We start from the raw sequence: 138566 nt of genomic DNA on the forward strand, positions 1-138566 counted from the left end.
AATATTTAATTCAAATCTGTAAAGGGTCTACTTTTATTTGTATACACTCATAATAACAACAAAAGGCTTTGTAAAATAAAGAAAACAGACAGGGGCGCTCTCTGACATCGGTCATCTCTCTTCACAGACACATAAATATTATTGATGATAAATAAAACAACCTGAATCTCAGTGAATATTTGCCTCACAAACATAAGTATATGAACAGAAAGCTCGCAATGTCTTAAATCAACCAATACACATCGAAAAACGTCGAAGAGGTACAGTTTCAGAGGTACAATTACGTTATCACGTTATTAACCGTCCGCGTAGAAACATAGCAAAAGTTCGGATATTTGTTACCATATCCAGTACATGCCTCAGGAAATATAAGCTTTCTTAAGAAAACAATTCTTACTTTATATGATCTATACAGGGAAAGAGAGTAAAATACAGATAGCTTTGCAATGTAATCTTTAAATCAGGTACTGTTGATTTGAAAACCACTATAGCAGTTATATGCAAATAAGGAAATCATTTACGAAATGGAACTGCTACAGTAAAAGTAGTTTTCCTCTATCTGTCCAGAGTGAGTGATAGACTGAAATTTGTGTGTGCTTGAGCTTGGTTTGCTTTGGGTTGCATATAATGATCTGTAACTCACAGGGTAACTGAAGCGGTTTGACTCTTGTGATGCTGATTAATTTAAACCCTTGAGGCACTCAGCATATGAGAGCCACTGTAGTTTTGCAACTGTAGAAAATACACAGCTCCAGGTTTTGACCATGTGTTGTATTAAGTGTGTAGTGCAGCATATTTGGGTGTACTACTAAGCCATTATTGTCATATTTTGATTGAGTTGGTTAGAGGCCACTCATACTGTACACACACCACACATCAGAACCAAGAACCAAACGGCCAAGCAGAGCAAAAAAACACAAGAATAAAACTCTTTTTTTACTCAATTGAATGTAACTGGCCAATAAATGCATATTAAAGTAATTGTTGTTATGCTATGCAAATAAACAGGCATAGTGAGGAATGCTGCTGCACATCTTCTCTAATCAAATAGCAATAACATTAATGAATTAAAAAGCAGCTCCTAGGTAAGTTGGCAATTAAACCATTTACTGTACATAAACCTTTGGACCAAACTATTAAGTTCAAGTGGTTTCAGAGGATTGATTCTAATTGGTCAGAAGTTGAATTTTCATAAATTCTTACAAAATCTGCAAGGTTTATATACACAGATGTTCAGTACAACCTAATTAAAAATGTGTGTTACTTTTGATATGGTGATGTTTCTTATGTCATTTGTGAGGACTCTTCAGGGTTACCATTTTCACTGTAACATGAAATTGAAGATAAGAAATAAATAGAGGTTGGTGAGGGAATGAATATTACGGAAAGATTGTAAGTACTAAATTCATTGTAACTATAAATGGATAAAATGTATGACACTAGAGAACCCTGGTGTGTGTGTGGGTGGGAAGGAGGACTGGGGAGAAAGGTTACTTTTGAAGATTAGCTTGCAGGTTTAATCCGTTTCAAATTTGTGTTCCACAAGTGTGTGAAGGTGTTTCTCTGTTGCTAGTTATGCCACTCTCTCTCAAGAGCTGCTGAAAGCACAGATAAAACCAACAGGTGTGGGATATTGCTAATAAGGCAAAGATGAGAATCGTCATCATCATCCTCTCTATCAGCAGTAAGTGAAAGCTCTGTCACAGATATCATTCTCAAATTGTTGGCAAATGGCTTTGTTGTAAAAGTAATAAAATACATTCGTACGGTAAGTTTTACTTAATGTCAGGTGCCATCATTAATGATTTTTTCTGCAACAGCACACCATGGACTGTGTATACTATTTATTATTCTGATATGTAAAATAAAAGTAGGCAGTTGGGTATCACGCACTGGTATGATATCAACTACAAGTGTCATTGCAGCCTATTAAATGCCCATAATAGTTATTAATTTAATCAAAATCCAATACAAAATACAACAGAATATTCCAATTATCTATAGGCCTGTCAGCAATTAGAATATTTATTTTCACAACGAATAATAGTTGAAACAGGTATCATAACTATTGCTGAGAGCATTCAACATCAAGAAAACAGCCACCAAAGACCTAAAACAGAAAATACTTCCAATTCCTAGAAACAAAACAGGGTAAAGTGTTTAGACCCCTAAAATTCAGATATGGGGATAAGAGATAAGTGGAATAAAATTCACATTTATTCCAGCTTTTAGGAAGTTAAGACAGCCAAGTGTGCTATCATTTGTAATTAGAAGTCCAATGGAGAGTAACCTAAACCTAAAAAATGTACCCTGCACCGCACTGTAGGCCTTGCTTGAAATTAGGTATCTTCTTATAAAAAACATGAAAGTAGTATTTTAGGAGTGATCATTAGTGATTATGATAAAGGGAACTAATTTCTCTTCATCACAACATTATTTAAAAGGCATAAAGTAAAATAAAAAGAATTTGCCAAGGTGAAGAAAGCAAATGTAAAGTTTTTTTTTTTTACAATTTACGAGAAAGACAAGAAGAAATTAGGTAAAAGAGAAAAAGAATGAGATAAAAGAGAGAATGAGAGCACATGCTTGTGTGTCATCTGATGTTCTGGAATGTTCCTCTGCCTTGAACACTCTCCGTGATGTCTCTTTCTCTGAAAGAACTTCTTGTTGTGTGCAGGCAAATCTCTCTCTCTCTCTCTCTCTCTCTCTCTCTCTCTCTCTCTCTCTTCTCTCTCTCTCTCTCTCTCTCTCTCTCTCTCTCTCTCTCTCTCTCTCTCTCTCTTTCTATCTTTAAATGACTAAGTGGATAAATGTTTTGGGTAGGGAGTTTAGGATTTTAGCAACATAAATAACAATTTGAATGCCTTATACCAAATGCTCCCAGAAAGATAGAAAAAGATCAGATTTTTGACTTTGTGAGGACACAGGGACATTTCCCTGGTCCCAATGAGATTTCTTTCTTTCCAAAAAAATATACATTTCCTATTTTAAAAAGCAACAATAAGTTTTATTTTAATTACTAGGGTTACATTAAGCCCATCAGTAATTAGCTGCATTAACTGGATGGTAAGACAAATGTGTGTGTGTGCATTTGCGTGTGTGTGCATTTGCGTGTGTGTATGTGTGTGTGTGTGTGTGTGTGTGTGTGTGTGTGTGTGTGTGTGTGTGAGTGAATGGGGAGTGAATCAACTGAAAACGCAACAAAGAAACTGCAGAGTCATTTCCAACCCTGTTTGTCTAATGCTAGCACAGCTCTCGCTTCCTGACACCCAATGGAGCGATGCAAAGAAGTAGAATCACATGATAAATGCGATTCAGCACCGTGTTTATCTTAGCAATTGTGAAGACAATTGTCTTTTCAATGTGAACCCTTTATTTAAAATGTCAAAGCTCATAAAAACATGCACTTTTTGTATATATCACATACATGTTTAAACACCAGTATCAGGCTTAATGGTAGCTGTAATCAGAAATGAGCTGTTACATAGAAATGTTCATTGTCACAGCAGCCCACAACAGTCAGCATTTCTTGAATTCTGGTCATTTGTTCATTTTCTGTCTACTTCCTAGATGAATTCTTCAGAAGTAATCAGAATTATTGCTACATGTTACTGAAATGTGTTTGTGTGGTTTATGAATATATAAAGAAATATAGAGGCCATACAAGAAGACATAATCAGCAGTAAAAAATAAAAAAAGGGCAGAAGGAAAAGCCATGCAAGTTCTGGAGCAAAGATTACAAACAAAAAAAAAGAAAGGAAGAAAGGTTTTTTTTACTTTTCATATGTAGAGTACAGTGAAATTCTTTCTTCATATATTCCGGAAGCTGGGAACAGAGTTCAAGGTCAACCATAAGACAACTCCTCTGGAGTATAGAAGGCCACAAGAGCGGTAGCTTACTAGGGGCCTGAACCCCAACCTTTTGAGTAGTAACCCAGAGCTTTTGAGCTACCACCTCCATACAAAAGTGACAAAACAGAAAAGTGTGGAGAAAGAAAGGATCTGCTCATGATCCAAAACATATAAGCTTACTTGTCAAGCATGGTAAAGGTACTTGTTAGTCTCTATTAATGATGGAAATCATTGTAGTATTAAAATTAATTTACAAGTCTACCGAAACATTCTGTGTGCCAAATTACAGCAAAATATATTCAATGTAATTAGGAGGATCTTCACAATTCTTTACAAAACCTCAAAGGACATACAGTGGAACCTCGATACCTGCGACCTTGACACTTGTGACCTTGATAGTAGAATTTTCTTTTGGAACCAGACTGAGAGTAAAAACTTTCTTTCGGCTTCTCCCGTTAGGGGTCGCCACAGCGGATCCTCCGCACGTTTGATTTGGCACATGTTTTACACTGGATGCCCTTCCTAACGCAACCCTCCCCAATTTATCCGGGCTTGGGACCGGCACTAAGAGCGGCTGGGGATGGTTCCCTGACCAGGGATCGAACCCGGGTCGCAGCAGTGAGAGCGCTGCATCTTAACCACTAGACCACCAGGGGACCGAACCAGACTGGAACCAGACTGAGAGTAACTTGTGAAAAATCTGATTTGACAAGAAGCTGTGAGTGGCTCGAAAGTTCTGAGTAACAGTTCAAAACAGAGTTTGTACTAATAAATTACATTAAAATGTTTTGAAAACTATTTTATTATTGTGTTATTAATTCAAAGTAGTAAATAAAACATTTATGACAAGTAATTTACAATTTTTGTTGAGTTTACAGTACAGTACATGTACAATTCCCCTTGAAAAAGGAACCATCAAAAGGAGAAAGTCAAAACCCTGTGTTTTTTGTTACTTATGAGGGTTCATAAAACGTAGCCCCCCACGAGTATCAAGGTTGCACTGTACATTTAATTACAAATTTATTTGTATAGCACTTTTAGCAATGGACATTGTTCCAATTCAGCTTTACAGAATAAACTAAAATGTAACTATAAATTTCGACATCATAATTTGGTCCCTATTAGTTTATCCCCAATGAGCAAGCGAGTGGCAGCAAAGGCAAGAAAAACATCCATGAGATTATATAAGGAAAAAACCTTGAAAGGAACCAGACTCTAAAAGAAACCCATCCTCATAATGTCCATGCTTTACAATTGTTCTTGAGAACACCGTGGGAATAATGTGGAAGGTTTCAGATGGGTCAAGTCAGTCACCTTAATATTTGGCATATGTAACCAATTATGCAGTAATATTTACTCATTTATTTATCTCTTCTAATATATTTGCTTTCCTAAAGACTTGGTGGTCCGCAAACAACTGTGCCTTGTTCGATGTTGTTTTAACATCTAGACTTGAAAGAACAGAAATTTTGATCTGTTGTATTATATTTACTGTATATTTCAATCACAAACTCAAATGTCCTCAATGAATAGCAAAAACAAAAAGACCTGAACTTCAGATAGTCTAGGAGGGGACTACATTATATAAAACCTCGTTATGCAATTATTAAATGTGAGGTCTTGTTTTTTTTGTTAAGGTGGATGGTATATAAGCTTTGCATTTTTGTTTTCAATTTTTTTCTTTTGAGTCACCTTGTACACTTGACGTTTGGTTGATGTTATTTTTATGTATGACCACTAGTTGCTTAAAGATTACAAATCTCCCTGTAATTTAATGAACCTCAGGACATAGATCCTATTGCAAACCCGGGTCATTATATTAATCTATATACATTAATTTACACAGTAGATATGTGTATGTGGGCTAGCCAAAAGTGTTTATCCAATTGTAAATAGGATTAAGGCTTGTTTTAACCAAACAAGCAAGCAGCTGCCATCTTGCCATGCTAATAGACTAATCAACAGCCTTTACCACCGTATAGTTAGTTACAGGTTCTCCTTGAAATATGTCATACCATAATTACCTTGCCAATTAAATTGTGAAGCCATGCACCCTGCTTTTAGGCTCACTGAGCTATATGGTTAAAAATTACAGTTGTTACTCACATTTTCTTTTTATAAATACTAAATACTGTGTTGTGCATGCAAATACATTTTCAACAGTGATGAGTAATCACATCATGTATACAGAGCTACCAAAAGCCCAAGATTAAGCCATGTAAAGTGGATCCGACAAAATGGAACAGATTTTAAGTGTCCATAAGTACTTCATAAGCAGCTATACAAATCTGTAAACACAAGCATGTAAAAAAAAAATGAAAAACTGGCATTGATTCATCGACCATGGACTGCCATCTACTATGGCTGCAGTTGCTCGGCAACAGGATTATTCCTGAAACACTGACAAAGAATTATGAGCAGAACTGAACACACATTAAGTAAGCAATGTAAAACCTTCTAAAAGCTTTTTTTGCTGCTTCTTTTCCCCACATCCCTTTCATCCTGGCATCAAAGACTATCGACAGCTTGTATAGGCCCCAAACACTGAGCACCTCAGACATCTCTTAGAGCTGTTTGGCTCTCATAAGGCCAGTGGGCGAAAGTGCATGTCTCCACAATGAACCCACAGACTGGAAGAGGGTGAGCAAGGATGAATGCCAGGTACCATGAGACATTTTAGACATCAACAAGCCCTAACATGTACATCTGAATTGGGCAAGTGTCTCTTCCCCCCTGCAGCTTGGTTCTGAGCAAAAGCTTCAAATAAGGGTAGTAAAAGTGACATGCTTAAATTTTTGGCTGACTATTTGGCAGTGGTAGTGACTTTGACTTGAGCAGATAGAAAACACTGATGCTACAATTTGGCAGGCTAGCTATGTGGGTGCCTTCACTTGGTAATAGATCACAGAAGTGTTGTACGATGGAGTAAGTACTGATAATACTAATAATTGGGATATCTATAATTGATGTAGCTTACTTAATCCGATTTAGGGATAGTGAAACAGACTAGTCAGCAACTTAAGAAGAAATCTAATAGGACAAATAACATTGCTTATACAAATGGCTAAACTTAATTAATTAATAATTTTGGAGATTGATGACTTGAGTTAATCAGACCCTTAAACATTTAGCTTGGCAAGGGTGTTCAGGATGATGCTAGTAACTGAAATAAGACATTAAAAAAGTTTACAATTTATGGCATTTGGCAGATGCCCGTATCCAGAATGAATTACAATTAGCTCATTCACACAACTGAGGGCCTTCCTCAAGGGCCCAGGAGTGGCCACTTGCTGGGGCTGGGTTTGAACTTTTGACTTTCCAGTCCAAACCCCAATGCCTTAACTACTAAGCTACCACTTCTTTTACACATTAGAAACTAATTTAGCATATTGTGGACCTGTGGCAAAACTCCAAACATTAAGTAATTTAACTTGGAATTTGCTACAGACCCAACTGTATATCACGAGTGTTTGTCTTTAAGTATTTGTACTGGAAGATAGAGTACTTGCGTTCCGCCCACAACAAGTTCTAAATTTGTCACCCGGTTGCAAGTGCACTTTGTGTTTACTCTGGAATTTAAGGAAGGTAAATGTAAGTTATGAAAGATCGATGAAATAAGACACTATAAAGCACTCACAATCTTTTCCCATAAACCTGGATAGCACATTGTTTTACATTGCAACCCAGTTACAATTTCCCTTTAAAATAAGGGGCACAATGAAAGGTCTATAACGATATGGTTTTCTGTTATTAAAGTGGAACTGTACTGGACACCTGAACACCTTCAGGATCAACTGGATTGCTGGCACGCTCAAGATCTTCTTGCTTGACAATAGTAGCTAATCGCACTAATGCTCTTGAAAGGTCAGATCTTACCACTAAACAGGCTGAAGTAACTACACTAAAAAGTAAATTTAAATGGAAAATTGTTGTATACAGTCACCTCTACTAATTACCTGAGAAAAGAAAATATGTGCTTTATGAAGTGCTCCAGGATATGATCAATATGGGGCAACTGAGGAGTACCAAAGACAGTACAGCAGCTGTGTGGTCCAATTTTCCAAGGTGGATTGGTCCAGAGCACTTTGATGCAATTTGATGCTTTCCTTTGCTGTGCATTGAGGAAATGCTAAATCATTTGGGCACAGCTCTCTTTTATTCTACATCATATTTGAACAAGAGCTGGCAGATTCCTTTGATGCAAGCATCCTGTCAAAATGGATTACATAAATGTCTCTACAAACCTTTCTGTCTGTTCATAGTCCCAGCAAAATTTCACCAGTTCATTGACAAATTACACACATTTTCTACCCTTTTTAATAACATAATTATCTACAGCAATGGCTAACAGTGACGCTTGCAGCGTTTGGAAGCTATTCTGAAATCCATGTTATAGGCCTCACAGCAGACACTAAACAGTATGCATTTAGTTTTGTAGAATGATGATGTCAGGCTTCCAATTGCACAATTGTTTACTTGAGATCCAAGTCCAAAACGTTGCTGAGACAGTTTATAGTGCTGACTGTTTCAATTATTGCACCACTCCATAAATGAATTCCTTATAACAAGCTTTCCTCTTTCACTAGAGTTGAAAGTCAATGTCATGGTGTATCTCATGGTGGGTCAATAGTTGAGTTTTCATTCAGTGCTCTTAAAAGAACTCTCACTGTAGAGCCATAATTGCAGTGGTGCAGTTTGACCTGATCCAATGTCTCCTGTAGCCATAACCTGTAACCTATTTGCTATAAAATACAACGCCTATTATCAGCCTTAAACACACTGAATTATTTCACTGACTCAGTGGAACAACTCAGCCCAGGTTAGATTAACTGGACCAGGTCTAACTCCAGCCCTTGAATGTTTGTTTTTACAGGGGTATAGGATATATTTAAAGAGATGGATGGATTGAGGGAATAAGCATATAATGAGTGATTGTTCTAAACTTGTGCATTGATAACAGCAGTATATTTGTCAGTATGTTGCCCAAAAAAAAAATAGAAAGTGGATAGAAAGTCAGCTCAAAACACAGAAAGACTATGTTGTATTTGATTATCTGAACTCCTCCATGCGAAAAAGCACTATTTAGTGTCGAACACTGAAGGTGAAATGATTCAACAAATCAACCCACCTGGCTCGCATATCATTAGGTATTATGCAATACTGTGAAATTGAAATATGATTTCAACAGAAAACAGATGTGTGAGATAAACCAATCACCAGTGAAGGTTTAGCGAGAGTATAGTTGATTTTGCTTGATATGTTCCACATAAGAAAACTTTTAATTAAAAGTATTGTATGCAAGTCATGGTTTTTAATTGTATCTATGTATCTCAACTTTTATAAAAGCAAAAATATAAGAGAGAAAATTCTGGTGCAAACAGACGCGATCTCACAGGAGCTTGAATGCAACATCATGGTCACGACTATTGATTCGCTTAATAAGCTCTTCAGTTTCTAGGTGTGCGATTTATTCGAGCTCTCTCTCTCTCTCTCTCTCTCTCTCTCTCTCTCTCTCTCTCTCTCTCTCTCTCTCTCTCTCTCTCTCTCTCTCCTCTTTTTCTCTCTCACTCTATGCCTGCAGTCAGGTACAGGAACTTTTATTCCTTTATTTCTTTTTGGCTTTACATTTCACAGTTTAAATCCAGCCTCAGACAAGTGCTGGTTTCAAGCATAGAGATTAAGAGATAAAAAATGCTGCACACAAGAAAATACAACACCCACTAAGCCACCTACTCTCTTTTAACACACACACACACACACACACACACACACACACACACACACACACACACACACACACACACACACACACACACACACACACCTTTTAGAAATACACACACAAGTTCAACTTGGTTTGGTTTCAAAGCGGCTTATTTTGGACTCTACCATGTGAGGGCGCTATTGTGTGGGCCTGCTTGTTGCTTGTTTTCAAAGGCAAAAGTGCTCTGTAGATGCTTCCAGAAATCTTATTCATCCATAGAATATAGGAAATTGATATCCAGACCTTTTTTTTATTTTGAAAAAAAAAAAAAAAATAAATTATTTTCTAGTTTTTGTGCACTTTTTTTGTGTGCTGACATGCAATTAATGCATTTATAGAGTACTCAAAGTCAATGTTTGCCCGAAAAGATATTTCCTTATTCTTTATTTTTGATAATGGTTTGCATTTTTTGTAAGAATGTTATGGTGTTGAATAACTTGTCATTGAAACTATTTAGGGATAACAATGCACTTTACCATGAGATCTCATTGCTGTCATGCAGATGATTTGTGGTTAAGCTGTTTTACACACACACACACACACACACACACACACACACACACACACACACACACACACACACACACACACACACACACATACACACACACCTCAAACTTGTCTACCACCACCATAAATGTGTGTAACTTGTACTAGACAATATGTGAGCAGACTATCTCCAAAGGATGACATGGTAAATAATCCACTGTTGGGAATTCGCAGAGCAGACCAAGAGAGTTGGAAGTATCTTCAGTGGGATGCTGTAGTCATCAAGTCTATCTAAGGGAGACATACACTGTTGTTTTATAGGCATTGAGTAGACAGTCCTTAAATACCACAAAGAAGCCTTTTCAACAATCACAATGCAATTAAAATATCTGTTTCAGTTTACTGCATTCATTTACATGTAATTGGAATGTGGATAGACATATAGATTATAGTTGTGACATACAGTTTGAATACATTATTTATATTATATTTTATATATATATATATATATATATATATATATATATATATATATATATATATATATATATATATATATATATATATATATATATATATATATATGGGAATGAAAAAGAAATACATCATCAGCTTTAAATCTTTATTGGAGAATGTAACTACATGTACACTGAGCTCACAGAAGCATAGAGTACAATTATTATTATGTCTCTTATCCTCTTTTTTTTCAATACATAATTTTTTGGCTGATTTACAAACTTCCTGCTATACACCACCTCTTTGACTGACCTCTCTACATGCTATCTGTTTGAGTCAACAGAATAAAAGAACAGAGGTCATATGTAATAATTATTTATATCTCCTGTCTCCAGTTACACTCTGTATATCTGACCCAGCCTCATCTTTCTCCCTGAGTGTGTATGAGTTTTTTGGATTATCTCAGGCTAACACATACTAACACTCCATGGGTAATCTTTGGATTAGCACCTTTAAGTGAAATTTATATTAAATATGCATACTTTTGTTGTATTACTATAGGAATGAAGCCATATAAATTTGTGTGCCAAATAAATATATGATCAGTACAGGCAGGACAGGCAGAGACTCTGTTCTTACAGCCTAAGCAAGGTCTTATTTTTAGTGAGGGGTGAAGCCATCAAAACTTAATATGGAAATGTAATCTTATTGCCTTGCTCTCTGGCTCAACTGTACCTATCTCTTTTTTGAGGGACCATATCATAACATATCATATCATATCATATCATATCTCACTAACCTACTACCCTTCTGTTGGTTAAACAGGTGCTCAAATTTGGTCCCACCTTCTTTAATAAACCTCACCCCTTCCCTGTTTAAGTTATCCAATCACCCCTTGGTCTTATTTTTTGCTGTTAATAACCTTCTCCCACTGTATCCATCATGTTGCTTATGCAGGTCCAACTTCAGTCTAACAAATTTACCCCAACACCCCCCCTCCTCACTCTCACCCCCTCCCAGAGTCATCAGCAAGATTTGTGTGTATGTGTTTAAAAGGACCCATGAAAAAGTCCTGCTCTTTTCAGGGCAGCAGACATGTGGACTGGACCTTGTTCCTAACTGTTTATGTGACCTGCCGTTAGGAACAAAGCTAAAATTAAAGGAAAAAAAATAAGGAAACTTCTTCGGTTTTTGTTACTGATTGAAGTGTTGGGAACATGAAGTGGGGCTTGTGGCTTGGAGTCGTCCTCCTCACCTGTGGAATTCTGTGTTGGGGAGTAAAAATCCTGGACATCCCAGAGTACGATGGCAAGGATCGTGTCCATGAACTGACCAACAAAAACTATAAGGCTGTGATGAAGATGTACGACGTCATGGTGATCTATTATCATAAAGCTGTTGGCGAAAACCGCATGGCCAAGAAGCAGTTCGAAGTGGAAGAGCTCGCTCTTGAGGTGTGTTCAAGGGCTCCAATATATTTGGAATCAAGTGAATAAATTAGGCTGGATAATTTGTCAAAAAATAAATCTCCAGGTTTGACTAGATTGACCCCTAAAAGGCAAAAAAGCATCGTATTTCAGTAAAGAGAAGATCAAATTGTTAGCAGTTCACCTTACAGTTGATGACCAATATGGTTGAATAGTGGAATCCATCCAGTGTTTCGTTTCATGTTTCCATGCTCTACCCCAACAAGGCTGAAAAAAGATCCAAGTGGTTTTAAGAGGAACTTCTCTACGTATGTAGTGTCTTTACCAGATGGCTAGCTGGTGGTTTGTGATGGCTCCCATTGCTAGCCTGTCAGCAACCTTTAAGTTCAACCTTTAAGTTTAGGATGTTGTTTAAATAAGCCCTTTAACGTGCATGATTAATATTTAGTGATGACAGAGAAGTAAATATTATTAATATACCATTAAATGTGTAATGTATTATAAATTGCACCTGTCTATTTCTGTCAGAATGGACAAAAAGTAATTTAATGGTTTGGTGGTTGTAAGTTGCAAAATTCAGCATTCGTCCAAAAGCTTATACTCTATAACTTTTTTCTGGGCTTTGATTATTTTATAAACAAACAGTTGAATATCATATTTACTAGACCTGCATATGAATGTTGAATTCAGATAAGGCTACCTTTTTTTTTTTTTTTTTTTTTAGTTAATATGACAGCTGAGTGAAAGGTTTCACAGCAGAAGTTTCCTTTACAAGCTTGATAGGTAATGTAACATCAGCAAATAGCACTGGACAACAGTACAGGGAGACAGAATAGAGACACTGTTGAGAGTGAAAACATTTGAGGATAAGCCTTGTAATGCACCCAGTCTTATTCTAACTGTTTCTCTGCACTCACTGCACAAATCTACGCCATAAATCACCAACTTTTATGTCAGCCTTTTTGATATAAATCAATTTAGTTGTTTTTAGATCTTATTGATTTAGCTCACTTCCAATTTGAGCCGCAGGCTCATAGTAACTGGACTCCAGCTGTCTATAAACTGATGGCTTTGCAAAACGTTAGCATTTCCATGTCTCAAATTATAGAGCTGAAACAGATATGTGTAGAAATAGCCTTGCGTTCTGGCATAAAACAATTTAAATTTGATTATTGTTAGAATGGATATTCATAAAGATTTGAGGAAATTATTTTACTATAACAATTTTAGAGGAAAATGCTGTATCAAAGATTTAAAAAGATTATAAAAACCTTCATTGAGGGGTTCAATGGGTTCAATGAGTCCAATTTACTAAAAATAAACCTAGTTGCCTAGAGCAGAACCTTTGTTAAGGCTTATCTAATAGGAATTTGTGTAAAATATGTTGTTGAAGACTGTTCCTCAGGCTAAAAACTAGCTACAGAGCTGGCAAAATTAGAATTGATAGTTTTTCACCTATATTAATTTTATTTACATACTCTGGTCAGCAAACTGACATTAATTGTTAAAAGTAAACTACAAACTGAATGCATCAGTTTCATAATAAATATTTGATCTATTCAGCATTCATTGCCCAGTTAATAATGAAGCACAAATGTAAAGCAGAAGACAGAAAAACTTCCAACTTGTGTTTAATAATTGAGCATAAAATGTTTTGATACGTAATACATAACTACAGCATATACAATATGTTCAGTGTACAGTGAATTGTAGCAACGTTTTTGTCCTCATCCCGACGTTCCCACTACAATCCAGCTGCGGTAATAATCATCATCTGTTTAACAGACTATAACAAGATAGTTGTTTAATTTTGAATGTGTTGCTGATGCCCACTGAGATTTTTGGCTACTTTCAAAGGTATGTGACAGTAGGTGTTATACTGGAATAGTGTTAGATAAAGAAAAACTACTTGCATTTTAAAAATAGTACCTAGTGACTCTTTTGACATAATGTCATTAAAAATATTCAAATATAACAAAGAGTTATTATACCATTACCAATATCATCATGATGTGAAAATGAAGACGTTCTGTTGTAGTTGCTGTCTATAATTTCCTCCTGAAAGCAGCATTTGATGCATTTGAGGTTTTTTTTAATTATTATTTGGATATTACTTTTGGAGCTGAAACATATTGTAGTGGCACAACAATGGTGTGTTAGTGTAATATGTGAACAAACCAAAAAAAAATCTAGTTTCATGGATCATTACTATTCAACCAGAATACCCCTTTTTTTTCTGTAGGGTTTCGCTACTTTAAAAAACAACAAAACAACAACAACAGAAATGTCAGAAAGAACACAATATTAGGATCACTATTAAAGTGGTTAGATGGTCAACAGAGTTTGGTTTGAGATGATCCTAGAATTCCAATGCTCTGACTGGTTTATTGATACTACAACTAACCAGATGGACTGATTAAAATATGGTAGCCACTATAAGATGGCACTGAAATCCATGAACATTGTTCATCTTACTTGTGTATCTATATGTGTATTGCACCCAGCATATCAGCTAGCCTTGGTTTATTGGTCAAACTAGTTATTGGGTCAAAAAATCTAATCTTTAACTGTAAACCAATTCAACACTGAAATGAAATGGATGAAAATGTGCTTAGCAGGAAAAAAAAAACTGTCAGTGTACTGCAGATGCACCCCAAAATGCTCAGCAAATCACTTAGGTCTTCCAGTCATCACAAATCATTTTAATCATTTGTCACCTGCCTTGTGGCAAGGACATTATCTCCAGAATACTGAGCGAAATGGTGATACGTGCTGACATCTCCAGAATACCTACACCTCAGCTGAAAGTCAAACGTGAGAAACTTAGAGCATGCTATGAAGAGTTGCTAATGATAGCAATGTTAGGCCAAGGTTATAGAACCACCCCGTTATGTGTCAGCATCTTGAAATGCTTTTACACACACATCTCACAACAAATTACAATAGGTTTATATGATTCATTCAAAATGTAAGAGGACTAAAAAACAATAAAAAACAAAAGGAAATGTCGAAAAACAAGGGCACTAAGAAGTTTTTAGAGACTTTTAGAAATTCTTTGAGGAAGACAGAGCCAGACATTTGACAGAGTTCTTACTGATACTGTATGCGAAAAGCGGAGGAAAAATTGTTTTAATAGCGCTAGATATCGTTAGATATCTTTATACAATCTAACTGCTGCATTTGTTAAACTGGATTATTGGCAAAAACTAGTCTTTGCAGGCAGATGTTAAGGCATGATTAGAAAGTCTGGTACTAATACGTTTTCCCAGACTCATAAATCATGCATGCATCTTAAATAGATATTACATCATTACTTTCTCTATAAATATCTGGCACCTTAAGATCATCTGTTTTGTTACAATTGAAACAAAAATGTCCTATCATTTTCCTGGATGAACTTCAGATTTTATTTATAATTGTATAAATGTGAAAATCAGTTTCTCTGATTAGCTTTGCTGCCTCCTTTCTTTATTTAGACTCTTACCAGACTTTCTACTCTGCTGAAAAGAAGCCATGTTTTATGCCATAGCTTAAACTACAGCCCAACGTAAACAAGCAACATTTTTACCAACATTCACAAGCCATAATCAGTTTGTTTGCTGCCTGTCTTCCCTTTTGTACAGAGAGAATTATATTTCATGATCTCATGTATTTGATTTGCTTTCTCATCTGTTCCTTTAGAGGAAGTCCCTTAAGCTATTGCAGACCTGTCATGCTAACCAGAACATGACTATATCGTAGATCTATGCTAATGCTCACTTTCTACACATCACCAGAGACTTAATTTTCTGGCTCTGATAGCTGCCATGAGGCAGCAGAACATGGAAATCAACAATTATAATAAAAGCTGTATTTTTTTAATTGGCTTGAATCACTTTGTGTATATCTGAGATAGTCTTTAAATTGTCAATGGTATGATGTAATAATGATAATAGCCCAGTGGCACAATGGTGAGTGATTGAATATAAATGGATAGGTGCCAGTGGAAGGCTAGCTGAGAAGGTGTATACAGAAAGTACCCTAGATGGAAATGTGGAAAAGGGTATGTATGTGCTGGATGTGTAGGGTGGTGGTGGTGGTTGGCAATTAAATATGTTCAAGAAATGGTTTAGCACTTTTGCCTTCCCAAACATTGGTTCATATTGAGATTTGTAACCTGTAACCACTTTTCTGGATGATGTTTTTTATGCCTTTTTTAATATTCTGTGTCCCCGTTCTCTCCATTAATTGCAGTAGAATCCATACATACAGTTCACTGTAGTATCCATAGAAATAAATATATAATTTTCTCTATGTCTTGTATATAAATCTTATTTGAAATGTGTATAGTTTTTAATTGGCTGAGTAGGAGGACATGCAAGTGACTTGCACAGTGTGAAATATAGTAAGTGTATGTGCACACCTTATATAGCAAACACACTTATGGATTATAAAAATCAGCTGATAGAATCATACTACTTATTTATCTCATAAGGCATGTTAGCAACTAATATTAGCCTCCAGAAAATTATGTTGCCATAAATAAGATTCAGTGCTAACTCCTGTTTCTATCAGTTATGTTGTTCCTCAGAGGAAAGGGATGTTAATCTTCGATAATAAATAATTCAGCACGAATTGAAGGTACCAGTATGGAACCTCTTTGATAAATAGATCAGTCAGATGTATTATGTAGGCTCATATAATTTAATGCATACATGCAGAGGTGTCAGACCCCCAGAGAAGCACACAGAGTATATCTTCTCGATTTAGCACACCTAATTTCCCCATAATCTAATTACCAAGGCTATTAAAAGAGGCACCCTTCAAATCTCAGCAGGTATATGACTAACCTGTATTTGATCCTGCAACTACCACATTAATACATCAAATCTAGTGTCAGTGAAACTGTGATAAATTGCCCAAAGCCTATACATAAAATCATAAACATTTGGTGTTGTGATGAATATGCTTTTCCTCCCATAACTCTGCAGTGCTTGTTGAGTAGAGATTGCAGCCTGTTGTGCATGTCAGCAGGTTTTAATAGCTGCCAAAATATTTCTCCATGCCAGAATAGCTTTTGGTGGACATAGCCCGTTGACTGTCTGGAAGCCTCTAATTTTAGCCTCTATTACCACCCCTCCAAAGCCCCTGACATTCTACCACTGTGTAGCTTGTACTGTGAAGATGTATGTAGAGCAAAGCACACAGTCATTTTTAATCAAATGCCAAAATATATTCTGTATCAATATGGGATTATGCTCTCTGTTTCTGTAAAACTGGGCCTTGCTATGACTTCATGGTCAAGACAAATGTCTTGTGAGTAAAATATTCATCGCCTGAGCGAATAATAAACATGCCGTTTGTTGGGGTGGAGATGCACCATTATGTGAAATGTGAAGTAGAGCTACTGTTAGAAATACAGTAAAATGGAAAGGTTATGAAAAACTGATCTACACCTTCTGTCAAATTAGAATCCAGAATCCACCATTGTTGTGACACATTAAAAAAAACTGATTCAATAGTGAAATTGTGTGCCCATTCATGTGTAGCTTTTATTACTGCTCTAGAATTTTCGAAGTAGAAAAATCCTTGCCATTTCTTTTAAAGATTTCATTATGTTTTCAGTAGCAGGACAGAAAAATAATTATGCAACCTGTTTGCAATTATAATTCACATGGGATTAAGCATAACTTGACATAATCAAATGTGAGAGTCGCCTTGAAATAAGTAAAACTGTGTGTAAGATGATTTTTACAAAAGCAACCACTGTAAGTCAAAATTGCAAGGTGTGAGATGATGAACAACTTCCTGCAGGTATAATGGACACACATATTAATATGACATAGCTCTGTTAAAAAAATGCATGGAAATGAGAGATGAGAGAAAGTGCAATGAATTAGTTAATCAGCAGAAATAGTACTCATGGTAAATTGAGTAAGATTAAAAGAAGTTATAATGGCAAAATAAGACATAATATATACCTTTATTTGTCCCACAGTGGGGAAATTTCTGAAAATAAGAATGTACTGTATAGTGTAGAGAATATAGCATATAGTATGTTTAATTATATTGTCATACTGTAAAACACTGTACTTAAAAACTTTTTTTTTTTAAATTGTAATACGTTTTTGCTCGAGGTTTTTGTTAATTGTGGAAACAGTCACATTCAGAAATACAGAAAAACTATTGACTTCCACTTTGTTACACAATCAGCCAGTGCTCAATTGGTCCTAGATTTCTTTTTCAGAAGGCTTTTTCAGTTGTAAAACTAAACATTGATTGCTCAAAACATGCATACATTAACCTACCTGTTAGTAATGACGTTGACGCGATTATTTCTCTCATATTTCATAAAATAGGTGAGTTTTTGGATTAAAGCTGAAATTAAAACCAAATCAGCTACACTGCTGTGGCTCAGTACAGAAATTTGTCTTGTTCACATCAAGCTTGCGTCATCAATAACTATATAAATGAGTGTACAGCCCATCTCCATTATCCAATGTTATCCAATCCCCTAGTCTTTTTCACTATCTCTGACATGCTGCATAGCAGCAGGGGACTCAAGTATGTAATGCTTTCAAGGACATGATGTCCTACTGTCACTAGCCTGAGTTTTCTCAGTGCTGCATATTAACTCCAGGCTGTACATCAATTCCATCCTTCTAAATGTTAGAATGAATATTATTACACTACATCTCTGTAATATACAATGTACCACTACTGTATATCCAAATCATATAGATTTGGCCATTCTATACCTCAATGGGTAGCCATTTTACATAGTTTTAATTCACATTATAATTACATACCTTGTGATTACCCTGACTGTTATAAAACCAGTGTGAAAAACAATGAAGTAAATTTTATCATGTGGTGTAACTATGCAAATGAACACAAAAATAAACAGGGATTTTGCTGCTAAAATGTAATTACACAGTGTCGATGCGAAATAAATTGCTACTGATAATGATTTTGTTTCAGAGGTATAAAGCAGAAAATAACATTTTTCTGCTCATAGCCAGATGTAACAGCAAGATGGGGTGAGCCAGTGCAGACTGACTCACATTTCCCTGTTGGAAGAAAATTGAGTTTCAGAGATGTTTTATTAGCTGATATGTCATTAGTTGTATTGCAACACACGATTACTTCTGGGATGCATCAAGCAACAAGACTTGAATTTTGAATGCATCATTTTGAATACTGAACAAGTCCCATGGTAAAGTAAATATGGCATCATTATATTTTTTGTTACTTTTGTATACATTTTCTAGGAGAATTTTAACAAAAATCATCATATCATTCTTTAGGTGAACATTACCATGCCAAACCTATATCTTGGTGAGGGCAGTAATACATTAGTGGGGCTCCAGTTTGACTTTGGCAGCAGCAAGGTGCACAAGAGCAATTTATTGACAGCATACTGATAGCACTGTATATTGGAGCACATTCTTATACGGTATTTCTTGTTGAAACCACTCAGCAGGGGGCTCTGACTGCACCAGATTCCATGGTAACATGGAATGTTTAGTAATCTAGTACACACTCAGCCTTTGCTCAGTGGTTGTTGCTTTATAAATAAATTGTGACTTGACCACACTGAAATGGCAATAGATGAGTAGATAAGTGACATTTACATTTAATAGCTTAAGGGGTGCTGGAATTTGAATTGACCTTTTGTTAGAAGTCCCAAGTCTTTACCAGTGAACTACTACACTTCCACAGAATGACACAGTATCTATTAAAACCATAAAACACTATCTAACTGCAGAATAATTAAGTGATCAATTCTTTTAAATTCTGAAAGCAAATGTCATACTCTGTCAAAAATTGTAATTTAAATGAAATTATACAATGGCAATAATGCAAAATATTTTCCAGAAATACAAGGTGAAGCTTTTTGTATCACCCTCATAGTTCCTATGACTTAAACAGCAAAGGTCTGTGGGTAGATCTTAATTGCACTGTGCATGCAAGTTGGCTACAGAGCTAAAAGCATCCAACAAGGAATAGTAGATGACATTTCATTAAATACGAATAGATATTCAGGATACTAAAATCATTTACGAGCTGTGATATATGTTTTATTACTCTGTTGAGGGTAGCCAATGAGAATTAGGTTATTGTTTTTTCTTAGCTTTGACCTTCAGAACGGTACTGACTCCAATTTAAGTTTCATCAACCACATTGATAAAGGGCGCTAAGGTGTCTATGTTTTAGCAAAAGAGCGAATGTAAATAGGTAATTTTAGTTAAGTTCAGTTGAGTCAAGTGTTTAGCCATTTTCTGATTGTACAGTTAAATAGCTAAAGTATTAATATATCTAAGATTTAATGGTATTTGATGAAAGATGGCCCAAGGGACTAAAACGGGATTTGTTTCATTAAATGGGGACATCCTGAATATGATTTGATGCTGGATATGTATGTGGATAGTTATAACCATGTTGAATATTGTCCAACTCTTTGGTCTCTTTGCTAATAAAAGTACACAGTAGCATCCGAAAGTTTGGTCAAAATTTCTGTTAATTTGAACAGTTAAGCAAATGATGAAGATGAAATGATCTCCAAAAGTCCAGAAAGTTAAACATGAAACACTCTTTTGCAATATTTGAAGCAATAACCAGTTTGTTTTTATTTATTTATTTTTTAAAATTTAAGAGTGAAAAAGAGAAAGCAGCACCCTGCAAAAGTATAGGAACCCTATGAGACTTGAGCTCTCAAATAACTTTGACCAAGGTATCAGATCTTAATTAGCATGTTAATTGGCTTATTCACATGCATCATTAGGAAAGGCCAGGTGGTGCAAATTTCAAAACTTTATAAATATCCAGACTCCTCTAACCTCGCCCCAACAATCAGCAGCCATGGGTTCCTCTAGGCAGTTGTCTAGCACTCTCAAAAATGAATATGATTGCGCCCGCAAAGCAGGAGAAGGCTCTAAGAAGATTGAAAATTGTTTTCAGGAACCAATTTCCTCAGTTCGGAATGTAATTAGGAAATGGCAGTTAAAAGAAACAGTGGAGGTTTGGAAGAAAAATATCAGAGAGAACTGTTGTAGGATTGCTAGAAAAGTGAATCAGAGCCCCCATTTGACTGCTAAAGACCTTCAGGAAGATTTGGCAGATGCTGAAGTTGCGGTACACTGTTCAACTGTTCAGTGAGACCTGCACAATTATGACCTTCGTGGAAGAGTCATCAGAAGAAAACCTCTCGTGTCCTCATCACAAAATATCAGCGTCTGAACAGCCTAATGAATTTTAATAAAGTCCTGTGGACCGATGAGGTTAAAATCTAACTCTTTGGCCACAATGAGGAAAGATATGTTTGGAGAACAAAAGAGAGAATTTCATGAAAAGAACACCAGTCCTACTGTTAAACATGGAGGCAGATCGATCATGCTTTAGGGTTGTATTGCATGGGGAACATTTTCACAGGAGAGGGGAAAACGAATTCAATTTAATTCCAAAAAATAACACCATTTGTAAAAAAAAAGGTAGAAAGAGGACGGCTTCTACAAATGGATAATTATCCTAAACACACCTCAAAATCCACGGTGGACTACCTCAAGAGGCACAAGGTGAAAGTTTAGCCATTGCCCTTACACTCTCCTGACCTAAACTTCCACAGAACTGAAAGACTCTTGGCTGGCTACAAAACGCATTTACAAGCTGTTATATTTGCCAAAGGGGGTGCTACTACTAACTATGCATGGTGCCCAAACTTTTGCTGAGGGCCCTTTTTCTTTTTTGTTATTTTAAAATTGTAAAAGATGAACATAAAATAAAAAGATTTTGTTTAAAATATAAAGCGAAGGTGTCATCTGTAACGTTATGCCTTTTGGAGATCATTTCGTCTTCCACTTGCTTAACTGTTCACATTAACATCAATTTTGACCAGGGGTGCCCAAACTTTCACGTCACTGTATTTTTTTGGGTGAAGCAGTAACATCAAAAATGCACTTGTACAATCCTCAGACCGATTTGGCAGGACTTCAGTGGTTGAACACTTCGACACGAAGTGCAATACAACAATTTTATAGAAGTTATCTGGACTCTGAACAGAATGGAGGGACATGGAATGTTGTTTGGTATGCGTAGGCATCTTCCTCTGCAGGACTTGGACCAAGAAACAATGGCTTTGTGCTACCAGTCTATAGTGGGATTGTGCTATTGCAACTCGGGTAAACCAAAGGATGGTCTGATATATTAGAGAATGGATGGGGATGAATGGTGGGTGGCACTTTCCACTATTTGTGGAATTGGTCATGTAGCCCTCTTTATGTTTATGCAGGAGGAGTCATGCACTTATGGAGGAATGCAATGGATGGATGGAGCTTTGCAGCTCATTCACTTGCCCAGCAACTATTACAATATTCAACTTTATCTGAGTCTATAATGGAGAAAAATCACAGAGATTATTTTGGTGATCAATTAAATGTGAAATTCATTAAGGTTGCAATGCTCTAGGGACCGGCTTCTGCCTTGTGAAGCTTCATGACCCTATCACCTCCATAACTTTGTAATGTTAAAATGATCAGCCGTAGACATATCAGCATTCGATTTCATAGTAAAGTACCAGGGAAGATGGATAATACCTTGCTTATGGACACTAAGCAATGTGACTGCTTATATTCATGATGTTGTTCCAGATATAGTTGTATAGTGTATCCATCTCAATGGTAATTTTCTTTGTTACATTGAAGTGAAATCAGTTGCATATACATTTGAGCACTCTAATAACTGACAGAAATATGTATTGTAAGACCAAGTCCTATGATATTGATAGCCAAAAATTTTAGATTATATTTATAAATAAACACACACTTGTAAGCATCACAGGAGACAATCCATGCATTTGGCTATTAAAGTAGGCATCTTTGATTTTCATAGTTTATGATTCATATCTGTAGCTCATTTTTACACTCCTAGCTTTTTGTCTCTCAGATGATGTACTCAGATGAACCAAGGCTACTTGGTTCTGCTAAGGATGTCACTTTTTCTCTCAGATATGCTTACTACATCGCTCTGCTTACCTACTACATTGTGAACAAATCTTCTGCCTCTTGCTTTACAGTATATGTTGCTCCTTCCTTTGACTTCATGTAGCACATTGCTCACCTTTAATTGCTATGCTGTGGTTGTCACTCCCCCAATATTGCTCTACCTTGAATATTGGCCCCCGCTTAAAATAAACATTGATCCATCTTCTGGCACCACAATGGACCATAGACCCAATAGATGACGGCACTTTTCCGGCATGCTCTGCTTGAGAAATTACTCATTTTGGACTAACTTGGCCAGTGAGCCCCCATAAGTGGATGTAGTTCATCCTATTACCTCAGGGTCCACTATGAATACATATTATTACAATTCAGGAGCCATGCTTTGGGGGATGGTTCTCTTATGTGTGCACCTTAATCACCAGACTACACTACCCATCAAAACATGCATATCACTGTCATATGATCCCACTGATCACACACCCTTGTTCCTGATTGCACCTATTGAGCACTTAATTTACACATTTTTGTATTTGACTTTGAATAAAATTTGTTGTGTTACCTGCTGTCAGATTGTTATAGTTACTATTTATCCATAGCTCATGTTCAGACCCCTAGTTTTTGAATTGTTTTGATATTTGTTTTATTTGAAAATAAACCCCTTGCAAATCACTTAATTCACTTGCAGGCTGAATATAGAGAAAGGTGCACTTTTATGGAGTTAATCTAACTCTTACAGCTGTGAAAGAACACTTACAGGACATCATATCATCAAGGACTACCTGAGTGCAGAAATCTTAAGGTGTAAAATTAACAAATGTAATCAAGTCATTCCCCTTTAAGTGACATGTATTGATGTGATTATGTATTGTAAACCGACAACCTGAAAAGCATGGAATTAAACCTGCCATCTTCAAACCATTGAGATCTGAAACAGCTCTGACCTTTTGGATGCTTTCATGAATTTAATAAATGTCCTTTATTGCGGACTTTCAGGGTTTTTATTTTGTGCTCTCCATTAACCCTTTGACTGTGGTCTCTTTTAAAACCCATATACATTTTAATATTTGAACCTGCCATATATTTTTTTATAGCCAGGTCAGGCAAAGGTCATGAGTGATTCATCCTTACACATTCATGCAAAGGCAGAGCTACATTCATTTCCTTTTTTTGTACATTAGTTTTATTTCCTTTTTATTTCTGGAAACTGTGAACAGAAAATGTACCACCATTATTCAACTTTTAGATAGACAAATGCTGTTTTCTCGCCTTTGTGAGCAGCATCTAAAACAGATGGTCTGTGTTTCTCTGTCGCTTGCTGAATGCATGCTCGTGTTGCTCATGTCTGAGTCATTTCATCTGTCATCATTTTTTATAGTGCCATAACCAAACAACACCTCAAAAACTTCAAACCAGCAGCCAGATGGTTTGTTCCAAAGCAAACTTCAAGGCAAACACAGTTGAATTTAACTAAATTCAACAGTTGAATACATGAATTACATGATTTGAACAGTCATTAACATTTAAAAGCGTTGTGTCAGAATCTGTGCAGTATAAAATGTAGCCAGATGTGCTACAACCTTTTAATTCTGCTGTAAAGGGCTGTACCATAGAGCATTTTCTATATTCAGTATGGATTGGAATTATTTCAAATGCAGCATTATCTAATGGTAAAAAAAAATGCAAAAAAGGCACAGTCAGACATTTGTATAAATGTATTACAGTATGTGTGCGCATGGAAACTTTCCATGGTAAAAGTTAATTAAAATGTAACTGAATTACACTGTTATTTTATCATTAGTCTAAGCTCCAGACATTTTGTGAACAGAGCTGAAACCATTTCTGGCCACAATTTCTCCAGATCTTAAGGTTGGAATCTGATCTGAGAAATGAAGCCTATTTTATGGTACTTAAATTAGCACTAATTAGCATTAACACTAGCAACACATTGAGACATAGGATAACAAAATGTTTACAACGGTTACATTTCTTTTGTGTTAGACAGATATTTCGATTTCCTTGCCTAATATGTTGTTGAACACATATTCAAGTTTAATACACATTTCAGAGGAAAGAGCTAGGGGCAAAAAGAATCACACTGCTGCTGTTGCTAGTCTCTACTGTAAATCCTGCATGCAACTTCTTTGTTGATGGTTCCATTCATATGTGTGATGTTCTGCCTAGCTTGGGAAAACATTGTACGTAGACTGATCATTTTCTTACTGTGTACCTGAGCATATTTAATTATTTTCTAACTTAATTGTATGCAAGGGATTTTGGATGTGGGATGCATATACTGTACTCACATAGCCTTTGGGTGTTTTATGGTTATGAAATTGTGAAGTCAAATTGAGTAACTGTGTGCATTTTTGCTTCAACAATCCTGCTTGTTTTTGGCTGCATTGTGGGCCATGCTTGCTGTCTCTTCACACTTGGTCATTTTGAGCCAAAGTGTCCTGAATTGAATAGTTCTGAGTTATGCTGAATGCGCCTGTCTGCTTTTTGGAGTTAAATGATAGTTTTGGTGGTTGTCCTACCCTACTCTAAAGCGACCCCTAACTTCTCTCTGCAGTTGCTAACAAGCCCTGCTGCCCTCACCTACCAGGTATGTCCAGGCCCTCATCCTGTTCTCCTTCTCCTTTTCCTTTTTCCAAATTTCTCTGATTTTTTACTTAAAGCTTGGCCAATCACTAAAGCCTAATCTGAAAAAAAAAAATCTGAATGGCATCCTTCCTTTCTGTCTAGGAATGCTTTATTTGGACTACTTTCATCTGTTCAGGTACTTTCTGATCTATTCTATATTTGTGAAATATGGAAGGAAACGGAGAGCGATGCTATTGTAGATTTTTTAATTGTGGCTTTCTGGAATGTCATGAAAAAAGAAGCCAGAATGTGTCACTGTTAACCAATAAATCCATCCATGTCTGCCCTCATCTGTCCATCCATTCAATAAATCCATCCATCCATCCATCCATCCATCCATCCATCCATCCATCCATCCATCTATCCAATCAATAAATCATCCATCTATCCATCCATCACCATCCATCACCATCCATCACCATCCATCCATCCATCCATCCATCCATCCATCCATCCATCCATCCATCCATCCATTAATCCATTCATCCATCTATCTATTTTAACTTCTTTTGCCACACTACCAGTAGTTTGTGATGGATATATTGGTAGCAGTTTAATATGAATTTGACTACAGTGATACAGAATTTCTCAATCCTGACTGATCAGAAAGTGTTCTATAACAGCATGGCTCATATAGAAATTCCAAATGCAAGCAAAACTACACATTTGTGTCAACGTGCTTTCCAGTATCTCACAAAAGTGAGTACACCCCTCACATTTTCAGCATCCATTTTATTGTATGTTCACAAAGGAAAAAAACTATAGAAATAAAACTTGGATATAGTTTAGAGTAGTCAATGTGCAGCTTGTGTAGCAGTACAGATTTACTGTCCTCTAAAAATAACTCAACATACAGCCATTATTGTCAAAATAACTGGCAACCGAATGTGAGTACACCCTAATAAACATGTCAAAACTGTCAATATTTTGTGCACTATTGTTATCCAGCACTGCCTTAATCCTCCTGGCATGGAATTCACCAGAGCTACACAGGCTGTTCCTGGGATCCTCATCCACTTCTCAATAATGACACCACAGGGCTTCTCCGCGTTCTGCTTAAGGATGCCACACAGGTGCTTAATAGGGTTATAATATGGTCCCTTGAGAATATATACTAAAATCGTTGCTGAAATGTGATGGGTGTACTCATTTTTCTGAGATACTGTAAGTTACAGAGGGGATTTTAAATTGAGTGATCCATATAGATGGAATAAAAGCATGTGCAATTATTTATCTAGTGATCTAGTGAGGTTTTCTAAGAATTCTCCAGTGCATTGTAACAGTCAGAGATAAAGCTCTGCATTTTTTAGACATTGAAAACATTCTAAGACTTTGTGCTTTCTATATAACATGGCCAGATGTTTGCTTTGACATTCCACTAATTTAGCAAACGACCAACTTAAAATATAAATGTGTGACACGACATTCTTTAACAAACTAAACCAATATACTTTACTTGAAATCTTAAATCATTTGCCAGACATTCAAATAAGCAAGAGCATATTTTAAGAATTACATACAGTTTAATCCCTAACCTCACGTCTAACCCTAACATTAACTAGCACAACCTTTTTAAACTGAGTCATGCAAACAATCCAAATTTCAACCAAAGAATTTAAACATGATCAGATTTGTTTTTGTTTTTATAACCCTGGTCTTCTGATTCAACAATTTATTTGGCTGTATTGAGTAAAGAATAGTGTCACACCTGGCAATTAACATGTTCTGCATGCAATGAACATGTTTAGGAGACTGATTTGCATTCGAAAAGAGGCTTCAGATAAGTAAGCACTTCTGCAATATAATTAAAAATAAATACAAATGTTGCTAGGATGAAGATCATTTTGATACAGGATGCTAAATTTTTTGCATCTACATACCCGCCTATGCGTGTCTACTTTTCATACGCTACACATTTATCCCTTGTCTCATCCCGCAACCATGTGAACAGTCAGCTTTGCTAAAGAGGCTCTGGTATTGGTCAGAGCAGCTGTTCATCAATGGCTCTAATTTTACAGTGCAGGCAGACTGTATATGCCTCATTGAGTTCTACATTGGAGAAATGTATAGTCTAAATGTTCTTTAGCATGGACTCACTCTGGTGTTTGAGAAGGAGCATATTATTATGTATAGGTGAAATTGTGTGTTTTGTCTTTATAGTGGCTGCGGGGCATGTGTCCTGATTGACAAATGCTACCATCAGGCTTTGTGAATATGTATTATGTGAAAAATTATATTGGCTTTAAAAGCATTTGAAATTATGAATGAAAAAAACTGTTTGCAGTTAAATATTTCCAGAGAAACTTACAGAAATAAGATGTTTCACTAGGAGACCGGGTTCCATATATTAGTTGTCAGTGGTATGTTTGTTGCCTTCTGTTTGTGTGAGGGTCTGGCCATGTGTCAATGCTACATTAACTCTCTGTTTTCTGTGTAGCTTGCCGCCCAGGTGCTTGATGACTTCAATGATGAGGATATTGGATTCGGACTGGTAGATGCGAAAAAGAATGTTGCTGTTGCCAAGAAGTTGGGTAATGTGCCTCTACCTGATCCACAAAATCCCAACACAATTATACCATTATCCATTTAAGTATTCGCTTATACCCTTTTTTCCTCAGGGTGGATATAAACAATAACAACGATATTAAAGAAATCACTCTTGAACATTTCCTAAAATTAAAGTGTCATTTTGGGCCTTGTATAAGTGTTCATTACCTTGAAATGCTGTTTCAATTTTTTGAAGTGTTACAACCAGAAACCTGTGGTTTTTATTTAGTCATTACGTCTTTTTTTACTAGTAAATTTCGAAACAATATTCAAGATTTTATGATCCTGCAATATTTCAATTCAGGAACATTTTAATTAAATTCAGTGCTTTTAACAATGGTCATTGTCTCAAAACAACTCATAAGTAGTTTGAAAAATGCCGCTGGCAACAGTGGCAAGGAAAACTTTTTTCAAATAGTATGAGGACGAAACATTGAGAGAAACCAGCTTCAGAAGTGGACCCATCCTCACCCTCATCCTCCCATCCACATCCTCATATGTGCCACGTTAGTTGAAATGCGCTGTTCAGGAATGAGCACTTAAATGCAGAATTGTAGAAGTCGTTGTAAAAGGCTATGTGTATTAATTATAGTCCAACTCCATCCTCATAGTTCGAGTTGCTCTGTAACTTTATGGTTCTTCAGGCCGTTTATCCGGTACCATCTAACACTTCATAATTTGGTACAAGCAAATTTATCATATTGACATTTGTCATATTGATTTTCTAATTAAACTTAAAGCAGTATACTACCCTCTAGTGGCTGACTAAATCAACACAGCATGTCTAGAGGTGAACCACAAGCCAGAGAGAGCAGTGTGTTAACTATTTAATAGGTTATCTAGGATTTGAGCCAAAATAGTTTATAGATTATTATGTATGAAGGGTGGATTAAAACAATGATGACAAATCTGTGAAACAGAAACATTACTGTATAAGAATGGTTTTCAAACCAGTGCCTAGGTTGTGCAAGACAGCTCAGTTTCTGCTCTAGTTTAACTATTTTAATTCACACATTAAAAAGTCTTGTGAGCCCTAAAGACTGGTTTGAGAACCCCTGTGCTAGAACATAATCTAAAATGTAATCAACTCAGCTACATTGACTGTGTGCTGCCTCAAGTGAAGCAAAACTAAATGTCAAGCACCTTATTGCATTCCTCCTAATGTTATTATATTCTTATTCTTATCCTACTTGTCAGTAGAGCATGTCTCCAGGGCAGGGCAGGCAGCACATTAAGTCTTGCTATTGAAAGTAAGACAACCCTCAAATGAAAAGCTGGTTTTCCATTATACACTTGTAACTCAGTCACATGTTGGGATTCCTCAGAGAAATATGATTATCCCTGTACTGTTGATTGAGAAGATTTATAATAAGCTTCTTAGCAAACATTGTTTTATTCTTTAAAAACAAAAATGTTTTTAGTTTTTGCGAACGTTTGGGAAAGCTGGGTTTTTTTCACTCATGATGGATGCATTTGGTGACAGTAATAAAAGGCAAGTTCATTGAAAAGTACAATAAAACTCACAGGACTGAAATGGTGGGAAGTGGTACAGTAGCTTAGTGCACACAATGTTAGACTTCTGCTCAGATGGTCACAGGTTTAAATTCCAGCACTATTAAGCTTTCAATGAGGACCCTTGAGCACCCTTAATTGCTCAGCTGTATCAATGAGATAACTGTAAGTTGCTCTGGATAAGGGCATCTCCAAATAACTAATGTAATGTAAATGAAATGAATGGGTAAATGCCAAAACAATTACTTTTGGACATGACTCACATCACCTGAGAGGGCCAAACTCTGAAATTGAATTACAGAATAGGTCAACTGAATGTAAATTATGTGAGGAAAATAGAAAATTGACTTGAGAGGAGAGAACATATACATTATATCCACTGTACCCAGGTGATCATGTACCCCAAGCACATTACACAGGCCAAATACTTTTCTTTCATTTAAAGTGTTAGCAAGCAAAGCAGGATATAGCAGGGTATAGGAAGCCTGGTGTTGAAACACAGATCGAATAGAAGACATACTGCACAATGCCATTTCAGACATACAAGATCTTAACTGTCAGCTTAGTGTTGGTATCAACAAAGTGTTCCACAGAATTGAAAGTAGATGTTGTGGTAAATGGAACTGTATTACAGTATATGCTGAAGCTTTCTTTTAGAGCATTTCCTTTTAATTGAATCTCTGGTCATATTTGACTTAATTTACAAATGTTTTTATTTGCTTGAAAGGTGCACACCATGCTTCCAGTATTGTTTTTGTGTAAATCATAATTCTGCTGCTAACTATCCGCCTGATTTTCGACAGGTTTGGATGAAGTTGACAGCATTTATATCTTCGCTGATGATGAGATCATTGAATACGATGGCGAAATGGCTGCAGAGACACTGGTAGAATTCCTCTATGATGTGAGTCATGCTATCTTAGCATGCATACTACTGTACATTGTATATTGTATGGCCAAAGAATTAATCTGCATTTAAACCACAACATTGTTGATTCTGATTGGTCAGAATTGACATTATTGACTGAAAATTTAACTTTAACTCTCATTGGGGTTAGACAATATTAAACATAACTGTAAAAGTGGTGTTGTTAATTGCTTTGGAATAAAATCATTGAAACATGTTTTTGGGAACTACTGAACTTCCCACTTCAGTTTTAGCTGCCAAACCCACCATGGGGTAGTATTTTCCTAGCATGCCCTGTGCCATGTAATGAGGAATTAGTTGGAAGTGGTTGTAAGTGCAGGTCATTTTTAATAAGAAGTCAAACATGGACCACCAAGACAAAGAGAACAAAACAAACATACAAAGAAACTAATAATCATAAAAAACAAAGATTGTAAGAATAACAACAATTGTGGAAGACAAATATAAGAAAATGAGTGTTTTGAAAAGTGATAATTATAAGACAAAGTGATTTAGGTGCAGAGATCATGTGACATGACATGTACTGTAAGGGTGAAGTGGTTGAGGGAACTGCACTCCAGGACCATATTTTTTACCCTAATGTATTTCATTGAACTTTATTTATTTTATGCTTTTTTTTTTTTTTTTTTATTAGACCTGACTCATTATGACTAGCTTCTAGCAACTTTTTGATGAACTCTTTTACTTCTTAGTCCTGTGAAGTACAGTTTTCATGTTTTAATTAACATTGCCATGCTTTATTCCCTGCCGCAAGCAAATATTCTGACCATGTGATAAAACCATGTACAAGTCATGTGAATGTAAATGCTTTTCAAATCTTTATTGAATACTGATTGATGTATTGTTCTCTGTCCTCTCAGGTTATTGAGGATCCGGTGGAGATCATTGACAACGAAGCAGAGCTAAGAGGCTTATTTAGCCTTGTTGAGGATATCAAGTTGGTGGGATACTTTAAAAACGACCAATCCCAACGTAAGTATTTCCTGAGCTGTCTTATACTCAGGTCTTTTTTTCGTTAAAACATGTGACTGTTATTCATTTACACAATCCATAAAGCCAGTGTTCGTTAATATATGTAGATGTTTCTATATCCCAACTATTCTTCCTGTTTCAGACTTTATTGAATATGATGATGCCGCTGAAGAGTTTCATCCCTTTGTCAAGTTTTTTGCCACTTTTAATCCACAAGTAAGCAAAACGCAAACATTCCAGTGCAGTGAAATTTTGAACAACATTTTTCGGTAATACTCAACATTACTAAAATAATTTCCAAATAACATTTTGGAAAGTACTTAAATAATTACTACTATAGTATCTTAACCATCTACTACCTACTATATCAGCATTAAGGTACCACAATAGGAATAGTGATTAAATAAAAATCCAAACTTTTAAAATTTCAAATGGTAAATTGCTACGGTAGGAATATAATTTATTTTAGTCAAAACTCTAATGGATTTTCTTTTCAATGCTGGTGATTATTTGCCTTCCATTGGTGGATTGTTATGTCTTCTGGATAGCATTAAGGACCAATAAAGCACCTTTGGCAATTTGTAGATCACATAGTGGTATCCACAATGTTTCCTTTTATTCGACGATAATGATTTAATGATATAAACTAAGATACTCCATAATAGACACCATGTGATTGCTTATTAGCTGATGGTTTGAAATGGAGTTTGTGGTGAAAACCATACAATTTCCTGTAATGATTTATTTCTTTACTAACATTGGTTACTGTTGCGGTAATCAGAGTTTTTCTTTGTGAATTAATGATATTGAATATTAAGAGTTTAATTTAAGTTCAGTTCATTTAATAATATTTATGTATTTTGAGGTTCAGTATTTATGTGAAATCAGATGTCAGAAAAAGACACACAGCATTACTGCTATTCTCATCATTCCAGTTCCCAATCTAATACCAGTACAATAACCTTCCAGATGCTACTACCATACCAGTGCCACTTTAGATGTCATAGCAGTTCACTGAGAATGGTACACCACCTAAATATATGTGACGGTCCTATAATGTCTTGTTCCACTGGGAGACAGTAGAGATGTTGAAAAATTGTGTATATGAACAGAAGGGCAACAGCCTTAAAGTTGAATTGTTTCTTCCCATCATATTCAAATATAAGCTCTTTAACATTGTTTATTATAATACAAGATACATTCTTAAAAATATTCAAATGTGAGAGCTATTATTAAAATCTAAGAGTTGCAATATGAAGTCTATATTAGAAGCAACTAATCATAATTTCTGAAACAGGCAGTTAATTTGCTATTTTGAGTTGTTCAGTTAAAGTAATGGAAGTATTTTTTATTAATTTTTCTGATAGTTTGATCACTGATTAAACAATCTGAATCCCAGCCTAAACCAACACATAAATGACCTGAATTCTGTCCAAAAAGGACAAACCCAAACTTTTATAATGTTCATGACCTTTACTCTGCATTAAAGAAAACAAAACTTATGCATGAAATAAAACTCATTTCATTGCCGTTCCTATAAGCTCACTAGACTAGTTCATCTAGTTCACGTATGTTATAATTTAGAGCACACTGTCAACAAAGAAAAATAATCTACTATATGTAAATTTTTAGGTCCTATAGCAAAACCAGTGGCTTCCAAAATGTTGCCTGTGGGCACCTGGTACACTGCATGAAATCTGTGAGTCACCTGACAAGTACATTCTGTAAATAGCTTTCATTTGAATAAATTATTTTCTTTCAATTTTCTTAAAATCTTTAAAAAAAAATTCTAATTTTTTTCACTATATATACAATTGCAAAAATTATGAGACCATATAAAATATTAATAGATATTTAAATATAAATATACATAATTAATATATGTTCATGATTTTAAACCTATCAAACATGTAGCCCACTAGATCATTTTATAACTTTAGGGAGCCTTAACTCACAGAAAGGTGGGCGATCCCTAATCTACAGTGTACAGTGTAATTCGAGTGTACAGTGTAATTCAGTGTAATTCGAACTGCATTTCTCACTGTCCTCACTACTGCACCATTTTTTTTTCTCATATATATCTCATATATATCTTTATATACTCTTATATTTTATATAGTTTTTATACTTTATTTATCTGCCTTCTTTTTCTTTGTTTTATTTTTCTCCCCATCCTATTCCCTCATGCCGGACCATCGTAAAAAGCATTTCACTGCATGTCGTACCCTGTATGTATGTGTATGTGACAAATAAAATTGTATTTGATTTGCATCTGCACAGATTGCCCAAAAACTTAAACTGGATCTGAATGAGGTGGAGTTTTATGAGCCTTTCATGAATGTGTCTACCCGAATCCCAGGGAAACCTTACACTGAGGCTGAGCTCATTGACTTCATTGATAATCACAAAAGGTAAAGTCTCACAACAGATGTTTTCTTTAGAATATGAGAACGCAGGATTAAATAACAGGATTATACTGTATACCATTATTTTATGGGAATAGACCTGGTTACTTATTGTGCTATTGGAATGTTTACATTTTACAAAGTTTAACCTGCTTTATATGCTTTACTAAACTGAGGTGGATATGATGTATTATTTGGCCCATTAATTTTTTTAAATGTAGTATTTAAACTAGCTCTAAGTGGTTACGTCTATGTTCTTCAGGCCAACTCTAAGAAAACTAGAACCTCACAGCATGTATGAGACCTGGGTAAGCTTTAAAACAAAAAGCACATATTATGCTTCTTGTCTATTATATTCACGGTAATGGCTCATTTAAGCAGATAATGTATCTGTTTAAAATTTATTTTTTGGATTATGATAGATACTTGGTAATGTATTTATTTATTTATTTGCCTTTTTTTTTTTTTATTCTAACAGGAGGATGACATTAATGGACAACACATTGTAGCCTTTGCTGAAGAATCTGACCCTGGTAAGTGGCATCAAAGTGGGTAAGATATAATGACAGACTGAGGCTTTTTCCTAATTTTTTTACAATGTATAAGAAGTGTTCTTATAGAAGAACATTTTTAGAGAAACATACCATATAAAAAATTTAACATACAGTAGATACTGCATTAATTAGAAGTATTGCGTAAAGAGCACATCTCATATCATTCTATTATACAAAAATACTTATAATATTACAAATTGTAATATAAAAAATTTCAAGTAGAATATTGCAAATCAGGTTTTGGCTTGTTCTACGTGTCCTTACCACCTTTACCTGTGAAACAAACACAGATCAGTTTTGTTTTCCTGGAAAGGTGAAGTGAAAGAGAAACAGGTGAAGGTACGAGACCTGTTAGAGAAGTATGTATTGTTCACATATAGTGCATAATTATATTTTGAAAGTTTCATCGCTGATCTTTGGACTTATTAACTTGCAATTGTCACTTCTGGGCCTAGTAAACCAGTTCAGTGGTATTTCAGATCAAATTTAAAGACATGTGTTTCATAGACCCTTTTATTAAATCATCTTCCACACTATGCATGTTGTTTTGTGGTTGATGTTAAGATATTTGCACGCACACACACACACACACACACACACACACACACACACACACACACACACACACACACACACACACACACACACACACACACACACAATAACAAGTTTAATTAAATTTGGGGACATGCATATTACGAAAATTTAACAGACTGTTATGATAAATACACATGTATTCATTTTATAATTTGAGAGAAGGTACATCAGCTAACAAGTTTCCATTGGTTTATTATTTGCCTCTCAATTGAATTAGATGGTTTTGAATTCCTGGAGATTCTAAAGGAGGTAGCCCGTGGGAACAATGAAAACCCTTATCTGAGCATCATCTGGATCAACCCTGATGACTTCCCGCTGGTGAGAATCTCCATAAAACTTACACTACCAGTAAATCTCTAATGCTGAACTCTAATGCTGAACACTGACCCCAAACTAGATTATAGCCTTCTGAAGTTCAAGTTAGGTACAGTACACAGGGAGACAAAACAACGTAACTGCAGAAACAAGGTGCTTCATAGAACAACAAGGCCACACAAACCTGCACACAGAACTTCATAAGACATACAGAGACATGCAAACAGTGAGAGACAGTGAAATAATTAGCAAAGAACAGAACAACAAAACAGTGGGCACAGTGAAGGACAGTGCATCGGCCACCTGCACACAGAGCTAGTGTGGAGTGTCATTGAGCATGATTGAACTGTTACACAGACAGTTTATTTTACCAAACCGCAGGAGAGTGAATAGTGTGTGTGAGGGATTTTCAATAATAATATTCGTAAAATTATTTATGAAGTGCATTATGTTTTGATTCAACCAATAAAGTGAATGGCCACTAAACATGAATAATAGTCACTGTATGAATTGTTTTATAAAGGAATATCAGCACATTAGTGAAACCTCCATTAACTTTTATTTCCTTAGATATTACTAATTACTTCATTTTTATAAATCTGTGTATGTTTCATATCTAAATAAGGTGTCAGTCTATCTAATTGTTCTTCAACATTGCTTGTATCTGATCTTTGCCTGTGTTTATTTCATTTAGTTGGTACCCTACTGGGAAAACACCTTTGGCATTGACCTTTCCTTTCCACAATTTGGTGTGGTGGATGTAAAGGATGTAAGAACATCGCCTATGTTAACAACTGTTGCCTGAAGAGTTGTGATAAGATGCCTGTCCAATGCCTGAAATGCTCAGCTGTGTTCTGTAAGAGTTTGTGAGTGTTGTCTCTGAAGTGATTCCCTGCATCTCCTAACCTGCCTGCTTGTCTGAATTTCTCTCTCTCTCTCTCTCTCTCTCTCTCTCTCTCTCTCTCTCTCTCTCTCTCTCTCTCTCGCATCCCATTTTCACTTGTCTAACTTTCATCTTTTGGCTGATTAATGGTGTGCAGGGTTATATTAATAATTAATTCTCCTTTATTTATATACTTTAGTTCTCTGGGTTTGAATGCTTCTAATTCTCAGCACGACATTTTTTAAACATGTATGCCAGAAATTCTTAAATCCACTCCCCAGTACCCCCTGCCTGCCCTGCACAGTTTGAAGCTTTTCCTAACCAATAATTAATATATAATTGATGAAATAGATAAACAAATAATAGCACCGGCAAGAATCTGTGCAGGGCTGGGGTAAAGGGCTGGGGTAGAGAAACCTTGTTCGATGTATTTTAGACTAAACAAAACCTGTTTTAGTTTCTCTTTTTCTCCATGATTTGTCACTCTTAATTTCTCTCTGTATATGTTGTACAGGCTGACAGTGTTTGGATGGAAATGGATGATGAGGAGGACATGCCCACTGCGTATGAGTTGGATACCTGGATTGAGGATGTACTGACGGGCAAAATTGACCTTGATGACGATGATGATGATGATGATGATGATGATGATGATGACGACGACGATGATGACGATGATGACGATGACGATGATGACAACGACGGTGATGACGACGACGATGATGACGACGATGATGATGACAACGATGACGACGACGACGATGACGACGATGAAGACGACGATGACGACGACGATGAAGATGACGACGACGATGACGACGACGACGACGATGAAGACGACGATGACGACGACGATGATGATGACGACGACGATGACGACGACGATGATGATGATGAATAAATTCCATGCATCATTTCAGGGACTACACCATATTGAGTGGCACTAGCCCACAATACTTTAATGACCAATGTGAAGTTCAAAATTCATCCAAGTCTTTAGTGTCTGCACATCCCGGTCATCACTTCCTGGTTTTGGAAGCTTTTTTGCCTGTCTAAGTCAGAAATCCATCTGAATCCCTTGATACTTCAGGGCCATATCAGCATTATTTGACTGGTCTTTTTTATAAAGCCCTTGTGGCGTTCCATCTTGTCAATATTTCTCTTCTTGTCCAAGATCCAATTCTCAGTGTTACTTTTAGATGCTCTTTTAAGAGCATTTTCTGAAATAAAAAGGGGGCAAATCTCTGGCTCTCTTTAGCCATCTGAGCACTACAACATTTTAGTAATACAACAGCTACAACATTTTAGTAATATTATGTATATACAGTATGCATATAATATTCCTTTTTATACATGTACCCTTACAAGAGAAATATTTCTTTGCCATGGGGATGGGTTTTATACCCTGCCATGTTTAAGATGAAGCCTTTACAATTTTCAGTTTTAAAATGCTATCGTGAACATACAGGGAAACCAACTAAAATCATTTTGTGCTATTTGTACAGAAAGAAGGAGGTTGTATTCACCGAAATGTCTTAATTTGACCATTTCTTGCTAAAAGAAATATATACCTCAGAAATAAAAGAGCAGATTTTGTCCAATGTTGGAAACATGTGAAGACAAGAAGAGCAAAAAACAAAAACTGTTTCCAGTGGTCTTTATTTCAGTGTATGTGAATGTTTGTGCAGCAAAAATTAGGGATATGAAGCGATATTTGTTTAACTAAAAAGCATTATTATCTAAAATAAAAAAAAAAGCAAATATGGAGGTGCAAATGTTGGGACCATCAGTATCTGAACTTTAAACTTTGTTGGCCCAATTTACATACAGTTGGGTTCAGTGGGCAGATCATGAATTGTCATTAGAAATTAGGAATGTACTAAGTTCTCTGGCTCAAAAAAAATATATAAATGTGCCAACACTTAGCAATCTGACACCCTCTATGTAGCTTACTGAGGAGATAATTAATCATATTAATACATACAAATCAGGTTGGCTATTTAAAAGTATTCAAGAGCTTTTACTGGCTGAATTAGCATCAAGAAAATTCCAGCTAAAAGAACCCTTTGGTAATCATGACAAAGGAGAATGTAACATGTTCAGTTAATAAAATTAAGATGAATAGAGTTTGGCCAGGTCACTGATCTGAAACATATTTAAAATCCATGCAAGATTACGCTTTTGGAATGACCCGAATAGCTCAATGGCTTCAGTGTCATGCAAAATATGTGGGTAGGTCTTAAACATGCTGTGCATGCAAGATGACCCAGGTATATCTAAGAACATAAAACATTCTGCTAAAAATATTAAATAAAACAATAATGGAAAATCTCCTGACTAGCTGACCTAAGATTTTGCAACTAAACGTGATTCATTGTACCAGATTGGTCCAGAGATTGAGATCTTTTCATGTTCCAAAGTGATACATGAGTAATGAGAAACAGGATATTCAAGTCTTGTACAGATTGTAGAGCGACAATGTAAGGTAATGACATCACACTGAGAATGTACCTGCCCACTGTACGTACCCATATAAGCCAGGCATACAACAGAAAACAAACCAAGCTCAGAAACACCAACACTGTTAGCAGACCGGTTGAATGGTAAGAATTATTATATAAATTCAGTCATACTGATTAAATCTAATCCTATCATACTGAGGCTTGTACATTTTGAAAGAAAAAAAAGAAGGTCTCTCTCTCTCTCTCTCTCTCTCTCTCTCTCTCTCTCTCTCTCTCTCTCTCTCTCTCTCTCTCTCTCTCTCTCTTTCTCTCTCTCCCTCTTCCTCTCTCCATAATGCTGCAAACCTACTGAATTAATTTCTCTAGCATTAAGATAAATAGTATTATTTATATTACATTATTTTACAGCTAGGCAGTTACAGCTACATGCTGATTTTAAATAGTCCTTATGTTGACCTCAAGTGACCATGACTTTCTATATTTTTTTAAAATGTTGGCAATTTATTAGTTTACTGATTTGAACTGTTTGAATCTATGTAAGCTACTGTAATCAAACTAACCCTGCTGCTTAGTGGCTCCTTCAGGAACACACTTAACCATCTTCTCAGTTGAGTCCAACATCAGCTAAATGTATTGGTTATTACAAATATAATCTAAAGATGGCAAAAGTACACACATACTTCACTCAAGTAGAAGTACAGATGGTTATGTTTTAAAGGACTCTGGTAAAAAATGAAGTACTGACTGCACTTTTTCACTCATGTTAAGTTTAATTAAAGAGGTTTGGGCTCTGACAACTACTACCTCTTTTAACTGTTGTGACTGAATCTCACATCATATTAATATATTCATACAAATGAATTTCAAAAGTTTTTATCTAATGAATGTATCCTGGCTGAACAACCACCATATAGAACACAATCAGAGAAAAGATGATAATCGGATGATCAGGAAAATCTCGGTTCTCAGTCATGTTTACATCGCTGACTCATTCTGGTTCATCCAGATTAACCCCATATTTCTTGCTGCCCTCTGCCTTGTTCATTGATAGCTTCATAGGCTAGGCAATGTCTGTGGTGCATGACAGCCTGGAAATAATACCCCAGTGGAATGTTGAAAAAGAAACACAATGACAAGAAATAGTTTGATGGGCTGAAAACAGTGCGCAATAAGAAGAGAAAATATTGATCATGTCACCAAATAGATTAAAACTAAAGTAACGAGCCTGGTTTGAAAATGTAAGAATGTAGGAAAAAAATGAAGATGTAAATAATGTAGAGTAAAAGTAAAATTTGTGTGAAAAATATGTAAGTAAATAGTAAGTAATAGTACTGATACCAGAAAAAAAAATTCTTAAGTAGTGTAATTAAGTATTTGTCCTTTTTTTTAATTTTTATTAATAATTCTCACCTCTGCTATCATCACATTTACAAGTGTTTTTACTTTACACACAAATAGAAAACAGTGTGTGTGTGTGTGTGTGTGTGTGTGTGTGTGTGTGTGTGTGTGTGTGTGTGTGTGTGTGTGTCTGTGTGTGCGGTTGAATTGATGCTTGTATGTTTGTCATCTGATTACTCAGATAAACCGTTTATATGTTATAAAATATGGCATGTGATGAAATACTGTACCTGTACATTATTTGCATATAACAATGATATGATGTACTTTCTTGTGTACAACCCAACAGTTATCATGTATCCAGAAATGAGCATGGCGGGTCCTCAAGGTAAGATAAGTATATAGTTTCTCTGATTTCTGACGTAAAACAAATCTTATCTTATCTAAACAGTTTCAACTAGTTTCTTTAAGCACTTACATATTTCTTTTAGATGTTCATTAAAGAATTTCTAGGAAAGATTATTAACTTCAACTTGGCACAACAGTTTTATTGTCACCCAAAAGCCTGGGTGACATTCAGAGGTTTAAATAGTAGTTTGTATGTCTTAATAAATAGATTAGTACATTTACATTTATTGCTTTTGTAGACACCCATCTCCAAAAAAACATGCAATTATTAATGATTTAACTGAGCAGTTTAAAATAAGAGCCTTGCTTAAGCGCCTCATAATTGGTGACTGGGTGGTGCTAGGATTTAAAGCCACTTTTTCTCAATTCATTTTTCTTTTTTATTCTAACTATATTATACTGTAACTATAGTGCAAAAAATACAACATAGATTTAATCAGTCATAGTTAAATGGCAATAAGGAAGAAAGAAAGAAAGAAAGAAAGAAAGAAAGAAAGAAAGAAAGAAAGAAAGAAAGAAAGAAAGAAAGAAAGAAAGAAAGAAAGAAAGAAAGAAAGCATAGTGCATTGTGAAAGAATACAGAATGTACAAAATGTTTCAGGCTGGCAGCAATCCAGAACATGACTGACAATGTACTTGCTGATGCATAACAGAACAAAATTGGAATCAAGTAAATTAAAACCATAAATGACTATAGCCAGTATATATATTCTGTCTTCACAATGTTCCATGGAAATAATTTTTTCTGTTCTTAAAGTTTTTAACATATTTCATTTAAGATCATTTGCTCTACTGAAATATTATTTTACTGCAGACACAATATAAATATCATTGAAATTGTAGAATAAAATGCACGTGTGTGAACCTCACTGCACAGAGAAGCTTAAACGTGTTCAAAGTTATATTTTTAATTAAAAAGTAAAAAAAACCCCGAAAAATTAAAGCGAAACAAAAAATTACAAAAAGGGCAAAGGGTAGAAAAACCACAAAATAAGACCAAAAATACTTTCTGAATTACTCAAACAATGTAAATTCAAACAAATATACCTTAAATTTGTAATCTTGCGTACCAGTGTAGATTTATTCATTAAGACTCAAAGCACTTTTGTTCGTCACTCTAGACAAGGGCGTATGCTAAATGACGTCAATGTAAAGGCAAACAAGTCTTTTCTAGTTTTACTAGTTTTAAAACCTTAGGCAAAAGTCTTTCTCTAGAAAAGTGACAAAAACAATCCATGCCAAACAAAGTTTTCTTTGAAAAACAGAGCAAAGCAAAAAAAAACACTCAAAAACAAAATGGGTTTCTAAAAAATGATTCAACACAGGTTGAAACAATTGGTAACAAATTAGGGACACAGGGACACAATGGTAAAATCTAATGGGTGTAAGAGAGGAAAGGTAGCAAAAAAGGGAAGAAAGTTGTTATAAAAGCAAGGCTTTTGATAATTGACTCCTGCTCAGATGCAATTTTATGTTGACCCAGGATGGAAACAGTTATGAAAAGCTTAGAAAGCAGAGCAGGAAAATCAGTTTAATGGCAAAAGATAGATATAAAAAAACAAACAAACAAAAAAAACCTAATAGTTAGCCATTCTTTCTGACTCCCTGTCCTCTGAATAAATTGTCTTGTATTTGTTACGTGATTATCAGAATCCTTTGTGCTAGTAATACGTCCTGGTACCTATAAAAAGGTCTTAAAATCAAATGGTTACTCCAAAACATGTTGCATGTACATAGAATTGCTTATTAACTATTTGGATTGGATTTGATTAGCAGGTGCTGGTACATGTACAGTATAATAATTGTCGTAAAATAATCGAAAGTAAAAAGCAGAATTGTGTCTTTGTTTGCTGTCGTATTAAAAGTTCCTTTCACTAGAAACTGAAAGCAAAAAATGTTGATCCATCAGAACTATATGCTCATATTCGTCTTTTAAATTCACTCTTCAATGTGTATTAAAAATGAAATAATTGGCTGTTTTAATATTGACTGAACTGAGACTGCTTTTTACTTTGGGTTGACCTTATGTGCCCTAACCCAGTTCTATACCCTCCTTTCATCCTACTTGGTTAATTAAGTCTTATGAAGGATGTACTGTGTAAAGGCTGTAATCCACTTACAATGTGTTACTCCATGTGTGCAGATTTGGTAATGAGATGTATGGATGATCTGGTTGAGAGTGTGAACGAGACACGGCGGATATGTAGAGGATTGATGAACCAGGGTCTACTGAATGAGGACAAATATAGGATCATTGCAGCAGCTCCAAACTCCCAGGGTAAAATGAAGCAGATCTTTCATGCTCTGTCTAGCAAAGGACAACAGGGGAGAGATGCCCTTTACAGACTACTACAAGAACATGAGCCTGAGCTTACCTTGCAGATTGGTATGTACTGCATGCATTGTAAATACTGTCTATTTTCGTCCTGTTTAATCTGATTAGAATTTCCGGAACATTCGGTTCATACCTGCTATCAACTACGCAAATTCTTTTTTTTTTTTTCATACATCACACTCAGACACACCCAAACAGACAAACGTTCCTTTTTAAACCACACACACTAACCTATTTGCTTCTTGAACAAGTAGCTCTTACATGTCCTGTTGGAATACAAATCTCAACTTCATCTGGCATGGAGAAGCTGGTGTTGGATCTGTGATGATCGCAAATGTTGAGCTATTTTATGAGTTGCTCAGTTAGCTCCTGGTTTTATAACCACAAATGATTGTATAAGACTGTAGAAAGGACATCACTCATAATCTTACAGTCCAGTGCTCATGTTAGTTCTCACTTTCCAGGGTTCTTTTTTTTTTAAATCACACTCTTGATGTCACCCAAATGAGGATGGGTTCCCTTTTGAGTCTGGTTCCTCTCAAGGTTTCTTCCTCATAACATCTAAGGGAGTTTTTCCTTGCCACATTCGCCATGGCTGATAAAGACACATCATTCACCTTAACTGTTAAATTCTGTAAAGCTGCTTTGACTTGACAAATGTTGGTCCCACTAAGTGCAAACGAGATGAAATGGCATGTTGCTGCAAAATGCTGTGGTAAAAATGTTAGTTAAGTGTGCCCTCATTTATGACTAACTCACCAACAGTGACACTAGCAAAGAATCCCCACACCATCACACCTTCTAATTCATGGTTCACGGTGACAAACCACACATTCAGGAACCATCTGTTCACCCACTGTACGTCTAACAAAAACACTGTGGGTAGAACCAAAAACATTTGCTCTTGGTCTTGCGTTCCTGGGATGGTCCTTATGAGAAACTGTATTATCATAGTGTTTATTAGTTTTGGTGACATTTTCTTGATAATGAACTGTAATTTACTTAATTGAGTGTTTCTTGCCATGATATGAATTTGTATAGTAATTGTGGTAGCACCATTAGGGCTATTCACTCTGTACTCACCCTTTCCTCTGCTCAAGACAATTTATGGTCTAAAACACTTTAAGAAGGCAAGAAATCACAAATGAACTCTTGACAAGGCAAACCAGGTGACTGCCTTGTGAATTTGATGAGAGAATACCAAATGTTGACTGGTACTGTACAGTATATGGTATCATTTAATAAAAAATAGAAACGAATGCTGGTAGCACAGTTACAGCAGGCTCAGTTTAAACATTTTCTCAAGTGGATTGTTAAATATCACTCACATGCTGCTTTTTCTTCTTTCAGAGCATGCTCTATATGTGCAAGCAGTGAAACAGAAGCTCATTCAATCAGTAAAGCAAGTGGAGCCAGTGGCCAAGCTAATGTTCTCCCAGGACCTGATCACAGAAGAAGAATACTTTCAGGTGTGTGAAAATAAAGGAAGCGAGGCCAGGATGCTCACCATGTTTACAGTTTTGGAGCAGCATGGGGTGAAAGTGACTGATGGGTTCTACAACTCACTTTTCTACTGTGAGCCTTTACTTTACCGTGAGCTAGGTGAGTCACCGTGTAACAACTATCTATTGCTGAACACAGGTTTATTTAGTGACCAGCCATTTATTTATGGCTTATCAGTGAGAAACCCGATTACACACAAAAAATCTGGAGTAAAAAGGTTTATTTATTAGTTATTTTTCCATATTAAAACCCTTGACTTTGCTCTGTGTTTAATGTAATTATATTTGACTATTCTCTTAAGTTTTTCTTTTCAGAAAAAGACAGGGTGCTTCAGATGTGTGAATTGAACAAAGAAAATCTAATACATGAGGAAAATCTAGAAGAAAGGTGGAGAGAGCTGGAACTCAAAGAAAAGCAAGTGGAAAAAGAGAAGGAGGAGCTGAGGAGAGAGTGGGACCTTGTTAAAAAACAAAAAGCTGAGATGGATCAGGAGAGGAAGCAGATCGTTGAATTGAAAAAAGAGCTCAAAATATTATTAAATTTGGATGAAACAAAGGATGGAAATTCTCACTTTCTCACCGGAAGAGAAGAGCAAAGAAAGACAGAACAATTGGAACAACTGAACAACAACAGCTACGCTAAAAATGCAAACAAAAACGTGTTCAACTGATCTCTGTATATGTCTTTAATGATGTAACCATTGCAAACCCTTTTATAATCTGTATATGATTGGCAATATGATATTTTTTTAATAACACGTATCAAAAAATCTAAACGCTATGTACAAATGATCTGTATTTGGTCATCATAATTATACTATAACTAAAAAGAAGGTATACATAAGGAAGTAATATATATATAATATATATGTAATATACCACATGGTTCCACATACCAGCGATCAACCCTGTCAACATCAGCCCGACGGAACTCATAGGCCGAGTACACAGGTATTTTGTTCTTAGTGTCATAGAGCGTGGCATAGAAATATTGCGGCTTTTCATTTTGGTCCAGAAGGCACTGGCAAATCTGTGCATAACGCCTATTGTCAGTTGGATCGTGCAGCACTGTGGGATGAATTCCTCTGGAAAAGAACTGAGGACACTTTAAAAAAGTAGAAACCTCAGACAGAGAGAAAGCAGGCAGGAGGAACAAGAGATAAAATGTGCTGGCATACATTACGATTGTGGAAGATCGGATAAATGCACAGGAGAAAGAGAGTAGCTTTTTAAATATACACAGGTGTGTGCACACACATACCCACACACAAATGCACACACAAATGCACACACGCACAAACACACACACACACACACACACACACACACACACACACACACACACACACACACACACACACACACACACACACATATGCCTTGCCATGCGTTACTTATTGACCACTCTGGCAAAGTGGCTGTGAGTTTGTATGGGAAAAAACACAGCTTGTAAATACAGATCTTTTTCCAATTCACAAAATAAAACTTTCTGACAGGTTTTAGAATTTTTTTTATGAACTTCAATAGAAGGTCTTGACCAAATAAAATTCCTTGTAAAGATTTCCTACTGAAATTTGAAAAATGTTATTTAATTCATTTTCTGAATGATCCAAAAGCCAATAAGCAATGGTTCACACTCACATTTTAATGCATTTAACTGGAAAAACTTTCAGTGTTTATAATCATACATAAAAATCTGACATAGATTACATAAAAGGATTTAGTTATGACCCAACTGTACATGAAGGGGAAGCTGTGCAATCAGTATTTACACATTTTTGCAATAGTTTCTCACTTGTACAGTTACAAATAATCAGAAAATTCTCCTGTTCAAGGATAGGCAGCATTTAGTGGTTTGTTTATAGGCTGTTATATTTGGCACCCAGTAACTAAATCTAAAATGATAAGGTATTAAGCATACCCAATTTTATGTTAACGCCAGCTGATCCTGACACATATATTGAAATATAAATTTACATAAAACACATAAAAATGACTTTATAGTCAACCTTGCATATGTGAACATAAGACAGATGTTTAAAAAATGTGGTCCTGGCAGCCCTAGCAGATGTCTTTTACTCAGTAAGAGTCCCTGCAAGCCTGATATGAACAGAGAATGAACATGGAACAATGCTCTCTATGAGGCACAAGGTGTTGACAGTGTGACATCCTCACCTGAGCTAGATGGTGGTGTAACATTCTGAAATATGGCTATGCTATGGGCAATATGTGGCCTGGGTTCTGGCAACCAGACCTGGTCCAGTCATGTACCATAATTCATTCCTGTATTTGGGCCAAGTTAAACAAACAAACAAACAAAAAAAGTATCTATAATCCTGACAGCCCCAAACATTTATCCTGAGAAAGCACTTTTACAATTTGCAGATATAGCTGAAATGTCCAGACAGCCAATAACACCTAAATAAACTTTGAGTTTTTTCTTTATTTTTGTTAAAATAAAATGACCTAGTAAAAAAAAAAATCATATCAAGATATATAGTCAATAGAGTAGAATACATTCTGATTTCATTTGAATTAATTATTTCCTTATTAATAAGTTGAGTGGAGAAACTTTCATGAAGTCATGTTTCCATTGGTGACTATGAACTGATCTCAACTACATAATTATGTATAATTAAAGCTATAATTATACATCAAAATATTTAATTATACCTGCAAATGTATTTTATTTTTTTTTATAAATAAATAGACAAGGCTTCGTTAAGTGCAAGTGCAATTAAATTTTTTAATTAATTTGTCTCCTTTCTTTTTTGTTTAAATTTAAATTGACTTGAATTTGGTAAATAAATAATACTTGTGTACAATCTGATATCTCTTCAAAAAATTGCCATTACAACACAGTCACAGTTCATTTTTAGCAGTGATTCACAGAGTGTAAAAAAATGTGGTGAATTGGGTATTATATTCCAGGAAAACAATGCCTCGATTCATAGTGTACACGTGACAGTGACTCAGATTCCTGTTTTAAAGACAAGCAAAATTTACCTGGTCACATGAGATACCTTGATTTTAGGTCAATTACACTCATTAAGGATAAAGATGCCAGAGGATATTTGTATTTCTGATATTGTGGTTTGACATTTTTGGCTATAGCGGTGTTGTGACAAATGCCAGCTTTTTTATATAACTATTTATAAATAGCATTTTTGAATAAAGCTTGAGTTGATTGCCTGTAATTATAATGAGTCAATGATGACTCAAAACCACCCTTAAGGACTGTGTGTAAGAATTCAATTCAGAATATAAAAGAGACTTTCGTTTTGGTTGAAGCAATTTTTCCTCTTGTAGATTGACTCTTAAAATATATCAGTGATCAAAAAAGAAACACAACTAGGATAAAATAAAAACATTATATACACCTCAAAGTATTGGTGCAAGTTATTTGTCTGTGCCCTGTACTAGTGTATGTATATATATATATATATATATATATATATATATATATATATATATATATATATATATATATATATATATATATATATATATACATGGGCGTAAATCCAAAAAAAATAAAAAAAAATAAAAAAATCGCACTCTCCATTATATGTATTCTCTATTATATGAAAAATATATTTATATATACCTAAAATAATTGTGTAAGTATGAAAAAAAACGCAAAAACTGCATTTATTAACAGTTGAGTTCCCCCTCTCCTTCCTCACAGTGGTTTGACCCACTGCCTGCTTTCCCAGTTCATCTCACCTACTCTACACACACGAGTCAGGTGTGTGTCTGCGGCCCAATTAATGTTCAACTTAATTAACTAGGGTATTTTATTCACTTTAAATAAAACGATTCTCTTTAATGTAGTTGATGCAGACTCATTCATAAATTAGTTGCGGTAAAAATGCTGATTAGCGATGTAATTTTTCATGAATCTGCGATATTAGCGATTAAAATATGACTTATCTAGTGAACGTCAGCTTGTTTACAATCGCTTGTAGCATAGTGCACTGACACTAACACACCAAAGCCGTTTCCAATGCAGTGTTTTATTTCGGACGACTTGGTATAATGTTATTTTAACATTAACACACAATTAGCATATTGTTTATCTGTGCATTTACTAAATGAGCACTGTGCTACATCCGAACTGACCCCACTGTATTTTTATAATCAATTTCTATTCTGTTCTTCATTCATTTATTCATTTTCTCCCGCTTATCCGTAATTCAGGTCGTGGGGGCAGCAGTCTAAGCAGGCCCCCGCCTTCGACTGCTGCCCAATCCTCACAGCACCGTCCCTTACGGTCCCTCCTGCAGGTGGTGAGCCCACGGGAAGGCGGCCCCACGTCACTCCGACGTCACGGACCTTGATATTACCCTCGTAAGGGACCCTATTCTGTTCTTAAGTATCTTAATTAATTTTAAATAAAAATGTAAACTTTTTTTAATTCCTTGTTTTTATTGTTGTGATTATTTTTTTATGATAGTTTTACTTTATTCACGTAAAGCACTTTGAATTATGTTCATGAGAAATTTTATATTTATTGTCCCCCCCTAAATGCAGTTTTTACATAAAATTTATTTATTTATTTATTTTTATATTATTATTACTTATTTGTTTTTATTATTATTATTATTATTATTATTATTATTATTATTATTATTATTATTATTATTATTATTATTATTATTCATACCTCTAGAGCCCCCTAGTGGATACTTAAAGCCTCATAAAACAAGACATTCAATAGATTCCTGGGCAGGTTCACACAGCTTTATAAATCTTTATGCTGCTGTCATTAAGTGCAGGCAGACAACAGGAATAACAATATTAAAAATCATAAAATAGGCAATAATAAAATCCCCTAGTAAACTTGGCATAAGTCCATAAAGTTAAGTGACTTTACCATTTGCCAATTTTTCCAGCTTCAGTCCTCTGGATTAGGATGTAACGTCATTAGAGTAAAAGTCTATACCGAAAGATTATGTAGTTATGGACGTAATAATTACCTAAATAATAAATGAAAGCATTACAAACATTTTTATTAAATTTTTTTTTTTTTTGGAAGACAATTTGCTGTTTGTTTCGAAACCCCCGTATAACACTAAACTGTACAGATTTTCTAGCTAAAACCCAAAACACTGCTGCATGCATTAGGAGCTGATGCACATCATAATTTTAACCACCAGATGCCACCAAAGGAATCTGTGCTGTTTTAAAATTCTTAAGTACTAAACCTTTAAACCAGGCCTCTACGTCACAGCCCAGTTCAGTTTTGAAAATATTCTTGTGAAAAGGCTGGTGTGTTGTCTGTGAGATTTAATGTCGTATATGTAGACGTTTTTCCCAAATATTTCTGGCGACCCTGTAGCACAACTTCTGCAGTTCAATACTGGATCATGGCCTGGTTATTGGGGACCTTTGCTTTAAAGAGTAAATATATGTTTTACATTTTAAAACAGAAAAAGATGAAGAAGAGTTTCATTGCTTAAAAGTTTGTTTTGCCATTGCTACTGTGATCTCAGGTAATTTAAGGACTGTGTATGATTGGAACAGGTGTTTGTTTAGGGCGTTATTGGGATACAATTGGTTATGGTTATGTAATGTGAAAAAATGTATAGACTACGATATAATTGGATACGTTTTGGTTTATTACTTTTTTATTCTTTTAAGGTTTATACATATAAGGATCTATTGTGAAATTAGCACAATTCTTGATAAATATGCAAACTCTAATTCACTAGTGTAGTGAGTGCAACAAAAAAAGACCCAACGGCTAATACAAAAGTGTTAATAAACTCTTAATTTATGTTATATTTAACTGCAAAGTATTACACTTGAACTGTCAAGATTTGGCAATGTTAGGTTTCTACCGAACTCCTCCCAGGCCCGAGTTTTTGCCTCCACAACCACCCGGGCTGCAGTTCGCTTGGCCTGCCGGTACCCGTCAGCTGCCTCAGGAGTCCCACAAGCCAACCAGGCCCGATAGGACTCCTTCTTCAGCTTGATGGCATCCCTTACTTCCGGTTGCCACCACCGGGTTCGGGGATTGCCGCCTCGACAGGCGCCGGAGACCTTACGGCCACAGCTCAGAGCAGCCGCTTCGACAATGGAGGTGGAGAACATGGTCCACTCGGACTCAATATCTCCGGCCTCCCTCGGGATCCGGTCAAAGCTCCGCCGGAGGTGGGAGTTGAAGATCTCTCTGACAGGAGACTCGGCCAAACGTTCCCAGCAGACCCTCACAGTACGCTTGGGTCTGCCGAGTCTGTCCAGCTTCCTCCCCCGCCATCGGATCCAACTCACCACCAGGTGGTGATCAGTTGACAGCTCTGCCCCTCTCATTACCCGAGTGTCCAAGACATACGGCTGCAGGTCAGATGAAACGACCACAAAGTCGATCATCGACCTACGGCCTAGGGTGTCCTGGTGCCACGTGCACTGATGGACACCCTTATGCTTGAACATGGTGTTTGTTATGGACAAACTGTAACTAGCACAGAGGTCCAATAACTGAACACCGCTCGGGTTCAGATCAGGGGGGCCGTTCCTCCCAATCACGCCCCTCCAGGTGTCACTGTCGCTACCCACGTGGGCATTGAAGTCTCCCAGTAGAACGACGGAGTCCCCAGTCGGAGCACTGTCCAGCATCCCTCCCAGAGACCCCAAGAAGGCCGGGTACTCTACACTGCCGTTTGGCCCGTAGGTACACACGACAGTGAGAGACCTATCCCCGACTTGTAGGCGCAGGGAAACGACCCTCTCATTCACCGGGGTAAACTCCAACACATGGCGCTGAGCTGGGGGGCTATAAGCAAACCCACACCAGACCGCCGCCTTTCACCATGGGCAACTCCAGAGTGGTGAAGAGTCCATCCTCTCTCGAGGAGTGTGGTTCCAGAGCCCAAGCCGTGCGTAGAGGTGATCCCTAATATCTCTAGTCGGAACCTCCCAACCTCACGCACAGGCTCCTTCCCCGCCAGCGAGGTGACATTCCACGTCCCTAGAGCTAGCTTCCGTGTCCAGGGATCGGGTTGTCGAGGCCCCCGCCTTCGACTGCTGCCCGATCCTCTCAGCACCAGCCCCTTACGGTCCCTCCTGCAGGTGGTGAGCCCACGGGAAGGTGGCCCCACGTCGCTCCTTCGGGCTGAGCCCAGCCGGACCCCATGGGGGAAGGCCCGGCCACCAGGCGCTCGCATACGAACCCCAACCCCGGGCCTGGCTCCAGGGTGGGGCCCCGGCTGCTCCATACCGGGCAACGTCACGGTCCTAGATCTGTTTTTTCTCATAAGGGTTTTTGAACCGCTCTTAGTCTGACCCGTCGCCTAGGACCTGTTTGCCTTGGGAGACCCTACCAGGGGCATATAGCCCCGGACAACATAGCTCCTAGGGTCATTCGGGTACTCAAACCCCTCCACCACGTTAAGGTGGCAGTTCAAGGAGGGGCCATGGAGAAGGACTATCGGCTGGCCTCGAAGAGATTCTGGCAAACCGTCCGGCGCCTCAGGAGAGGAAATCAGTGCCCTACCAATGCTGTTTACAGTGGAGGTGGGGAGCTGTTGACCTCAACTGGGGATGTCGTTGGACGGTGGAAGGAATACTTCGAGGATCTCCTCAATCCCGCCGTCATGTCTTCCATTGAGGAAGCAGAGGCTGAGGGCTCAGAGGTGGACTCGTCCATCACCCAAGCTGAAGTCACCAAGTTAGTAAAGAAACTCCTCGGTGGCAAGGCTGGGTGGATGAGATCCACCCTGAGTACCTCAAGTCTCTTGATGTTGTGGGGCTGTCTTGGCTGACACGCCTCTGCAGCATCGCGTGGCGGTCGGGGACAGTGCCTCTGGAATGGCAGACTGGGGTGGTGGTCCCTCTTCTTAGGAAGGGGGACCGGAGGGTGTGTTCCAACTATAAGGGGATCACACTTCTCAGCCTACCTGGAAAAGTCTATGCCAGGGTACTGGAGAGGAGAATACGGCTGATAGTAGAACCTCGGATTCAGGAGGAACAGTGTGGTTTTCGTCCAGGCCGTGGAACACTGGACCAGCTCTATACCCTCTACAGGGTGCTGGAGGGTTCATGGGAGTTTGCCCAACCAGTCCACATGTGTTTTGTGGATTTGGAAAAGGCATTCGACTGTGTCCCTCGCGGCGGCCTGTGGAGGGTGCTCCGGGAGTATGGGGTCCGGGGCCCTTTACTAAGGGCTGTCCGGTCCCTGTACGACCGAAGCAGGAGCTTGGTTCGCATTGCCGGCAGTAAGTCAGACTTGTTCCCGGTGCATGTTGGACTCCGGCAGGGCTGCCCTTTGTCACCGGTTCTGTTCATAATTTTTATGGACAGAATTTCTAGGCGTAGCCAGGGGCCGGAGGGTGTCCAGTTTGGTGACAACACGATTTCGTCTCTGCTCTTTGCAGATGATGTTGTCGTGTTGGCTTTATCAGACCAGGACCTTCAGCACGCACTGGGATGGTTTGCAGCCGAGTGTGAAGCGGCTGGGATGAGAATCGGCACCTCCAAATCCGAGGCCATGGTCCTCAGTCGGAAAAGGGTGGCTTGCCCACTTCAGGTTGGTGGAGAGTTCCTGCCGCAAGTGGAGGAGTTTAAGTATCTTGGGGTTTTGTTCACGAGTGAGGGAAGGGTGGAATGCGAGATTGACAGACGGATCGGTGCAGCTTCTGCAGTAATGCGGTCGATGTACCGGTCTGTCGTGGTGAAGAAAGAGCTGAGCCGCAAGGCGAAACTCTCGATTTACCGGTCAATCTACGTTCCTACTCTCAACTATGGTCATGATCTCTGGGTCATGACCGAAAGGACAAGATCCCGGATACAGGCGGCCTAAATGTGCTTTCTCCGCAGGCTGGCTGGGCGATCCCTTAGAGATAGGGTGAGAAGCTCGGTCACTCGGGAGGAGCTCAGAGTAGAGCCGCTGCTCCTCCACATCGAGAGGGGTCAGCTGAGGTGGCTCGGGCATCTGTTCCGGATGCCTCCTGGACGCCTTCCTGGGAAAGACTATGTCTCCCGGCTGGCCTGGGAACGCCTCGGTGTCCCCCCGGAAGAGCTGGAAGAAGTGTCTAGGGAGAGGGAAGTCTGGTCATCTCTGCTTAGACTGCTGCCCCCGCGACCCGGCCTCGGATAAGCGGGAGAAGATGGATGGATGGATGGAGGTTTCTACCTTTCTTTTGTATACATTTCCTATATTCACTCACCAGATGTCGCCATTGTATCCCTGTGGCCCTCATTAGTTTCCGATTGTTTCTACCTACTGTATGTCCAACCACTCCGGTGAGTATTAAAGGTTCCCGTTTGTTTTACTTGTTTTCTTTGGTTGTTGACGTAATGGTGTCTGTTTCTTGCATTTTGGTTTCCCTCAGTCTCCAGTCCTATCTTGAGTAACTGTGTGTAAGATGTGTAAGAGTAACTTCTTTCTTTCCCCTTGTGATTTGTGGACTGTTGTTTGCTTTGCTTTCATGTTGTATATTTCCACCTGATTTTGTGGGTTTCTGCCTTTTTGAATTGCAAATTACATTTACATGTTTGTGCTTTTTAGACTTTCAACTATATTTGGAACTTTTAACCCATTAGAGTATACAGTACCTTTGCATGCAGGTTTACACCCCCCCTGTGAAAAACTGCTAAAAATCCCACCCAGGTTTAGGCCCAGATCCTGACAACAGTGAGAGAATCTAATTAAGAAAACTAAAATGCATAAGGATTCAAATATTTTATTAAACCCACAGAAGCTTTTGACTTCTTTATCTGCAGGTAGCCAGTCCTGCTTATATATTTACACACCACATTTAGCACATACAATATATTGAACTGTCCAGTACAACTGCTGAATTATACAGAAGGAAAAAAGCTTTAAAAAAAAAAAAAAAGCCTTGTTTTGTGTCATAAATGTAAGAAAACAGTACATACTTATATAAGGGGTCCTTTAAATTGATAGCATTGATACATTGAAAGCATAGCTTCAAAAATGTGCAGTTGCACAAATATTAACTTGAGATGTTATTAACAGAGATTGATAGGGCAGATGGCCAACGTCTCATTCTCTTTAAGGTGAGGACTGAAGTAAGGTTTAATTACTGCCTTGAATGCACAGTCAGTAAATGAGTAAATGTGAGTTTCTGCATCCATGTCATAGAAAGAGACCAACTTCTCACTGTAATCAAAAAACACTCCTACTTTAGAGGGTTTATTTGAAGGAAACAAGTGGGTAGGTGTGTCTTCCAGAGCTGCGTAACTGTCATCATTATAATGTACAATGGCCCAGTATCCTTGACTTGGTTTTAGAGAGAGTGCACCCTTTCTGTTGGCCTCTTCATTTGATACCCCAATATCCCAGCCTTGATTGTCTCCAACCTCCACTTCCCAAAATGCCCTGCCTTTAGTTAACTGATTCTGTCCCAAAATGCTACCAAACACATCAAACCTCTCATCACAATCAGGTGCATCCTTTTTCTCCACAAACCAACGGACCTGGCTCATGTCATCAGAAATTAGGAGCTGTGCATGACCAGTGTCTGGATCCAGAGTCACATTCACTGAGAAATCAGAGATGCAAATGATAAATGAAATCTTTTTGCTCAACATCTATCTGTCATTTCTATAAAAAAATTTTTCTTTGTTGTTTTGTGTTTGTTGTTGTGTTTTTGTTTTAACGAGATCTTCATTAGCTACTGTATTCAAAAGGTCCACAAAGTTAAACATAGCTAAAGGATCTATAACAAGTCTTGTACTTACTTCCAAATTTCTTAGTCCTTGCAAGTTCTGCAAGACAATTTAGAAACTAAATGAATAAATGGATTTCACACTGAATACAAGTAAAAACAAGTACATAATACATTTGACCAGAAACCAGTTAAATCATTTTTTTTTCTCACCGATTCTAGAAAGCTTCTCAAACACGTTCTTAATATTAGCCATCATGGTCGCCTCCAAGTTCCTCATTGTTTCAAAGCTCAAAGCAGTATCCAAGGGAACAGATATCCAGTCATAATCTTCCATTTTCACAGAAGGATAATTCTTTAAATAAAAAAATAAAAAAAATGAGTTTCCAGCCATGTGTTTAAAATACCATTACAGTGAGTTGCATGACAAGCTGCAATTTGGGTTTTTTTCTTTCTTTCTTTCTTTCTTTCTTTCTTTCTTTCTTTCTTTCTTTCTTTCTTTCTTTCTTTCTTTCTTTCTTTCTTTCTTTCTATCTGCAGATTAAATTAAAAGTTAATAATAGTTGTTCAGGAAATAACAGGAAATTGTTTTATGAATTTTTTTCATTACATCGACTTTAATAATAATAATGGCCCAGGGAAGGACTTAGTACCATTTTGAATAGTGCAGGTTCAAATTCATTCAAAGTCCAGATATAAGTTGTTAAATATAGTGTAGCTATATAGAAATTTTTTATGTATATATATTTGACATGAGAATTTCTTAAACTTAAATTGATTTGCTTCTCTCTATTTGAATAATCAAAGATTAGTGTTTTTTCCTGACAGTGGAAACAGGACCTACTGTTTTCTATCTGCAAGTCTGTAGGAAAGAGCTTTATTCTGAGATGGAGACAAAAAATTGATTGGTTGCTGACCTGTAGGAAAAAGACAGAGTCTTCATGATGTCTTAAAGTTTCTAGATCTGAGATGGTGTTACTCAATTTGGTGATGTTTCTCTGCAAATCGCTTCCCAGCTTCTTTGCCTCCTGCTCCACCTGCCGTCTCCTGTCTTTTAAAGGTTTTAGTGCCTCGTCTTCTGCCTTCTGGACTTCCCTCTTTATGGCACTGAATACTTTTGAATTTCATTTGTCTCCTGGTCAATCAGAGCCTGTAAAAATTTTAATTGGAGGGATTCAGTGTTGTTTTTTATTTGCATTTTTCACAGTTTGTCTGCTGTTCTGCTGTCGGTCTCAGTTTAAATAATATTTTTTATATTAATGCACAGAATACTGCAATACACAAAATAAATATTATAAACATAACTAAATACTAATAAATGAATGTGTTATTTAAAAAGAGTTCCCATTAACAGCCTCAACTATGTTCAAATAGGGATTTTGCTGCAGTCAGCTTATTTTATTACACCACTGTAAGTTTTTAATTAATTTTTGAGTGTAGTATAGTCATATGTTAGATCTTTTTTTTATGCTGAGTCTTAAGTAAGTTATAGAGACTCACCAGACATATGCTTTAGAATTGTCCAACTCCTTTAATTTCTCCACCCTCTGCTGGATTTTCTGTTTCATCTCACTTAGAACACTGCCCAGCTCTGTCTGTGAGGAAATACCAACAAGGCAAATCCATAAATTGACATTTATTCTTCTGTAAAATTCAACATGATTAAGATTTTACAATAATGATTCTAAGAAAAGGTAATATGGTTGTACTTTCCAAGCAATTAATTAAGTCATTATTATTTATTAATCAATATTTTTTTCCTGCAGCCTCCAGCTGTTTGAATCTTTTAAATATATAATACAGCTAACAGAGTAGTTTAAATGTTACAAGACACAACTGGCAGTGGGCAGTACAAAGCCATTGTAAAAATCTCTGAAATGAACAAATACATAGAGCTAACCATATTCTAACAAGTTCAATCAGGGCATAGAAGTTTTTTATTTACCTGTTTTCTGTCCCTTTCTTCCTCAACAGACACCACATTTATCCCTTCTTCCACACAGAGACTACAGATTAACTTTTCCTTGTTAACCAAATAGAGCTCCAGTGGCCTGCCATGGACAACGCATGCCCACTGCTCCAGCTCATTTTGTGGTGCCACCAGCTTATGCTCTCTGAACAATAACTTGTTCTCGTGCCTCTTAAGATGTCTTTTGCATAAGGACAACAAGCATCTTAAACAGGATTTAACTGCTTTATATTTTCGAGTATCAGGGCAGATGTCGCAGGGGACCTCCCCCGACTGTCCAGTGAACTCACCTGGACTTGGCTTTTGGGCCTTGAAGACCTCTTTTAAAATTTCATTTAAGACAATGTTCACTTTTACATCGGACAGCTTGTGCTTGCATAATGGGCAGTTTTAGTTATTACTACTTATGTGGCGATCCAGGCAGCTCTTGCAGAAGGTGTGACCACAGCCGGTAGTGACAGGTTTCTTCAGCACGTCAAAGCAAATGGAACATTTGAGGTCTTGCAAGACGGATACAGGAGTGTCCTGTAGAGAAGGTGTGGGGGATGTGATGCCATTCATGGTCTGATGGTGCTGAAATGTTATCTGTTGGTAATTGGTAAAGATTGGCAATTTAGTTATGTTTGCCATTATATCTAATACAAAATGCGTAATGCTAAAGTTTGCTTTGATATGTGTTAATATAGACAAAATGTACACTGCATCCTCAGCTTTTTGACGACAAATTTTGTCCCTATTCCTTTACTGATTTTGTCAGTTCTCACTAATAAAACTGCTATACTTCCTATATTGCAATGGCTACCCTGCTTCTTTATTTAATGGACAGGGATTTTCTAGATGGTTTTATTGGCTTTATATAAGAATTGGGATGACTGTTTTTAAGGACTGGTAACATTTGCCAACCAATCCTACTGTCGGTGTATGTCAGCAACAGGATTGACACAACTATAGAACCTATGAAACCAAGACTGCACATCCAAACTGTCTATCTGGAGCACAGAGAAACTTGCCAATCACTGTGCTACTCTATCACATGGTGCATTTCGTGGAAATCTGAATGGAGATTTAGTAGGAACAATCGACACATATTTGACACAACCTAAAGAATAAAACTTTGAGAGGAAGCAGCCTCAAACAGGAACACGTTGTATAATTAACTTCTACTGTTATGCTTTGTTTTGACAACAAAATTACAAAATTGGCTAATTCTAACAAAATGGTCACCAGTTTCCATTGCTTTTAATTGTCCAGATTAGCCTTGACTAGCATTAATAAACCATCAATTGGATAAGCCTTTAAAGTCAATGGTGCAAAATAAAAAAAAAATAGGTCTTTTACCTTGGTGAATTCTGATCCTTCCCTTGCACCTGAAAACCTGTTTGTCCTTTTTCTTCACCAAACTCTACTGTATAAGTAGAATTTGACTCGAGTCTGAGTTTCATTTCATCTAAATTGCACTCCCCTTTGTTTACCATAGCTGTGTGTGTGTGTGTGTGTGTGTGTGTGGGTGTGTGTGTGTGTGTGTGTGTGTGTGTGTGTTTGCCTGGATTTCCATAAACCTCGGATAGTTTCGATTTTCACTCGTGGGTCAAGTTGTGCAACTAGATTTATTCCTAAATGCCAGCTTCCTCATGTCATTTTTAAAGGTTTTAAAGGAAATCATTCTTGCCACAATATTTCTATTTTACCTAAAGCCATTTGTTCAGATACAAAGGAGGACAAATATTGCCTTTATAGCCGGGTTAATATGCCTAGATTATTGTTATAATTCCACTATGAGTTTATTTGTCAAACAACTATGACATCACATTTAAAAGCACATTGCCTTGGTGTTATGAATTTTTTTTTATGGTTTAAAATAATGGTTTGAGTTCCCTTGTTTTCTTGGAAGCACAGTTGTGATGTTTCTGGTGTGACGTTACAGATGCCACAAAATATTGTTTTGGTGACAGTGAGAAACGTTTAAGCGATTAATGTGTTAGGGAACAGTTTGTGTGTGGGCGGAATTTACAGTCACACGCATCAAAAAAATGAAAGCAAATTAGTAACTAAGGGAATATAAATAACATATTCAAGCATGCCATTTTCTGATAAAAAATAGATAATGGAAGATTATTGGAAAACTCATTCTTCACGTGTATATCTGTGTATACGATTATATACGTTTACAGCAAAATATTAAAGAATTGAATAGGAGTGTACACAGCAAGCAAACATCCTAAGAACTAGGGATTTGTTTAAGCGCTTCAGCTAAAAGCTTTTCCAAAATGCAAATTATTTGCAGTTTATATGTGGATTTCTGGTTGCGTTCCAGATGAACGCGCTGTGATAAAATCATGTTACTGTTTCCGGTTGATTGTGGTCACCTTTAAAATGTAGATGAAGTTTCAAAACCATGGCTACAAGATACTTATTTTGTAGCCTCAAAGATTTGATTTGTGCCACACCTTAAAAAAGAAAAGCAAACAATGTTACCTTGGCAGCCCCACACATTTTTTCCCAGGTTTTAGTTTAATAGTCAATTATATTTTTACTAGTACTATAGTGGTATATAGTATGTACTTAAACTAAATGAAATCTAGAAAACACTTTAGTACAGTGTGTACCAAATGCTACATGCAAATAAACAGATGACTAGACATTGTATTTTAGTCAAGAAATCAAATTAAATTGCAGCACAATTTGGTTTATTAATATAAATTGATTTGCCTCAAATCAATAATTTATAATAATAATAATAATATAGTTTAGATAAATTCTGTAAATTATTCATTTTTTATTCATTAGCCATGTTTTAAAACCTTTGAAACCACAGACCTTAAACAGTTACACTATGGAAACAGTTCATTTAAGACATTTCTTCTTCTTATAATAAGTTTAAAAGCAAAAACCTGATTATCAGTTACTACTGTAAGTCATTGACTTTGAAGCACAGCAATTGCATCTCAATAACACTGGGGGCGATGTTGATGCTTTACTACACTTCAGCCACTAGGTGTCAGTTAAAGCAACAAAACAACTGTTTCATAACACAAACATTACAATGAGCAGGTCTTCATTCAAATCCATTTTAAACTGCCCTTACAAAAATGTTCAGCACTGTTTGTTCTGTAGTATCTCCATTATCGGACAGATGCTCAGTATATCTGAAGCCTTGTCACAGCAGTAAAGGTAGAAGAACGGATACATTTTCTCTTGGAATGAGTCCATGAATGTAAAGATGTGACTTCGTGAAAGTGCATCATAAAATGACACCTGTCCTTCTTCAAAGTCCACATACACACCCACTCTCTTCAGTTTGGGCTTTATAGAAAGATTAAAAGGTGGGGAGGAGGAGACTTTGTACTCCTGCCCTTTCTTCATAGCCAATGCCCAGTAGCCTTGAGTCGTGCTTATAGCAATGCGTCCTTTCCTGTTGACAGATGCTCTGGTGACACCCAGGTACCAGTCATCTTTTTCACCCACTTTGACTTCCCAGTAATGGCGGCCAGAGGTAAAACCTTCACGACCCAGAGTAATGACCACTGTGTCAAAACGCTCTGATGTGTCAGGTAGGTCTTGCCATGTCCCCAGGTGACGCAACTGTCTTCTGTCCTCTGACAGTTGCAGCCAAGGATTGGCCGTATCTGGATCAAGTGTCACGTCCACTTTATAAAAGAGAAAAACAAGAAACTTAAATTAAATCAGAGTGCTTTAGAAGACATATCATATGTATTGGAATTAACACACAAATCGTACTTGAGTACTTCTGAACAATCTTCAGCTCTGTAGGAAAGATAAAAATACATTTTAGTATGCAAATTAGGGCACTTTCATTTTTTTTTTTATTGAAGTTACTCATAATTCATTGGGTTCGTTTAATTATGTGAAGTGAAAGAAAAGCAAACCAAAAATAAAATCGACCAGAATCTAAATTTTTCTTTGTTTTAAACAAAAAAGCGCCTGTAAAGTAGATCCAAAACCTGTGTATAAGAATTAAGGACCCACCAGTTTCTGCCAATTTGTCTATTTCTTCTGTGAGGGTTTCTTCCAGTTTGGACACAGCTCTTCTGATTGTCCCCAGACACTGCTCAGTGGGAACATGAGCCTCGGACCAATCTTTTGTTTGTGGATGTGTGATTAGCAATGGAAGATTCTGGAAATGTAAAGTTAAATAAGACTAATATTGACTATTACTAAATGGTGTAGTCATTGTGACCAACTGCAAGAATACAAGCTACAACTAATCAAACAACCAAATGACTTTTTGCCAAATCTTTTAACTTGCCAGTTGGTATATACTTTTTTTCTTTTTCCAAATGATACTGCATGACCTTACCTGAAGAAAGAAGATATGGTCATCAGTGCGAGCAAGATGATCTATCTCATTGTTCCTTGCCTTCAGCATGGAAATCTCCCGTTCTAGTTCCTCGATGAGTCCCTGAGCCCAGCTAACTGTTTTTCTCTGCTTCTCTTCTATGGCAAAAACAAGCTCAGACTGGGCTTTTTGAACCATCTGGATCAGGTTTGAAAAAACCTGCATACTGTCCTCAATCTCCCTAAGAGCACTGTGCTGAAGAGGGCAAGACAGAAAGAATTGAATAGGCATGCATGCAATAGCAATATAAATAGTGAGCTAATCAACCAGGGTCATCTAGATTTCCATCCAGCATTACAGGCTAATTACCAATGCCATTTGATGAAAGATGAAGAGTATGTTGAAGATCCAAACTTACTTTATTCAGTTCGATAGAGTGTTTAATGTCCTCCACCTTCTTGAGTCGTAACTGGATCATCTGCTGAACCTCTGCCTCTTTTTTTCGTAGGAGAGCCTGATAATTTCCATTTAATACACTCATTAGAGTCTATCTCTCTAGCTCTTTTGCTTGATTTCTTAATTATACACATTTTAAAGTTTTCTCTGCCCTAAAGCCAGCTTTACACTGTACAATTTTGGCCCATTGCAGACAAAAACTGTACACCATGAAAAGTATTTATTCATAAAAAATTTTTTGAAAGACCGGCAGTTTTAAAATATGTACATTTAAGACATTTGGCAGACACCATTATCCAGAGCTACTTACATTTATCTTATTTACACAACTGAGCAGCTATTGGCTTAAGGGCCTTGCTCAGGGGCCAATGCCTTCACCATTAAGCTACCACCTACCAATATGGCAAATGATGTTTCCTGGTGGCTGATGTATTGCCATTGTAACCAAAGGTCCTGTCATTTAAAAGCTATCAATATGAAGGTGGCATCCATCTGACAGCTACAAATAACCGTAGACGTAATGTTGAAATGTAAACAAAATTTGTACAGAATATATACATGTATCATCTCCAGCTCACTTGAATGTATTCTGTTTATGCAACCTCATTTTCTGTATGAGCACTGATCACACTGATTAAGCAAAATGTAGTCATTTTATTTAATCACAGCTCTGTCATTAGCATCATTGTATAATGTGGCATGGGGAACACCAGCTACTGCACAGCCTGTTATAGAATTTGGACTCGGTTTTTCAGAGATCATGTCTCACTATGTGACAAGTAGTAATCTTAAAGGACTGCTGTAATTGCACATCTAAAATTGGGTTTACACATATAATACGGCTTTATAAGAGCTTGTGATTTAGTTTGGCGACTGAATCTCTATACAGGGAAAACACTCTAATATGCAAAGCTGAGATAAATAAAGACAAGGTCTGTCAAAACATTTGTTGACGTTTTACCTTTTTCTCACTCCATTCCCGTTCGACTGGAACGGTGTAATGCGCCCTGTGGTCCATCTCCGTGCAAAGCACACACACCATCATCTGATCTTTCTTACAGAACAGTTCCAACAGCCTCTCATGCTTCTTACACATGCGGTCTTCCAGATTCTGCACCGGCTCGATCAATTTGTGTTTAGTAAATCTTGCCATGTGTGTTTTTAGATGTTCCTCGCAGTATGAAGTGAGGCACACCAGGCATGATTTCACAGCTCGTTGCTGAGGGCCAGTACAGACATCACAACACACTCCCTTGATCAAAGGCCCACTTGGTGGAATCAATTCTGGTATTTCTAAGCATAGCTCTTCTGGTGGTTTCTCCAGCACATGCTGTACAGGCTTGATTCTCATATCCTTAAACTGTTCTGCAATCTCCCGCAGCACTGTGTTGATGCTAATGTCTGGTTGCTTGAAAAATGTTTTCTTGCACATGGGGCACATGAAAAGAGAACTGGTTTTCCAATAGCCACCAATACAGGCCATGCAGAAGTTGTGGCCACAAGGAATGGAGACTGGATTTGTGAAAACATCCAAGCAGATGGAGCAGTGGACCTGCTCTTCCGCTAGCATGCTTGTAGGTGAAGCCATTCCTGGAGAAATCGAACATTTTTTGATTTGTGTTGAAAAAAACTCTTTACATAATCAAATTTTTTTTTTATTATTAATGACTGCAAAGAATGATTCAAAACGTCTTTTGCTGTATATTTTTTCTTTTGTTGTTGTGGCAACATACACCATTTAGCCATGACATAAAACCATTGAGAGGTGAATTGACTAAAACTATCTTTTTACAGTGTCTCAATATTTTCCACTCCTCTTGGATTTAAAATGAACTTGTATTTTTGCTATTTAGTGTACAAATTTTGCCTAGGTAATTTATTTTAATTCAAAATGCATATATTTGTTATTTGTTTGTCTGTGTTTCTCTGTTGGGGATTTTTTAAAGAATAAAATTCTCAGATAATCTTAGATGGCTGATTGGTCTTCATCATGCTATTTGTACTTCTCCAACAAACTGGCTTTATTGGAACAGGTTAATACAGCATTTATTGAGAAAATTTGACAGTAACTACAAAACTAAATATGTGACTTCTGATGACAACTGGCTGTAATTTAGGGATTACCCAGCAACAGGAGTAACTACTTAAGCAATCACAGCATTTTCAGTTCATAGCTGATTTTTGAGAATTATATTGACTTCTCACTTTCACGTCAAAACTGTGGGCTAGATTAATGACATAATCCCTGTTAGTGCAATTTCAGTTGTAGGTACACTAAAAATTAAAAGGAAAACCTCAAAGGGGATGAATACCTATTCAAAGCACTGTACCATAATGCAAAATTTGTGCAAGTAGGCATGATTAGTTGATTAGCAGCCCTTCTGTTGTGACTTTTGGCATATACCCTTTGGCAGCATACCGTAGCTTTAGAGGCAGCAGAAAGGCAAGGCCTGTCTATTCATAGATTTCCAAGATTAACTTTTCCAAATATACTAGTCTTGTCACTGCCCTGTTTCAACTCTCTACTCATAAATGAGCATTTCATATTTGTAACTTATTTCCAGATTAGAACTTTTGATATAGTCTGAACTTTTTGCATTCGTTTCCTTTATGCAAAGTGTTAAAGTTTTGGCAGCATGAAAAACTGACAAACATGCATAATGTACTGCTCAGGTCATATTTTTCAAATATGAAAACAAAATAGTTATGTATGTTTGTTTAAGCAGTATGTAATGGGGGGGTTTATGTTATAGAATAATAAAGTTTGACGAAGATTTAACATGGGAGACTTACCAGGGAAGTGATCTTTCCTCTATAGACAGCAGTGACATGTGACCCAGCTGACACCCTGCTCAAAAATATCAGCCCTCCAGCCCTTCCCTAAGCCTAGTTTAGTATTTTTGCTCTCAGGCATTGGGTCCCTCTAGACATAAAGAAACACATTTAACCCCTTATTCAACTTAATTTATACCTTTATACTTTTATAAGCACAATACAGCTCTTAAAGATTTGCAAGTGCTCTGGTCATGTAGGGAGGGGAAAATAACCACTGATTCCACTAATTTATTTTATTGAAGTCAAAGTACAAATAATAGAAAGAATAAACACATGTAAATCAAATTTTAGTAAATAAAATGATAACATGCTATCATTATTGTGTATTGTAGTTAATTTTACACCAATCACAGAATTGCAAAAGCAATGCAATTGAAAATACAAAACATACAAGTGAGAATAAAATGATTTAAAGTAGTCCTTTCCACTTTGGTATACATTTTCAACATTGTCAAAAAATACAGTATTCTGTTCATGCCAATGCCAAAAATAAAGTTAAAATACCCCCAGTATATTTATTTTAGTAAATTACAAGCTTTAATTAGCTAAAATATGGTCCCCTGGTGGTTTAGTGGTTAAGATGCAGCGCTCCCACCGCTGCGACCCGGGTTCGATTCCCGGTCAGGGAACCATCCCCAGCCACTCTTAGTGCCGGTCCCAAGCCCGGATAAATTGGGGAGGGTTGCGTTAGGAAGGGCATCCAGCGTAAAACATGTGCCAAATCAAACGTGCGGAGGATCCGCTGTGGCGACCCCTAACGGGAGAAGCCGAAAAGAAAGTTTAATTAGCTAAAATATACTATTGTTTTGCATGATTGGACAATGTCAGTACTGTATACAACCAAATTGTTGCATTCTATTTACAGAGGCATACAACATTGCTAACATTTTAAGAATTATAAAATGTGTAGAATTTAATTACACACAGAACTGATTAGGCTGATTTCACATTGTGTTATTGGAGTGTAACTATCCAAAATCTAATGAAACTGTATGATAATCACACATATAGCAAAAAATTAATGACTGCTGTGTTTGTAAAACTGGTTCATTACAAAGATTTGCAAGCAGAAAGTTCTGAATATAGTCTATATATAATAACTTTTACATTTTATTTTTATTTTCAATTGTCATGATCCTTTTGTACATTTATGCTGTATTATAAAAATAGAGAGGTCAAGATTCCTGCCAGAAGTTTTTTTTTTTATTCAAAACCCAATGTTTTGTCATATTTTCAAATATATTTCAAAATTCAGACGTAGTAAGTAATGTACGCATTTCTCGACTAGTAAGTATTAAAAACTTATTAGTCGAGAAATACGTACATTACTTGACTAGTAAGTATTAAAAACTGAGATATTAATCAAAATACATAAACATGTATCATTATCAAAGTTTACAAAGACTTTTGTATTTCCTTTATTCAACTTTGATTGTCCAGTATGTATAAAAACTTAATAATATATTCTGCAGACTTTCATTCTACAGACAACCATGCTGCTTTAGCTGTGTTTCACAGATGTGATGGACAGTGCTCCTAAATTTGTTCCCTCTTGATTGGCACACGGACTGAAGATGGGGTACACGCTCTCACCGAACGTGTCCATAAATGTGTACAGGTGGGTCTGTGCCTTCACATCGTAGAAAGAGACCTGTCCACCCTCATGATCTAGGTAGACACCAACCTTATGTGGCAGTGTGGGTAGTTGGAGAGGAATCCTGCTTGATGCCAAAGCTTTCACCTCATTGTTTTTCAACCATAAGCACCAGAAACCACCTTCAGGATTGAGACGAATGTCTCCTTTGCGACGAGCAGATGCCCGAGCCACTCCTATGGTCCATGCTGTTTTCCGTCCCAAATCTACTTCCCAGTAGTGCCTGCCAGAGGAAAAGCCTTCACGAGCGAGAACGAATAGAGCTGGGCTGAAGCGGCGTGGGTGGTCTGATTGGGATGAGGCTTTACGGACATCTTCATAATGAACCTGCTGACCATCTTCAGAAACAACCAGGTTTCGCTGTGCTGTCGATGGGTCTATAAGCACCTCGCCTTTACGAAGACATTATAGAGATTGAAAATAAAAATCAGAGACACACTAGACAGTCACTTCACGAACAAAAAACAATAGAAGTTTTGTTGAAATTCAGCTGATATTTACATTCTGATCAGTATTTTTTTTTAGTTAAGATAATTCATTTTACTTCCCATTTCCATCAATCCATCAATTCAAAAAATTGTGTTTGCATCATGAAATATCCTGAAAATGTCTTAATTTCATGTTCATTACCAGAAACTCTTAAAATCTTACATAATTATAATTACAGTGTAGTCTATGTTCAGCCTTTCAAGTTACCAAAGTAAATAAATGATAATAGTAATGAGTAAGTCTTCCGTGATTGAAAGTATGATCTCTCATTTGCACATCCTGAAGTACAGGTTATTCCTTTCAATTTGGCTATAAATAAGTTTTTCCATGTATTACATAATTTGCATCTATTTATACTCACACTTAATGTTGTAAAGGTGTGTTGAATATAGAAATTAGTACAAGTTGTTAGTTATAACAGCACTAAACAGTCATTGGTTCACTAAGAGGTTTTCTCTTTTAAAGTTACTAAAAAATACATACAGCTTTTCATGTTACTGCGAGTTTCTGTCCTGATTTCCCATTCAAAACTTCCCATTTCATTTAAAGACACTAAAACACGAGACCCCTTTCATTAGTGTTAAATAAAGTTCACATTATTAAACAATTCAATCTAATTTAATTTAATTTTTTTTATAACACTTTAACATGGACATTGTCGCAAAACAGCTTATATCTTATATATCTTATATATTTTCTTAGTTGTTTTTGTTATAAGTTTAATACCTATTAGTTTAACCCTAATGAGAGAGCCAGTAGTGACAGTGGCAAGGAAAAAATTTTTAGATGGTATGAGGAAGAAGCATTAAGAGGAACCAGAGAAACTGCACCATCTCAACAATTAACTTTATGTAAATAACAAATGAATAATATTTTCTGTGTTTTTATTAGAACATGAGAAAATTTTGAGAAAAACACTTACATGCATAATTCTGCATCTTTCTCAGCTCTGTAAAACATGAGTTATTTAAAGTATAGAAACCATTAACACAAAAACAATACAACAAATAACTCTATATGTTGTAATAAGATATGGCACCTATAGATTATTTTATTTGTGGTAGCATGCATTATTTATTATTTTCATTGATTTCTCTGAACAATGTTACCTTTCCCATAGAGGCGCTTCACTTCTTCCTGGAACTTCTCGACGAGCGAAGAGACATTCTTCCTGATTGTGCCAAGATGCATGTCTGTGTTTACAGATACATCTGTCCAATCAGTAGGCTCAGGTGGAGGAGGGAGAGCCGGCAAGAGCTACAACCAAAAAAGTTGCATGTCAGACATTTAAACACACACTTCAGTACACCTACAAATTTGCACCTGCACAATAAGGGGATTCTCATATCAAAATTAAGTTTTCACTGATTATTTAGTTTTGTACCATATATACATTAGCGCCTATACCTTTTCAGGTATATTTGGGAAACTGCTTACCATCATCATTTATTATTATGTGCATTGAATTTCATATATATAAGATGTTATTTTCTTGAAATTTTTGAATCATTATTGAATTGGTCAGAAAATGTTATATTAATGCATTCATTCGAGATTTTTCAATTTTTCAACATTTCAATTGCCAACAATATAAATTTTGTTTACTGGAAAAAAAAAACATTATACAATTTAACAATTTGTAGATACCATTTATGTTGTGGAAAATGTCATTTTATGTTTTATTACATTATTGCAGCTATGAACAGTTGTTTCACTGCTTTCTTTTTAAGTTAAAACCAAAGCTTTAAATGACCTATGCTATGAATTTATAACTTCCCCATAGAAACATTTTTCTTAGTGAAATAACAGCATATTCTTAGTCACTTTATTATTGGCCTTAGATAATGTTGAGCAGTCACATACCTGTACACACATCCCTGTATGGATGTTACTATAGAAACAGTATTGTGTTAGAATGAGATTTAAATTGCATTCAACACAGTTGTCATAGCTGTCATTATAAAAAGTTAAACCAATCAGAGTCAAGTATTCAACAGCATGTTTGCTGTATACACACATACCTTAAGGAAGAGCACCTTGTCAGGGGTATTTGCGAGGAGGTCCAAGTCAGAGCTCCTGTTTTTGAGTATGTTAAGCTCATGCTCCAGACGACTAGCCACATCTCGTGCCTGCTCCTCAGCCAGCTTCTGCCGGAACGTGATGTGCTCCACCAACTGGGCCTGACTCTGCTCCAGCAGCCTCTGAAGCTCAGCATACACAATCCAACTCTCCTCGATTTCCCGCTGACTGCTCGACTACATCATACATACATACACACATTGTTAGTCACATTGACCTTGAAATGTCAAAGCTATCCTTGCTGACTGTTTAACCAAAAACCCACAGAGAAACTTTGACACATCAACTGTCTATTGTAACTTTCTAAGTTATTATTCAAACTTGTTATTTTTACATTCAAACTGTTTATTTTGACTTAACTTATTAATTAAAATTAATGTACTTGAATATTTTTTTTTATTTTTTATGATTATTTTTACTTAATATGTTCTAATTTCAACATATTCATTACTTTACAATTAATAACTCATTATTTTGAGATATTATGGTGTTTTAACTTAATGTTCAACCTCATAAATAACATGCATTTGTATTTGTTTGTTTTCACATTGTGCTGTTCAGGGTTTTCATTATAACATTTTAGGATAACATAAGGATGCAATAAAAATGCATTACATCATTGTTTACTGATTTTTTTGTAGCAAGTGCAAATAATGTATTAATGCACTATGCTAGAAACATGCATCAAAGAGAAATTTGGATAAACTCTTTAGCCTAGATGATAAAATCCTTTTAACAGAGTTGCAGGCTGATTTATCTTAAATTTGTAATCTAGCATACCAGTGTAAATGTAATCAATGATAGAGACTCAAAAAACTTTTGTACATCGCTCTGGACATGGGCGTCTGCTAAGTACCATAAATGTAAATGTCGGATCTCTGCCTAATTCAAACTCTTTTTCCCTGCGATTTTTCAAACATGGCCACCACAGACTCCCACAACTTGCACACAATCCAGCATTTACGATCACCAAGCTAATGATTAGTCACACCAGTCTCTAATTACACAGACATTCTCAGCCTTGATGCATCGAGAGCATTGCGAGGTATACGCTCAGTTGCTTTACTCTCTGACATTACCAAGCCTTGTTATGTTGTTTTTCTACTCTGATCTCGACCTGTTTTTGCTTCATGTTCTTCATTTTTTGTCTAGATCTTGATATCCTGTTTGATGATCACCTGACCTTTGGGCAGTTTTTTAATCCAAAACTGATTCTTGTTTTTGTACCACACTCATTGTGCTTATTAATATCTGGCAAACCCGCTCCTGCATCTGTCAAGTGCCTCTAACATGGCAAATACTTGACAGATATGGTATTATTTATGTAGTGATGTGATATACATTGACATAGTGATCCATTAGGTTAAAGCACTACATCCTCCTTAGATTTAAACAAGAGTGTACATCTATGGTCACAGGGTCTATGGCAGCACCTTGCTCACGGCTTTGGCAGGGACTGGTCTGACTGGTTTAACTACAAAATCTAATAAACACACAATGTTTTATTTTTTAGCTATGAACACACTGAAATCTACTGCACAGTGTTATTGCTGTAAGTAACTGACAATCACTTCAATACAATGTGCAATTTTTGGCGAGTGTGCGGGAGTAAACATCTTTGTGGTTAGAAAAACAGCTGTTTTTTTCCCTCCTTTTTTTTGTATCAGACTCTCTGCAAAACTTCATTATCTTTATAATTTTAAACACAGCTCCAGCAGGGCTCTATTATCAGATTATGATTGGGTCATAGCACCGGTTCACAGCTTCCATGCGAAACCTCAGTGTGTTACTGACAAAAGATAGCTAACTTATTAAAGGGAAAAATATCTGGTATATAGAGATGTCCCAAAGCAGGTCTTTTTGGAAAGTCTGAATTTCATACTGTCATACTGCATACAGTAATCTTTGTGTGATTATATATATCCATATATATTATTCTTACTTATTTTACTCATATATTCTTAACTTCCTACAGTCTTCTAATGGCACTAAGGTTGGGTGTGGAAAGTAAATATTTGCAGCCGTCCTACTGGTTCAGCGAGTCAGCTTATGAAAGTCATGAGTTTGCACAAAAAGGTGTGTTAAGTAAATGAACCTTGTCTACAGTCAGACAAAAAGGATCTTCTTTACATCAAAGTGCAATCATTCTTTTGGACACACACCTGTGTATATTTCTGAAAGTTAAATCCTTTTTCAGAAATGAGTTTCTATTTCTCAAAGATCTGTACAATTGTGTCAATTGGAATTAAGCTTTTGTCTGAACCAATTAAATAGATACACAAACATTAAAGTCTCAGGTTTTTGACAGAATGATTTCACTTCTAAATGGTATCCCACTAAACATTACATATATAATATATAAAGACGTGCTGACTGTAATATTTAGAAGTCATGTAATAACTCTAACTTAAATAGTCATGCAATATAAAAAAGCACTATTGACAAGTGTGATTCACAAAATTCCCTAAAATCATTTTGCAGAGCAAATGAATGTTGCTAGTTTGTTCAACTCGTTTAGCTGTTTAACCTGAAAGTTCAGCTTTAGCTGGAATAGCGCTGACCTTTTTTCTTCCACTGCCCCAACACTAGCCAATGGGACTCATTAATTTTTAATGAGAGTTGACCAGTGATAATGACAGAATGTAATGACTGTAAAGTCAGCTGCATAGACTTTAGTGAAGGCAAGCTTATTTCAGTCCTTTTGAAACGTCTGTTGAAAAACGAATCTTTAAATTTGGCCAATATGATTTTTTTTTTCACTCTTAGGAATAAGTGAATTTATCAAAATCAGCTTTTGCCACGTAAAAGTCCAGCCCATGTATATATGTGTAAGCACTTAACTTAAATTGTATACTAGTTATATGACGTTTGTACGTTCTGCTTGCCAGCTCATCTGACTTTGTGATTGAATTTGTTAAAATTATACTATAACATATTAACATTGTGTTGATACTTTGGTAAGAATCTAAGTTTCATAATGATGACTGATTCTTTGTTTTAAACTAACAATTTGTTCATATGTTGGGCATTGCAATGAATTTGGTTTTATGCAAATTTGGAAATCATGTGAACTAAGGAATACTAAGAGGCAAGTCCTGCTGTGGAACATAAGCAGGATTTAATTTAATGGAGGTAGAAACTAATTGTGAAAAATGCTCTAAAATGCCTCTGTGAGTATTGTGTTAGTTTATTTAGTGTAAGTGAACATGATGCTGCCAAAGTGCTTATAAATTACAATTCATTTGCTTTCATATAATAGTGATATTTTGGTTGTATGTAAAAATATAAGTTGTTTTGTCAACTGTTAGCTAAATGCATCTGTACAGAAATAAATATTACATGTGAAAACACCAAGCAGCTCGCATATAATAATCTGGGGAATGTAAGATTAAGAAAAACTTGCTAGTGTGTAAATGTGGGATTAAAATGCAAGACATACAGAGTCTCAGCTCAGTGGGTGTGATAGTCAGCAGATTGCTGTCAAAATTACAGCTATGTAATTACAAAATTGCAAATTGCTTTTAGGTCTTATTTCAATTTCATGCTATTATCCAGGACTCACTTTGATAACTGCAATAGACTGTTTGATTTCCTCTAGTTTCTTGGCTCTCTCTTTAATCAGATGTTTCAGCTCAGATCTTCGCATCCCCAGTTGACTCTGCAGAAAATACAATTTCAATTACTTTTACAAAAGGCAAACATGTTTTATAACCACCGAGCTGTGAACAAAATAAATTAGGTGCAACATTCAAAATTCAGAAAATAATATTAGCACAAAAACAATGACAGAGGCTTTTGGAAAGCTTGAACTAAAACAGAAATCTAATCTTGTGTTTAAGTCAGATACTTGTGTCTTAGACCAAAATATCTGAATCAGTTCCACCCACTTACCGATAACTTCTTATATTCACGCTCTACCGAGATGATATTGTGTGTCTTATGTGCATCCTCAGCACATTCGCGGCACACACAAACATGCTCCTTGCGGCAGTAGGCATCCAATAGGCGCTCGTGCTTTTTACACACTTTCTCCTGCAAGTGATGGATGGGTTCCACCAGCTTATGCTTGGTCATGGCCTTGACTTTCTTGTGATGCCTCAGGTGGGTTTCGCAGAAAGACCCTGGGCAACTTAGGCAAGACTTCAAGGCCTTCAGCTTTCTTCCAATGCATGCATCACAGGGCACATCACCAGGTTTGGCAAACTCACCGCTGTCCTCATCTTTTCTTTCGGGTCTTGGTGAGATCACGCCTTCAGCACCCCCTGCTTGCGTGACAGAAAGGCCCTGGAACTGCTCTGCGATCTCGGCAAGAACACGGTTCACGCATAGCTCTGGCTTTTTGGAGAAGGACTTTTTGCACATGGGGCACAGAATCTTGTTGCTGTGGTTCCAGTAGCCTTGCAGGCAGGCCTTGCAGAAGCTATGTCCGCATGGTGTTGAGACCGGTTCCACAAACACGTCTAGACAAATGGAGCATGAGAATTGGTCTTCTGAAAGCGTGCGGGCTTTGGATGCTGGACCTAGGAAAGAGAGAGGTTTCAGTTGTTTAGCTTTATATAAAATATGGTTTTTATTTACAAAACATATAGATATGTTTTAAAATGTGGAAAGCCATTCAGGAAGGATTATAAAATTTTACTGTCGCAAAATATTACATTTTAACAAAATAAATATTGTTCTGCCTATATAGCAGTGTACTTGCGACCTTTAGAAGATCAAGCTCTAATCAAGTTGTTGGATAGGAAAAAAAACCAAGCCCAATCATTATAGGTATGTATAAATATTTTATTTTGCTCAAATGTACTGTAGTGATGTTGCCGACATGCGATGTTGAGAAAAAATACCTATCTTTTTTACTACTCTTTTTTTCTCAATTTTCTTTAGCATTTCATTGCCATAAAAAAAGGAATACAGACACACAGTCATTAAAACAACAACTAAAATCAGCCTGACAGATAAAACACTGAAACACAGTACTTATAGAACCATGAAAGGCACGTTGAATTAGGAATGCAATAGCTCAGGATAGACGACAGCATCTGAGTGAAAACAAGGTTTTCTTTGATTGACCTTTGCTCATCAAGTTCTTTGAAAATACATAGTAGTAATTTCTTATTTGAAATTACTGAGTGTAATATGAAACAGAAATATATTTTTAATTAAAGCTCATCAACTGTAAGAAATGTGATGATGTGTATTACACAAAATGTTTCACTAGGTTGTTTAAATAAATGTTTCATCTCTTTGGTACAAGCAAACCACAGCCTGCTTTATTCCCTCTATACAATACCACAATGCATGCTCTAGAATAGATAGACAAATTGAGAAGGAGAAGAAGAGAAGAGTCAGAAAACAAGTAAAACATTTAAAAAATAACTTTTCGCTGACTTACTCTGCATGTTGAAATTGAAGTCTTGTGCCCTTTCGCTTGTTCACTTCTCTTTTAGTGGCGTTTAGGTGTTCCTAGGCATATACAGGATATACCCGTTTCTCCACTTCAGAGGTAAACACATCGGTTTAAACTTTTAGAAGAATGTAGTCCTGCCTTTTTGTGGGTGTGGCAAAAATTATGCATGAGCTGGAGGGGCTGGACCTGTGGCTATATGTGGCTAAGCTGTGAGTGGTGAAACCCTGGCATCTCATACTTAAACAAACAAGAGAAGATATTGTATCTTCTTCTTCTTCTTTTTTTGGCAGCTTTCATTAGGGGTCCCCACAGCAGTTCATCCATTTCCATACCACTCTGTCTTCCAACCTGCACGTCTACCCATTCATAAATCTCCTCCTTGGCCCTCCTCCTTTCCTACAGCCCCCCTCACCATAGTTTATATATATATATATATATATATATATATATATATATATATATATATATATATATATATATATATATATATATATATACACTACCTAGAAAAGAAAGAAGGAAGAAAGAATGATTGCCGATTGGGGCAGACTTCAGTGAGCATGCTGGTGGAAGATTCTGCGAAAAGGATGGAAGTGGCATTAAAAAATAATTATTTTAAAAAGGAGGAGCATAGGGAGACGTATAAGAGCAGAGAAAGGTGCACACAGGTGGACTATTTTTATGCAGGAGATGCAACCTTTAGGAGATTGAAGACGGTTTTGGCAGGGGACAGTGTAGCTAAATAGCTTCAGATGGTGGTCTGTATGATGTTTCGGAGGTGAAGAAAAAGAGGAGGAGAGTGAGGGCCGAAAAAAAAACAAGATGGTGGAAACTGAAGGAGGAAGAGTGTAGTGTAGGATTCAGGGAAGAGGTCAGACAGGGGCTCGGTGGTAATTAGGTGCTGGATGATTGGGCAACTACTGCAGAAGTGATAAGGGAGACAGCTAAAAAAAGCTACTTGGTGTGACATCTGGAAAGAGAAAGGAAGACAAAGAGAGGTGGTGGTGGAATGAGAAAGTACAGGAAAGCATAAGGAGAATGAGGTTGGAGAAACAGAATAGAGAGATAAGAAAAGTAGGCAGGAGTACAAGAAGATGCAGCAGCAGGTGAAGAGGGATGTGGCAAAAGCCAAGGAAAGGGCATACGAGGAGCTGCATGAGAAGTTGGACACTGAGGAAGAAGAAAAGGATTTGTACCGATTGGCCAGGCAGATGGACCGAGCTGGGAAGGATGTGCTGCAAGTTAGAGCAATAAAGGATGGAGATGGAAATGTGTTGACTAGTAAGTAGAGTGTGTTGAGAAGATGGAGGGAGTATTTTGAGAAGCTTGACGAATGAGGAAAATGAGAGAGAGAGAGAAGGTTGAATGATGTGGTGATAGTGAAGCAGGAAGTGGATAGGATTAGTAAGGAGGAAGTGAGAGCAGCTTTTAAGAGGAAGAGGAGTGGAAAGTCTGCTGGACCAGATGACATACCAGTAGAAGAATTGAGATGTTTAGGAGAGATGGCAGTGGAGTTTTTAACAAGATTGTTTAACAAGATTTTGAAGGGTGAGATGATGCCTGAGTAATGGAGAAGGGGTGTGCTGGTACCGATCATTAAAAATAAGGGAGATGTGCAGACCTGTAGTAACTACAGGGGAATAAAGTTAATCAGCCGCACCATGCAGTTATGGGAAAGAGTAGTGGAAGCCAGGCTGAGGGAAGAGGTGACCATCTGTGAGCAGCAGTATTTTTCTTTGAGAATGTTGATGGAGAAGTATAGAGAAGGTCCGTAGGAGCTGCATTGTGTGTTTGTGGATTTAGAGAAAGCATACGACAGGGTGGAGAGAGGAGTTGTGGTACTGTATGAGGACATCTGGTGTGGCAGAGAAGTATGTGAGGGTGGTGCAGGACATGTATGAGGACAGAATGATATCAGTGAAGTGTGCAGTAGAAATGACAAAAAAGGTGGAGGTGCCACTGCATCAAGGATCGGCTCTGAGCCCTTTCCAGTTTGCAGTGGTGATGGGCAGGTTGATGGATGAGGTCAGACAGGAGTCTTTATGGACTATGATGTTTGTGGATGATATTGTGATTCGTGGCAAGTGTAGGGAGCAGGGTGAAACGAGCCTGGGGATTTGGGGTACACAATGGTGATGTGGTGTATATAAATAGAAGAAGGCTGGGGATGGAGCCACCAAGTAGGAGAAAAAGAAGAAAGAGGAGGTTTTTTGATATGATCAGGGAAGACATGCAGGTGGTGAATTTAAAAGAGGACATATACATATATCATATATACACACACATGTTCATCTGCTCATTTATGTATTCATGCAGGTCATGAGCTTCAAACTTCAGAACAAGGAAAAGCATGACATGGTTGGTACCAGAGGTTCAAGTTATTCAGGATTTGCTGATGCTGACCTCCTGCAAAGTTTTTATAGACTCCAGAGTTTACATAGCATGGTGTAAGGATCTTCAACCTGAAGCATTTAGTTGAAGAGAGTGATTAGATGTTAGAACTTAAAGTTTTTAAGTTTAGTGAGGAGAAAAGCATCATAGCATGCACAACATACCAAGCCTCAAGGTAGACTGGCTACAACAGCTAAAGAATAGATGTGAGAATATCATGGGCACAAAATTTACCGAAATGGACAGTTAAAGACTAGAAATCAAGCAGGTGATTATATTCCTAATATTCCAACTTTATTCAAACCATCTGGGATCTGTGATTCTCATGCAGAACAGAGCAGTGCCTAGAGTTTACACAAATTGATGCCAAAAAACAGCTCTGTGGCTGTTCTGTGGAAATGCCTTGTTAATGAGAGAAGTCAAGAGAGAATAGCTAGACTGATTGAGCTTGAAAGAAGGCTACATTAAGTCAAATAACCACTATGTGGTGAGCAGAAGGAACACATTGACTGAGTTGATTGGGCTGCAACAGCAGATCACTTTTTCACTTTTCACTGTCACATTAGAACAAGACTACAGTGAGCTTGTGCTCCAAAACTAGACATCTCAAGATCTTTCACTACATTTTGCATCTAGAATTTAAATCATTTTAATTGAGACTTTTTGTTTGATTTGACTTTTAATTGCTTGAATTATGCAATACTGTAGTTAATTTTAAAAAAGCCTATTCATCCCTTTGAATAGAACCACAATTGACTGCAATTTGGCTTTAATCTATCTCTATATAAAGAATCTCTATAAGCTTTGCACATCTAGATTCTGATTTTTTTAGCACCAAATAATTTGGAAAAGTTCCCAGGTGGTTAATACTTTTGCAAGGCACTGACATAAATCCAAGGATGTACTGTACTAATACAGTGTTAAACTTGTGTCATTTTTCCCACCTCCTGCCTCTAGAGGGAAGATTTCAGCCAGCTGTGCTGCTGTTTCTGCAGTGCCACAATCCAGCAAATGATCCAGTTTAATGCTCTACCATGCCACAAAGGCTTTCCGCTTCTGTCAGGGTCAGGGTTAGGCTCATGATTTACCCAAACGGCTGATGATGATGTATATACATACCAATTATCAACACAACATAATTTTCCTTACATCCATCTGATGCAGATTGAAATGCTTTCCGTATGTACACTCAACTGAAAAGCATCTTTAGTCAATGCTATCATTTCGAAGCATCATATGAATAAAGACATCTGGTCGGCCAAAAAGCATGACATCATCATTAATAATAAAAATAAATAAATAACTTCAAAGAAGCACTCAACAATATTATTGATTAAAAAGAGATTTATATCATATGGTCAGTTAATGAAACTTGAATTCATGAATACAATGAATCGATCCAATCAACTCATTAAAATGAGCTATAATTCTGGGACTATTCTGGGCTTGTGGGTATGTGCTTTACACTTTACACTGTGTACATTACAGGCACATTTTTAATGTGCCCTATTCTGAAAGTAATCTTTTTAGCTCTTTTCATCCTCGCTCTACCACCCCCTCCTTTCCGTTGTTCTTCCTTTTTGTTTCCATTTACTGACCCTCTCACAATGTTCTATACCTCAGTCACTGTGTTCTCTCTCTCTCTCTCTCTCTCTCTCTCTCTCTCTCTCTCTCTCTCTCTCTCTCCCTCTCTCTCTCTCTCTCTCTCTCTCTCTCTCTCGCTCTCTCTCTCTCTTTCTCTCTCTGTGGTTTATTATTAGAAACATAACTCTCCTCCCCTTCTCCCTTTCATTCTCTCTCTCTCACTCACTCCATCTCACACTTTCTTGCTCTTTCTCACTCCACCCCCACATTACAGCACTTTGTACTGCTGTTACAACACACACACACACACACACACACACACACACACACACACACACACACACACACACACACACACACACAAGCACACATACAAAAGGTGTTCTCTTTCCCTCATTTGGTTTTGAGCATAACACTTACATCATGGATAAGGGTTTTCCTGATTTGTGAAACTCTTTAGGCTGTCAGCCAGTCCAGGGGAGAAGCACTACATGATACTCAGTGCAAATACACTAGTTTTAATTCATGCTAGTGGCATTGCTGCCAAAATAATAGCTTTAATAGGGTCTAAAACTGCTGCAGCTTGTCTTCTGTATGCGAAGGATTTGATTCCAAGAATGAACAGCAATCACACAGATAAAGGCACTCAATTGTACAGTATGTCTTTGGATGCAGTAGCATGAACATTTTCCCTTTACTTTGACGAGAAGACCAGACCTGCTCCAGCATGGCAATGCCCCTATACACAAAGCAACCCTAACCCTAACCCTTTGCATGTGTTGAAGTAGAAGTTCTGCTAGAGCTCTGATCTCAACACTACTGAACACCTTTTGGATGAATTAGAATGTTGATTGCACCCCAGGCCCCAGAGCAAATTGGTGATGTTCATAAAGCACATATCCTTCTTATTTAAAGTCCATCTACATGCATGTTTTTGTGTGAAACTGGACACCCTGAAGGAATTTCAACCTGCCACAGTTTATTGATGTTTTAGTAACAGGTAGTTTACAGAAACCTTTTGGAATTTGTTAGATTTTCTTTTTAGATTGACCTCAAAAGGATTTGATGGTTTCACTCTTAAACTTTTTTTCGTGTTTAAACTTGTTATTGCCTTAAAATTTGGTATTAAGCACAAGCTCATCTAGTTTTCATATTCGAACAGTCTTGACTCCCCCGACGTGTCCCCTTTTATTTTGTATTCTTCTAACATTGGTTTTAGTGCAGATATAGTATATTACATGGCCAACAGTTTGTGGACACCTGGCCATACTCACCTGGCCACTCACATGTGCTTTCTGAAACACCCATTTCCAGTAGTCCCCCTGCTTACATAATAACCTTCAGTTTCTAACAGGAGAAGACCTTCTGTAGATCTTTGAAGCTGTGGAAATGTAAAATTATTTAGTCACAAGACATATTCGATGAGGCTTGAGATGTAAGTGTCAGTTCATTTAGAAAATGGTCAGAGGGATCTATAAAGGACACTTAAAATTCTTTCACTCCAACCATGGCAATCTTCATGGAGCTCTGTAGCAGTGTTATGCGCTAGAACAGGTTTGGGTATCTTAGCTCTAGTATAATTGTGTGCTTCCCACTTTAACATTTGCATGGGTTGTTGAATAACCAGAATTGTGATTGGTTTAGGGGCTGAATAACAAAACATCTAATTGTTGTTTTTTTTTAATCTGTAGAGCTGTTGTTTGCTGTACAACTTATAACATTAATAATAAAAAAAAGGTAAATACTGATACTACGTGTAGCTTTGTATTTAATTATCCCCAATGTTAAGCTACAGATATTTGCAACAAGATGCAAAGTATGTCTTAACACCAAGTAAGTTCTACATTATTAACCATCATGTAAGAATTTTTCTTTTATTGGTTTTTATAAGGTCACTGATTTTTAAGGATTAATTAAAGCACAATTTTTAAACCTACATTTTCATTGCATAGGCACCATTTTCTCTAATTGCCTTTTGTATTGTAACCTACCACTTAACTTGTATTGTTAACCTTTTTTAACCTGTTGTGGGCTGTGGGAACTTACATGGTTATTCATTTGGAAATCTAAGTAGAAAGCAGTAGGCCTATTACTAAAGCAGTAATGCGTTAATGTTTTTTTTTTTCTTTTAAATGTTCTTTTAAACACTGAACTACAGTAGTCATTTATGCAAATCATGTGATATATTACATAATTCAAACGTCTTTGTCATCTCCTGAATACCGTATAATCCCACTAATTCGTTATATAAAACATTAAGTGATCTGTCATTTTCCAAAACTCAACTCCTACTACTTTATTGACTGTCTGAGCAGAGTCTGCAATCTATCACTACACATCAGTGTGGAAGCACTCATCATTTTTTCCACTCCTTAATGGAAACACAAAGGTTCCTGTGTGTCCTTTGTTCATCCACAGCTTCCTTTGGGTACTGCTGCTTCCTTGCATCTCCCTGATTCCCTGAATGATGCTGTGAGTTTTTTTCCTTAGCTCTCTATTACCCCATGCACATTAACCACGAGGACTATCTATAGAGACCGCCTGTGGACAGTGAGCCTTTTCCTCTGGAGAATTGCTGTCCTAATGAAGCTTCAGTCATGGCTCATCACCCCAGCAGTTGAATGTGTAAGGCCCATGGGAGAAAAAACACAGATACTAAAATCCTCTGGGAACTCTCTGTTTAGCAGCTGATTTAAGAACAGATTGTCTCTACTAAATGCTATACTTAATTATTATGCGAAAAATGTAACAGGTCTGAAATCAGCAGCAACACAACAGCTTTTACTATGACCCTGTGCACACTGTGTTGACGCAAACCAAGATTTAACCACTCACACAGGAAGTGATGTCAAACAAATATAATGAATTAGGTTGGGACGTTTGATCCAGTCCTATCCATACTTTAGGAGATACTTCCTTCTGATACTCTTTCATATCATCTATATTATATTGTCATGCACAATCACTGTAAATAGAAAATCCATAACAAAAAAAAACACAAGGTGGGTTTTTTTAAGCAATCTGCAGCAAATTTTAATTTGTGAATAATTCAAAGCAACACATTAGGGATGTTTGAATGCACTTTCTTTGCCACACAGGATTATATAAAGTATAGTCTGAAATGCCAAACACAAAACAGGACCTGTGGTATTTAAACACAGTGTGATGTCACAAACATTTTGCATTTCCACTCTCTAGGTTACATGGAAATATGTGGTTAGCAACTATAGAGAGCTGGTCCCAATCCAAGGTATCTGTATGCCCCTCCCCTGGGCATTACTTCAGTAAGAAATTCTACATACTGACTGCTTCTGTGACTTATATCCATGTTCAAGCTTAACCTCAAAAGGATTGACATGGAGTTCTTAACACTACTGACATCCAATCATCCAGTAAATGTTTTCCAGTGTCCTAGTTAGAGGCAGCTACAGAATCCATGGGTGCTTCTCAAAATTCTAACTGACATCCCCTCAATCCTACCACCTTAATATTGAAATTAATTAAAGTCTGTCATCCTGAAGGGTGTACCACTTCTTAAAATGAACTCAGAGGAATCAAGGAGAAAGAGAGAAAAAGAGAGAGAGAGAGAGAGAGAGAGAGAGAGAGAGAGAGAGAGAGAGAGAGAGAGAGAGAGAGAAAGAGAGAGAGAGAGAGAGAGAGAGAGAGGATACACAGCTGTTTCCTAAGCATTAAGACTACTTACTGTTGTAAAGTAAAATGAATGTGATGTACAAATGCTCAATCCCCCCTTACCAAAAAACAAATACAACTGTTATCCAAACAAACACAAACACAAAATGTACTTAATGATTTAAATTAAGTAAATAATACAAATAAAAGCTCTGTATGAAAGTCCATTAATATCCATTTCTTTAAAAACTTAAGCATGTAATTCAAGTGTGTGATGTACACAGGCAAGTTTTAATAAGGACAATTGAGTGTATAATTAAACACAGTAGTGTATATACTGCCATACAACAGCAATACAGTATGTTAACAATATATTAAATCACTTCGAAGTCATTTAGTGAGCAAAATCATTTCAGTTGATCTTGAACCCAACCCCCAACTTTCCCCTACTTCCTCTGAAAAAAAAAAATTAAATTTAACATAGAAATAAAGCAAGTAGGTGCAATTACAGAAATCAGAAGCACCACATTTCTTGATTGGGCCCACAACTATAATCAACACACAGAAATTAATGTAAATCGGTCCGTTCAAAAAAAGGTCACCTGAAGAGGGTTACTGAGGTCAGGCTGTGGCTCTGGCACCTTGCCAGCATTGTTCATCCTTGTTCTAAGTATCATGGCTATTGGTTCAAATTTTCTATACTCCCACAGCTTTGTACTATTTTGAGTCATTAAAACAACATGGTGGTGGTAGTCCTTGCGTTTTAAGCAAAGCCATTTTGCATTCATGCAGCACATATTGAAAGTCTGGATCAGGGATAAGGAAATAGAGGTATGGAAGTGCTAAAACTGGGCGAATTTAAATTCCCAAGTGTACTTATATGATAGCATTGTTAGAGCATATACTGTATTGTTATAGAGTGGGTTGGATATACAGTACTTCACATTGGATATACAGTACTTAACTTTAATTGTAACTACTGAGATATAACTACAGATCACAGCTGCATTGAGTATTATACAGAAATCTGAAACTGTCTTTCAAACAGCATAGCCGGCATGCCAAGTATGGAGATCCAAGATTGAGATGCCTTGAGGCAAAGTGAAAGGAGGTCATGCCTAAAATGGGCCATAAAGTATAGCAGTAGGAGAAATATGTAAGGGCTATAGGAAGAGAAAAAGTTAAATAAAATAAATAACTTATTGCCAAGGTAACACTTAAATATTTGAATGTTAGCACTCACAATGTGTAAATATCCACATAGTTAAGATTATATTAACTTCAAACGGTTCAGTCATAAATTACTTGGTAAATATAGCAAGTATATAACTATAACCAGTCAGATGGGATGTGAATTTTTAGGGGGATGTATTCGTAAAATGCACTTTGGCATTTCTGCATCTGATAAAAGCTAAATCCATGGATTTGTAGACTCTTTGCATGTAGTGATGCTTTAGAGATATGTCACCATGTCTAATGAGCACGTGTTGAATGTGCTAATTGTGCCTCAGCCCTTAAAATAGAAAAAGAGGTTACATTCCAGTAATAGAGTATTAATTAGTTGGCGCTCTGTGTTTTCAGAGCAGGTCAGTGTTTTATGTACTTTGTAGACTTCACCTTTTTCGTGCCAACAAAAAAGTATTTGTGCTTGTCCGTGGTTAAAATGACGGGAATGGATGCTTGGAATTATTATAATTAGCTCATGGCTCAAGGGGTTGGTTTAAATTGGGCATATTGTTCAGCTCCAATTGGTTTTTCTAGTCTCCATTTCCTCTCTGTCCTAATTCTTTTCCTCAATATGTATTTAGTACGCTAATGTTGGGATATTAGCACCTGGGAAGTAAGGTCTAAATTAGGTCTAGTGCGATTAATATGCGACCGTGTATAATTTGCACCTCTAGCACCTCAAATGTAGCATACTGTTTCATTTGTTCCTCATGGAGTTACTCAATAGAGTTACTTAGTCAAGGTCTATTGTATTAAGGACGTGGATTTTCCCTCCACAGTTGTCCTACTGCTTATTTCTTTTTTTACCACAAACGTTCTTGGCTTTTTGATCAGTTGTGCACGCTGTTTGTGCAACCAAAGGTGTATCAATAATTCAGGTTGGCATGGAAACAGCATACCATGGGGATGCACTGAAAATCCCTCTGACTAGTCTGTTTCTCTATGAATGTGACTGCATAGTGCAACCTCAGGGATTGCTGTAATGTTACCTGGGAACACAACACATGCTTTCCATTTGGTTTCCGCGACAAAATCAAAATAAGAAAAAAAATCTGAGACTGCGCTCAAGTTGTCATTAGTGCCACATAGAAGAGCAGGAAAGAAATGAAAAGGAAGTCAAGAAGTGTGATCTGGAAAATGCTAATGTGCTCTTTTGAACAAGACATGTGCTCTTTTGTATCGTGTTCTTGCTCTACGGATGGTGAATACAATTTTGCTTGTCAAAGGCTTCCTTTTCAATGCAGGGACTTCATTTGGACTATGAATTCCGAACAGTGTTTAAGTTTACTTAGGGTGCTTTATTTGGGGTTTTGGATTGTTTTGAGATACTGGAATTTAGGATAATTCTTAGGTTATGCATTTAAAGCTATTTGCCATTTCTGAGCTTTAATTTTAGGGGGAAAGCAAAATGGCTGACTACTTACATGCTAGATTATTAATTCGACTTTCTGACTATATTTGGTTTTCACCCCTGGCCTCTAACATGCAGAAGAAATCCTGTAGTTTTTCTGCCTACTATGAATTTTTGTTTAAAAAATAATTGAATTTCTACCACCACTTCTTTCTAGGTCTTATTTTTGTTCATATTTGTTACATTGATTACAGTTGTTGATCTATTTCTTTTTCTTCTGGAAACGCCTGAACTGATTTTGGATGGCAAGAGCTGCTTTCTCCGTCTCAGGTGCCTCCAGATCAATATCGATCTCCTCCTCCTGCTCCGGCTTCCCTGCAGTGGCAGACGCCTTTCCTATAATAAAAATCAGTCAATATGCATGAATAAATAATTTACTGAATAAACAAATTAGATATAAATAAACAGTAACATTTATAACCAAATCATTTCTTAACCAAACAGTATTTAAGATATGGATGAATGCACAGTTGGTACAGATACGATATACTGTAGAGTCAAATCAGTGCACAGGATTATTTAAATTGCATTTCCACCCACTGTAAAAAGACTTCTAACCACTCCTGCCACTTCCGCAGTTGTTAATTCTTATTTATAACTGCCCACAAAGGAACTCAGTTGGATCTATCTTTCTAAATAAAGACAAATTAGCAGTTAAAACTAAAGCAACTCTGACCAGAATAAAGCATTCATTGAAAACAAATCAATAATTGACATAAATGCTGTTTACCAAGAGCAAACCACCACGTCCAAAAGGCTCCCATGTTAATCATAGTGGCCTTTCATTGTACCGCAATCTACACAGCCAATGCGCTCATGCATTCTGAAATGCATAAAAGTAAAATTCGCCCACTCCCTTAACTTATTTATTGGTCTTTTTGCATTCTGGTCTTGATGCACAACTATAATTCAGTGATATTGATGCTGAGGAATGTACAAGTTGGATTTTTTCTTTACAAACTGCAAAGTCAAAAGATTTCACTAGCCATACCAAAATACACATAAGATCCAAAACATATTGTGCTTTTAAATATATATTATCCTTTTACTATTTCTAATTATGTAAATTTTAGTGTCTATTGTATATATGGTGGTGCCTCTACTGTCACTTCAATCAAATGTTTACCAAAAATATATGAAGCAGCAAATTTACTACATTTCTGAAAAAACATTGACACAAGAAAATCAGTCCAAGACATCATTGTCAGTCTACTGATTAATATCGATTATTATTTATTATTATTATTATTATTATTATTATAATACTGATAATCAAATGCAATGATACAGTAAAGTGGTGTGTTTTTATTTGGGGGTTTTATTTCTTTTCTACCACTGCAATCTGTCAAAGCTAGCATTTTTTTTATATTAGTGAACATGTCATCCTTTTTAATTGTATACAGTTCTTTTCCTTCACTAGAATGCAGACACTCTGATATGCAAGCCTCTGTGTAAGTTACAAAATTGATACTGCATCAGAATAAGTTTACAAATATAAACCTTGCTGCCATAACTGCTGTCAGATCTGCTCTAATAGAAAAATAATCAATATCTTCGGTCCAGTCAGAATCGAGCATGCAACATTAATTCAATATAAAAGGAGTTAATACACAACCAAATGAAGGGTCAAGAAGAATGAGGCAAGTAGACAAACTGGAGCCATAGATACACACTTACCTTTGGTGTCTGAGGCGGGTGTTTGGCTGCTGTCCGGGTTCCCTGTGGGCGTTGACTGGAAAAGAAATAAAAGAGAAATCAAACTAGATGCCCACCGCTTATTCTAGGTCTCACGGCACTGCTTTTAAAAAACAAGCAAAATGTAACAACGACTAAAAAGCTCTGACCGAACATTTATATTGAGATGCTAACTTTCTGAGGGAACTTCCCCTGAGAGAATTCAGTTCACCTTTTAGATCAATTAATGTCTCATATTTTAGTTATAAGAGTGTTTGGTAAAGAACTAGTTTTGTACTGTCATTTTGGAGGTAAAAGGCTTATAGTATTATAAAGTGAATATCATTTAAAAAAAAAAATTATATATGTAATGACTGGTACCATTCAAGAAATGAAGAACCAAAAGTCCATGATGGAGGAACCTGATCTGATATGAGATATCAGATCACAAGATACTGTACAACCCAAAACAGCAAACTCACATAACCAGCCTGAAACGTACTGAATTATCTTTTCCCAGGTAAGACTTTTGATTCTGCCTGTTGCAAACAAGCAAACCTTCATACAGGCAGTAACCTGATCTTAAGATCAAACTGGGGCTCCTGGAGTTATGTCACATCAATGCTACTGCTCCACCATTGACAAAAAAAGAATAAATAAATCTTGCATGCAATGTTTAACATTAAGGTAATAGTTAAACATACAGTGATGCTGTATAGTTTCACTATAACCAAATACATCTATCTATATTTTTCTCTAAATCTTTAGTTAATTATTTTTTAATTGTTAGCACATTCCAATTAATATGTGACGAGGCCACTGTTAGGATTAAAACCTAACGCTTTGCAATGCTTAACAAGATGGGTGACATTTCTAGAGGATCTAGAACTCCATTGTTCGATGCAGGATCATTTATATTCTAACCCAGTTTCACATAAGAAAGGGCACACAACATATTTGAAACCTTCTATATGTTTAATTAGGCTAATGAGACTTTCCATGTGGGCCAAATGTGTTACCACGTTTAGGAGACCAATACGTTTGTCACAAAGGTTGACACATGCATTGGGCTACACTCAACATGTTTAAAAAGAGGTTGACTTGGTTATACTACATTAGCAATGAAAATAGTTTACACAGCATTCATGTGTATGATTGAAATGTTAATAGTCAACATACTACAGTATATTTGTATCAGATGTGGCAGCTAGGTGGGGAAGTGGAAGTTAGGTATTTAAGGTGTTAAGCTTCTGTTTTAAATAGAAATTTGCCAATGTTGGGCCCTTGAGCAAGGCCTTAACCCAAATGCCACAAAACCCAGAACTTTGACATTCATTCAACTGACATTTTATATAGAAGATGCCGAAAATGAGTTGCTTGTTCTAGGATGTAGAGTTTGCAACCCCATTCCAATCCTGGGTTTTGTCTATTAAGGATACCATTAATTAAAGGGACAACTGAATTTTGATGTCAGATCATGTTGATTCAAACAGAATCATAAGATTTATTCGAGCCTCTATGGGTAATTTAGTTTTACACAGACTGAATCTCAATAAATTACAGTATCGTGGAAAAGTTCATTTATTTCAGTAATTCAACTCAAATATTAAGTATTACATTATTTCAATGCACACAGACTGAAGTAGTTAAGGCCTTTGGTTGTTTTAATTGTGATGATTTTGGATCACACTTAACAAAACCCCACCAAACTCAACAAATTAGAATATAGTGACATGCCAATCAGCTAATCAACTCAAAACACCTGCAAAGGTTTCCTGAGCCTTTAAAATGGTCTTTTAAATCAGTTTGGTTCACTAGGCTACATAATCATGGGGGAAACTGCTGATCTGACAGTTGTCCAGAAGACAATCATTGACACCTCTCACAAGGAGGGTTATAACCACAATCATTCATTGTCAAAGATGGCTGTTCACAGAATGCTGTATCCAAGCATGTTAACAGAAAGTTGAGAGCAAGGAAAAAGTGTGTAAGAAAAAGTGTGTAAGATTAAGGTCATCTGGTGGTGTTGGTCCACTGTGTTTTTTGAAAACCAAAGTCACTGCACCTGTTTACCAAGAAAATTTAGAGCACTTCATGGTTCTGCTGACCAGGATTTGGCAACTGCCAATGATTGGTTATATGACCATGGTGTTAGTGTGCTTGACTGGCCAGCAAACTTACCAGACCTGAATCTATGGGGTATTGTCAAGAGGAAAGTGACCAAAAAATGCAGATGAGTTAAAAGCCACTGTCAACAAAACTTCCATACCACCTCAGCAGTACCACAGATTGATTACCTCCATGCCACACTGAATTGAGGCAGTAATAAAAGCAAAAGGAGCACATATACAGTAAATAAACATTACCTTCCAGAAGACCAACAATTCACAAAAAAAAAAATTTATTAGCCTTATGAAGTATTAAATTTTTTTATTTTATTTTGTGATTTGGTTTGGTTTTTGTTAAATGTGAACCAAAATCATCACAATTAAAAGAACTAAAGACTTAAACTACTTTAGTATATATATATATATATATATACATACGTGTATACATAATTACCTTATTTTATTCAATTCATTTCTGTCACTAATAAATGTGCTACAAGATGGTGTGTTAGACCTCAATGCTGTCACTATAGTGTGTACTTACAAGCGAATACCACCTGCTGAACTTAACATATTGGCTAAGGACAAATTTTCACATTGGCTATTGGATTAATTATCATGCCATGATGAGAGATTTTTCTTAATCAGAAGCATGTAGATGTGCGGAGACTCATGAAACTGAGCAAAAATAAAACAGAAACACAGCTTAAAGCCAAACACTGTACACTTTTTTTTTTTATTTTTTTTTTTATCAAGGACACAATTGTGATGCAGTACAGAATCATATACTCATCTGTTTGTCTTATCTGTGTAATGCATGTAAATAGTTACCATATTGCAATTATGTATCCAGGCAACCAGTACATGGGAAATTTGGTAGCACACTGGAGCTTTTTCTTGCCTGGTGAGCTAGCTAATGCATTTATGCTTTATCCACCCCTGCTGATGCTCATTTTCAGACAGTTAATAGAAGAGCTACATTGTCTGAAAAAAGCTTTTCAAAGCTCCAAGACAGTGCATTCCTAAATTTTTGGGGGAATCATTGAAATTAAAAAAAGGTGATTACATAATGTAAACACCCAGAAATGGTAATTTGATTTTCAAGAAGACAAACGGATAAAACAGTCTAATTAGAATGAATCAAAACAACAGAAATCAGACAAATACATCATCATTTCCCTGCATTTTTCTTATTATGATAATATGCATAGTTGTAATAATGTGTGATAAATATGCCTTTTAGCTAAACTGCAAGCCTGCATTGTTCCTCACATGTAAAATTACACCCCTTCACACTTCTCCTAAGCAAAAACACGAATACATTAGTAGAGAAGAGAAATGAGGGTTCAGTATGTTGTATCTGAAGTGGAACGAAACCATGCGGCGAGGAACATCGCCGCTTGGTGTGATGTGATTTAGTTCAGTCTTTACGCCAAAGTTTGCTGTGGTGCACTTTATCTTCTTCCCCGGCAGGAGATCTTCTCCCATTACCATTACGTTATGGCATCCCCGACTAATCCATCGCTAAACTACATTTATTACCGCATCGCCTATATGTTAGATGTGTTTGTGTCTTGCGCGTACTCCATAACTGTAACATCGAGAGAGAAGGTAATAGAGCTTGAAGCATATTACAAGAGAATGATTCCGTCTCCCCATAAAGCAGAGCTATTAGCTAGAGTAGACTCAAGAGACAAAAATGCTAATCTACTTCATACACACATACACAGAGTCACAGATTCTACACAGAACACACACGCGTGAGCTTAGGGATTCCACAAGAGCCATGATGGCCAGACAATTCCTCCATGACAACTGACCCAATTTTATAATCTCTCTGTCTCACTCTGTTCCAGTCTGTTTTTTTTTCACCCCTCTGCTCACTTTTCCATCTCAGTTTTACCGTCTCCCTTTCAACTTACCTGTCTTCCTGAATGTATCTGCTGATGCTTTTCTATATGAATAATGCATACAGTAAAATGCTATATAGCAAAGTGGTTCTTCCTGTCTTTATGTGTCTGCAAGGGTAAGTGCAATCATTGCGTACGTATGTACCTGCTTTTAGATCTTCGCCTGGGGTAGGGTGGGGAATTGAATAGAATTTTTGGACATTCGGACCACCGATATTACAGGATGATCCACAGAAGGAAAACTGCTCTTGCTGCAGCTTTTATTTATTAAAACAAAAGGTTGCGACAAAAGTTGCAAAAAGTTTTCTTATTGATTGCTAAGGATGATAAGTTAAGCTTGTTTTCAGTGTAGGGATGACGTCAATTAGCTGTATTAATCGTTACGTTAGTGGAATGCATGCGTGTGTGTATAATCCTGCATAACCCCATTCTCATTACTAATCTGTGAATGAAATCGCCCATGATCACTCCAATCTGTATTAAAACATGGCACTAAGAATCTAATCGTGTGCGGAGAAAAGTGTAGCGAGGGAGAGTGATGAAAGAAGAGCCAGAAGTCATAGTGTAACACTGCCATGTCATAGCGGCAACATGTTGAGCGATGGCGGTTGTCAAATCAGGCACTTGCAGCTTTTGGTAAAGACTCTAAAACGCTGACATGGATGAACATTAACTCTTTTTTTTTCAAAAGCCACAGACTCCCTCTCTTCCACCTTCTATGCTTGCTGTACTGTCAGCAAAAGTGCCCCAGCATTTTCTGCTTTTTCCCTCCCATCTTTATCTTTTCAGCGAGAAAGTGCAAATGACGTCCACGGAGGAGCCGAGAGGGTGAGAAGAAAAACAGACATCTGTGTTTGGAGAGAGAAGGGACAGAAAGATGAGATGAATGGAGAAAGAGAGGAAGCTCTGGGAAGGGAGGAAGGGAGGGAGGGAGTGAAGGAGCAAGGTCATGAAGAGAAAGAAGAAAGAAAAGCAGTATAAAAAAAAAAAAAAAACACGAAGCCCACGCAATTAGCGCATTCATTCGCTGCCTCAGGCCCTTTCTCTTGCTCCCTCGCTCTCTAAAGCTTTTACATCCCATTTTGTTCTCTTTCACTATTTTTTTTTTTTTTTTTTTTTAGCTGTTCCCTCCCTCTCTCCCTCCCTCCCACCATCAAGTTTTCCATCTCATCTCATTATAACAATCTGTCTTGTTTCATGTGCTCAGTATTATAGCAGATGAACAGGTGAACGGAGGTGAGGGGAGCAGATGAAAAATGGATAGAGTGGGAGAGAAAAAGACAGAGAGAAAAAGATGGGAGGTTCTTGGAGATAGACAGCAAGAGAGTGAGAGAGAAAGAGGGTTTACAAGACACAGAGACAGAGACAGATTGCAGTATTTAAGTGCCTGCCCTGGGGAGCTGCTGTAGGTGATGAGAGAGAGAGAGAGAGAGAGAGAGAGAGAGAGAGAGAGAGAGAGAGAGAGAGAGAGAGAGAGAGAGGTGTTAGCCAAGTTAAACTTGCCACTAAAGCACACTGTAATTTTCTATCTGTTGTTTATGGTTATGCACTGCAACACCCCTTCAGGCCATTCTTCTTTTTTCTACCTCCTGTTACACCCTCTGCATTCAGACGCTTGCATCTCTCCTGCAACAGATGGAGATCACAATCCTGATGCATTATAAACTGCTCTTCCATCAACAGTGACATCCATATTCACTCCACATAAAGTGAAAATAATATAAAATTATTAGGTCTCTATTAGGTGTCAGTTTTATGGACAAAAGTATAGAAAAAAACAGTCTATACATTAGTTCAATATATAGTAACACATCCTCTGTAAGGGTAATAGTCCTATACAAAAGCATTTATCCTGATAATGGGTTAATATAAAAATAGGTTAGAGATTGTCTGTTGCGCCTAAGTCGCAGGCGTATATTGCTAAAGCAGTTAGAGAAGAGGAAAAATTCCAACAACCTCAGATATAATATGAAAGACCAAGCTAAAGGTCAGTATTTGCTTTTAGCTGTAAAAGACACAAGAGAAAGAGTTTTCCTTTATTACTTAGCATTTCCCAGCAACATTAAATGCCATATTAATGAATATCCAAAGCAGAAGGGAGGCTATAGATTCTCTCAACTCAAACGTTCCAGTAAGAAATGCTGCTATATGATGCAGTTGCACTGATTTATAGCAGCTCTGCTGGTTTGCTAGCCACAAGATGATTAGTGCAACAAACAACGTGGCACAAATTTATCAGCTCAGTGTGGTTAGTCATTTTTTGGTAATGTTGACCAGTAAAAAAGTTGTCCCTTACTAATAATTTGCACATAGTTAGAACTCAGCTTTTCTTTCTTTTCTCCTAAGACTGTAGTTCTTGCTGCTTGCTATCGCACAATTCCTCATGCATTTTTCACGACTGCCTACTAAAAATTCATTGGAGCCAAATTTCACTTAATGGATGCACATGTGGTGGACATGTAGCAAAGGATTAAAGTGTTGCCGCATTGCTCTCTTTAGGTAGACAATAAGTAAACAAAAATGCCGAACCGATGTTGATGAACAAGGTGGCTAATTAGTTTCTTTTTCAGATGTGCACATCGTAATTGCGTTGAAACCAGCAAGGCTTTTCCCACTACCATGCTTTCCATTAACTCACAAGACCAAAGCTCATGCATACATGTACCATATATTTTACCTTAATGAAGTCCATGAGAAAAGAAAGTAACCACAGCTGTTTCGTCATGTACTCCCTCCCTTTCCACTTCAGTGAATATTTATTTTCAGGGCAATTTTTTAGGTGACTGGATACATATTGGCATAGCGATGAGTCAAAAATTGGAAAGGCTACTATATACGTTGACACCTATGTAACATGTATTTACACCATACAATACAGCCAAAATACCATCAGACCTGAGCTTGTGTAGTGCCTAGTAAGTATGGACAAGCAATAAAGTGTTCATGTGATACTTTCCAATAAAAAAGGAAAAGATTATTTTTACGTTATATATATTTCATCCAAACGCATTGACTTTTTGCTGCCTTTTGGCATCTTGGAGAGCAGCAGCATGCACGTGCAAACAGGGAGAAAATGCAATTGACCAATAGAATGATATCATGTTTCACAATCTGCTCCAGACAGCATAGGCTATCGACTCCTACACCAACGCTGGTATTTACTATGTTCAAGTATCACACTAGAAGATAGGAAAACTCAGCTGGGAAAATAATATAAGCTGTGAATAAAATGTTAAAAAGTCTGGAAAGACACTAATCGACCTTAAGCTTATTACTCTCCTGTTAGGTGGGCAGAGATTTTTCCGGTAACTCGTTAATCCGGCGAAATTTTGTGTCGCCTCTTTACTGGAAATAACGTGTTTGAAGGCAGATTGTGTGTGAGGTACTTTACTATAAAATACCAAAAAAGATGAATATGATAAAAATCTATTCAGGTGATAAAGAACTTTAATTCGAGTTGGTGATACAGTGTGTATCAGTAAGTGTGCACTTACGGACACCAAAATGCACCAAGTAGGTACAGGGATACAGTGAATCGAAATAAAGCTAATACATTTAAAATAGTCTAATAACAGCAAAAACTAAAACATATGATATTTCATCCAATATGTCTTGTATTTACCTGCTTGCTTTTAAGTAACGTGATAAGAGCAAAACTAGAGTTTTACATGAGCGGGTCGGCAATCAGATTTCTCTGTAAATAAATACGGGACGTATTTAATACGTTTAAAATCCGGGCAAAACAATCCTGAATGTGTGTAAACACAAACCCCTTATTGATCCTTACAGGTTCAAGGTTTATTTTATGGAGGCAGGTCAATAACATAGGAGGAAATACAAAATCAATTTCAAACAACTAAATCATAGCACTACACACAGTATTACGCTGCAAGAAATATTCAGTAATGTAACACTCTACATTTATAAATAACCTAGAATGGTTGTACAAAAATACTTCAGAGTTGATGTTATATTATTCTGTTCCACCACATGGTATCCTCTTGGAACAAAGACACAATCTATTAGTCATCATCAACAAAAACGGTACGCTCGTTGTCACCAGCATTGATTAGTTACGCCAATCCGTAATCGAGTTAGTCATAAAACTAAACATTTTACCTGGAGTTCATTGTGGATAATTATATAAAATGTGTTATTGTAAAGAAGCATTGGATTATTATTTGCAATCGTTCATTTATTTGTGTTATTACTATTATTATAAATAAACGTATATTTCGAAACAAAATGTTAGATGAGATTTTTGCATATAGACGAAAATGGGCAACATTATGTAAATACACTGAATATGTTCATTATGGCAAACGTGTACCATTTTTATCATTAAAAATAAAACTATTAGTTTTAATGAATTTCTCAGATTCTCTACATATGGGGGAATTACAATAGCATATAATGCTTGTTATTAATTCATTCATTTATCTTCAGAATCCATGGTGGATCAGTCTTAGGAACACTTAGTGTGAGGCAGGAATACACCCTGGATGGGATGCTAGTCCATTGCAGGAAATCATGCATACACACATTCACATACCAATTTACATTGGCATTTTAGATTTAAATAGCCAGCTCTCTGAACAGAATCTTTTCAGACTGTAGAGGGAAACCAGTAAACCCAAAGAAAACCCAGGCCACACCAATGCACCCATGTAACCTGAACACATGAGAGAACCAGGGACTCTGGAGCCCTTAAATGCTACCTATGTTTAAATTAGCATGTTGGGGGTTTTTTTGTAAGCATGTCTTTTTGTAATAAAGTCCCAAAAACTTCTGCTATCATTTTTTATAGCTTTTAATAAGAGTAATTTCAGGTTAATATTCTGTGTCAAATTAAGGACTTCTCTGCTGAGCAATAGAACCAGCCAGTCATTATCTCAAAATAAACCACTTACAATAAAGCAATATAACCTCTGGTAACCCTGTCTTTTTTTTTTTTTTTTTTTTTTTTTTTTTTTTACCATTTCACTATAGTGTAATTGAATGCTTGATTATAATGGGGTAGAAGGTGCTAATTAAAATTTTCTAAAACAGCATTTCTTGGACAGTTTGGTGCCTTGAACAAGCCAGGAGTCAGGCTGATTCTGTCACAGGAAAATCTTCAGGACAGAGAATGTTTTCCGAAGTGTATTTTTGTTGTCTTACATGTAACTCAGATATAAAAGAGGGTGGTGAGAGATAGACCTCTGCAACATGAAGTAGTTCAAATGTTTGCCGTTCGTAAATAAAAAGTGTAATTTTGGGGTGTACTGATATAAAATAATCATCCGTTGCCTCGAATGTGGCTGCATCACACCATCTCGCTCTCAAATATTTTCCTTTAACAGGAAACCCTGATATGTTTTATTCCTTGCTTAATAGCTGACTCGGTCAAAAACCACACGGAACCACAGTATGCTTAACGACTTTAACCTAATATTTGGCAAATTGGCCTCCAGAGTGTCAAAGGCTAAGAATTTACCTGCAAGCTTGATTCCTGACTAGACCAAAGTGCTCTGATGGCAGGTGTCCACAGGAGAACATAATTGGCCCTTCTCTTTTTTTCATGCTGTCAATCTAAGCAGCCAGTTGTAGGCTTCTGATAGCTCTCATATGGATAACGGGCAGTTAGCTCTGTCCTTACGGTACATTTAGCTGCATTATGACATTACATATATACTTTAATAATATGCACTGGCAAGCTTATGTGTCTTGCAACCTTATTTTATTAAAAATTTATACAAAAACAGGGGGTTTGGTGTTAGTTCAGTTTCATGCAATTGAAAAAATATATAGAAATCTATCCTAACCCACTGATCTCATGAATTCATTTGCTTGCATTCAAAGTATTGCAAAATTGCACAAACCATTGAATTTAGTAGTTCAAAAATGGTTAAGAACTCTGCAAGCATGATATAGACTGCATGAGGTTTCAAATATGTAAAAAAAAAAAACAAGCAACAGAGCTGTGGCCGGCTCTGGGTTGACTTTATATATTTTTCAACCATACAAATAATTTTAATAACTTTATATAAACAAGGCAGGGCAAATGGAGAACTTACTAATGTAACACTGTTGTGTTCACCTTAAGAAAATTTGAAGTGTTTATCTAAACATCCAACAAAAAAGTTCAATGAATAGATTTTGCACAATGCAGACTGCCTGATCTTAAAGTAAAAGCATAATAACTTACAACCTGAGGCAGGAGGTTACAGCAGCTTATAAACTAACAGTGTGCAAGATAGAACATCTGTGATCTTTTGCTGCACCTCATGCAGCATGTGCAACCGTGTGGATTGGCAGAATTTCTCCGCATTTCACTGCAACACGTTCATGCATTTGAAGGATGAGATGTGACTGAGAGAGAGAAAGAGAGAGAGAGGGAGAGACACCCCCCACACACACACCTCCCCCCAGCTTTTGAACTGCACCTCGAATAATGCGGCGGTGGAGGTGCACAAGGTTGCAAAGTCCTAAACGGTAATGCAGATCTGTCTTACTGTACATTTCATGCATACACTTCTATGCAATGATGTCATACACAAGTTGTTTCACTTACTGAGACACTGTACATTTTTTTCTCCCCATTGCAAGCTCACAATCTGCAAGTCTTTGACTTTATGTCATAGCAACAGGATAACAGTAGTGGTACCTCCGCATGGAGACTCTGGGAAGTCCATTGAAGTGATGTGGCTCGTGCAGTGAGTATAAGCTTTTTTTCCCACTCACCTCGCTCATGCTGGAAGATGTGAGTTCTGCAGAGATGATAGTTTTTTAAGCTTGTCTTGTTGGTTTTATTGTCGTTCCTCTTCTCCTCTTCTCAGGCTCTCTTGAATGCTGATTCTTTTTTTTCTTTTCGAGAAGTAAGGATGCGGGGAAAGACACAGCCGGTTCACGCAGTGGGTATGAGGCGATGCGGTATAGAGCAGTGCGGCTGTGCGCAACAGAAAGGCAGAATCCCCCATCCACTCCATCCCCCCTCCCCCTCCCCTCGCCCACTCACACACGCACTAACTCACGTTATTGGACCGCGCGCAAAACTGAATTATGACGCCATAGACTCACGTTGGGGTTTTTAGCATAGGAAGTGCGGCGACCGGTCTGTTCCACAGAGCACTGCACTATGCAACTGTACCGACTAGCACGCGAGGGATTTCCCATTGGGAAAAGAAAAACAAAACCTACTATAATATATTAGTATCTAATAACAATTAGGAAATAGTCTAGGATTACTATGATACAGTATAGGTTTACTGTAATACACTATGGTTTACACTTTAAAACATTATGACGCACTATGACACTTTATGCTTGCATTATGACACGTTTGGTTTAATATAATAGTATCCAGTAACAAATAGAACATAGTCAAGGATTACTTTGATACAGTATTGGTTTACTGTAATACACTATGGCTTACAGTCTGATACACTATGATGCACTATGACACTTTATGCTTGCATTATGACACGTTTGGTTTAATATAATAGTATCCAGTAACAAATAGGACATAGTCAAGGATTACTTTGATACAGTATAGGTTTACTGTAATACACTATGGTTTACGCTCTGATACACTATGATGCACTATGACACGTTATGCTTGCATTATGACACGTTTGGTTTAAGTAGGAAAGATGTTTTTTTCAATAAAACACTATAATTTAGTTGTATCCAGTAACAACTAGGACATAGTCTATCATTACTATGATACAGTATTGGTTTACTGTAATACACTATGGTTTACACTCTAAAACTTTATGACGCACTATGACACTTTATGCTTGCATTATGACACGTTTGGTTTAAGTAGGAAAGATGTTTTTTCAATAAAACACTATAATTTAGTTGTATCCAGTAACAAGTAGGACATAGTCTATCATTACTATGATACAGTATAGGTTTACTGTAATACACTATGGTTTACACTCTGATACACTATGACGCACTATGACACTTTATGCTTGCATTATGACACGTCTGGTTTAATATAATAGGATCCAGTAACAATTAGGAAATAGTCTAAGATTACTTTAAAACAGTATAGGTTTACTGTAATACACTATGGTTTACAGTCTGATACACTATGATGCACTATGACACTTTATGCTTGCATTATGACACGTTTGGTTTAAGTAGGAAAGATGTTTTTTCAATTAAACACTATAATTTAGTTGTATCCAGTAACAACTAGGACATAGTCTATCATTACTATGATACAGTATTGGCTTACTGTAATACACTATGGTTTACACTCTGATATACTATGATGCACTATAACACTTTATGCTTGCATTATGACACGTTTGATTTAAGAATGAAATGTTTTTTTGTGACACAATGCATTTACTATGAAAGACCATATACCTTTACTGACACATAAAGGTATCACTTTGAAACATGTTATGACACGATGCTTTTTCTACAACACATTGTGTTTCATTTTACTATGAAATAGTATCATTCTGTTATGACACACTACACCTTTTCTATGACACAATGTGTATTATGTATAACACATTATGCTTTTTGCTTTGACAGGTCATCATTCTGTTTTGACACATTTACTATGAAGCACTATGGCTTTACTATGACTATGATCATTCTGTTATGACGCACTATGCCTTTTCTATGCCATAATGGTTTTACTATGAAATACCATTTTTTGTTTGACACACTTTTCATTTGAAAAGATTATCATTTTGTTTTGACACACTACAAATTTCGTATGATGCATTATGGATTTACTATGACAGAATATCATTTTGTTATGACACAATCTGTTTTTATTATGACATGCTACGATTTGCACTTTGACAGACTATCATTCTTTTGGGACACATTATACCTTTACCATGACACAATGGTATTACTATGAAACCCTATCATTCTGTTATAACTACGGCTGTCAAAATGAACGCATAAATAGCGCATTAACACAAATAACTTTAACTGCACTAATTTCATTAACGCGTGATTAATGAAGCGTGCATTTGTGTGACCATTTTTATAAAAAATATAAATAAATGATTATAAAAATTGCAAAATTAAAACGTTCAACGCAACACACATTTATTCACGACATCCTTTCTTTACAAAAAAATAAAACTCCACCGAAAAATATTTTTTTATCAATAAACATTTGTTTTACTGATGTGCCAAGTCTCAAATCAAGCACCAATATCCGCCATGATGCATACATTCGGCAATTAAAACTGTCCGTGTGGAAACATAGCAAAGGCTTGGTTGGGTGTCCTGATGATTTACGTAATTTAAATTACCATAATTACTTTAAAACATTTACAACAATATTTTGCTTCCATGCTCTATGTCGATGTCCATGTTGATTATAGTATTAAATATTTTAAAAGTATTAATTTAAGGTACATTTAGGATACAGATAAAAATGTGAGATTGTGATTAATCGTGATTAAATGTTTGAATCGATTGCCAGCTCTTGTTATACCACACTATGCTTTTTAAATGTCACTGTGTGATTTAAGTATGACGCACTATGCATTTACTAGGACCACTGTAGTTTTACGTTGACACACAGTGGTTTAATTATGACATACTGTGGACACAACAATGCCTTACTATGGCACAGTATGGTTTGTATTTGAAACTTAATGGCCTTACACAAAACCTAGTAAAATTACACAAATGAATTGTACTTTAATACACAGGGTTTTTACTTTATCACTAATTTTTGTTTACCAACACATTATGTTTTTAGTTTGACATAGTATGGGCTTAATATGGTAATATTTCTCTACTATGACACAATACATATCTTCTGTGACAAAGTACAGTTTTGTTATGACACACAATGCTTTTTATATAAAAAATTATTGTCTTTCTACAACATAATATGGTTTACAATAACACACTGGTTTCACTATGGCACTTTTTGGCTTTGCTATATTAGACTATAGTGTTATTCTATTTTACTATTGGCTTACGAGAATGCTCTGTGTCTCATGAGTGCATAATCATGTCTTGATTAAAGAAATCTAATGACCTCTATTGCCATTGGATTGACTAAATAATCATCCCTAACACTTTAAAGAAGCAAGGCATTGTTTTTAAAATTGCACCCCTTGTGCGAGATCAGTCACTCTTGTGAGATTGTGCCATCTTCTGGATACTGAACACTAGAGCATGTGATATGTTTGTTTTGTTAATAAAATAATAATATAAAAAATACTTTATTTGAACTTATAGCTGTAGTCTGGTTGCTTTTCACCTTAGACTGTATAATACTACTGTACTTCTTATATTACACCAGCAGAGTTATGATTAACATGTGAGGGTGACAGAATACAGATCTCTTCCTCTTATTACACACAACTCTCAGTTATAGTTAACAGACAGACAGGGCTAAAAATACAAAGGTACATTTAGCGAAAAGCAATAAAACAATTTACGGAAAAAAAAAAACGTATCTCTGTAAAACTGAACAAGCAACTCCCCCTTATGGATACACCATGAAAATATTTGTTTTATATTCACTATTACTTGAGTGTCATAGTTTAAGGTGGACTGTTTTTGATTTGTGGTATATATCTGACCAGGATTTCTCATTGTCATTTTTTATTTTATGAATTTTGTAATTACCTCAACATCAAACTGTTATTTCTCCATCTCAGGTAAAAGCACAACATGAAAGAACTGGCATGGAAATTGCAACAACACATTTATTGGGAGTTTGATTTGGAGTGCTGATTTTGTCTTTGCCAAAATAGATAGAACTTAAACATAAAAATACCTTTTTCAACAAAACAAAAATAGCACTCTCAATCTCAAAACTCTCTTAATACAAAATTTAACATACAAACTCTGCACTATAGATAACTGCTCGCATCACAAGATGGCTTCTGTGGAAGTGCTACACAGGTCCTAGATGCACACTTAAAAAAAATAATAAAAAGTCTAAAATAAAATAAAAAAACTGTCAGTATGAAATAAAAAAATTAAAACGACAACAGACAATTTCTATATTTCTGTATACACTCTAAAATACAATAGCTTGTGTTGGTCACCATTATAAAATAAGTGTAATCCAAATATATTCATATGGGGAACTGGTAGCTCAATTAGGATGTTGCACTTCTGTTCAGATGAGAGTGAGTTCAAATGACAACACCACCAGGCTGATACTGTTGGCCCCTTGAACACGGCCCTTAACCCACAACTGCTGAGTTTTATGAGTAAGACAATTGAATGTTACTCTTGATAAGGGCGGCTGCCAAATGCTGTAAATGAACATGTATTAAATGTATACGTTCTCATACAGTATTAAAGCTTTATAACTAAAGTACAGTCTAAAAAAAACATTGCATTGTGTTTAAGAAGACAGTGATGCACAGTTTAGTATTTGCAATAAACAAGACTAAATAAATTAGTCCTCTCCCTTAATTATTTTTGCACCCATGGCACTGAATCCACTTTACAAGGTTTCCACAAACGTACAGTGCACCTGGAAAATATTCACAGCGCTTCACTTTTTCAACATTTTGTTACGCTACAGCCTTGTTCCAAAATTTATAAAATTCATTATTTTCTTTAAATTTTTACAAACAATACCCCATAATGACAACATGATAGAAGCTTGTTTGAAATTTTTGCAAATGTATTAAAAATAAAAATTACATGTACATAAGTATTCATAGCCTTTGCCATGATCTAATATCCACTGATAGTCCTTGAGATGTTTCTACAACTTGTTTAGTGTCCACCTGTGTTAAATTCAGTTGATTGAACATGATTTGGAAAGACACACACCTGTCTATATGAGGTCCCACAGTGCATGTCAGAGCACAAGCCAAGCCATGAAGTCCAAGGTATTGTCTGTAGACCTCTGAGATTGGATTGTATTAAGCAAAGATCTGGGGAAGGGTATAGATAAAGGTCCACAGCAATGAAGGTCCCACAGTGACCTCCATCATCCGTAAACGGAAGAAGTTTGGAACCACCAGGACTCTTCCTATACTGGGCTACCGAGCAAACTGAGCGATTGGGGGAGAAGAAACTTAGTCAGGGATGTGACCAAAATGGTCTCTCTGAAAGAGCTTCAGTTTTTCTATGTGGAGAGAGAAGGACCTTGCAGAAGAACAACCATCTCTGCAGGACTCCACTAATCAGGCCGGTATACTAGAGTGGCCAGACGGAAGCCACTCCTCAGTAAAAGGCACATGAAGGACTCCAGACTTTTTTTTCAGCGACAGGAACTGGGAGGCTCCAGACCACTCTGGACCTCAGACTGGGGTTATTGTTCATTTTCGAACAGGACAACAACCCTAAACACACAGCCAAGATAACACAGGAGTGGCTACAGGACGACTCTGTGAATGTCCTTTAATGGCTCAGCCAGAGCACAGACTCGAACCCGAATGAACATCTCTAGAGAGATCCGAAAATGGCTATGCACAGATGCTCCCCATTTAACCTGATAGAGCTTGAGAGGTTCTGCAAAGAGGAATGTGAGAAACTGCCCAAAAATAGGTGTGCCAAGCTTGTAGCATCATACTTAAAAAGACTTATGGCTGTAATTGGTTCCAAAGGTGCTTCAACAAAGTATTAAACAAAGGTGTACATTCTTTTACGTCATCATTATAGGTTATTGTTTGTAGAATTTTGAGGAAAATAAAGAATTCAATTTATTTTGGAATAAAGGCTGTAGCATAAAAATATGTGGAAAAAAATAAGCGATGTGAATACTTTCTGGATGCACTGTAAAATTCCCCAAAACAATTCTACCTTTACATAAGATTGTGAAACCTAATCAGTTAGATGATGTGATGGTTTCATCCATAAAAAGGTTTAGTAAAAACACACTGGAGGCAGCATGTTGGAAAGCTAACAGGGATTTGTCAGTGAATTGGGAAGAAGTTCAGGACCCAGTTCTTCTGTATCCATGAACACAGATCATCAAACCTATTGCCAGTCATTTGGAGTTTATCAAATGGTTTATCCCTCATCATCATAGACTCAACTATCTCTCCATCTGCTCCTTGCTATAAACAACCCATTCCAGAAATTGAATGAACATAGTTGGTCTGTTGGAGAAAAACAGTACAGGAATTCGAAACATTCTTGACTTATGCAACTATATTTCCTGACGTGAGGCCACTATGCTCCTTAAACACTTCAAAATGACCAGGTTCAGCTGTTGCTTTTTTTTTTTTACAGTGGGTATTATATAAGTTACCCACTCTATCTATGACAATATGCTGTGCATTAGTGCCTACAGAATGGGCACTTTGCACATATGTAAAGGCACCATCATTGCTGAGAACATATGTTTCTATCAAGACAACATCTTTATAAGGGAAGCCTTGCCAATTTAAGCAAGACAATGCTTAACCACATACTGCCTGTATTATGTCTCGGTAGTAGAAGAGCCTGGGTAATGAACTGCCCTGTCTGCATTCCAGACCTTCTAGTGTTTAAAAACATTTAGCTCATTATAAAATGATAAATAGGATAAAGAATATCATGAACTGTTCAGCTAATAGAATCTTGTATCAGACCCACATTTGGTACAACATTCCTCACATAAAACTCCAACAACTGTCTCTTAAGTTCCCAGACATACATAGAATGTCTCCAGATATATAGTGGATGCTACACAGAGGTGAAAATTATTGTCTGGTCTAAAAGTTTGTGCCCAATACAGAATGGGATTGGGACAAATGGCAACTACTGTATGCTTACTCTATGTTAATAGGGATGTGCCCCAAGAATTAATGGGTTTATTTCCTGAAGCAAGTTTTGGCTGATTGTCAAGACCTTCATTTGTGGGCCATCAGCCAGTTCAACAAGCACTATACTAGTTTAATGAAATGTTAGTGAGGGTTATAAAGATTTAGGGGTCATTGAACCATTGGTTCATTAGTGAATCGAGTACCCCAGTCATAGTTGTTCCTATCGATGGCCTTATTCAGGTGCGCTTGCATTTCTGTTAGCTTAATGTAGTTCCCCAGTTTCATGTTTACCAAATGTTTTGCATTAATTACCTCTATTTCTTGTTGTGTTTTGAGGCGGTGGGTTCACAAAACCTAAGCAGGGAAATTGGTTGCCCAAATTGTGCTAGTTTAAACTGTGAATTGATTTCAAATCTTTGTTTTTAAATTAATGATTTATTAAATATTGAAAAGACTCAGAAATGATTTGCATATGTTCCATATGAGAGTAATGTGTACACATGTTGTGAGATTTAATATTTTTTTAAATGTTTTTATTAACTCTTCCGAGGGATGAGAAGAACTATATAACTCTAAGTGATAAACACTACATGTAATACAAACAGTAGAAATGTTATTTTGTATATTTCCACCCCTCTGAATTAAATTAAATAAAATTAAACTGACCAAACAATGTCCTTCTGAATCATTTTAGACATGATTATGAGCAAATTGAATTCATCCCACATGCTTTAAACTGTGTGCCCTGCAAAGCTACTACGTCTTGAGCTGAAAAAGATTTGGAGTTTGCATGAAACATTAAACAGAAATATTGCAATATAAAATATGAGCAGTAAATTCATCTTTCTGGTATTTCTGCATCCTTATAGATGGTATATTCTGTCTAATGCTGATTAACTTATTAAAAGATTTTTCCTGTTTCTAGAAAGGCAAGCAGTAATAAATTATATAAATATATTACCAGAACCTAGTTAAACTATTAAAACTAGAACCTTAATATATAAATAATGTAAAATTATATTTGTATTGTTTTACTGTGTTTAATGGAATCATTTATTCAGCGATGGTACAATGCCTTGTCCAGAATGACATGGTTACTGACATTTTGAAGAAAGTCTTCATGTTTTGAAATTACAGCCAAAACTTGTGTTCCATTAAAACTTTCCTTTTAAGGGCTGGACTATTTCATAAATGTTGCATGCATAATGGAATATTCATGATGGCCTCCTTTTTTTAGGAACTACAAGCTGTAGAATTGAGGGATTTTCTCTATTCCATATGCATATGCCTTGCATGCAATATTGGATTCATTGCATATTTATTACATACAATAATGATGCCTTATAGTTTTACATTCTTACACCAGAACACTGTGAATGTGCCATAAGTTCTCAAACATGGATATGATTATTTTTTATAAATCATACTGAGACACTGAGTGCTATATTAAAAACAAACCATGCGATTATATAATCGGGCAAACATATAGCAGAAGCCCAATACATACAATCATGCAAATCAGGTCAAGAGCTGACTTGATTAGTTAATGTTTACTAACAGAATATCTAACACCAGAAGAGTAATAGTAAAAAAAAAAATATCCAGTGAGCAGCAGATCTGTAAAGCCTGTGATGACAGAGCCAAATAACAATGACCAGACTAGTTGCAGATGATTGGAAACCTTTGAAGGGAAAAACATCTCAAAATGCACAACACATTAAACCCAGAGATAACTACAGTAAGCTACAGTAGAACAGCAGAAGACTACATCAAATTAGACAGGTAAAAAAAAAAAAAAAGGAAAATCTCACCTTGTCTTGCTGCAACAAGCAAATGATAGGGTGAGAATTAAGAGTTCACAGCATGAAGCCACAAACCAAAGTTCAGCCTGGCTATAAACATGTAATACTGTAGGGAATTAATTCTTGGCACGCACTGAGCTCCTCAATATCTATTGAGCATTGTTTTAATGACACAGCCCATCTGAGTATCATTGCTAGCCATGTGTGTCCCTTTATGACTGCAATTCCCCCATCTTATAATGGCTACTTACAGCATAATAAAGCACCATGCTACAAAGCCTCATTACAAAGTCTTTGTCTCAAACTGGTTGCATGAACTATCATGAGTCTTCCAATTCAACAGATTTTGCTCCAATAGGGCACCTGTGGGATGTAGTATAATAGGAGATTATCAACAGGAATGTGCATCTGACAAATTTGTCACGCAGTGTTCTCAACATTAATCAGTTTCAAAGAAATTGTCAAAATCATTAGTCAAAATCTTTGAGGCTGCTATAAGAGCAAAGTTGGGCTATACCCTGTATTATCAGGGTGAACCTTATAAGGTGGCTGCTAAGTGTATATTATTTATATCATTATATATTTTGCTTGAAAAATCCAAGCGAGGTAGTTTAAGATGTGTATTTTATTTTCTATTCATTTGTCTTACAAATTTTTACATTTTAAAAGACCTGGGGCTTCAGTATCAAAAAGATATTACAAACGTGGGGAAAAAAAACCTCCACTAGAGGACAGCACTGAGCAGTTGTAGCCAACACCATGTGCCATTTCTGCAGTTAATGAGGGCAAATTCTAAACTTGGCACAAGATAAACCGGGTGATGGTTCACTAATATTGTCGTAGAAGTAAATTGAGTTCACATGCATCATTTGCAAAAACAAAATTACCTGAGACCTTTTTAAGAAGTCTAAACAAATGATCAGTGAACATTAAACTTTTATTTACTTTTTATTTTTAATTCATAGACTGCATATAAATCAAAGTCCAGTTAGCACAAAGCACAGCTGTTTGATCCTGTGCTTTGGCTTTCTTTCCTTTGCTTTAATGTCTCACCTGCTAAGTCCAGTCAAAGGGGTCAATGGTAACCACAGTAACCATGAGCTCCCACCAACCCTTCCATAAAGACATCCATGTCTTGGGACAGCTAAAAGTTGCTTTTTAATGTCCATGAATATTTATTTTGTATTGTTGGAAAAATGCTTTTCTTGGTTTAGAAATATAATATATGTGATAGATTTAATAGATAGATAAGTAAAGTGACATAAGAAAATGATATTAGTTTTCAGAATATTCATAAATAAATGACTTCTCAGATGATACACAAACATACAGACATCAAAAGAGTTAACTTTTTTTGTATATTTTATTGAATCTTTTCTACTATTTTTCTCAGTCCACATTTTCATATTAATCACTACTATGTTAGACCAGTTTTCCCCTTCACTGCAATAGCAGTCATCTACTTAAGAGCTCAAACCCAGACCTTCCCTCCAACTCAATCTTCTCCTTTCCCCAGGAAAATACATTCCTGTCTTTAAAAAGATCTGATTTTTTCCCCCCTAATTTTCAGATGCCACAGTGGGCATCATAACATTCAAAAATTTCAAGGTTGAAGTTACACATAAATTTGTAAATAGGAAGAAGACAGGAATGCACCACCATGCTTTCCTGCTTCAGAATCATTATAAGTCATTATAGAAACTTAACATGTCAAGACATTATGCTTTAACAGTCATATTGCCCTACATTAAGTATCCGCAGTCTATATTATATGAATATTACTAAGAGATATGGAGAGTCGGTGCTGTGGTTGGAGCTCTCATTAGAAACACATCTCTAACTCTATCTGTACATCAAACACAGTTTTCTTTTTTTTCCATTTTTTTTTGTAATACTAAAAAAACAAATTAACATTAATTATTAGAAGAAGAGCTTGGTCTCATCTCATTGGCAAACGAACATCACAAAAAAATTAAAATAACATCTAAAAAAAAAAAAAAAAGGCCACAATGCTAAACAGTATGTCACCTTCCAGTGGTGTTTGTTGGAAAAGAGGTACAGAATGAAGTGAGTACATAAAATTATGGCAAAATGTCTGATAAGATTGTGTGCTGAGAGAGAGAGAGAGAGAGAGAGAGAGAGAGAGAGAGAGAGAGAGAGAGAGGTAGACAGAATAACAATAAGTATTAACGTTAAACACAGGTAGACAGGTAGAAGTAGGAGGAGGACACAGTATGGGTAGGTGCTTTTGGTGAAATACAAAGTACTTGAGGAAGTGTGCAGGACAGAAGGCACAGTGGCTCAGAGTGTAATCTTTAACGACCACCACGTCAGGGGCTACCAAACTCATAAGGTGCTCTACACACAAAACAACACATGCACATTTATATAGTAAGGCCAGCAGTAACAATCAGTACCCATCTCTTTCAGTCAGTGGCACAATAGGCAAGAGTAAGGTACAACTCATTCAATCACACTCTCGGATTTTGGGCTAAAAATGTGTGACAATGCCATAAACATTAATAGTACAGGAAGAAGGGAGTCAGTCCCTTATAAGCTCAAGTCAGTCTAACTGACAACAAAGTGATATGTCCTTGACACACTTTTTTGCAATAATTAATAAATAAGTTATCAAATACATCATGGTACCAACACTTTAGTGCTGAAAACTAGATTTTTGATTGCGTGCCTGATTAGATCAATAGCGGACAAGTTGATTTGATCAACATCTGTTTTTCTGATCGATTGATTGTTTGATTGATTGACCACTTTATAGAGTGATTAGGAACAGAGATTTGAACCTGCAGCATTACATAAAATGAAAGTGATTAAATAGAAACAATAACTCTTTAAACAAAAGTTTGGTCTACAGTATATTCAAAGGCAAATCAAAATATCTACTTTGGGAAAACAATGAACTTTGCACAGTGATTTTATTTTTTTTTTTAAGACATTCCAAACCAGTATTCTACCACAACCATTATTATTATTATTACTGATATCATTTTTTTTTTTTTTTTTTAAAGAACTCTTCTCAAAATAAAAAAAATAAAATAAAAAATAACGTTTTTATCTTTTTTTTTTTATCTTTATAAAGCTACACATTTCTATTGGGATGTCTATGAAGGTGTTAGTGATTTTATTAATAATGTTTCTTGTTGTTTCTTAACAACAAAAAAAACCCTATGGATCTTAAAGATATGATGTTTTTTAGTTTTTTTGTTGGATTTGCCCTGATGCTAAAGGACCCATGTCTTTCTGATCTCCCTCTCTGGTAATTTACAAGTCAGGGAGAAAAGAAAAAGTAGGAATGACTGACTGAGACTTTTTCGAGTTGGACTCAATGATGATGACACGCTTCATTTCATATGTGAAAACCAGACCTCAATGCTTCTTAATATCTCCTCAGTAATCATAATCCAGTTTTGTCAAAAAAAAAAAAACAAAAAAAAAGAAACAGCATAGTGGTATTTCTGATGTAAACACCGCAATTTGTTCTCTGTCAGCAGGCCATCTGTTCTCATGTTTCAAGTCGAACGTTCCACTCCTCCGGGTGCAACAGTCAGGTCACAGAAATTGCCGCCACAGTGTTCCAGAACTATCTTAGCTTTAGAGTTCTTATATATACATTGAAATATACTGTATATATGAATATATATTTTCCTGTGTTGTAAGATTCCCCTAAAATAAATACAGCACCAGGCACTGAGACAGAATGAAGCAAAAGGAATTCACTAAAAGACTGCCAGACCTAGTTGACAGAATATATATGGGGAGATTATTATTTGCTCTATTGTGTATTGTTAAAAATGGTTACCATCCGTACCATTTAGTCATCACAGCATACTGTGCATACAGCCGAGGAAATATTTATGCCATTCGTTGGTGAATGGTGCAATTGCTGCCAAAACTCAGTCAGATAGATGTTATAGACTACATCTGGCTTCTATGTTAAGCCAGACTTTTCTTCATTGAACATATCTTGGATAAACCATATTAAGATATTGTATTAGTACAAAAAAATATCTCAATATTATACAGTTTAGTGTTTCTTTTTTTCCTTATTTCAATGATAACCATTTCCAGATGCGTTTGACATGGGAATGTCTCACAGTAGAAAGAAATATAACTTGGCAATTACCTTAGATGATAAAAAATAAAGAATTATTATATATATTTAAAAAAAAAAAAAAAAAAAAAACAGCAGTCAAGAAGGCCTCGGGGACTCCTGAAGGCTAAGACTAGCATAGAATACTGGATATATGTCTGTGTGCAAGTCTGTGATTATGTATGAAACTAGGACATGATGTCCTTGTGTTGGAAAGAACATGATCAGCCTCATTTTTGTTTTTAGTCTAATTTTGCCAATAGATCCTTGATTCTAGCTCTGTGTTCCTCTGGGGCACTTAAAATCGCTTAGTTCTTCACAAGCTTTCCACCATGCTCGCTCAAATCCTCCTGCATCATGTCTGATAGAATGTTTGTCATGTCCTGTTGATGAGCGCTTGCTTTAAGATTGCTGTTTGTTTCCAGGCCATCGTCTATGTCTTTCGTTTCATGAACATCTGCACTGTCCACTTTAAAATCTCCTAGTTTAAGTCCTTGTTTAGTGGGTTCCATTTCTCCATCTTCCAAGCTGACCCCATTTTCAGACCTTGACCTATATTTTATCCACTCATCCATGGCCATTATTTCATCCCCTTCACTAAGGAACTTCCATAGTGCCAAAGGGTCATGGTTCATTCCATACAGGGTCAGCCTGGAAGAGTGGTTGTCACTTGGTACAAGGCTCCCCCTTTTACGACGGGACTTGCTGGTGTGATTTACTTGAAGATGCATTGCCATCAGCTCTGAAGAAGAGGTTCGAAATGGACAAAACACACACTGATTTAAAATATCTCCATCTCCTTTTGTTCCCCCTGCTGGACTATTAGAGCTGTTTACTGCTTCTCTGACTTGTTCCACAGCACCAACGCTAGACACAGGGCGGCGAGAGAGGTCTAGGGGTCCACATTCTTGGGAAGCACTCGAGTTGGAGCTGCCCTGATATCCATTAGCTGGCATCATACGACTTGTAACAAGGGGCTTACGCCTGGACATTTTGGGTAGTTTTGGAGGTGGTGTTTCACCTCTCCACCCCACTTCTAGTCCTCCTGGGTACAGTTCCTTCATCATCCCAGACAGGAATCGATACTGACTCTCCAATTTTTTTTCCTTTTGAGCTTCTCTGGACTTAAGATGACTTTCTTTTTGTTCTGAAGATCCAGGTGCCAAGGTCTGGCTGTGTCGAAATGTGGGAAACGAGCCCTGGTTTGCGGTCGAGGGCCGATGCTGTTTCTCTCGTGGAGAGCCACTCAGTGAAGGAGGAAGGCTTGAAGATGAAGAACTAGGAGAGTTTGCCATAGCATTTCTCTCGCGATGGTGCCGTTGTAAATGGTATTTAAGAGAGCCAGACTGGGTACCAGCATAGTCACAGTGAGGACATTTGTATGGTCTCTCCCCTAAAAGAGAACATACATTAAAACAATTATTGCAAAAAAAACTAAATTGTAGTTATTTCCATTAACAGTAGATGGCACTCTTGTAATTTTTGACATTCTGAATTTCTTTGTAACATTTAAATGACTGTTGAAGTAGTGGTCCCACAGAGGGGACAGTGTATATATTGTTGTATATTGTTTTTTCTTCACATGTGTAGCGTAATGTCTTTTAGAAGCCTCACCTGTGTGCACACGTAAGTGTACTTTAAGGTGATGGGAAGAGCGGAAAGATTTTCCACAGTAAGGACAATCCTTCATTCCTGTACCTCGCACTCGCTCTCTGAAAGGCCCAAATGAGTTTCCTCTCAGCCCATTGTCCCCTGCAGTCAAAATAAAAAGATTGATGTTATTAATTTAAATACAAAAATAAAACAGTTTTACAATTTACCAACTATGTTTAGGAACCTTCAGTATATTAATACTGTTGCTGGATCAGATGGGACATAGAAATACAAATATCATAAAAAATATAGCATTTGGGTTCTTATAAAGCTTAAATAAGCAACAAAAACAAACACCTTTTGCTTCAATCAATACATTGTCTTTGAATACATGTTTTATTAGATTCTACTTACCAGAGAGCTGTGCTATGGAAGAATGGAACCCTGCGGATGCTCCCACTCCTGACTGAAGTTGTTGAGAATCTTGTCTGCCTTCATTTCTGTGCCCTTGTCCTTCTCTTGCTTGGAGACTGACTGTTTTTTGTACACCATCCTCTTCCTTTCTAACACTCCCATGTACACGTCTATACTTCCGGGGTCTCTGAGAATGAACACGGGCATGAGCCACTACCTGCTGAAGATTCTGAAAAAGCTTCCCACAGTCAGGGCACTCCCAAGGGCCCCTGGAGGCTTCCAGGTCCTCTTTAAAGCCAAGGCCACCTAAGTAGGCATGCATCTGCTCAGCTTCCCCAACAGCAGTACCCTGTGAAGAGGAGTATTGGTGCTGTGCCTGGGATCTCTGCTGTTGCTGGCTCTGCTTCACAGCTGCAAGTCTATGCGCGACCAATTCCCACATAGCTGCCTGCTCTCGTCCATCCAGTGTCTCTGCTCCACCTCTTTCTCCACCATTACCCATCTCAGCCACCTGAGCCACTGCCTGAAGCCTTTCCATGCAACTAGCCGCACTGCTCTCATTTGGCAACCTGAGGTAACCCCAAACTGAAGATCTGCTTGATCCTTCACTGAATTCTGACCTCTCTGTCCGATTAAGTGTCTTTGCACTACCGCTTGCCACACTGTGTGCCAGGAGCACATTGGAATAAAGAGCCCCCAAAGCATGGTTCCCAGCAGCACCTGTGGAATGTTCAGATCCTGAAGGTCCCAGATCTCCAAGACCTGCCTTCAGGCCCAGTTTGTTTAGGTGCACTTTCATATGGTTCTTGAGAAACCAGGGCTCCTTAAAACCACGTCCACAAACCTGGCACTTGTGGTCAAGAGAGGCTTTGTGTTTGCGCATATGACCTTTAAGGAACCAAGACTGGGTAAACCGCTGACCACACGTCTCACAGCGAAAGGCTGGAACAGCAGGTGCTTGTGATGAAGATGGTTGCAATGTGACTGGACTTGAAGGGAAGACTGGATGTGAAGCAGGCTCTTCAGGTGGGTGGCTTTCCTGTAGGTGAACAGCTAGACGTTCCTCCTTACTGGCTGAAAAGGGGCACAATGTACACTTGTAGGGGTTATGGAGGATTCGCACGTGACGGGCAAGCTCAGAGGCCGTGCGGAATTTACCCTTACATGCATGGCAGCGGAAGGCAGGAGCTGCCACAGATGGGACGGGATCTTCCGCAAAGACAGACCCTAATGGAGAAAAGGTTGAAGAAGATGGCGTTTCTTCTGTTAGAGGTGGAGTCAGTGGTGTGGTTTCATCCATTTCAAACTGAGGGCTATTGACTGTTTGACAAGGATCCTCTGGTACAGGTTCTTCTCTCTGATTCTGGTGAAACGACTTGTATATAAAATTCGGATTAAGCTTTCTGTGTTTCTGTATAACAGTATTACTAAAATAGTTTTTATCTGTCTTAACATGTGCATTTTTGTACAGGGCAGTGGTCTGACGATCCCTGTCCAAACTATGAGCTCGGGCATGCAGGGACAGTATGCTCTGGAAGCGAAACCTCTTCCCACAAACATGACAAGGGTACCTGAGAGCAGGGCCACTGGTAGAACCTCCCTGCACAGCCAGACCTTCACTGTTGAAAAGCTGCAGATCTAGTTCATCATTGCAGGTGGGACCATCCCCAGAAAAAAGAACCTGCTCCAGTGCTCCAAACCCAGATGTTGGTGCTGATGGAGTGGCTGGTGGACTGCTCTCCGAAGAGGGAGTACACAACTGCTCTTCTTCTGGAAACAATGCAACAAGTGTACTAGGAGATGGTGAACCTGACAGCTCCTCCTCCTCCTCCTCTTCGTCATGCTGGTTGGCACCAGCAAAAGGTGACAGTTGTGTATATGAGCTGGTTAGAGGGCTGGATTGGGCAGAGTGAGGGCTTTGTGGCAAGGTGTGAGGGCTGTCATCTAGTGATGGCATTGAGGGAGGGGACAGGGGAACCTCAGAAGAGAGGGCAATCACACATTCTCTAGGAGAATCCATACTCTGCGTCAGACAGAGAGTAACAAGAGTCATAAGTTTGAAAAAGATGTCATGCCAACATGTTAAATGACACACATAAATATGACCATGCCTCTTTAATGGAATAGAGTGGGTACTCACTAATAGAGTGTGTATTCCATTATTTGCTTCCTTAGATGAGAGAGGATGCACGTCTGAAATGGCCTCTGACACCACCTGCAAAACAAAAGCATGTGTGTATGCATATACAAAGAGATCACAAATGGTTCTGAGTGGGAGCAAATGATTCTACTGCAAATTTTAGAATATATGATTTGAATGTGTGCCGTGGGCATTGTATGTACGAGTATGCATGCCTGAGTAATATGTAAAAGCTAAGGGTACAGCAGGACACAAACTATCCTAAACAGGATGGGCGCGAGATGTTTTGATTTCCCCCACACACCCTTCCTGCACACACACACACACACACACACACACACACACACACACACACACACACACACACACACACACATACAGACCCACATATATAGTAGCTGTCTAAATAAGAAAGTAATTATAATCTATTACCCAGTCTGACTTTCCAGGCAGAGCTAAATGTGTTACATCACAATAACACATGCAAAAACACCTTCATTGACACAAGCACGCACACATATGCAGACCAGGACAAGAAATATGCTCCGTATGAGGACGTGTCCAGACATAGCATGAAAAAATTTTGAAAGAAAAGTAAGCTCACTAATAATTGTGGCAAAAATATGCTGAATAGAGGAACATGTGTGGGTGCATCTGTGTTTCTGTATGTGTGAGTCACAGTTTGTGACAGTTTGTGTTTTTCTCTGTTGATGACAGTATGTTTCTATTTTTGCACACAGAGAGTGCATACGAATTTAGGTATTTGTGCAAATCCGATCGGTTTGCGTGCGTACGAGATCAACTTGGCCGGTTGATATTATAGTTCAACCGCGTCTCTGTCACTACAATATCAATAACACTCTTTCCTGCCCTCCTTCTCTCCTCTTTAATACACCATTATTGTTCATTCTTTCTTTCCATCTTTTCACCTCGATAGACTCCCATCCCCCTCTCCTTTTCTCTCTTTCACTCCTCCTCCCTCTATTACTCACTAATTTTCTTTCATTCTCTCTCTCTCTTGCTTTGCTGCCAGTTGGCACTATGCCAGGGAATGCTGCTATCAGCTGGTAGATTGGGGCCTCATAACATGGCGAAAGGAGAAGAGAAAGAAGAGAGCGAGACAGACGGAGAAAGGGAGAGAGGGGGGGGTTGGAGGAGACTCACATCTGAATGAGCCATATTTGAGTGGTAATTTTCTCATGAAAAAGGGGGCACGAAGCATTCCCAGCTGTAGAGTAGAGGATGCTGAACCTCTTTGGTCTAATGGTATTATTTTCATATGAATATTGTTTGTGCCAATGCATTGTTTTGCCATGACAAATTAGGTTTGTGTCTGACCAGACCTGTCATTCTAATAAAGGTTTTTTCCCCCCAAATTTGGATAGAAGGCGTGATAAGGTGCTAGACAGAGGGGGGAGGGGAAAGATGAAGGCAGAAGAGTGATAAAGCAACACGCACAAATAGTACACACACACACACACAAATTTGCAATATGGCAGCAAGTCACCAGATGATTCATGCATGCTAAACACCCTTGTCCGAATAGCCACATGGCACAATATGCTGGAACAACATAGTTTTTGTCAACTAAGATTTAAACGAAAAAAGTAAGTGAAGCCTGTATGCAGGCCATGCCCACTGTAGGACTAAATCTAAATACAGATACAGATACTGGCAGATCCTGATATAGATAATAATTGCACTACATCCCTTGTATACTGAATGTCCTATGTGTCACTTTGCACTCATGAGCTAAACCTAATCAGCACATCCCCCCAGACCCCAATCTTGCAAATAGATATCATAATGTACACTACCATTTATACAAATCGAAGTTCTGACTTGCATAACAAATATAATGACTATAATAACAACCATAATAGATGCAATTAAACAACAGTAGGATCGCAAAGTTGATTGCCCACTGTAGACCTTCCAAATTCTTAAATGTACAAAGATAGACATACACTAGAAAAAAGCTGACATTCATTTTAACATCATTTCAATCAAAGAACAGGTTACAGTAAACTTGATAGTGAATCTTGATAAGTGTAATTTCACCATCAAGATACAGTGAACTTGATGGTGAATCCTGATAAGAGCTCAATTGATACTTTTTTGCGAAAAAAAAAAGACAAACGATTGAACGCTACCGTCATACAGTATGTACATCATATATTCCAACTTGAAAACAGAAAGTACAGATAGTTGACTCAAAAACAGGATTGCTAATATAGGAACAGATGCATTCCTAGCTTATTAGATCACACATTTACTGGATTCGCTGTTCTAAATTTGTATACTCTGTAACCATGTAATGTATCTAAAGGATGAACAAGTGGCTATTCATGCAGTGTGTAACAGATGCCCTTGAGAAAATTTATGTGAAAAGGGTGTGTGTGTGCTTGTGTGTCTTTGTGGGTGTGTTGATGTGCCTCTGTGTGTCTCTGCCTGTACCAAAATCTTTGGGTATGGGTTGTACTGTACTACCTTGTTGGCTGTGTGTGTTGGGTGTGTGTACATCTGACTTTCAGAATTTGCCTATGGTCACAGGGTAAGCTTACACACACACAGATGCAATACATTTTTTCCTACCACTCAGTTTCTGGCCCTTTGCTGATCCCTTTTCAAGCAATCTTTTCAAGCAATTAGGGTGCTCGCACTTTAAACATTCCTAACTCAGTTTGGTGGTTTTATTTCATCTAACATTAAGCAGTAAAGAGCACTTACAATGGGCCTCCATTATTACTCCACTTTTAGCCCAGGGCTCAAGATCAGATCCATATATGTTGGGGTCATTATTAATATGCAGGTTAATTTGGTTTTTTTTCTTTCAAAATGTTCTTATATAGAAATATTTACTATTTCGCTATATTTCTAGAATCTCACATACAGTGAATTACTGTTATTTTGAAGCTACAAAGGGTCAATTGTTGAGTCTGGGGTGGGGGGGAAGGGTTTTGGTAGACCAGAAATGCAAATCCTTATTAATCACACACCTATAAGTGCTATTGTTACAAAACACTAGTTTCATTCATTTTTCAATTGGAAAAGAATTCCTAGATTTAAATCAGTTCGTTAGCTGCGTACTACATCCTCAAATGTGTTGAATTGGGTGGATTGAAAGGCGTAATATTAATTATAATAATAATAAGACCAATTGGGTTAAAAATCTCACTTGGATACTGTTGACCTGCTGCTGAGATCATAAAGGCTGTTCTTTAATCATCCTAGGATACGTATTTACACTGTGCTCATACCAAACAGACTTTTCAACATAGTACTGTTTCACTTTACTCTTCTACAGGCACAGGTGAAGATCTACAGATGTACTGTAATGCTTCAACATCCAAATGTCTGGTGTCACCCAGAAGAGAATTGTTTCCTTTTCAAATTTGGTTCTAACAAGGTTTCTTCTTCATATATCGTTAAGGAGTTTTTATTTGCCACTTTTGCATCTGGTTTGCTTATTAGGAATCCAAATCTAATCTGGACACCTGTTTGTGAACATTTGCATTATTAACAAAGCCATACAAATACAGATATTAGTACTAGTGACAATGGAGTGGTCCTCCTCAGGCCTACAGCATACAGCATGTACTCAGGTGTGCATGGTGATAATGCAATGCTTTATGCTTTATTTCTCAAATGGATGTACTCTACTGTAATTATATATAAGAATCAGAGAAAGTATGACAGTGTTTTGTAAATAAAACTGATTTGTTAAAGACACTTTGTTTGGATGTGTAAAAATGCATAGGGCAATCCATGAACCCTTCCACTGACCCTCACACTTGGATTCTTTATCTGTTGTTAACTACAGTTCACCTTTGCGCATTTACTCCACTGACAAAACAACTCAGCTCAGACTGCAAGCCCGTGGCATTTTTGCAATACGTGCAAAGCACTTTACACAGACCCAGGAGGGATGTAAGAGAGGTAGAGCTTCCTCTGTGGGGGAGTAAAGGAAGATCTAACTCCAGCTGAGTGTTAATTGCCCAATTAAACCAATCAGAACTTTCATTGGTAAAGCCAACTTTATAGTTCCAGCAGATGCAACCCCAGAAAGCATCCTTCTGCCATTTAAAAAAAAGAAAGGTCTAAATGAAACTGCAGTTACATTTCCATTCAAGGTTGACAAATCTGTGTATTTGCTAATTGTTATCACCCCTACCAGGGGTTCTAAAAGATTTAGCAGGAAAAGACAAACTTAACATTGCATAGACCTGTCAAACTGTTCCGATATCAGGCTCATTATTTAATTATCTATATTATTTTGGCTATTTATTATAATCATAGATTTTTCACTCACTAAAATATTACCCCAGTAAAACACAGTTAACTGCAATATAATTTTTTTTAATTCAGGATTGCTAGGAAAAAAAAAAGTAGAACATTTAATTTGTACCTTTTCGATCGATCGTGCACCGGGTTTAACATGTATAATGTATGTAGTCTTACTTTAGACTTACTGTTTACATAAGCATTAGTAAATGCTTAAATCATTAGTACACTATATCCACGTTTCTAGTTCCTGAAAGACGGAAAGTACAAAAGATGTACCCCTGAGGGTACCATCCACAGCGTCAAAGTATATTTCAACACGATCCTGAGGTATTTGGTTAATCCCAGTCCAACAGGTTAATGAATAAAACACTTCAATAATACATATATTAACTTCCACCTCCAGACTATGCTTTATGGACCCCATTTTGAAAATCACTGACACTGTCAGTAATAGTGTGGGTACGAGGTAAAAGTATTCAACTCCACCATCAAGGGTGTTTTGTATGTTTGCTTTCTATATTTCACCTCGAAACATGGGCCATTTGTACAAGTTTAGAAGTATATAAATAGGGCACTAGAGTTTCCACACTATATTCATATTTCTGGAATATCTTTTCTGGAAGAATCGTGTTCGCAAATATTTGTGAAAAACGGATTTCTCGTTTGAATTTGAGATATACTTTTATTCGTCCCTCAGTGGGGAAATTTCTCGATTCTCATTTGCAAGTGCTTTTAAAGCGTACATTTTTGAGCTTATTTGCCACCTTACTTTTCAAAGGTTAGAAAAGCTCAAGGGGGGGAAATAATACACTACTCATGGCTGACTAGATTGGGTCATGTTCTAAAGTCAATAAGGGGAAAAAAGTCTATGGAGAGAGAGAGAGAGAGAAAGAAAGAAAGAAAAAAAGAAGTTATCAATAATTCTGAAAAGCTTTGTGAAGGCTGAAAAGTGGCTTTGGGGTTGTATCCTACTTTAAGGAGAGGAGGGCGACATTTGATGACACGTCCGCTCGTTTATCTCGAGAGGAATTTCCACGAAGGCCCTTTGGGCGTCAATAACGCGCAACCATTTTCAGTGGCTTTCTCGCACTTCCCTCTTGCGGCCATCTCAATTTTTTTTAAGTAGAAAAAAATAAAAAACCGGAGGGAGAAATCAAAAGGAGGGAGAGAGAGAGAGAGAGGAACATAAAAAGGGGGTTATTAATAAAAAATAAAAATGCATGCAAACGAGTGCGGGTTTTAACCAGATCCCAAAAAACAACACAGTCTAATGATTTGGTGTTTGATGCTCGTTGCACGCGACCGGGAATGTTTTTTTTTTTTTTTGTATCTCAATTTTTGATTATCTTTCGACAAAAGATAATGGGAGGGTGTTGTTGGGGTGGGGTGGGGGTGCTGGAGGGACACGCGAGTGCAAAGAAGGAGCAGCTGAAAAGTGCCATCACGGGTTTCATCTTGAATTTCGCTGCCAAATATCGACTCGAATGCACAATCCCAGTAGACCAACAGGCACTTTTAACAACTTTTCTTCAATATATACATACAGGGAAAAAGAATCTGTCAATGCATGCATGCTTCTGTATTATGATGCATTTTTATCTCAAATAGTATCATGCATTTTGGAACCGCACTCACGGCTACTTATTTAGCAAAAGCACAGCGGGGGCATGCAGCAGCCGGAGCTCATAGTCTCGTGCAAGCTACTATAAAGAGGTGAGAACAGCCTTAAACAAAGTGGTCCTGCTGGAGCTGCATGCAATCGCAAGCTGGAATAACAGTTTTCACTCAAGTTCTAATAAATTGCATAGGCTAACACATCTGTAATTCGCTTTAATAATGAAGTCGGGCAGGTCAGAGAATTCGCGACATCACTACAGGCTCTAAGTAGGATGCAGGCTCGTGCATGCGACCTTCCAAGACTCCACACAGAAATGGGAGAAATAATAAGCAAACAGACTAATTATGTATTTTATGCACGGTTTTTCTCTCTCCCAGAGTAATGCATAATAAAACCAAGACTTCACTACGTTTGTTTAAAAAAAAAAAAAAAAACAGCAAGCCGGATCTTGCACGAGCTAGAACTTCTCCCCCCCCCAAAAAAAAAAAAAAGTTCGTGCTTATTTTCTCTCCGTCACCCAAACAGCAAGTTGAGGATACTTGTATTTCACTTCTCGAGTTCCTATTTGGGACATGCACAAGGAAAAAAGGGAAAGAGAAGAAGCTCGCTATGGCATGCAACACTCGCTCGAGACATCAGAAATCCAAGTTCAATGACCGATTTGATGATCCATTCCAAACCCGAGCCCTCGTGCACAGCTTAAACAACACTGAAGAACACATAAAGCACCCCATTCTGGTGGCAAGGGCAACACGCACGTACACGACACACACAACACACACAACACACACTACACGCTGAACTGCGCCTTGCGCGGTTACATGCATGATACGTATGATGTGCCCTGTAGGGATGCGCGAGCCGCCAATCACCCGTGCACGCCACATAACAAGCCACACACACACACACACACACACACACACATATATATATATATATATATATATATATATATATATATATATATATATATATATATATATATATATATATATATATATATATGTTGCACGAGACCTGGCGTGATTTTTCATTTACCCCGTATCAGCACTTACAAGTCGGTTATTTGTTGTTGATGAAGCACGGAGCAAACGCAAACGTATCACACGGGGAGTAAAAAAAATACGTGGGGGAAAGAAAAGGGATAAAATAGCAATCGCACGCGCAACATTTGTCAAAACGCGCGAGTACAATGATCGTTCCTAAGACTATAAGTGCGCGCGCGGTTTGCAAAAAAAAAAAAAAAGACCGGATAGTTTTTAGGTTTTTCTTTTTAATTCTTATTTTTTTTAATCTAAGATATTTGCGATGAAAGTAAGACTCAATGTACTTACGGGAGAGGCGGCGAGGAGATTAATGACAAGACACGTCATGATTACGTTTCGCTTGAATTAAATACATTACGAGTTAGGGGGGGAAATGGAAATCGAGGTAGTTGTATACAAGCTTACGACGTTCTTCCCCCCTCCCTCTTTTTCTCCCTCTTTTTCTCCCTCTCTCTCTCTCTCTCTCTCTCTCTCTTCTCCACCTCCCCTCTTCCCTCGTACGTCTCCCTGTCTTTTGCATTTTTTAAAGCTCCATTTATTGTGCATGAGTGAGTGAGAGAGGGAGGGATGGAGGGAATGAGACAACAGTGTGAGCGCCGATGAAGGACAGCAGCAGGTTTGCCATTTTTGCAAGCGTTCTCTCACGTGCACGCCGAAAGAACCGCGTGCAGGTTTGAGTGGCGCGTGCACTTTGGACGCGTCCTGGACTCGTTATGACCATGTTGCCAGATCCAATTCTGGGTTGAAACTTTTGACCAAACAAGCAGGCAGCTGATTAGCCAGGATTAATAATAATAATAATAATAATAATAATAAATAAATAAACAAACCAATGAATAAATGCAATTTTAAAAAGGGCTGATAACTGACTTAACTTCCTTCAGTCTGACTTTTTGTAGACAGAAAAGTTGTTTTTGTTGTTTGTTTTGTAAAAGGAGAAGTTAGAGGTCTGGGGGGAGTTGGGGGGGGGGGGGGTATGGGGTGAGATGTGCGTTCCTTTAGGCAGGTTTGAAGTCACGTGATTCTGCGCAGGTGCACTAGCTCCACGGTCCGGTCCGGTCCACTCCAACGTGGGTCCACTTCTTATAGACTGGCCAGCATTTATTTAGTATTTATTCATTCGTTTTTTTTTTGTGTGCTTCTTTAAATACACGACAATGTTGAAGATTCTTGGGCAAATGTGTAAAACTTATTAAAGTATTGCATTTCTAAACATAAAAAAAAGAAATCTAAGAAAACTTGTGTTTTTTACATTGATGCACTTTTATGCACATTTTCCTAAATCAAAGTTATACTGATTCAAGGCTGAAGACATTCCTATATATATATATTCTGCACTAATGTATTCCTTTTTCACACTTTAAGCAAGAAAAAAAATAAACATGTCTAAAATGGTTGAAAAAAAAAAAGGTCTTTATGAACAAAGTGATAAGAAATTGAGTCTTATGCATTTTAATTGGCCTGATTTACATGTTATAATGAACATTTTTAATTGAAATGTATTCGTTTGACTCGATTTTGGTGAGAAACTTGGTTATACACCACTGTTTGTCATTCTCAGTTCCCTCTGTGCCATTTTACTCAACCCAGCTCGCAACACTTGACATGACGTTCCAAAATGGCCACCTGATTAATAAGCCCAATTCCAAACAGGACAAACAGACAAATAGAGAAACGGGCATCACATGTAGGGAACTCATTCCTATGATCAATTATTACTGTTTAGGAGGTATGCAATGCCATCTGCCTAATATTATATTAATATGTGCACAAACAGGGTTTGTGTATATTGTTGCTTGTCTATTGTTTGTGTCTGTGTGTGTGTGTGTGTGTGTGTGATACAGTAGCATGGCCACCCGCCCCTGACAGCTTTGATTGTTTTTTCCCTTTTTTTTTTGCTCCGCAGCAAAAATGCACCAATTAATATGCAGAGAGTGAGTGAGACAGAGACAAACAGAAAAAATATACATGCAGAGGAGGAGGGAGGGGGGGGGGAGGAGGGAGAGAGAGAGAGAGAGAGAGAGAGAGAGAGAGAGAGGAGGAGGGCATGGGGAGAAAGGAGAGGGACGGATGGTAAGGGAAGATGAAATGAGAGATGATGAAGAACAAGGCGTGAGAGGGAAAGAGTGACAGAGTGAGGTATGGAAACGGTGAGAGTTGGTCTCTGGAAAAGATGTAGAAAAGAGAAAGGGATGGAAAGAGAGAAGGATGGGGTAATGTGAGGGGATCAATACATACATATTTAGTGGGAGATGGAGGGATCGATAGGCACAGGGGGGAGAGGATGGGGTGAGTAGGCAGAGAAAGAGAGAGATGAGCGGATGGTGAAGGGGTGGAGTGATGTGGCAGTGGGCTGCTGTCTCTTTGTCGCAGTGTCAGGGGTATTGATACTGTAGTATTGCCATGACAATAGCACCACAGCGACGGCCATGACAACTCCGGGGAGCACAATGTGACCACAAAACTGAGGGCACTGAGGCATCACATATAGCTGAGAGATAGACATAGGGGGGCAGGTGCACGTCTGGATTTTTAGGGACAGATATATGAGTTGTCAGAAACAATCACATTCTGATCACACATTCCTTCAGCGTATAAGACTGAATTCAATACCAGTCTTATTGCTAAAATACAAAACTACATTTGGGCTTAAACATTCAGCAAAATAGTACTAAACTGTACCAGTCCTTGTCGCTAGGGTGGTACTAAGGTACACATTTTGTAGGGAACTTTTACCTAGAAACAAATATTTAGATTGATTTAAGGTACCTAAATAAACCATTATATTTTACAGCTATACAGGTACAATGCATGCACCTTTCAGGGCAAAAAGACTCGAGATACAAAATGTGTACCACTTTTAGAGAAGAAAAAGTACAATTTGGTTCCCTTTTTCCGCAGAATGTACATGCTTAATGCAATAACGCATGATATTCCCATGCAATTTTACTCGTCATTTTATGATCTACATAGTTCATAGTTTTCAGCACAGTGCATGCTCCCGATGATACAAACGGTCGCTTGTCAGCCTGGAAGTCAGTGTGAGTGGCCACCCCTTTCTCCCAGTATGATCTATAGTACCCTCCCCGCGCCCCTTCCCTCCTTAATATGATGTAAAAAGCTAATCGCATGCAAATGCCTGTTGTCCCGGTAACGGGGGCCGAAAAATCCCTTTGATGTTTCACCCAGCTCATTCTCTCCACGTTCCCCTTTGTTCTGCCGAGTCTCGCTGCTTTGTCAACATACTCTGTCTATTCCTCACTCTTCATTCCTTTTTCCTCTCTATCTTCCCCAATCTTTGACCAATCTCTCCTCTAACTACGTAATATCTCTCTCTATATAATCCCGCAAACTCTCCTTTTTCTTTCCCCTTTTACTCTCTTTATCTCTCGAACTTCTTTGTTCATAACCTTTGCTCTCTACAACATTCAGTCCCTCTCTTGCCCACTCTTCAGATTTCTAGTGAGACAAAAAAACTTCCCAGCTCTCAACCATTCCTCCATGTAGAGTCCCCTTTGCACTTTCTATCTCATTCTTTCACTCTTGTTCTCCGTCTCCCCTCTCTGTGCCTCTCTGTCTGAGCCCTCTCACCCCTTCATTACCCATCATCCCATCTACTGTCTTTTGCCCCGTCCTCTCAAAACCCCTTCCTGTTTCGCACTATGTTCTCCCTCCCTACATTCCTCCCCTCCCTTTCGCTCTATCTCTTTCTCCCTTAAATATCTGATCCCCTCTAGTGACCACTCAGCCGATGCCATTTTCATTGTGTCACTAATGTTCCCATATATATATATATATATATATATATATATATATATATATATATATATATATATATATATATATATATATATATATATATATCCCATTTATGCCACAAACTAAAATGGCTGCAACAGACACCCTTGTTCATGTCCAGTTTTAATTCTTGAAGAAAACAAATTAACACTCATCAAGTGCAAAATACACAGCAACATAGCATGCAATTATTAAAACATTAAAACTTATACGAGGCTTTGCATTACCAGAAAAAATTGTAAACATCAATATAATAAGAGTTATAATAAGAAGCTCACAAAAGGCACCTTGTTTCTTCGGTTAATGCTTGTATTTAAAGTGAGAATGATGAATCATGCCAAGGTATTTATAGTTATGAAGAGACCTGCTTTAAAAGCCCTGAATTGAACACATTTCCCCACTGTGCAAAGTATATTTGGATTAAGTCTGGCTGTGGGTTTAGCTTCATTCCTCATGTAGCTCGCATGCACACTCATACCACCTCTTATATAAAACAACTTAATAATTCTCTAGATCAAGGTTTTTTTTTTTTTTTTGGGGAGCTTGACTGTTCCAAAATGGATTATGAGTGTTTGGTTAATGTCAGCTCAAACAAAGAGGGATTCAAACTCTTTATGGAGAGTTCTGGAATCCAGTGTCTATACAAGATTACGATTGTGTAAGGTCGAGTAGAATATAATAGAATATAGGAGGGTGGGGTGCACCAATTACATAACTCAAAGATTAAAGCAGAAACTCATTGCATTTCCTCTTATGCAAGCAATCTTTGGATTTGGCTGATGGAGCTGCCATGACAATCAAAGCCAGCTGGATCATAATGCAACTCATAAACAGACAAAGGAAAAATCGACTCTTTTCACACAGTGGGAGAAACTGAGTGAGAGGGTGGTGGATATGTAAATTCATATGGGAGCTATGTGAATTTATATGCAGCTAAATATGGAACTAGTAACAATAACAATCAGAGCTATGTGGAGAAATCTGTTCAGCTCTCAAGAGTTTGTTTTACTCCAACAGACTCCTTTATATGATAGTGGGGGCAATTTCAGCATTTACATCGTGTTGTTCAGAACAATATACAAACTTTCCTAGCACATATTTTTTGCCTGTTAATGCAGAGTAAAAGGGCTATTGATCCAAAATGTGCACAGCATCACCACAAATGAGCAACTATTCACTGTCCTGTAAATAGCCTTATGGCCTTAAAATAGGAGACACATTGTTTCTAAAATGCAGTTGCTCATTAACACCACCTATTGGACAAATTCCGGTGTAGGGTTTGCAAAAAACAATTCGTTTAAAAGCCTTTCTGTATCTCTAAAAAAATGATGAACATAAATTAATTCACTCTTATTTGTCACGTCGATTAATAGTCATGTCACTTGCACTATGCCTGCCCTGATTCACACATTTTGCAGCCAGGGATAGAGACCCTCCATATACAGTCCAACTATATTAATATTAGGCTAATTATCTAAATGTGTACCATAATATTTTGATGTTTTACAGCCATCATGGTTTATTCCATTAAGTTTTTATGTAATTTATTTTATAAAAAGCACACTGTCCAATCTGACATTATTTACAGGACGACTTTTTTAATGGGGTTTGGATTCAAGTCAAACAAACATTCGAAGAGTCTAATTTTCAATAGAGCACAATTGATATGCAAATGTTAAGACTAGTTTAATGTTTTCCCATAATATCAAAATCAAAAATGAAAAAAAATAAATAACCGACCTCTTGGGTAGATTTTACAAGAAGAACCATAGCTCTAGATCACTTCGCATTGTTTCATTAGTTTTAAATGTGGTTTGATCAGGTAATGGAAGAAAAACCTAACACCATAAGCTAATACTTCATTTGCACATGTTTAAATGTTTTTTGCCCCCTAAAATACAACTTTTTTTATAACAGAATACCCACTAGAGTAAGAATATGTATAAGATTAAATGAAAATCACTTATTCACTGGCTGTAACGGCAATGGACTGATATTACTACTGAGCAAAAAAAGGCTTGTCCAACACTATTTAAAATTAAACACTTTCTATTGTTGCTATTATACATTGGTACAGAAAATGTGATCGGGAAATGCTATCTGTAACGTCTTTTTTTTTTTTTTTTTTTTTTAGAATTTACAGTCTATGAAGCGGGATTGCATTCTCTTTTTAGCTAGTACCAATATAGCGGTTGTTTCTAAAAAAAAAAAAAAAAAAAAAAAGAAGAAAAAATTCATAATAAGCATTTGACAAGTAACATCAAATCTACAAATAACAGAAAAACATTAGGCCTATACATACAGTTTATAATTTATACTATACTTTGGTTAAAATGGGAGACCATAAAGCAAATACTGAGGAAGCAAGAAAGCCATAAATACACAGTAACTTATGGTATAATATTGAAGTCGTTCTTGGCAAGCAGCAAATCAGTTGGAGGCAGCAGTGCATGAAAGCCTGAAACACATTACCCTGCTACACGCTCCAGTACCTGGCGATTAGTTGCATACAGAGCAACTGCGAGAAACATAGCCAAGATGGCCCTGTGAAATGTAGCATGGCTTACTTCAGTATACCATATCATGCTGTAATGTTGCTGACTCATCTTCCAGTCTCTGTTAGTTAAACATTTGTCCAGTTGAATTTCTAATCCAGCAAATTGAAGAGCTAAGATTCTGTTTAGAAGAAAGAGGAGAAAGAAATATACGTGTATCATATATTTGTAAATCATAACAAATTGTAGATAAAAGATGTTCAAGGCAAATGACACTAACATTTGTGGTTCAGATGGTATTCAAACGGAGGTCGATGGTGATGAGTTCTAAACAAAAATAATTCAAATAATTGACTTGTTAATTAATTTCTTGATTGTGTTTGTGTCTGCAACATCAGATATGCCGTCTAATTGAAAACCATCTAATGTAACAGTCTACAGAGGGTAAAAAGGTCTAGATGAGAATGTCTATTGCAACATTTTCATTGGCCACTTTATTATGAAGACCTGTGTGTACAACTTCTAATGCATGCAATAATCCTATAAGCAACCTAATTACAGTGGCAATGCATATGCCATATGCAGGTCAATAGCTTTTGTCAATGTTCACATGAAACATCATAAAGGAGAAACATGTGATTCAGTGATTTGGACAATGGCATTGCTGTTGGTGCCGGACTCAGTAACTCATATAACCATTTTGCACTATCTGTGGTGAGTAGAAAAGCATTTTCAAAAGAACAACACATCAAACCTCAAGGTGGATGGGCTACAACAATAAAAGAGCACATCAGGTTCAACAACTGTGAGCCAAGAACAAAAATCTGAGGTAACATTGGACACTTTTTAAAAAAAAAAAACAGGACTATTGTCTGGGAAGAGGAATTTGGGCAAAATTTCTGTTGTGACAGTGAAATATGTCAGAATTTGTCATGATTCGGTGGACCCAATTTTCCTTGTGTCAACATTTAAGGCTGGTGGTGGTTGTGTAATGGTGTGAGGAATATTTTCTTGACACACATAGTGCCCACTCTTTCTAATCAAACATTGACTGCCACAGCGTTTCCCTTTATGGCTACATTTTTCCTATACTATAGTGGCTACGTCCAGGATGATGTTACAATGTTGAAATGGATTTAAACTGGTTGCATAAACACGAACAATGAGCTGAATGTACATTAGATGTTTCTGCAGATTTAAATCCTATCTGGATGCTAGATCAGGAGATTTGCAGCAGGAAAAATCTGTACTATTGGCACAATGACATCAGCACTGACCCACATCTCACAAAAAAAATGTTTTCCACCCAATGTGGAATTCATTCCTCAACGCTGAGGCGAAGGCTGTATTGAGAGCAACATCGCGTCCTACCTAGTTATTACTATGGTTTGCTTAATTAAGGGTTCAGCATATCTTTTAGCAACATATCTTTTAGCATTAAATGTGTCTGTGTTGGTTGTAGATCTCACTTGTGTATGGCCAGTTTGTGCCAAGTCTTTCTTTGGTTCTCTTGCGATAGACGGAGAACCTCCTTCTTTCTGGCTTCCCACTGAGGAAGAGTCTGAACAGCTACTCTGAACTGGCAAAGAGAGAAAGCCAGAGTAAATACAGCTGCTTTCATTTTAGTAGAATTTTATGCTGTGTATATGGAAAACATAACTATTATACAATGTCACTGGAGACACCCTGTGGACATAATGCATATCAGACAGCAATTTTAATACTTGCATCAAACTATTGAAACACAGATAATGTTTGTGTGTGTATATCTGAGATTCACATTTACACTTATGGCATTCTAAAGCCACTCATCACTTTTCTAATCCAAATCATTTTCTGAAATGTTGAGCATTTCTCGGTTATATTATACCAACCAGTGTTTACACCCTGAGAAAACCGTTTTTTAAACACTACTTCTTTACAGAAATGTATACATAACCATTATACATTCATCAATCACTGTTTGTTTATGTCATAATTATGGGAAATTATCGATTTATATTTCTACACATTTTTTTTTTTACAAAATTATTTTTACAAATTTTTACAAAATTATTTATGCCAAAATAATAAGAACAATCCAAAAATGTTTACTTTATAAAACAATTGAAACCTGCTCAAATAAATTGCATATTATCATACATTATATGGTCCAGCATTCTCTGATTATATCGATATAGGATTTTATCTATCTCTAATATTGCATCTGTCATATCATTGTGACTGGCATTTATTTTTCAAAAAATAATTCCAGGATGTTTAACATGTTAAAGTGAATGTAGCTATTTATTTATTTAGCCACAAGTGCATGTAGGAATAAGTAACTGTGTGAATGCGTGAGTGTATTTTTGCAGGTGTATATTATACCCCTCTCATTATGGCTGAAACCCGACTCCAGTTCGGATGGTTGCGCTCCAGTCAAATCCAGCAGCAACTTACTGGACACTCCCATACACAGAGATTCCTTTAGACACAGTTCTTTGAAAACACAGACAAAAATTGCTTTTAATAATTCCACATGGACAGCCTAAAGATTTACATCTCAGGAACTAATTAGGGATCCAAATCTCTTAGATATCTAAATTTGAATACACTTTTCTGTAATGCTGCTTTTTGTCAAACACAAGATTAATATTTAATTATGATATTCGCTTTTTTATCTTTAGTGACTCACCGCAATTAAATATCTGTATGAACTAATTGTGCGTCTACTGTAAGTATATGCCACCAATTTTAGCCCTGACAAATCTTAACTAAGGTGTCAACTTTGTCAAGCTTCGAAATTTGGACATGCATTTAGTGGCTATTGGCATTTTTAGACAGTTTTTGTTATTTCTGGATCCATGGACCTGTAATATGAATAGAGTGGTAAAGCTTCTCTTGCATATGCACAGCAATGCGCTGGTCAATGGAGAGATTTATTCACAGAAAGACTCCCATGTGACTGCTTTATGTCGTTGCATGAATGTCAACTTGTGCATTAGGGAAGAATGTGGGCTGTTGCTTTGGTAATTTACTTGGGACAAAAGAAAAATTTCAACCTAGAAATAAGCAGTTTCAGTCCATCAGATCTAAGCAGGAAGGCAAACTGATCATGGGTCATGAAGCTTTAATTTGGTTAGTAACCAGAAAAAAAGGAAATAAAAAAAGGAAAATAAATATTTATCAATATTTATTAGACAACCCAAATTCAAACCTCAACCCCCCCCCTAAAATGGAATGCTGGGTAAAATCCAGAATGCAAGGATTTCTCATCAAATCAAATCTCATAAACCAATGTTTTTCACAATAGAGCATTGAAAATTGAATGTTAATCTGAGAAAATGTACCAATATTTAAGGAAGAAAATAGGGTAATTTTAAATTCGATGGCTACAGTACAACACGTCTCAAAAAAAGTTCAGACAGGGCAACAAAAAGGCTGGGAAAAAAGGGGTAAATAAAAAAAGAAACAGTTTGAGGAACATTTTGCAACTAATCAGGTTAATTGGCAACAGGTGACTAAAATGATTGGGTATAAAAAGAGCATCTTAGCACGGCAGAGTCTCTCAGAAGTAAAGATGGGCTTCACCAATTTGTGAAAAACTGTGTAAAAAGTGTGGAACAATTTAAGAATATTGTACCCAAATATAAAATTGTGAAGACTTTAGAGAAATCTCTTCGCACAATGGACAAGGGTGAAAACAAGCATGATTCTGTAATGGAAATCACTACATGGGCTCAAAAACACCTCCAGAAATCTTTGTCTGTGAACACAGTCCACCAAGTCATCCACAAATGAAGCTCTATCATGCAACAAAGCCATACGTGAACATGATCCAGAAACACTGCTGTCTTCTTTGGGCCAAAGCTTATTTGAAAAGTGGGAAAATCGCTATGTGGTCAAGACAAAATGAAATTTGTAATTATTTTTGGAATTGCAGTCCAGACTATTTACCATTTAAAAACATCTGGCACATGATGGAACAAAGAAATACATCAAACAAGAGCCAGGACTGTTGGGCATTTCGAATCCAGTATGACACAAATGGGACAACATTCCTTTTCCAAAACTCCACCAACTGGTCTCCTTAGTTTCCAGATGTACAACATGATGTTTAAATAAGAAGGAATGATACACAGTGGTTAATATGCCCTCGTCCCAAATAATAATTTTGTTGCATACATCAAATTCTGAATGACCTTATTTTTTTTCTTAAAATGGTACATTTCCTCAGTATAAACTTTTGATATAATTTCTATGTTCTTTTGTGAATAAAATATGGATTCATTAAAATTGGGAAATCATTGCATTCGTTTCTTATTTACATTAAATAAGCATCCCAACTTTTTACAGAATTGGGATTGTACATCATGTACAATATTTGATATTCTGCTTATAGCGGTGCAGTTGGATTCTGGATTTAGTCATATCTTCATCAACTATTAAGAGTGATTACAGCATTCCATATTAATCCAGCTCCCATAAAGACACACTCTTCTCAAAACAAATCAGACTCTACAGCTTCAACTATTATGCTATTACTGTCGATAACTCCATTGTCTCATCATCTCATTGAGTGCAAACTAGTTGATGAATGAAACCTGTGACTGAAGCCTGCTAGTTATCCCTTATGAATATCCCTTAAGTCGAACATTTCAATATTCACATATTTGAGTTTCAGGGTAGCGTTTTTTCTTGTTTCATATCTCACCAATTTTCTAAAACTGCATAGAGAATTTATATAATTAAGCTGCATTATATGATCTGTTAATTACACATAAAACTGGGTCATTAATGACACGCCATAAAAAATACTTTAAGTACTTTTTAATTAAGGGATGTGTGCTTAATTATTTAAATAAAACTTATGTGGTGAACAATTAAACAGTACTCATTTTAATCACCAATTAAAGCACAACTGAAAATAATTCCTTTTTTCCCACAAACAATATCATAATTGACCGGTTTAAATGTTTTTTTAATTAAAATTAAACTTTTTTTATTTTTTTTCTTGCACAGTAAAACATTTGAAAAGCCTTTCTGCAGAATAGGAAGTAAATAGAAAGGAGTGACCAAGGTTCAGCATTAATGCCCTACTTTCAGGGCCAAAAAAGCGTTTAAAGAAACATTTCAAAACCACCTGTGTTATGGATGGCGTGCGTCCACAGGAGCTGAGCGATGTCATGCGTCCAAGCTTCTTTGTCCTCCGAAGACGAGGCCTGGAGAGTCAGACAGTATTTGGTGCGAGATGTCTGTCTCACCCAAACCTCAAACTTCAGACCCTCCTCTCCAACACTTTGGGTCAAACCCATCTCTCCTGTCTGAAGCAGAGAGATGTGATAAGTGAGTGTGCTGAAAAAGTGAGGTAACCTTAAAAGTGTGGTTAAAAAAAAAGTTAAAATAAAGAAATGGTCAGAAATGATTTGATATTTTTATACTTATAAACATTTAGCCTTTAAAGCAAAGATGTAGTTGAAATTAACTTGTGTTTTGTGTGTGTGTGTGTGTGTGTGTGTGTGTACCTTTATACTGTTTTTAAAGGTGTATGCACTGCAGCCTTGGCTAGACATTTTGTGTTTGGTAAGAATAATGTAATGCTGGTAGAGGAACACCGTCCTGATGCCCGTCTTCTTTCTTCGCCCACCTGGGCACACGCACAGCTCGCCCTGACGCACCAATTCTCCACGTTCTGCCACAGGTATCTGAGACACACACATATACACACATTTCCACTATATGCATTAGAGCCTAAAACGTAAAATATGCTATTGCTCTGCGATTGATTAAATACAAACTAAAGCACAGTTGGAGTTTATATAGTCAGAGATAAAGCTGTATCATTACGTTTACTAACATGAGAAAGCCGTTTTATTAGGATTGTTAGGAGAAGTTAGACAGTTACAATCACTGTCTAAATACTAATTTTTTTATGCTATATTTGTTTTTTGTTTTAACACTATGTCCTTACCGCGCTAATCACATCCCATTTTAAAGCACAAACACTATAAGCACATTATAGAACACTTTAAGTCTTACCGGACAGCCAGTGATAAGGTCGCTGATCCTCAGGTCCTCCCCATGGCTCTGAGCATGTCTGATAATGGTGAGGGCAGAATCGGGTCCAGGGTTTACCCCTCCCAGTTCCTCAAGGATCTCGCAGTAGTACTGTAGCCTTTGAGTCGGAGCGGCAAGGCATTGAGGGAAGGAGATAGTGGAGAGCACAGAAGAGGTGACCAGCTTTGCCTAAAAAAAGAAAAAAAGAAGTGAATGCTATTTAAGAAGCTGAAGGTGACTCTTTAGGTGGATCTTGGAAAGCCTATAGCATCCTGACGTTTGTGTTTCCTTAACAAATATTCTTTGCAATTAACACCAAGTGGTAGCTGCATTATTATAATATGCAGTTGTGCATGCTTCCATGAAACAATGTGTTGAACAAGGATATGCAAAAAAACTGGCTAGACCCTGCCTTTGCATTATATTTCTGTGCTCAACAATTTCATTAGCCACCTAGCGGGTGAAAATGGTAATGCTTCAACAAATGTCAAAATGAAGCCAGTGACTGGGCACTCCATTGGACCCATTACAAGACACATGGTGGCAGCTTGGCTTCCAATTACACATTAAAGTAGCTCACCTTGAAGAAGTCGGCAGCTTGGCTGACCAGCAGGGAGTCCGGCTCTGGTTTCATACGGATGTAGTGGGAATACTGCAGTAATTGATCCCTCTGGGCATTAATGTGTGCCAGTTTGAGTGTTTGTGAAAGAGAGACAGATTTGAATTTAATTTCAGTTAAAAAACATTTGTATACATATTACATATACCTTTCTCATATTACCTATTTTTTTTTAGATAATGACTTAAATGTGTATTTACTCATGTTTGTCTTGTATTCAATTCACATTAACTCAGTCACACACTGGGATACCGAACTCATATTGAGCACTGGAATCGGGATTGGAAGTAAAAAACTAATGACGGCTGGATATTGGAACAAATGATCCATGTTCTGATTTTCAATATAATTTTCCTAAAACATTTGTGCAAACTTTAAAAAGTGTCATTTTAGGGAGATTATATACTTATGCAAGCCACTATATTTTATGCTGTGAACATGTGTAAAAACACATACCAGGCACATAAGAATATGGCACATCTTGTCTAAACACAGGCCAGCAAGCCCCTGATGATGTGTATAACCTTGCATTGGGCCAATTTATTAATAGGTTTAAACTGTATTGGATTGGATTCTAGTCAAAATAGTGGTATCAAAATTAAGAGAGAAAGATCAGTGCATCATAGGTTCTGGAACTACCGATGTTACTCATTGGCTCCTTGCCTCAGCTATTAGTGAACGACAGAAAGTGTGTGCAAATACAGACATAAATAAACGTACATATTTGCTGAAGCAGTCGGTTTGCTGTAGCGTTTGAGATAGGGCACCCTCAATGGTGGGGAGGAGTAGCTGGGAATGAAAAGTAGCAAGACTGCTCCAGGTGGAGAAGATTGAGTCAGCCTTTCCTCTCAGACTTAGTGGTGTATCAGTACAATCCAGCAGAGGGATGAAAGTTTCCTCCACAGTCTTCAGTAGAGCAACATACTGCCTTTCTGAATTGACCAGCCTACACCACTGGAGATACAATTTACTAAGAAAGGAAAAGACAAAGCGAAAAAGAGGCTGTCACAGTAATGTTTATATTAGCAACTGATCTCAGACACAACAAAAGTGCTCACAGGCCTAAAACTTTGTGTTTGTCTGCTACCTCAATTTAAAAGCCGTTCCTTTATAGTCTACTGCAGCAACCTTTAAAAGGAATATTGCATAATCCCACAGAGGAAGGTGTATTTTTACCAACTTGTTTGTCTACAATTGAAAATTAATTGTGTTAATACATTTAATAATTATTGAAATATTATATAAATATTATATAAATAAAAAAATGTAATTTAATGTGTTAAAAAAAGTAATAAACAGAGCTTTAGTGTAGCCATAAGGCACTTGGGAGAAAGATACTACATGTCTGTTCTAGGTGGTATTTTGACACCTTGTTAGAAATCCTTGTTTTGAATAGTTTTAATCATGCACTTACTGAATTCAAGACAGATGTGTGCTGTGACTCACCATCTGTCACTGCACACAACCTTGGGGTAGACCTAGACAGCAAACTGCTCTTTCCTTATGTTGCAAACTCTCTTGATCATGGAGGTTTTGAATATGGGTTTTTAGTTTAAAGATATAATTATTTATTTTTTTCATATCCACAGAGGTTTTTTCCGTTCAGTTTTTTTATTTCAAGACTAGACTACTGCCTTTTATTCCTGGCAGTGCCATCCAACCTGTGAAACTGATCCAGGAATCAGCCTCTCTAAGTTCTCCCACACCACTCCACTGACACACTTCCTGCACTTCCTTCCTGAAGCTGTCGCCGCAAATAAAGATTTTGTTCCGAATAATTATTTGTGACACTCTGCTATAGGCCTGTATATATTTGTTTTCAGTGAAACTCTCAAGGCAAAATGTGTAAAAATGTGTTTGCGGGTCTTGTGCTATATTCAGAAATGTCCTCACTGTGGGACGAATAAAAGTATATCTTATCTTATCTTATCTTATCTTATCTTATCTTATCTTATCTTATCTTATCTTATCTTATCTTATCTTATCTTATCTTATCTTATCTTATCTTATCTTATCTTATCTTATCTTATCTTACAGAGTCTAAAAAACCACTGTCATATTTAACAAGTACTGAGCATGTATGATAAATAGGAATCCAGCCATTGTAAGGATTGCATGATGAGCACACACAGGAGTTCAAAAATCATAGTCTACAAAAGGGATTAAAACACATGCACACCTTTGCGCAGTAGTGCCAGGCCTCTCCCCTGCTGTTTCTCTATCGGTCCGGCCGAGCAACACATGCTGCCTAGTGAGCCCTGTATGATCTGCCACCTCTTTACTGCTGACCTCCACGCCCCTGATCAACACACCGCCTCCTCCCACACCTCCACCAACTTTCTCATCTCTCCATCCTGGTACAGCTGTCGCGATCCCTGCAGTGAGGATAGGTTCAGCTACAGCTTTTCTCCCCAGCCACGACAGGGGAGATGAGCGGCTGCTTACAGCAAGTGGAGCTTCTGCTGGCTTTGGTGCAGCTGCAGCTGAACGACGGGGTGCGAGCAGGGCTTGGAGGTCAAAACTTGGGTGACGTCTTCGAGGTGGTTTAGGAGGGAGCGGAGCCTCAGTGGGCTAAGAGGGGTAAAGGGAAAGGAAAGCTCATTTTAATTGCACAAATGGACAATAAAAAAGACTTGAATACTTAAAACTTGTGTAAAAAAAAAAAAAAAACCAACTCCCAATGTAATTTTGTCTTGTATTAAACATGGTAGGATGTAAAATTTGTCTAAAAAAAATGTCATAAAATATAGCAAATTCTAAAAAATCAAGTAAAACGCTCTGGGTTGTCTTTTAAAAACTGCATAACAATGTGAATTGGAGTTTGAGTGATTTCCAAATAACACACCTATGATCTGTGACGACGTGTATAATTTAACTATCCAAATTTCACTGCTGAGGGATTCATTATCATCTAGTCCTGTTTCCAAAACAATTCAAACCTGAATTGGATATTTGACACTGGCCTTGCTGTCCAAGCAACATTAGGTATTTTCCTGCTCTACTGTGGTGTGGACTTATTCAGGTCTAGAGTGTTAACTTAGCGATGCCTGACCCTCTGCCTATGATGAATGGAAATGCTTGTGTCCTTTTTCACTTATGTTTAGTTTTTTCTTTATGCCGCCTTAAACCTTAAAAGTGCAATGTAGCTCTGTTCTCCATTCCAAAATGTCAAAATGCACAGTTTGGTGGACCATAAATCCCTTCCTAAACTCCAGCAACCACTTGGATTCATTCTGCCTTGAGAAACTCTTGGGGATATGTGTGGCGGCTCTACCTCAAGCATCAGTATAAGCATCTGGTGTTCTCACTTTTTCTAACATCTTTTACTTATATTTATTTATATGCCTTAATGAAATCTAAAATAAGGTTCTGAATTCCCTTTCTTTTGGGTTTCCTGTCTTTGGGGATTCCTATTACTACTTTGGGAATTCCTAAGAGCATTTTTCTGATGTTTTCTGTGTTTTTGAATTTTTTTTGTTCCTGTTATGTTTTGATTGGTTTGAAGATTGATATAGATTACAGTACTTTTCCATGTTTTACTAAAACAAATTCTTGTCTTGCCAGTATCGCAAAGATAAAATATGATAAATATAGAATAATGAAACAGTTCCTGATGGTGGATTCAGAGACAGAACTGTCTGCAATATTACAAATACAAAACTCACTGTTATACATTTTCTCTCAGACACAAGTAGAATCTACCACTCACACTTTTCTTGCTGGGGTTTAGCAAGTTCTGCAGGAACTTCCCTCCCCCTGCAGACCCTGCAGCTACCTCTTTCTTCTTCTCTTCCCCTATCTTCAGCGTTGAGCAGTTCTGTGGACGGAACAGTGAGGCCAGTGAGCCCCACGACTGTATCCCTCCTTCCCCTCCTCCACCTCCACACCACTCTACATCTCCTTCTCCCTCTGACTCCCACAAACTAGAGGTACTGGAGACAGACGTTTTTGGCACCTGTGCCATTGCCACATTGGGTTCCTGACCCTGGGCAGTGGGCATTCCACGTTCAGCCTGAAGCATGCGGGTCTTGAAGTGCGCTAGCGTGCGTTGGTAACGCTCCAGGGTCTGTGCCCATAGGTCCAACAGAGCACCACCACCAAGCTCAAGGGCCAAAGCTCGGGCATCTTGGAAACGGGATGGAGGGATAGGTGGGAGAAAGGACAGAGGAGAGGAAGGTGGGGAGTGGGGAGAGGATGAAGAGACCACATCGCACCACTGAGAAGCCTGTAATTAGAGGAAGGATTAATATTAGATACGTGATTTGCCAGGGTGAAAATATGTGGCTATGTGGTATTTGTGCATGTATTACCTCAGTTAAAGTGGACAGTAGTCTCTGTGTGTTGTCTAGTTGGGTCCAGCAGTCAGACAGGCAGTGAGACATTCCTCTCACTTTCTCCCTGATCGAAGGAATTTGCTTGAGAACCGCCGTCTGGCCTCCCCATTCCAGTTCGGACCAGCTCTCAACCTCACCCAGCACCACTATTGTCTCGCTGTGAAGTTCCTTCACACACACATACACAAAATTTCATTGCTGTGAAAATGTCTATAATTTCATTATAAGACAGACAAAAACAGACACACATATACCCACACTCACCATGGCAGATTCCCTGAAGCTTTTGAACTTCTGCTGTTTGAGTGAGAGGCAACTTAGTGAAAGAGGAGGATCCTTAAATTCCTCCAGCTGCTCCTGCACACGATCTATTTCTTTCTCACACTAAAAAAAAAAAGAGATTTGCTATCACTTGTTTATTTTTTATTTTGTATAATGGTATACAAAAATCAGTTT

General features: G+C 37.1%; 5 protein-coding genes, 2 long non-coding RNA genes and 1 pseudogene across 10 annotated transcripts in view; 2 read left to right on the forward strand and 6 right to left on the reverse strand.

Annotated features, from left to right (window-relative positions):
• The first annotated feature begins 11575 nt into the window (after positions 1-11575).
• casq1b (calsequestrin 1b) lies at positions 11576-37962 on the forward strand. 2 transcript variants are annotated; one of them, XM_083532924.1, is made up of 12 exons: positions 11576-12015; positions 25537-25569; positions 28045-28138; positions 30470-30570; positions 31455-31566; positions 31709-31782; positions 33847-33977; positions 34234-34279; positions 34450-34504; positions 35340-35440; positions 36132-36206; positions 36835-37962. In XM_083532924.1, the coding sequence occupies exons 1-12, from the start codon at positions 11779-11781 to the stop codon at positions 37219-37221; spliced, it is 1446 nt and encodes a 481-aa protein (XP_083389050.1). In that variant the 5' UTR covers positions 11576-11778; the 3' UTR covers positions 37222-37962. The 2 variants fall into 2 exon arrangements, with proteins under 2 accessions (XP_083389050.1, XP_083389051.1); XM_083532925.1 differs by lacking the exon at positions 25537-25569 and having other exon boundaries at positions 11577-12015.
• An 882-nt stretch (positions 37963-38844) lies between these two features.
• On the forward strand, positions 38845-45219 carry LOC310721347 (uncharacterized protein). Of its 2 annotated transcripts, XM_083532993.1 has the most exons (5): positions 38845-38923; positions 40470-40508; positions 42672-42914; positions 44214-44465; positions 44681-45219. In XM_083532993.1, the coding sequence occupies exons 2-5, from the start codon at positions 40475-40477 to the stop codon at positions 45034-45036; spliced, it is 885 nt and encodes a 294-aa protein (XP_083389119.1). In that variant the 5' UTR covers positions 38845-38923; positions 40470-40474; the 3' UTR covers positions 45037-45219. The 2 variants fall into 2 exon arrangements, with proteins under 2 accessions (XP_083389119.1, XP_083389118.1); XM_083532992.1 differs by lacking the exon at positions 38845-38923 and having other exon boundaries at positions 40361-40508.
• An 8816-nt stretch (positions 45220-54035) lies between these two features.
• On the reverse strand, positions 54036-58421 carry LOC310721606 (E3 ubiquitin-protein ligase TRIM21-like; annotated as a pseudogene). Its single transcript, XR_014538297.1, has 7 exons — positions 58307-58421; positions 56945-57553; positions 56500-56594; positions 55917-56149; positions 55213-55354; positions 55073-55099; positions 54036-54873 (listed from the first exon to the last, which is right to left on the reverse strand). The product of XR_014538297.1 is annotated as an E3 ubiquitin-protein ligase TRIM21-like (transcript).
• Positions 58422-59638: 1217 nt separating this feature from the next.
• LOC310721560 (uncharacterized protein) lies at positions 59639-74297 on the reverse strand. Its single transcript, XM_083533344.1, has 15 exons — positions 74171-74297; positions 72670-73298; positions 72341-72436; positions 68721-68954; positions 67809-67956; positions 67622-67648; positions 66063-66602; positions 64626-64642; positions 64515-64533; positions 62683-63311; positions 61684-61779; positions 61287-61520; positions 60956-61103; positions 60707-60733; positions 59639-60615 (listed from the first exon to the last, which is right to left on the reverse strand). The coding sequence occupies exons 1-15, from the start codon at positions 74175-74177 to the stop codon at positions 60062-60064; spliced, it is 3405 nt and encodes a 1134-aa protein (XP_083389470.1). The 5' UTR covers positions 74178-74297; the 3' UTR covers positions 59639-60061.
• LOC310721607 lies at positions 64985-65574 on the reverse strand. The gene is made up of 2 exons (XR_014532142.1): positions 65442-65574; positions 64985-65116 (listed from the first exon to the last, which is right to left on the reverse strand). It is a non-coding gene; the product is annotated as an uncharacterized lncRNA (long non-coding RNA).
• Positions 65665-66009, reverse strand: LOC310721608. The gene is made up of 2 exons (XR_014532143.1): positions 65908-66009; positions 65665-65857 (listed from the first exon to the last, which is right to left on the reverse strand). It is a non-coding gene; the product is annotated as an uncharacterized lncRNA (long non-coding RNA).
• Positions 74298-106966: 32669 nt separating the features above from the next.
• Positions 106967-121520, reverse strand: znf219 (zinc finger protein 219). Its single transcript, XM_083532789.1, has 5 exons — positions 121117-121520; positions 113878-113952; positions 111738-113760; positions 111345-111482; positions 106967-111123 (listed from the first exon to the last, which is right to left on the reverse strand). Exons 1-5 carry the CDS (start codon positions 121153-121155, stop codon positions 110039-110041), a joined length of 3360 nt encoding a protein of 1119 aa, XP_083388915.1. The 5' UTR covers positions 121156-121520; the 3' UTR covers positions 106967-110038.
• A 3212-nt stretch (positions 121521-124732) lies between these two features.
• Positions 124733-138566, reverse strand: part of arhgef40 (Rho guanine nucleotide exchange factor (GEF) 40) — a 37955-nt gene continuing 24121 nt past the window's right edge. Inside the window, exons 15-27 of the mRNA XM_083532655.1 lie at positions 138375-138494; positions 138087-138278; positions 137486-138001; positions 135956-136347; positions 134497-134746; positions 133738-133827; positions 133140-133346; positions 132626-132805; positions 132244-132424; positions 129489-129599; positions 128591-128700; positions 127402-127448; positions 124733-127302 (exon numbers count right to left, since the gene is read on the reverse strand). Of these exons, the coding sequence (XP_083388781.1) occupies positions 127422-127448; positions 128591-128700; positions 129489-129599; positions 132244-132424; positions 132626-132805; positions 133140-133346; positions 133738-133827; positions 134497-134746; positions 135956-136347; positions 137486-138001; positions 138087-138278; positions 138375-138494 (2376 nt within the window). The 3' untranslated portion in view covers positions 124733-127302; positions 127402-127421. The remainder of the gene's footprint in view (positions 127303-127401; positions 127449-128590; positions 128701-129488; positions 129600-132243; positions 132425-132625; positions 132806-133139; positions 133347-133737; positions 133828-134496; positions 134747-135955; positions 136348-137485; positions 138002-138086; positions 138279-138374; positions 138495-138566) is intronic.

The sequence above is a fragment of the Silurus aristotelis genome (assembly GCF_946808225.1).
Source record: "Silurus aristotelis genome assembly, chromosome: 27".
Lineage (NCBI taxonomy): Eukaryota > Metazoa > Chordata > Actinopteri > Siluriformes > Siluridae > Silurus > Silurus aristotelis.

What these genes read in the sequence shown, in the direction of transcription:
- casq1b (XM_083532924.1), top strand. Translation starts at nt 11,779, where the DNA reads ATGAAGTGGGGCTTGTGGCTTGGAGTCGTCCTCCTCACCTGTGGAATT. An exon ending in CTGCTGCCCTCACCTACCAG is followed by an intron (nt 25,570 to 28,044) that starts GTATGTCCAGGC and finishes TTTTCTGTGTAG; the next exon opens with CTTGCCGCCCAGGTGCTTGA. An exon ending in TTGCCACTTTTAATCCACAA is followed by an intron (nt 31,783 to 33,846) that starts GTAAGCAAAACG and finishes GCATCTGCACAG; the next exon opens with ATTGCCCAAAAACTTAAACT.
- LOC310721347 (XM_083532992.1), top strand. Translation starts at nt 40,397, where the DNA reads ATGAAATACTGTACCTGTACATTATTTGCATATAACAATGATATGATG. An exon ending in GAGCATGGCGGGTCCTCAAG is followed by an intron (nt 40,509 to 42,671) that starts GTAAGATAAGTA and finishes CCATGTGTGCAG; the next exon opens with ATTTGGTAATGAGATGTATG. An exon ending in TTTACTTTACCGTGAGCTAG is followed by an intron (nt 44,466 to 44,680) that starts GTGAGTCACCGT and finishes TTTTCTTTTCAG; the next exon opens with AAAAAGACAGGGTGCTTCAG.
- LOC310721560 (XM_083533344.1), bottom strand. An exon ending in GAAGCGCCTCTATGGGAAAG is followed by an intron (nt 67,649 to 67,808) that starts GTAACATTGTTC and finishes CATGTTTTACAG; the next exon opens with AGCTGAGAAAGATGCAGAAT. An exon ending in AGACAAATTGGCAGAAACTG is followed by an intron (nt 60,734 to 60,955) that starts GTGGGTCCTTAA and finishes TCTTTCCTACAG; the next exon opens with AGCTGAAGATTGTTCAGAAG.
- znf219 (XM_083532789.1), bottom strand. Translation starts at nt 121,155, where the DNA reads ATGACGTGTCTTGTCATTAATCTCCTCGCCGCCTCTCCC. An exon ending in ATCTCCTCGCCGCCTCTCCC is followed by an intron (nt 113,953 to 121,116) that starts GTAAGTACATTG and finishes TTTGTTTTGCAG; the next exon opens with GTGGTGTCAGAGGCCATTTC. An exon ending in ATGGAATACACACTCTATTA is followed by an intron (nt 113,761 to 113,877) that starts GTGAGTACCCAC and finishes TGTCTGACGCAG; the next exon opens with AGTATGGATTCTCCTAGAGA.